This window comes from Desmodus rotundus, chromosome 2 (assembly GCF_022682495.2).
Source record: "Desmodus rotundus isolate HL8 chromosome 2, HLdesRot8A.1, whole genome shotgun sequence".
Lineage (NCBI taxonomy): Eukaryota > Metazoa > Chordata > Mammalia > Chiroptera > Phyllostomidae > Desmodus > Desmodus rotundus.
In genome coordinates this window covers 5,547,138-5,688,011 of record NC_071388.1, presented here as the reverse complement: position 1 = coordinate 5,688,011, position 140,874 = coordinate 5,547,138, and the positions used below count along the sequence as shown (strand labels likewise).

The window sequence follows — 140,874 nt, the reverse complement described above, 5'->3', positions numbered from 1 at the left end:
ATCTGGTCCTCACCCACCTCTCTAGCCAGGTGCCACAACCCACTCCCAGCTTCTCCAGCTTCCCCTCCCAGGCTCTGTGCCCACTGCTCCCCTCCACACAGGGAGGGGAGGTCTCCTCTGCACTTGCATTTTCTTAGCTTTAGGGATCACCCTCCCTCCCTTCCTCATCGACATAACTCCTGCCCATCATTCATCTCTTGGTTCAAGAGTCACTTCCTCAGGGATGCCATCTGTGGCTCCTCTCACATGGCTCATTTCCTGTGGGAAGTTTTTATCTGTTTGTGGGCTTCTGTAGTTCATGTCCATGACCCCCACTGAGCACCATGAGGGACTGGCACAGTCCCTGGCCTATAGCAAGTACTCAATGGACCTCTGGCATGAGAGTTTAATGAGACTGTGTGTTCCCATCTCCTGTCCATCCCAGCCCCTAATGTTCCCTGCCATCTCCCTACCATCCTGCAGATGGAAGGGCAGAGTGAAAACGCTTCCTTTCAGGCTATGGCCTTCAAGCTGCTTTCCAAGCTCTGGTTGGAGGGGAGAGAAATGGTCACTAGCAGATGGAGTTTACAGTTTTTTAGGGGCATATTCATGCCCATTGTCATAATAGACCCTGACAATGACTCAACTCCCAGATAAGATCATCCCTCTCCCCATTTGCTAGTGGGTAAACAGAGGTTCTGAGAGGTCGATCAGTCCAAGGTCACACGGTAGTGAGTGACAGCGAGGAAGGAAACCCAGTTCCTGCATCTTTTCTGTGCTCCAGGGTCTGGCCACAGCAGAAACCCAGGCGAGAACAGCAATGATGGCTCAAAAGAAGGCAGGTCTGTCCCTTGCCCTTCTAATTTTCTGTCTTGGAGAATTCCACCTATTCTATTTCCTCATTGGTACAGGGTCAGAGCAGATTCAGAGGTGGAGTTTAGAGTATAGGATGTTTATTAAGAGGCCGAAGCCAGTGGGAGGAGGAGAAGGAAAACGTGAGTGGGGAGAGGGAGAAGTTCAATGTGGTGCAGGCGTGACGGCTTTATCTGACACGAGGTGCAGCTCAGGAAGAAAAATGGCCAAAGGCTGGGCTTTTATACTCCCTCCTGATCTGGCACTGCTCGTGGGCCACCCTGGGCAAGCACCTTCTGTACAGAAAGGTGCTTGCAGCTCCACCTGATGCTGGGGCCGTGTGTCCTTCCTCCAGTGGGGTCTGGGCCGGGCTTCCTCGTGTCTACTATGCAAGTTCCAGCGTCCTGCCCCACTGTCTAACTTATGGCTCCACCTTGCCTCTTATGGCTGCCCTGTTGAGTTGGTCACTGGTCAGTCTGGAAAGAATTTTTCTGATGAGTCTCCAGTGACATGTGTCCCGACGATGCAGGGATGGCTGTGTGTCCCAGCATAAGGGGTTCTCGATCTGTGAAACTGACACTAGGGTGACTGGGGGGACCTCTGTAATGAAAATCACAGAATAAAGGAAAAGCAACTTTCCTGTCCTTTTCCACTTGACCTTTTACTTCCCACCCCCCAACTCTAGTTCCTATTCCTCTAAGGATCTATGTCTATAACTCTGAATGATGACAATGTGTTTTCTTGAGAAAGACAGAGCAACAGCATCCCACAGAGCGTGCTTCTGGGGGGCACTTGTCCTTCTCAGAGGGTGTGAGCGTGGCCTTCGTGTCTGCTGTCGAGGTGGGCACAGCAGACAGCAACCCCTTCCTGGACCCAAGAGGACACGGGAAGGTCAGGACCACGCTCAAGGCCATGGTGACAACTCATGGCCCAGCCAGGAGGAAAGCACGGGTTTCTCGACACTCAGCTTCTCACTCCTTTAGGTTTCAGGGAGAAGGTCCATCAAAGAAAAACTGTCCTGTTGTGTGATGGTTGAAGTTTTGTGCAAATGTCTATATTCCCATTATTGTCCTAGTGGACTGTTCAGGCTATAAACTTGAGATAATTTGCTTTCTTTTTGGTGTCAGAGGGGCATAAATCTAGCATTTGCCACATGGCTCCAGCAAACCCAAGGGAGGCAGAAAGGGCTGATACCTGCCGAAGCGAGCAAACAGCTTAGTGGAGGTTTATTTAATGCCCTATCACTATGCTAACAATACTTGCAGTAGTAGTTACTGTTGTTGTTATTATTATTATTAATCTTGCATCTCTGAGAAGATGCGCTCTGGTCCCTATAGAGTTGGCTCTTGCTTTACCTCCTCACCGTCTGTCCTGCACTCGCGATCTGAGAAAAGTGTCTATGTTTCCACGCTGTGGTCCATGGGTTGCAGACAGTCTGAAGATTATTTCGACTGGACTAGAGACTGATTTTAATTTTCCACAAGTAGACAAGGCTCCTATCAGCTCAGCAACCTGGCAACATCTGTGGCTTGCGGCTGCTCTTGCTAAATTATTTTTTCTTTTTGTTCCTTCCTTTTCTTTCCTGTGGGCAGCTCCTAATCTGTCTTGGCAATGGGACTCTGGCTGTGGGACCCACACCAATGGGATGCCACTCAACCCAAGTGACCCTGAGCAGGGCTCTGTATAAACACAGGCCCTGAGAGCCAGGCTTCTGGGATGAGGGAGCAAATGCCGGGCAGAAAACCCGGAACCGGGTATTGTTTAAGGGCTGTCACCTGCTCCTCGCTTCTCGCTGTCGCCGGGCCCAGACCCACACCAAGGCCAACATTTTATCAACACTCAGCTGCCAAGTAAACACTCGATTCACTGACTTTCTGCTAGCTTTGCTCTATTTGATAACAGAGGAAGTGCTCTGGGCAGAGGGTGCTGGCAGCGTCTGCAGAAATGGTGGTCTGGTCTCAGTTGTGGCAACTCCCTGCTCACTGGAGTTTACACTCCCTGCGGGCCATTGTCATGGAGGGAACCGTGTATTTCTCATCCACATCAAAGGTGGCCTTTTCCTGTGTGAGGCTGTTGCCTTTGACTTCACCGAGGTCGAGGTCGAGGATGCGATTGTTGACTGTTACGAAGTGGGAGTCTGACCAGGACTCTCTCCCAGTGAGATGAAAGGGGTTGACTCTCCAATGCTCACACACTCCCCGCCGCGCTGGGGACCAGACCCGAGCCTGTAATGTCTTGGGGGTGTTTATGAAGTCAGCATCTCACAGGCGAGAGCCAGGCCAAAAAGCTGTAGTTGGAAATAGGATGATAAACGTGGCAGTGACAACGTATTATAGTGCACAGCCTGGGTGCTGCGCAGGGACTTTCTAACCCTAAACTGTGCGGCTATTATATGGTCGTTTTGGGGAAGTGAGGAGTTCAATGTGGGGGAAATGAAAAGGAATTTGAGAAGGTGGCTGTGGATGGGATGTGGATCTCCTGACAGCTCATATATTCGTAGTCCCACTTGGAGAGTCACCAGGGATGTACAATGATAATAGAAGAGGTCCAGCCCCTGCTGGAGGGGCAGGGAGGACTGAGGTGGGCAGTGACTGGCATCTTTGTCATAAGGAGCTGAAGTTTTCTCGAGGGCAAAAGTCCTGACACATCTGCTCTTGCAGGTCTTCTGAGGCTGGCCTATCAGAAGGGGAGGGCTGAGTCCGAGGGAGAAACTGAGGATGAATTGACTTTGCCCTTCCGTGAATCTAGCGGACACAGGTTCACTTAGCAGAGTGGAACTTTTCCAGTCCTCCTGGTCGAACTGACCATGATAAAAGCGTGTCTTCTGTTAGAAGCATCAGAGAACATGAGTGTGTGGGATCAGAGGTAGTCCAGGGGAGTTTATCAGGGTGATCTTCATTTCTTCTTGGGGTGGTAATGAAGCCTGGCAAAGAAACCTTTGCAAACTCTGAAAAGTTAGAGCAAAAGGGGTAACAATCCATCGTTTCTGTGTTTGCTGGAGTGAAGAGCTCTATAAATGTCCTTTCAAATCAGAGGGATTATTCATTTTATCAACACTTGTTTGGTACTTATTAGGGGTCAAACCTAGGCATTACAGATAAAATATTGAATGAATGAGGGATATCCCCGCCTCACTGAGCTAAATAAAGTGTTGTTGGATGACTAGCTAATTAGACATGGCTACCACGGACAATAGCATGCATTTTCCTGGAGCCCTACCAGGCTTCAAATCTTGTCGTGGAAAACATATGAGATCTGAGTATGAGACTTTGCCAACTCAGTTGCCTGCATAGCCTCAAGGGCCAAGATACCAGGGTAAAGGCTCCACTCTGGAAAATGTCCATTTAAGCCTCCTGACCTCTCCAAGGCTGATGTTGCTATAATAAGGAAGGGGGACCTCAGTCACTGCAGAGGCACCTCTGGCTGTCCCAGGGCTGCATTCGCAGCAGCAGTGGCTATTGATGACTTCATGTCTCTGCCCTCATGTGGGGCTTGCTGCCTTTGGCCCTCGGAGGCTCTGCCCACACGTGTCCTCTGGCTGGAGTTCTGATGACCACAAAGGCAAAAACAAGGTTGTTAGGTTAGCTAGCAGAGGGGGCTGTTGGCCCACGGCAAGGATGCTGGCTGTGACTCAGACTTACCAGGAGTGCGCAGAGGAAACCCTCCTTTAGGAGAACAGATAAAGGTCCTTGAGGAGAAAGAACAGTGACTCGTGGTGGGGAATCTGCAACTCTAGACAAAAATAGACCTGGGAGGAAAGCAAACGCATAACTACCAGGAAGCAGGTCTGCTGGGAACTGCTGGGGAAAGGGCCAGTGGGGGACACCTGCTCAGGAAGCCAGGACCCCACAGCCTCCGTGCACTAAGGAGTTGGCAAGAAGGTGCGTGCGAAGTTACAGACACTCTGTGTGCCCACTCCCTCCCCCAGAGGGGACAAGTCATCTGCCAGCCCTACATGCCCTTCTAAGGGTAACAGAGCAACATATTGGGAGTTGGGATCTACTCAGAAAATCTAGAATGTGTGGTTGTTCCATGGGAGTGAGGCGAGGCTCCTGCCTCATCCCACACAGAGAGACGTTACGTACTTTGGTCTCCTATTTGCCTTACTCTTTTTTCCTATTTATTAATTTCTTGGAAACTTGGGTAGGCACGAGTGGTATCATTTCTCCCCATTGATATTTACACGTCATATGGTTCACACACACCTTAAAAGAATGATGGAAACTCTATCTACTGCCGTGTGTATTTGTAAGTCAACGTCTAAACGTTTTCATCATGAGACAGGAACAGGCGATTGCTGGGTAGTCGGGAAGATGAACTACAGTGGTCTGCAAGATGAGATAAGATGGTGATTTATGACAGGTAGAGCGAGTGTCATTTGACTCTGTAAAGTAGGTTTTAAGTATTTTATTGACTAAAACTCTAAAAGGAATCTCATAAAAATTTTACCTTCACACCTCACACGATGCATCTGGAAGAACTCGACCGTCTTGCAAAGCCCGTGTGCACAACAGTAATGGTAGTGACCTGCGCTGCTCGGGCTACTTGGTGCGCAGACTGTCACAGCGCGTCCGAAGGCACTGCTGCTGACACCGGGCTCCACTGTTCCCAGAAGCGTCCACCAGGTGGGGACAGTCCGGGGGCCTGCTGAATCAGAGCAGCGTGTGTTTGTGCGGTGCCGCAGGTGTGTTTCAGCCGAGGGCACTGAGACACAGTATGTCTGAAGTGGGGAAGGGACGCTAGTTTTTACAATGGCACAAGGACTCCTCTGAAAGCAGGCTCACTCTCAGACAGATTGGCTTCCGGAAGGGGTCCCATCCCGGTGTGGGCCCTTTGAAAACAGACTCAGAGAGCTGTGGCGTCGGCCCCCCGGTCTGTGGAGTCTGGCTTTGGGGGCCTGAGCAGACTCACACACAGCCTCCTCCACAGTGTGTGCTCCCTGGAGGGAGCATGCTAATATGCCACATATACATCCTCGCACATGTACCCTCATGTCAGTCCACACGCCTCATCTCCAGGCCTCCTCATCTCCTTGCTATTTTTATTTTCCTCCTTGACCAGCAGCGAGGCCATTCCTCGCTGCTCAGGGCTCTGTGTACATTCCAACCACTTCTTCTGCAGTAACGGGATGACCAGCTACACCACCAGAGCCCCCCTCTCAGAAGGGCTCTCCCTCTGCCCTGTTTCTCGGGGCTGCCCCTGTGTGGGGGTGCTGGGGCCCAGGGGCCAGGCAGCTTCTGTGATAGAGGAAGGTGGAATGGACGAGCAAGCCCCGGCCACAGATGACAGCCAACCTTCACCTCCATGGAGTCGCAGACGCCCCAAGCCCAGCCAGAGCTTTCTAATCTCCAGACATGAACGTGAACTTGCTCACTTTTTAAATGTTGGCTCAAAGCCTTTTAAGAAAACACATGCCTGCCTAGTCAGAGTAGGACAAAGGGTCTCCCCAGGGTCCCTGTTTTCTTAGGGACTCACACATGGCTGCGGGTTTCTAGACATCTCCAAAGGACACAGGGACCTGAGGAAGTGTGTGTTTCCAGGTGCTGGGGGTCTCCATAGGCTACATCAGTGTGTAGACAACCCCCAAACACTGGGAGTCACTGCCTAACAGTGAGGTGTTGGGGTTTTGTTCTTTTTCCCCCTAGAAGGCCTCTTGGACCTACGTGCAAATATCTCCTTTTTTGCCCTTTGGTTGGCTTCGCTTGTGTGTATGCTGCTTCAGTTCAGACCTCTGACTGCCTGTGGTTTTCCTAAGTGTGAGCCAGAGAAGGTTCTGGAAAAGTCAGTGAGGTTAATGCCTTATGTCTGTGCTCTCAAACTGGGGCATTTTTACCCCCAGGGCACATAGCCTGCACCCACATGAAGCCACGGGAGAATTGTGGGCACAAATTCCTGGGGCATCCATTTTTCAAGGGTTTGGACAATTGTTAATTCTGTATTTACTAGAAAATAGACATGAGTATGTTATGGAGCAGACTGTAAAGTTCTCATGAATTATGGACATACATACAGGACTTCAAAGACACTCCGTGCTAGTTTTGAGGCTCCTCCAGGCTCTGCCTCCTGCTCCTGGTGCCTGTCCATCCTCCTTTGCAGCCAAAGGTCCTCAGTAGAAAATTCTGAAAAATGCCGCCCTATATACACCAAGAGTCCTAAAACTTTGCCTACTCTCAGGGGCCCATGGTGTACCTGAGTCACAGGAAGCTGGACTTAGGGCAAGATAGGCATTTGGGGCTCTGTGGGGAACTATTTCAAAGTGGGGGAACAGAGGCTCACAGATACCAGGATTCCTGAAACCACCTGGGGCTTCTTGGAAGGACCTTGGTCTCCAGACGGGTCTGTCATGTGGAAGACACACCAAGTGTAGCCTTGGTGTCGACTTGTCCCAGAGGCTGGGGTGGGGCCTGGGCTGGTTTCCCAGTCTGCCCGGCCTCAGTTCAGGGGCCTTCGGCACAGGGCGGGCACATGAGTTGGGCCCTCACCTTTGGCAGGTGTGGTTATTGTATCGGAGTCCTGAGCTAAAAAGCATGTTCTGTGCTAAACACATCATCTAAAAGAAATTCCCAATTATGTCCAGAAAATGCAGCCTGAGAACACATGGCCTAAGGTTCACATAGGTAGGTATCTCTAGGTGTGGCCACTGTCTGACTGAGTATGGTCTGCCCAGTGTGTTTAAGGCCCCAGGACTGTGGAAGGCTGGCGTCGACTCCAGGATCTTGCAGAACAAACCCACAGCCTGGTTGAGGGAGACTGAGCTCAGAGACTTCAGTAAGCCTCTGCCTTTGAACTGGGAATCTCCCCTTTCACACCAACCTGCCACCAGGGAAAAGGAGGAGGCAGCAGAGAACCAGGTTTGGGCTGGTTTTTCCTTTACTTCTTTCTGGAAGTGAAGAGAGGCTGGCTTCTGGCTCCACTGCTTCTGACCGTGCAGTCTGGAGCAGTATTGCCATCAGTCACACGCAGCCCTCACTCCTGCTTCTGCACAGTGGGGGGCATACGAATATAAGTAGCAACAAGAGCTGTCATGAGAATCAATTAAATGGGTGGATGTAAATCCTTACCAGGGTGCCCAGCCCATTGGAAGTGATCAATAATCTGAGATTTTTAAAAACTTGAGCACATCACAGTTGCTGGCTACCTCGATTAGAAGGTTGATGAAGGCAAAAGAATGAGTCAGGACAAGCGCACCACGCCGGTGAATCCCGAGAGGCCACGGTGCAGCCTCTGGGTCACGCAAATGTCCAGTGAGGCTGTGAGATCAGGCTCGGACCAGGGAGAGGGCTGAGTGAGGGGGGTGATTCAAATGTGCATGGCCACTCCTGCCTTCAAGGAGCTCAGTTCCTTGGGGGGAAAGCAACAGGTTTAAACACAGAGTGGCAGCAGCATGCACCATTTCTAAACCAGAGGCTTGTAGCAGCACTCACAGGGACCGGGAGAGCAAGTGGACAAACTGGGAGGAGAGGTGAACTTGAGAGCCTGCAGAGCAAACATGCAGGTTGGGGGGCGGGACTGTGGGTGGGGCGGGGGGTGAGGGGAGCAGCTGGAGGGAAGGAAGGACAGGAAGGGAGCAGAGCTCTGGTTAGAGGGATTGGAATAGGATGTTGGCCCAGGCAGGTGACAGAGGTGTGGCAGGCTGGTGACCTGCATCAGAGCAGGCTTTAAGCAGTGGCAGGGCTAGGGCACAGTGCTAGAACAAAGGGACTGATTGATTCTAGTCCCAAGGACTGACATAACTTAGATCAGAGTCCCCAGTCCCCAGACTGAGACCCAGTACCGGTCAGTGGCGGGTTAGGAAACAGGCCACACAGCAGGAGGTGAGCTGTGGGCGTTGCCGCCTGAGCTCTGCCTTCTTTCATCCCTGCATTCTCTTCCCCCACACCCCACTCTCTCAAGTCCACGGAAAAATTGTCCTCCATGAAACCCGTCCCTGGTGCCAAAAAGGTTGGGGACCACTGACTTAGATCATGCTGAGGCCAAGGTCCTGTTGGGAGGCCCCAGGACACCCCAGGAAGCCGCGGGTGCCTGAACCCCTGCACCTGACTTTGAACTTAATCTCCATAAAACCCCACATTGCCCCTAAACACCTGTCTTATTGTAAATCAAGCTCTCTGAGACTCGGCTCACCCGTGGACAGTTGAGGGTGGCATTGTGATCAGCAGTGGCAGTCCCTAGGCCGGGGGAAGCCTGGTACTCGGCATGGGCTTGGTGCCGGGATTGAGGCTTGACGGTGATGCTCCTGGGGTGTCAGGACAGACCGACCCCAGAAATGACATCTCGCGAGCACAGCAAGGAGGTCTGGGCCATGGCCTCAGGGCAGGTGCACCCACTGGGAGCTGACCAAGCGGGGACCAGGCCCAGGGGTCTTCCAGCCTCACTCTTCAAAATGCGGTTCACACCTTGTGAGACCCATGGGAGCTTTCAGAAATGCAGATTCTCGGGCCAATTGTTGTGTCAGCCTCTCCGTGATTCCCATCTGGTCGAAAGACACTTTCTCTGGTTTCCAGCATCATTTCCTCCTTGGACGGGAGGGGATCCAGGAAGCAGGGCAGGTGTATTTGTGTCCCAGGCCTGCCGTGACCCAGTCCCACTGACTGGGCAGCTTCAACGACAGAACCTCATTGTCTCATAGTCTGGGGGCCAGAAGCCCGAGATCAAGTGTCGGCAAGGTGGGTTCATCAGAGGCCTCTCTCCTTGGTTTGTGGGTGGCTGTCTTTCCCTGTGTCCTCATGAGGCCGTCCCTCTGTGTGTGTCTGTGTCCTGACCTCTTATAAGGACACCAGTCATAATAGACTAGGACCCGTTTCCACTCACCTCTTCAAGGCCGTCTCCAAATACAGTCACATCATAAGCTACTGGGGGATGAGGACTTCAACATATGAATTTGGAGGGACACAATTCAGCCCATGACAGGTGGCGAGGGAAGTGACAGAGCTCTCTTTTTGCATGCCTGTTTCCTTCTGTCCAGGAGGACAGCTCTCTCCCAGATCTCCTCCAGGAGATGTCCTCATGGCTCAACATTGGGAACTGGGTCCTATGGTCACCCTGGCTGCAAAGGAGGTCAAAGAAAAAGTAACTGCCTTCTCTGGCCTTTGTGGTGGTGGTGGGGGTGTGCATGGGAGGAGGGAGATGGTAAAGGGCTTAAGAAAGGGACCCAACCAGCTTCTGCCCTAACTAGCTTAGGGGCCTTGGGAAACACTCCTTAACCTTAGCTTCTTTAACTCTGCAAAGAGAGGGTTGGATTGGATGGGATCTAAGGTCTCTTTCAGTGAAAAGGAATTTATTCTAGAAATCCAAACCCTAGTGTGCATGGCAGAAAGGTCACTAATCTGGGGCACCTGGCTTGGGATTTTGAAGCACCTGGGAGCTGGTTGGTCAGCTTGGGTGGGTTCTCTGCCTCTGGGCTGTGCAATCAGAAGCGTGTCTGGAGCAGCTGAGCTTGTAGGCGGTTCAGGGGCCACTGGTTGAAGGACAACGTTGGACATCTGAGGCAGAGCCCGGCTGCTAGCGGTCAGTGGGGCTGTGTTATTAACCTGCTGCCTTGGGGAAGGTTGTGTAGGACTCTAAAAGGCAAACATAGAACAGAGAAAGAGATGGTGTTGGTTAGCATTGAGATTCCTGATTATGGGGGGAGGGGAGGTCTATTTGCGAATCCCTTTTTATTCTTTCTCTTCTCTTCTGGTCCATTTCTAGGATGGACTACCTCCTGTGCCTTGGAAGCAATGGCTTATGGGGTCAAGCTCTGGGATGAACAAACCCAGATTTGAAGGCCAGCTTGGACACCTACCAGCAGGCCAACACTAGACAATTTGCTAGCCTAAATCTCAGATCCACCCTCTGTAAAATGGTGCCATATTTCCTGGGAGTTTTTGATGATGAAATAACTTGATATGTGTATGGGGTAAGGCCTAAAATGAGGGTTCGACATCATGTGCCCTGCCCTCTGACATCTGTTCAAATCAGGAGGGGCTCAACTGGCCTAAACTGTAGCTCCCGCCCCACTCTGCTCCTGCAGATAGGGTCCTCTGACCCAGCAATCCTCCCTCTGCCCCAAACCCAGCTTCCAGCTTCTCCCAGAGTGGCATGTATCATTCAGTTTCCTGCCAGAATCACTCAAGCAAGCCAAGCACAGCCTGGTGTCTGTGGGAACCAGGGGTCACCCTACCCCCTGCTCCTATTTTTTTCTTTTTACTATAAGCCTGCCCCTGTTAGCCTCGGTTTTTTCACTCTGATCCCGAGACCAACCCCTGTGTGGCCCTGCGTGGTGTGCATGTCTTCCTCGCCTGGGATGTGAGGACATGTGGCAGATGAACTGCCGTTGTCATCTGTCAAGAGTCAGATGTTGTGTGTTTGGTCATAACCTTAGGGTGGAAATCCCTCCCTCACCATCTGCGTGAATGAGAGGCAATCAAAACAGTGTGTGACAGGCTCAGACACCGTGAGACACAGCTGTCTGCTCTTGCTACTGTCACCATCAGTGCGGAGGAAGATGGCAGTCTGGAGTTCTTTCAGTGAAGTTTGGTCAGTGTGTTTGCTCTCCCAGGGAACTTTTCTGGAACTTTCTTTCCTCCTTAGCTAGGACACATATTATTTGTGCTTGTATTTCATTGGCCAGAACTAATCCCATGTTCCCAACCTAGCTACAGAGGTGACTGGGAAATGCAGGGGGGTTCAGGGAATATTGACAATGGCCATTGTCACTGCCAGGTGACCCTGCGTGGGTCTTCTCATTTCAAATCCAGAATAAATGTGGTTTTAAAGAGATATGTAATCTGTTTGCTCTTGGTATACCAGCCTGAAGATGAAAATGGGGGTGGGGGGCGGGAATTAACCATAATGACCCTTATTCTCTGGATTCTTTCCATAACTTTAATTGCTCCCTGTATTAAGTCTCCACCACAAACTGTTTTCCCAGGAGCCCCCAGGGGACATTCCCCGGACACCTGAGACAAACCTCATCCGATGCCCAGGCAGCCCTACACTTCCTCCTGCTGGGCCTGTCCCACTCTGAACAGAAGTGGGCCCATTAGGGTTCCGTAAATCCTGTGGTCTGCGGTCTAGGCTGTGTCCCTGAGACAGAGATGGTGACTGCTGTCCCCTGCCCCACTCCCACCCACCTCCTGATGCATTTCTTCCACTATCTCTGCCCATCCATCCACTCCTAAGTATTCCATAAGCAACTCCCTCGCCACGCGTCTTGTAAGAAGAAGGGTGCCAGGAGAAGGGTGGAGACCATGTGCGGGGGTAATGTTAGGATGCTGGAGTCTGCTCCATTCTTGAGACACCTACTCGGGATGCCCTCTCTGACAAGTCAGAGATGAGAAACCCTGTGCTGCGTAACCCTGTGTTGCCCTTCCCACGCCTCCCCAGGCCTATCTCCATTCAACAGACCACCTTCCCCTTTACTTTTCCAAGAGATTTTCAAATACCCTCCTTTCCCATATTATGCCTGCACTCCTACCTGATATGAGGGTGATTCTGGGCCCAACACCTGCCTAAAAGTGTGAATTTTCATCCAGACAAATGTCTGGCATACATATTTTCCAACTTTCCCGTTTCTTTTCCTAGACAAAAATAGTTTGACAAAAAAGTTATAGAATATTTCTCAGACCTCCAGAAAACTTTACTAAACATTTTGATAAGTGAGGTGTAAAGGAGTTGAAATATGCAGGTCAAAGTCCCCTGGAAACATGGGAAGCCTCCTACCAACGAGGGGAGACGTGCTTTGCAAAACCATAGTTTCATTTTTTCTGAACCAGAAGCACTTGAAAAAAGTCGTTGGAGACATTCAGCAATCCCACACTGGCTGGGCTCCCCCATCACTGATTTCAAGGGAAATTAAATCCATGTGTTTCTCATTCATTTACACTCGGCTCACCGAAATACTATTCAGTGAGAGCGCTGGGACAACCAGGAAGCTGTCCAGGCTGTGTTTTATTTTTATTTGTTTTTGTTTTTCAATTGTAGCTGACATTCAATATTACATTAGCATCCAGGCTGTTTTTAAGTCATGTTGTCCTCAACTGGGAAGTGGGCTTGGCCCACGTTCCCTCTGGTCAGCTTCTCTGGTGGTTGATTTTCCATGTGGAACCCACAAAGTCCTAACAGACTCGGAACTCCTGAGGTCGACTCAGACATGTGAGGGCTCTGGGAGGTCAACCAGCCCAGCCCCCTGCTTGGGGCAGATCGGCATTCGGAGCTCTTGTTCCACCAGTTTAGTTCTGTCTTCGTTGCTAATCTCTTCCTGCCATCAGCAACCTTTCCCTTCAGGAAATCCGTCCCGATAGCTGCCCTGAAAGGCTCGCCCACTGCTGTGGACACTGCTCATGCGTCACTCGGATGTCCTTGGACAGTTGTTGCCGGCCCTCTGTTCCCAGCTTCCCACTTCTGCAAGCTCTGCTGCTAGGGCTTGCCCTGGGGCCCCGGAGCCATCTCATCCTCAGCCCGAGAGAGGAGTCCTGGGTTAAGAGGAGTAACTGTGTTACTCTAAGTGTTTTTGTTGTTGTTATTGTTGTTGCTGTTTTTGATGTGGACACGGAATACCACCACGGAGGGGCATGTGGAAGTGAAAGAGACTTTTGATACTCACCAGCTCTGGATGGGGGGCATGCGTGCCTCGGAGAGGGCCGTATGGGAGGAGCCGAGAGAGAGTAAGGACCCATGGGCAGGTGTCTTAACCGGGGTCAGGTGAATACACAAGCCAAAGGCATGACGGGATTTCATCGTTGCATTTGAATGCAATTAGGTCACAGGCAGGGGAGGGCAGGGAGGCCAACTCCTGGCAGGGCCAGCCTTGTCACTCTGGTGTACCTGGTCACCTAGGTGGGGTACACGCAGACTGTGGTTGTTGAGGCAACAGGAAACTGGGAAGTTTAAAAATTGTACAGTACCGATCAGGGGTCTTCTTGGAGGACGGATGCTGAGTCCAGAGTGTCAGCTTTCTCCCTGGAGCGTGGCTGGGTAGAAACGTTTGACGGGCCTGTGAGAGGGAGCTCCATAGTCATACCTGCCTTATGTCTCACTTAGGGCCATCATGCCGTTAGTCTAAATGAACTTCCTCCAGTTGCAGGAATGTCTGAAAAACACTCCATTCCCCTGATATTCAGAAATCGAAACAGCTGCTCAAGTCCTCAGAAGATCCTAGCGTGGCTCTCACATCACGTGGCTCTCTCACTGCGTGGCTCTCTGGTAGGAGGAGACACCGGGGAAAGGTGTGGGGGTGGCTGTGCTCACAACGTCAGTACTGGGAGGAGGGGGGAGAGTGGTAAGGAACGCCAGTGGGCACTCCTGGCAAACAGCTCAAAAGCAGACACTGCTCGTGGATGCTGGGCCAGGGAACTGTACAAGAGTGACTGTCTGTGGATAAAGCCTGGCACATGACAAGCACTTAAGAATATTTGATGTTAAAACAACAAAGCCCTCCATCTTTAAAAATGGCAATGTGGGAAGATTCTGGGATGTGATCAGTAACTCTGGCTTCTGGGACAGAACCTGCCACACCTGGGGGATGAGAATTTCTCTGAGGAAGTGAGCGGTATGGTTAGGTATGAGATCTTAAGGGTTGAATCTGCCTCTTCTGGATGTCAGCTGGGTGACATTGGGCAAGTCCCTTAAATGTTCTGTGCTTTGGTTTTGACATTTGCTGTTATGGGATAATAATAGTGCTTGCTTTTCCCTGAGGATTAAATGAGTAAATTCACGTGCAGCTGTGAGCACAGCAGCCAACACTTAGTATGCGCTTGATGAAGGCTGGTGGTTAGTGTTACTGGGCTATCATCTCGCAGACTGATAGCGCTGTGCGGGAGGAAGTTGTGGGACAGGACTCAGCTCTGTGAGAGTGAGAGAGATGATGCTAATCACACGCGAGATGAGATTTACAAAATGCTCGTGAGTTACATCTTATCTAGCTGGAAGAGTCTTAGTCTCAGTCTCCTTTAAAGGGGGGGCTTACGTGTGGACCAGCAGCTGGGGCCGTTTGCCACAAATACGGGGTCTCAGGATCCATCCCAGACCTAATGAATCAGAACTTCCGTTTTAACTGGCTCCCTAGTGATTACCATGCATATCAATTCTTTAATCTCACTTATTACAGTAATATTCAGAGAATAAAACTGCATTCATTTAAACTGTCCTGGTGTGTGTGTGCGTGTGTTAAGTTTATTGGGGCATAACTGACGTACAAGTTGTACGTATATATCTTGTTGAGTTCAGACATTTGAATACGCCCATGAAACTATTACCACAAAGTGCGAAATGTATCCATCATTTCCAAAAATGTGTTTGTTTTATTTTGTTTTTTTACATGAGGCCTATCATCTTACACTTTAAAGTGCACAAAACTGTAATGTCAACTCTAAGAACTCTGTCGTATAGCCAACCTCTGGAACTTAGTTTCGAGTGATGTGCAGACCTATTACGTCACCACGCCCTCGGGTTTCCTCACACCCTTCTGTACTCGTCCCACCCCGGACCCCAGGCAATCTCTGCTCGGCATTACCACAGATTATTTGGAGTACTTCAGAATCTCGTGTAGGTGGCGTCACTCGGTACGTCCTCTTCTGGTCTGGCTTGTTCGCCTGTGTTGTTGGCCCCATCAGTAGATCACTGACGTCTGTTGTAGCCCCTTGTATGGGCAGCTCACATTTCCTCTGTCCTCCTGTCGGTGAACATTCAGGCTGTGTACAGACTTTCCTGGCTGTTAGAGACAAAGCATCACGAACAATGACACATACACGTTTTCATTCCACTTGGGTAATATCGGAGAACGGAACGACTGGGTCTCTGGTCGCCGAGATATGGGATGTCTGGCATGATCTCGTGGGCTTTGTTAATTCTTTTCCTTTTTTTCTCTCTTCTTTGGTTTGGATACTCCTATGGAGTTGTATTCAAATCTACCCATCCTTCCCTCCTTCACTTCCATTCTGCTATACAACCTACCTAGTACATTTTTTATTCCTGATACACATTTTCTCAGTTCCAACATTGCAACTTGGTTCTTATTTACATATTCTATATCTCTGTTGAGGTTTAAGCATTTTTTCCTTTGTTGCCATTATACTTTCCCTGCCTTACTGAGCGTAGTTTTGAAAACTATCATCTCAGGGTTGACCCCTGTTAATTGTCTTTTCTCTTGAGACTAGGTCACATATTCCTGGTTCTTCATATGTCACAGTCAAGAGCCAGATCAGGAGGAGCCATTCAGCCCATGTTAGGGCAAATGTGAAGAATCAGCTTTTGAGAAAGGGAGTAGTGTGATCCAACTTTAATGTGACCCGTTTTAGAATGACCACTCTGTGTACCGCAGGGCAGATAGGTGTGAAGGGAGAAAGACTAGAGGTGGTGTCACCCGTGGAAAGCTCAGAAAAGCAAGATGAGAGATGGCAGTGGCCTGTACGTACCAGGAGTGAAGCAGCTGGAAGGGAAGAGAAGAAACTGGCATGAGAGCCGTTCCAGGGGTGCTGTGGGCAGAGTGATGGATCAGACACTTGTGATCAGGAAGCGGGACAGACAAGGGGGCTTCTCAGGTTTGCAGCACTGGAGAGGGAGATAGTTTGGGGAGGAAGACAGTGTATGAGAGTATTGTTCTTGGAACGATGTGGTGCTACCTGATTCGACAAAGTGGAGTAAGTGCGAGGACCCGCCAGGCGACGCAGCTGGTGGACTGCGGACAGCAGCAGAGGCACCTCGGCGAGCCTGCCTTCGTTGAAGGGAGGGGTCCTCCCAACCCTTGCAGTAGGAGACACACATGCCGATAAATGACAGACACAGAGATGTGAAGTGCATCTACATGTCAAGTGGTTTCAAGTCTTGGGAAATCCGCAAGCTCTAGCTCTTGGTGAGAGAAGCTGGGAGCTCCTGATTACCTTGCAGAGGCTCAACCTAGTGTCCAGCCACTGGAAAACCGGGGTTCAAAAGTCTTCCTGTGTACGAAACAGTGGAGATGATTTCCAGGGGGGGAAACTCCTCGTTCTGTACCCGGAGAGCCCGGCACCCTGTGAGGAGAGTGTCTAAGTGCATCCCCGGCACAGCTTCTGTGCAGCCGTGGCCAAGCCAGGATGGGGCACCTGCTAGAGGGTGGCTTTGCGTGTTTGTCCTGCAGGACTGGGAAGTCTGTGGCAGTGACCCTAACTGGGCCAGGTGGAGCCCTTATCTCTTCCAAGGAGAAGAATAGGAGGAGGGTTGGGTGTTAACAGTCTCCGATGACATGGAGAGAGAAGAAAAGTATTGTCGCTTGAATTGTGTTCCCTCAAGGAGGTGTGTGGAACTCCTAAATCCCAGGACCTCAGAATGCGGCCTGACTCGGAAATAAGGTTTGACAAAGGCGACCAAATTAAAGTGAACCCATGAAGTGGCCCCTAACCCAGTATGACTGGTGACATTATAACAATGAGGAATTTGGACAGGGAGACAGACATGGAGGGAAGATGGCGTGAAGAGACAGAGAGAAAGCTATGAGGAGACAGAGGCAGAGATCAGAGATGCTGCCACAAGCCAAGGAATGTCTGGGGCCACCAGATGCTGGAAGAGGCAGGAAGGACCTTCCCCCACAGGTTTCAGGGGGCCCATGGCCCTGTCGACACCTGATTTGAGACTTCACACCTCCAGAACTGTGAGACAATGAATTTCTGTTCTTCTAAACCACCAGCTTGTGCTAATTTGTCACGGCAGTGCTAGAAAAAGACACAAACCTCTCGGCTCCTTCAGGAATCTGCTTTTATCTTCATAGTACAGGGAAGGTTGACAAATCAATATTAATGTGGAAACCACAACACTCTGAGGACCTGGTGCGGTGATCAGGTGATCGTGACAGGGTCTGTTTCTGCTGAGTAAATAGTACGTGAGGCAAGGAGTCACTTTACCCGACAATGAACTACACACCTATGGCTGTCCGGGGGTGTGTGCCTCCCGGCCTCCCCACTTTGCCTTCGGGAGCTCAGACTGACCCACGCACAGTGGCTTCCACTCTGAGTCTCACCCAGGGGACATGAAGACGCTGTCCCCTCACTGAATCTACCTCGTTCTTGTCCTGCTCTATTCAAACCTCTCTTTCCAGTGAGGAAGCCCCAATATCTTACCCAGTTCCATTCCTGTATTGGCTGGTGACCTTGTGCTTGAGTTGCAGCCTTAGATTTTGTCCCAGAAACAAGGCTTGCAGGGCTTTCCCTCTTCACGGACCCCTCCCAGGAAGAGGTCCTGCCTTGAGGCAGGGCCCTAGGGCTGGGTCCCGCTACTGAAACTTCACTCGTCCTTTGTGTGCATCCTCCCAGGGACCGCTCCTTTGACGTACCTGCCCCTGACCCGGAGAGATTTGCAGACCAGTCTTTCCCAGTATGAGACCCATTATCAGAACGTCCCTACACAGTCAGCTTCCAAGGCCTCCCTCTGCCCCTGCCTGGCATTTTGAGCTTTGCTTAGTGTCTGGGCCCTGTCCATTCCCACCCTGGCCCTGGTCATCCTCACAGCAGGGACTGAGTGTGTGGGGGCCACTCCCATGTCCCTGCAGGCCCCTGATGCTCAATGTAGGATCCCAGCAAGCTCTGCTGATTCCGGAGTGTTCGCTTCTCTCTATAAAGCTCTCTTGGTCTCTGGGCTCAATCAGCCAAGACCTTAAAATGGTTACCTATCTTAGAGTTTCACTGAAGAGCCAAGTAGCAATCGTTATGAATCAGGTGTCCAGAGCTCAGCCAAACATTCCCATGGAAACTCCCCGCTCCGTCCTCTGTAGCAAAGCCCCACTACACGCATTGTCGGTCTATAGCGTTAAGTCAGCATCCACAAGTCCCGTCTGTGGCCACATAGCAACTCAACCGCGGCTTGGTTTTCTGTTGATAAAAAACACTCAAGGGCCAAGCAAATGCTTATTTACCTCAAGAACATAAACTACTAGCCCCCTAGTCTCCTATGGGGGCCTTGTGTGATGGCCCACCCGGGGGCACGATGGAGCTTGGGGGAAAGGATGGGCTTTTACTTTGTTCAGTCCCGGGTTTTATACCTGACTCTAATTTATTAGCTATGTGACTGAAGTTCTCTGGGCCTCAGTTTTCCCATCCGTAAAATGGGGGTCCTAACAGTTTCTACACATGTTAAGGAGATATGATCCGCTGTGGATGAGAAAAGGTTTGATGGAAAGTAGCTCCCCGGAGGGATCCGATCAGAAATTCCTAACCGGGCAGGTGATGGTGGGTAGGCCGCCGAGGCCTGCATGTGTATAATAAAAGGTTTTCCTTTGCCTTAAGCAAGCCCTGAGCACTGTGCATCTAGGTTAACACACCCTTGAAATCAGCTATAACCACCCTCCAGAGAGCACATAAAGTTGACTGCCCTGTAATTCCATCCCCACCTCGCTTTTTCCCACACTCATGTCATCTTTCTTATGTTCCCTCCTCACTTTCAAATGCATAAAAGAAGCTGAAAACTGTTATTTTCTGGAACATTTGAGAACTTGCTCCCCAGCATGTTGTTGGTTTGGCTCCAATAAACTCTCATAAAAGGTTCTCCACAGGTTTGGACGTTTCTCACGTTGACACAATCATAGTGAACGTAAAGAACTTTGAACCAAACTAGGCACATTTGCTTGGTCTCCCCGGCTTTTTTCTGAGATTTTTTAATCCCGGCCACTGCCGTGTCTACTCTTTGGCCAACTGGTTTTCCCCACAAGCCTAGGTGGGCTCTTGTTTCCATCTTGGTGAGTCGCATTCACATCCCTCTGACCTTTCCTTCTAGACTGGTTGTTTCCTGTTATTTTTACCTTCTGGATACTGATTCCATATGCTCAGCTCCTGAATAACAGACCTCTGGCAGCATGCTAAGCCTTCATATAATTCTTCCAGCCTCCCAGCCTCATGCTTTTCCTGGGCGATCCATTCTGCATCACTTTAGCCCTGACCTTGGGCCATCACACACAGAAATCAGCTCCACAGTGACAGTCCCATGTTGTAAATTCAGGGATTACGACGATCAGCCAGGCGGGAAAGACCTAGCTCACTGCATTGACTCGCGGGGTCACACTGGGCGAGACATGGGACCTCGGTGAGCTCTCAGGTCTTCTGTAAAGTGTGTATTGGAGTTACAGCTCATGAAGTGGGAGGAAGCCAGAGCTGTGTGTCCTACTTCCTTCACTGGGTCTAAATGGGCTGTTACGTGTTGGAAGTTGTTTGAAGCATTCAGAAACCTGTAGGTGTGAGTGTCCTTTGCGCTCTGTAAATCCAAGATGTGATCAGAAGTCATGAGATGTGTGTGTATGTGTGTGTGTGTGTGTGTGTGTGTGGCTTATATGATCAGAGAGGCAACAGGCCTCACTGGCAGCAGGTCAGCTGGAGGGGGGCGGGGCAAGGAAAAGCACACACTGTTCTGTGTTGGCTGAGACAGCGAGCCTTGTTTGTGGCAGACTGTGGCAGACCTTGACCCCACATGTAAACAGAGTACACCGACAGCGGACTGTCGAGAGCAGTAGCGTCTGGCAGATTCAACACAGGCAAACCAAGAAAAATAGAAAAAGTGGTCCATGGGCCCGGAGAAAACACGTCTGGGGCTCTCAAATGTACTCCATGCTAAACATTGTTACGGCAGTCTTACATGCAAATAAAGGGGTAGGAAACCTAGGGGAAAACTCAAAGTTTTGAGGAAGGAGATGGACTTCTGCATAAAAAATTTAACCATTAAAATTGTTAGTGTGATGTTTCTGAAGACAAGTGCACAAAGTCCAGGATTTCTGACAAGAGGCCTGTGGTCTGCTAGGCTGCTGTGTTCCCAGCCCAGGCCCAAACGCTGCTGCGACGAATTCCCGTATTCACGGCCCCAAGGCCACGGCGTGGTGAACGCAAAGCTGACTCATGTCGTGGATGTGGATAGCCCAGTTCTCAGCCAAGGTCACCCCTTACAGGCAAGCAGATGCTTGAGGTAATAGAATAGAAAATAATACGTGTCAGAGAAGTTTCGTGCAAATTACAATTAATAAAACATGTCCTACATCTGATGAGCCTCATCGCTGTGCACTTTCTGGAAAACATTTTGGAAAACATTTTTTTTTTCCCAAACAGCATCCTCAAATGTGACTTCCTACTATATGACCAGGCTTTTTTATTTCCAACTGTCACATTCTTACTCAAACAGTCTTGCCACCACTTCGAATGGTGCAATCAATGATACAAGGTTCCAAAGAGCAGGTTCCCAAAGGGATGCTGGAAGGAAGTTTGGGGCTATGGCAGCCATATGTGCATATGTGGCTTCCCCAGAAAAGTGTGTCAAGGACAACGGCTGTCCTTGGATGCATATCTGCTGTGCTATCTTACGGCCACACTCGTACAGGTGTCTTTAAGGCTTATATAATTATGGGTCTTCTTGCTTTCAATCCATCCAAGTAAAAGAGCAATGGCATGTAAGGGACTTTGGTAGGCAATGAGGCACTGAGAGATTGCTGTTAAATAATTACTGGGTCTCTAATCACTGACTAAAATGAAACGATCAGTACAGTGTCAAAGCAAAAAGGAGAACAAGATGAGGCAGGGGTTTTATTTCTTTTTTTTTGATTGGAAAGGAAGCAAAATGCAGTCCTTTGGGCATTGACAGAAAGGAACCTCTTAAGTTCTTAGGGCTCAGCTGTCCCCAGGGAGGGCATCGCTGGGAACAGCTCTTTGGAATGAGTTTATCCCTGAGCTCTCGAAGGAAATGTCAGCTTCCTCTCCACAGGGCTCCCCCCCAGCACCTTCGCCACTCCAGTGAAGGAAACAGACTCAGGACTGTGGAATTGGCTTTATTGTGTTTGTATTTTCTATTGTTTCACAGATTAGAGTGATTCCATATGTAAAAACAGAAAGGTGATGCAGTTGCATATGCAAAACGAGATGGTCTGACGTGCAGAGGTATGAATTTGTAGAACACACAAAAAAGGACATCATTAAAGCCGGTCCCATGTAAACCGGGCTCCCCGGCCACAGAGCGCACATGCCAGTGAGTGTGAGGTTTCCAACACGCAGCAAACAGTAGCTCGGCCTTGAGAAACACGAGTCACTGCTCCGCCGAGGCACAGTCAGGTACGGGACGCACATCAGTGTCCCAGCATAGTGATCAGACGCAGAGGGACACAGGGCAGGAGACTGAGGCACGATCCAGACGCTGGCAAGGGCACACCGCTAGGATTTACAGGGAGTGGGGCTGTTTGCTTGTAAAATCTGCCTGCGATTTGGGATTTTAGTCTTCGTAACCTTCCCTTGAATTTCATTAAGTGGTATTTTGGAGTGGGTCCTTTTGGATTCGAGAAGTCTGTTTACCAAAGCAGCCGCTTTGTAACTTGCAATTCCATGACACCGCACAGAAATAATTCTTCCAAAATAGATCCAAGTTGGCTGGTATCCTGCCTTCCTCTCCCGCCTGCTATTTAATACCCCGTCAGCACACAAACCAGCTTCCTCTTGTGATCTGGAAGTTTGTTTTTGTAAAAAGCCCCTGACACAGTCATACTTCCTGCAATGATTTGGTTTAATACAACATCCTTACTCTTAAGATTTGATTGCCGATGAAAAAAATGTAGTTAAATTACAGAGATGAAAAAAAACAACACGGCATTTCTTTGAACTTTCCCTTCACTCGCCTTCTTGGAAACTCTTTTTAAATAATATCAAGGACATCTGCACTAGTAACAATAGCAATCAAAGCTGAGAGGCCACATTTCTTAGCTCAGTCAACAACTTCTGGCTCCTTTCTTTCTTTCTTTCTTTCTTTCTTTCTTTCTTTCTTTCTTTCTTTTCTTTTCTTTTCTTTTCTTTTCTTTTGTTTTTTGTTTTTTATTTTAGGAAATAGCTACTCTACAATCAATTGGAGTGGCTAACTTAGAGCCTAATTTTGAGCAAGTTCTACCACTGACTTGAATACTTCAGGCTATCTTAAGGGGGTGAGAAGGTTTGGATACTAGACAGGATTTGGTCTCAAATAAAGACCATAGCTCAGTACTACGTCATGAAGCGGGAGCTGCTACACAAGAAGTTTGCTGATGGGATTTTTAGGCTGACTCCTTCCTCGTCGGCTTTGCCCATCCCGTGCCAGCCAGGAACACAAGACCCTTGGCCTGATTCTCCAGCCGGGGGCTGGGAACGAGGGCTCCAGTGCACCGTGCACCTGGGCTCTGAGGCTGGTGCTCCAGGCCTCTCCTGGATGGACAGGCCTGGAGTGGGACAGGGTCCCACTGGTGGCACCCTGCTCCACGCTGCATAGAACGTGTCAAAGGCCCCCCTGTGTTTGCCTGCAATTTACTTGTACTCATGGAGCAAGTCAAGAAAATATCCTTTTGGATTACCCCCTTTCTCTACTACCAGTGACATGAAAACCGTCACTTCCAAAGAAAGGGGTGTTAATGTTTGGCTCTTATGTGAATATTTTCTGTAAGGGTAGCAGAGCTAGCAAATTAATATTCAAGACCAGTGAAATTGGAAAGACTTTTTTTTTCTAATTGCCTATGCAATTTTGTAATTTGTTGATAAAAATGACATTTAGAGCATCATCATAAAGTCCATACAGAATGCAGGACACAATCATTAAGCACAGGACATGTCCTACATGCCCAGCATGGCTCGCATTCCTCATTCTAGGATCCTATTCAGGGTAATGGGGCCTCCACACACACACACATGACATCTCTGGCTTTTGTACACATGTATCAGTGACGTTCTGAACTTACACAGTCAACTCCTGTAGTTTTATTAGGAATTAACTATCAACTCTAATCAAGAGCTTTTCCCTGCCTTCTATTTTTACACACCAGCAGCATACTAATGGAAAAATAAAAACTCCTGTCCCAATTTGGGATTGACTGTCTAAACATCTACACATTACTAATTTGAACTGAGGATTTTCAACCCACAGAATTACCTGACCTGACGGAGTGGGCAGCCAGGGTGAAGACTGGCCAGCCAAGCGCATGCCAAGCTGCGAGGAAGCCGAGTCCCACGGGAGAACCGAGAGAGGATGAGAATGGAGGGAAAGGGCTGAAGCTTTAGCATTGCCTTGGGTTTCTTTTTCCTGGAGCATTTCGCAGAAATAATTTTGGGGGGTGGGGAATTGCACCGAAATCATCAGTGTTTCTGAAAGACTGGGAGAATGGGCTCTCCTGGGACACCAGAGGGCTAGAACGATGCTGTCCGTTGTCATGTAGGACCAAGTGGCCAGTTTCCCCTGCAAAGAACACTTCACTGGGGGAAGTGAATTGATGTACAAGCTGGTTGATCGAGCATTTTTACCTTCCTTATTCTGAAGACAAAGATTTTGTTTTAGATTCTTTTAAAAAAAAATCAAACCCACGTAACAATAATAAAAACAGTTTACTGACAAACACTAATGTCTCAAGAAGTTAACTCTTTCATTCTTTAAAATCCCAGTTTGGTTCTAATCGCATCATTTCACTGCAGATTCTAACTCTGGAAACTCTTAACTCTGCTCTGGGACACCTGCGTCCGACAGCACACACACGGGCTCGCTGTGGTCCGGGGACCCCAGGTCACTCTGCTTAAAGATCAACTGAGATTCACAAAGGGCAAAATGTATGCAGGTAATCCATTGGAAGTGAAATGTTACGCTTTGGACCTTCAAGTGTAGATCTTCCCCTCAAGGGAAGAAAATTCAGAGCACCGTGGACCCATCCAGGGTCAAAAGCTGGATTTCGGGTGCACAGTTGGAAATCAAGGCTTGAAATGCTAACACCTTTTACAAAAAATCCCACTCCACAAAGCTACTATAAGATAACCCGGAGTCAAAGCTAGGTATTTCAAATGTTTAACGGCCAAAGGAAAGTCTGGCAAGAACAAAGCCAAGACTGAGAGACTGGAAGTCTTCCTGGCACCACGTGGGCAAATGTCGGACCCATAGGCCATAGTGACAACACACAGACCAAGCCCAAGGACGAGGGTGACCCTTTACTGGGCTACTGATGCAAAGGCCTTGTGCCTTCTTCACTTCGTTTTCCTATTTTCTTCTTTCTCCAGACGATATATGAGTACTAAGGATCTAGGCAAGGAGGAAAGAATAGTATTGTAATAGAAGTGTTTATACAGGTTTATACACCTTAATTTACATTTCAATGATATTGAAATTCACAGTCAATTAAAATGGAAAATTAAATCCAAAGAGATATTTAAATTCATTTAAATCTCCAGTCCACTCATTCCTGGCATTTTCCCCTTTTAAGCAGTTAATTTTAATTTCTGGAGTCTCTTCTGTGTGTTGTAATAGTCCCATGAACAGGAAAGGGGGCCCATGTGTGCTCCCCCCAAAAGGTGGCTAACTGTGAGGATCAATGAGTGAATCTTTGCTATGCTTTCAGGGCCATTGGCTGCTACGGACCATGTGAGTACAATACGTTTTATTACTGAAATAAGAAAGACATGGCTTTGTGGTTCCTCAAATGGAACACAGCATTTTTGAATGGTCTCTCTGCGGAGGCCTGGTGCATGGGAAATACTTCAAAATGCACAAGCTTTTTTGGGTCAAAAGCGCTCCATGAGAATGACTTCTTCTCAGTTGAGGGTGGAGCATGAATCTGTTTTCGCCAGAAACTGTGTCCAGGTAGAACCACTTTGCCACCTGAGTCCTGCATTAGCACATCAGCGTGAGAGTATTTCGTACAAAGTGACACTAAACGAGTGTGCCTGGGAAAGGCCACGTTTCAAACCAGCCACACTTCAGAGTCATGTATTGAAAATTACGCTGTATGATTTATTGACTATTCGGGTCCTGGCTTTGAAGATGCCGTGTATTTATTTTGTGTGTAGTGCAAAAGATCAGGTGCTCGAGCCTTCCAAATTTGGCTGAAATAGGTATGCTAAGTGAACAGAAAAAGGATTCCTCCATCTTGTGCTACCCCAGGGCACTATATACAATGTAAGTATGGAAAGTTCCTAACCTTGGCCAATTCAATGAACATTGACAAAAATACTGTGAGAAGAATTCGACAGTGTGACTGGGAACCTGTAAGCATGCCCGTGGCGCTAGTCTTCTGTTAATTATACCACAATATGCAATCAAAAATCACATGGAACAACTAGAAGGGATAGTATCGAACTACATGTAATTTTTTAAGATCTAAGACAGCCTGCCAGGAAATGATCAACAGAAGAAGAAAAGAACTTCCTGAGTAATGAGACAAAAGCCTCTTGTGCATTGAGAATGTCTGCTAAGCCTTTACAGCCTCAGACCCTCCGTTAGATGGGCAGTTCCATCCCAGAGGTGTTGGCCATGTGTTCTGTGTATCATATCAGTTTAATGAAGGACCTTTGAAAATGAGGCAGCGTCAAGAGATGGCCAGACTTGCCAGAGTCCACATCATGGATCACCGACAGTCTGAATCCAGACTGCTTTCCCCGTGTCCCCTGAGTCCCAGTGTCCCCAATCCTAGAGGAATCCCACCGTTTCCACAATTGAGCTTCAAGAGCCAGTGTGTGAGTCCCTGTGTGTGTGCATGTGCATGCCCGTGTGTACACATGTGGGCTCACATGTATGTCCATGCAGCACCTACACACTTACAGTCACATGCTTCTTGAGTGAATACACAAATCCATCCCGTTTTGAATGAAATGAGCATTCACCTTTTGCACATTTAGCCAATCCTAGCCCATGTGTCCTCTGCCCCAAAGAACTGCAGGGTGCCTGGTCCCTAAATTCTGCCGCAGGCAAAGTGTTACTCTGTAACACTGAGCTGCACAATATTTGTTTAAATTCTGAGGACATCCTTGACATGTTATCCAATGATCAGATTTTGTTCATGCTTCCCGGACGCACCCGTGTATGAATTATCCTCGCAACTCCTGTTCTTGCAGGACCATTCAACTTTCTAGATTTCAACATCGGAGCAAATTTCTGATCCTTACACAGCTTAATTTTTCTTTTGTTCTGACTATTCTCCACACCCGTGAACAATACTTAGCATTAATGAGGCAACCGTTACTTGCAAGAGTTTTATTTTGCTCTCAGAATGTCAGTGGCACTTCCTCTGGGGACAAGGCATTTAAACAGATAAGGAAAGAAGTGGCTGAAAGGAAGTGTGGTCCGTAAGAATGAACAGAAGGGAGGACAGGTCTGGAGGCCACGTGGACCTGGGACCCACAGAATCCCATGGATTCAGAAGGTTCCTTGAACACACTGCCCAGAGAGGAGCTTTTCAAACCCATTTGTACACAAGTCACTTGGGGTCTTATTAAGATACAAACTCTGATCCTCTAAGCTGGGTGGGGCCTGGGCGTCTATGTTACTAATAAGCCCCTAGATGGGGCTTGATGCTGCTGGTCTGTGATCCACATGTTGAATAGAAGGGGCATATTCCAACCGAAAATGAGTGTGAACAATAGCCTCAGCTCCATTTGTATATGTCTCCACAACCCTTAATTCCTGATGGATCGATTTCACTCTACACAATTAAATCCACTGGAAAAAAGGTAAAATGGAATTATTATATTTCATGAGTACAGAATCCTCCTGCTCCATTTTCTGTATTATTAGATAGCCTCCAGTATATATAATACTTTCTCTGCCTGAGCAAAAAAAAAAAAAAAAAAAAAAAAAAGAGTGTTTTAAAGCAATGATATAAGTGAACAGTGAACCACATTTCAAGTCTCAGCCGTAATGTCTTTGATAGTTGGGTTGAATAAATACCTTACATTACAGCTGCTATCCTTATGCAGAAAGGCATTGCCACTCACTGTCAGCATTGCTGAATGTCTCTGTCCATCTAGCAGGACATTTTTGCAATTGCCATACACCAAGTTCTTTGAAATGTAGCCCCATTTTAGAAAATTTGAAATTTGAGAGTTTGTTTCAGACAAAGCATTTAAACAAGAAACCTTCTTAAAGGTGGAGACTCTTGTTTAGCCACCAGATCAAAGGAAAAGGTAGATTTTGCACGTCTGCACAGTTGGGGGTTGTTTTAGAGTGCATCACCACATTTTCATTGGAAGGGAGCTCAGGTATGGAGACCGCAGTAGAGTGAAACCGAGGCCATGGTTCTACCATTAGACATTGCTCTGTTGCAACAAAAGACTTCTCAGTTCTCTTTCCCGCTGATCCTCCTGCCTGTACTTCTCCTCAAGTTTCTGCTTCTCGGAGTCTGCACAGTAAAATGTGCAATCAGAGCTCTTCCGGATCTGCTCAAACTGACTAAAGTCGGCCACATACTTCCCATTTTTGGAGAGAGAGACCACAGGCACAAACTCAAAGCCCCAGTAGATCTCCTCGGGCACATAGGATGTGCGGCTCTGGCAGACGGCGCTGGTAGACTCCACAGTGGCGTTGAGGAGGACCACGAGTTCAAAGTCCTTCTCCTTCAGGTTCTGGGGTGTGAGATCCTTCAGGGGGCTGGTCTCATCCAGCACATGGTAGAATGTCAAGGGCAAAATGAGGAAGGGGCTCTCCGAAGAGGAGTCCACGTGGAATTTGACGGTGGCCTGGTTGAGGAGGATCCGCTCCCCCTCCTTGGTCACGTGGGTCTGGAGGAGCTTGCCAGAGAGCTGGCATTGAATGAGGAGGCTCTTCCGCATGTTGGCCACCTGGATCACCAAGCACAGCTTCCCGTTCTGCTTGGTGATGACAGCACAGTGGCTGAACTTGATGGTCTCTGCCCGCTTCTTGGGTCTGGCGATTTTGGCCAGGAAGGTGCCTGTGATGAAGATTTCGATCAAGGTCGTGATGACCAGCTGAGCCACCAACAGGAAAATGGCATGAGGGCACTCCTCCGTGATAGAGCGGACGCCATAGCCTATGGTTGTCTGGGACTCCAGGGAGAAGAGAAACGCCCCCGTGAGAGAGTCCACTTTCATGATGCAGGGGGTGTGATTGGAAAGGGGCTCACTCGTCTCTAGGTCCCCATGAATGAACGCGATGGCATAGTAGATCACTCCAAAAAGGAACCAGGTCATCACAAATGTGGCAGCAAACAGGGTGAGCTTGTACCTCCACTTCATGTCGATCACGGTCGTCCACAAGTCTTGAAGGTAGAGTAAGTATATGCCGTCCACTTTGTCAATTCTCACATTGCTGTGTCCACTCTTGGACATGACCCGAGGTCTGTGGGACTTGAGTCCAGCTCCAGCTGTGTGCTTTACCAGGGGAGCAGTGGACGTGCTGAGGTGCATTGGGTCCATCGGCAGGCTCTTGGGACCACCTAAGGAAATGACAAAGAAGGACATGTTATTACTGTCACAGGTGGTAGAACATCCAGAAAATACAACTAGGATATCTCTGTGACATAAGTATGAATGCATGTGGACATACACAGGAAAGGAGGCTTCTAAAGGCAAGACTGATCGAGTTGAACTTGAGGAAGTAAGAAGCATAGACCCTGGAGACAAGCAAACCTGGCTTACATGCTGACTCTTCAATGTATTTGCTGTGTGAGCCAGGATAAGCTATTCAACCTCTCTGGTCTCTAATCTGTAAAATGAGAAGAAAGCCTCTGTCTCAGGGGTTCTGCAATGGTTAAAGGAAATAAGGGCCAGAAAGTGCCAAACCAGAGCCTCGCAGTTAAACAAGGATGCTCATCTTCCCTTTGCGATATCATGCTTGCATGCGTCTACCCCACAGAGTATTGTGAATATTTATGTACATTCAGGTACCATAGATTTCCAGTTTTAGAAAATTTAAAAATACGTTGATTGAGCATACAGTCAGTATGGATATAACTAAAATTTACCATCCATAAGATAGCTCTTTTTTTTTTAAAGAAAGAGAGTGAAATGGAGGGAGAAAGAGAGGGAGAGAAACGTTGATGTGAGAGAGGAACATTGATCGGTTGCCTCTTGTACACACAATGGCTGGGGACTGAACCCACAACCTAAGCTTGTGCCCTGACTGGGAGTCAAACTGGTAACCTTTTACTTTCTGAGATGACGCCCACCCAACTGAGCCACACGGGCCACAGCCACAAGATAGTTGTTAACAAGCGATGGAGACTGCTAGTACAAGTTTTGTAAACTTAGACAGTGTTAATAAAATTTTTTAAAACTTACCCATTCGCATGACATTTCCCTTAACAGCAATTTATTTTGCCTCTAACCCAATGAATAATTTGGAATCCATGATGTCTCCTGGTCTTGATTACATTGGAAAAGACTTAGTTATCAAAAACCTCCAACAAACACATAGTGAATGATTAAGCTTGATTAATGGCTTAATGCATATGCTGGTTATTCTTAGAAGTACTCTTCCCATACCGTGCCAGGCATGACATTGAGGTATGACATTTAGGCATGGCACACAAACCCAGCCTTACTTCTTCAGAACTACGTCGGACCAGCAGAGGAATGCATTTGAAAGAGTTAACGAACAAGCAAACACACACAGGCTTCGGGGAGGGCAGACCTACCAGGAACAAGGGCCGGGCTCTCACGCTGCTTCCCAGACAGAGGCAAGCTGGGAGTGAGGCCACCCAGCCTCTTATAGTACCTGCCTGGTGACTGAGATAAATGGCCCCTACATTCCTTGAAAAGATAATGGGAGTGATTAGAGGGAACTCTACCTGGTTGGCATGGATTGCTTTTTGTTGTTCCCACCTCACTGGCATTTAAAAAATTTTTTTAATTTCCCCTATAAAAAGGAGCCAGTGTGCAGTGGTCTATGATTCATGCAATAAGCTTCGCTGCCCGAGCAGCGGTACCTCAATTAGGAGCTTGGAAAACAATCCTCTGGGCAAACCCCTTCAAGGAAAGTGAAACCGTGTCCTTCACGGACCAACACTTGAGGATGCAGGGGGTCTGTTGGGCTCCTTAGTTTTCCTGTTACAGTATCAGGAGTGTGCCCTTTACTGACTGTCCCCTGGAATGATCTTTTTTTTTTTTTCTTGGAAAGGCAAGTCACTTTTTTATTTTCATTGCAAAGAAGGGCCATACGTTACTCAGAATTTATTTTTCTCATTAAAGCCTATTCCGCTTATTCTGGGATCATTTAAAAGAAAAGCCCAGGGCCCTGGCTGGGTGGCTCAGCTGGTTGGAGTGTCATCCTGTGCACCAAAAGGTGAGTTTGATTCCCAGTCAGAGCGCACACCCAGGTTGCAGGTTTGATCCCTGGTCAGGGAGCGTACGGGAGGCAACTGATCGATGTTTCTCTCACATTGATGTCTCCCTCTCTCTCTTACAAAAAATCAATAAACATATCCTTGGGTGAGGATTAAAAAAATAAAAGAGGAGTACAGGGTATAATTGATGAGCATGGGTCTCATCGGACACTCAGCAGCGCTTGTCAGTGACCGAGAGGAGAGGGACCAAGGTGACAGTTTGGAGACCATGCCATGCTGGCACGCCCCATGCAGAGTCAAGCTCAGGACTCTAGCTGCCAAAGACCAGTAACTACGTGCACTTAAAAAAAAAAAAAAACTGCCAGGGAAAGTGCATGCCATGCAATCCACCAAAATGACAGCAGAGGCTTAAGTGTTCGCGTGTGAGCACTGCACAGACATCCTGCAGGTGCAAGCACCGCCCCAGGCTCCCCGGGCCACCAGCTCCTGCACAGTTGGCCCTGTTCAAAAGAAGGCAGTGCCATGAAGCTCCTGTTCTACCCTCTCTGGGAGGGGCAGAGAGCCAGCAGGGGGTGCGCTGCTCTCAGGCCTCCCCCTGTGTTTCTGTGTGGCTGGTGTTGGAGCTGACAACACCGATAGTGCCTCCCATCAGAGTCTGGCAAGCAGGGTGTAGGAAGAAGCCCCCGAGCCTCTGGGTGGGTCTTGGGCTTAGCATCTCTCCCTGGAAGAGAGCAGCTGGTAGACAGCCCTCCCCAGGTAACACCTTCTCCCTCCCTCTCGACACCCTGTGCCTGCAGTTTACTGCCTGGTCACTTACTCAGCAGGTCAGAAGCCATCTTCTTCAAGGCAGGTAGACCGTCCCGGCTCCCCTTCACCCACCTGGCTACCATGGGATTCTGTTGTCGCCTGAAAGAGAGAGGGACACGTGGGGTTCACAGGTGTTTACAAAGCAACTGGCCCAGTGAAACTGACCCTTAACAATTCCCCCCCAGGGCCCGGGGCCCTAGCATTTATTTCCAATCCCTGGTAATCTGGCATGGTGCCAGAATAAAGGCTCAAAGAGTGTTTTAAGGACTAAATTGAAGCCCTCACTGTGGAATCCCCACCCTCTGGAGGGAGTTCAATCGCAAACCACCCTGGCAAGAGGGTTAACTCACCCCCATTGAGGCCCACTGTCAACTGGCCGGCAAACAGGAGGCAGGAAGGGGAAGTGCGGCGGAAGTAAACAGTGAGAATTGGAAGGGAAGAGTCTAGAATATTTTTACTGCCTGTGGAAGTGCATTATTATTCTTGAGTCACAGAACATTAGAGTTGAAAGGATTGTCAAAACCAAGGCATCTGACAGACATTTTTCAAACATGGTGACTGAGACCTGGGAGGTTGGAACGACTTCCATTCATCACAGAGATGGTTTGTGGCGGAAAGAATGAGGCCCAGAGTCTGCAGAAGCCAGGCCAGAGCGCTCCCACCCTGACCCCCAAAGTCTAACACCATCTGTGTGGAGCCAGCAGGGTCTTTGACAGCCCACCTTCCTGAACTGCTTCTTCCTAAGCTACACACACCCCCCAACACACATTTTTATCTGTCCGACCCAGAGAGGCATACGTACACCTCATACTTCTTTTCTAATCCAGCAACAATTGTAAATAATTACAATAGTTATGTTTACCAGTTAAGGAGTTCCAGTTATCAACCTATGTCGCCTCTTCTACACTCGATTCTCCCAGGGTGTTCGTATGTTTGGCCAACAGCCTCTTTCTTTCTTCCATCAGGAGGCAGCATCGACCTCATTCGGTGCCTGCTGTATCACGGACACTTCGTCCCCCATGTAGTTGACAGTACTTTCTTCCTCAGCAGACTTCTTCAATGACATTTATTTCATTGTTGATAGACATTCTTATTCCACATAATCTTATGTTACTGCCTTTTTTTCCCCTTGGTGATTCTGCACTCTACCTTGGCTCCAATTCCAAAATGTTAAGGAAATATCAGAGTCTACCAAAAGCTAAGGATGGGGGAGTGATAAAAGATATTCTCTGCTATTTTCCCCTCTCCTGATCCCTAAAACAAGCAAAATCACATACAAACCATTAGGAGTTTTCTTTAGGCTTTGTACTAATTTCTCCCATTTGCATTATACTGTTCCAACATGTGGGTTAGGGTTGCAGTGCTTAGAAATGCATTATCTTTCCTGAAGTCCTTGAAATTATTAAATGGAGAGATCACTATGACTCCCTGGTTCTGCAAGCCAACAAAATGTACGTGGCATGAATCATTTAAGGCTTATGCGGTATAGCATTTGTTCTCCGGAGATAAAGGAAAGAAGAAGATATTTTGGAAACAACTAAAAAGTAGGCATGCTGAAAAAGGTAATTAGCTGTATGGAGAACGACACTCCCAGTGCTGGGGACAAAATAACGGGAATCGAAAAAAATGGAAAGGAAGTTACCATCTCCAACCTCAGGAAGGAACAAAATTCTGCCCAAGAAGGGGGCCCTTTTAAGAATGGGTGATCGAGGAAATCAGCCAGAGTGAGCTGCAACACGCTGTCCCGTCAGGGAGAAATCAGCCTGTACATGGCCCGAAAGCCACTGAACAATTAGAAGAAATACAGATGCAAATAAGAAGTGAGTATCGTCGGAACGGGGCCTGAAGTGGTCCAAAGTGGGAAAGGTGACAATGAATAATAACAATGTCACTAACTAAATAATAAAATAAAGACCCAAGTAAGTAATCCTAAAGCTCCAGATCAATAATAACCATCCTCATCCTACAAAAGGACACAGCAGGCCACGTGCCAGCTACTGTTCTAAGTGCTTTCTATGTGTGAACTTAACCTTCACACCAACCTTGTGAGGCAAGCACCATCGCTACCCCCAGGAGGGGAGAACTGAGGCACAGACAGGTTCAGAAACACCCAAATTCTCAACAGCTGGCATGTGACAGCAGAGCCCCTGGCAAGCTCCTGAGCCCACGTTCATCAGCACCCTGACTCAGGCGCTCAAGCTTGAGCAGCCTCAGAACCACCTGGAAAGCTCTGAGTTTCTGGTTCAGTAAGTCTGGGGTGGAGCTCAAGAATTTGCATGTGTGACAAGTTTCCAGGTGATGCTGCAGCTTCAGGAACACACGGTGAGAACCACCAGGCTGTGATATACAGGTGGTTAGATGGTATCGACAGAGTCCCCCCAACCCCCAGTTCCCCTCAGCATTCTAAAATAACACTGTCGCACACGTGTTGAAAACAGGCGTTGAAAACATCTGCTTGTTAGTTTTCGGAATGTCCAATCTACACCATCTTTGTAGATGAATGCCCACTACCTGGTGGACCAATGCTAAGTATTAACTTTTTAAGTATTAAAGATTTTTTTTCCTAGTTAGTATAAAACCGATACATTCTAAAAACTGAAAGGGCTGTTGAGGCAAATTTTGGAAGTTTTCAATTTTCCTGTTCTGGGAAAAACTTCGTTCTGTGTGCCATGGTGGTTGAACAAAGCATTAGCATCTCCAGAAAAAATAAGTAATAGAAACTTGTGGAGGCAGTTTCCCAAACCTGGAGGTTCTCAGGCTTCAAGCGAAGTCATTCTATGTGCCTTCAAACCGGGTGGAGAGGGTGAGGAGGAATGAAATTGGGATCAAACCGTAACTTTGGATTTCTAGGCTAAAATTAGAATATGTGGGGATCTGACTTTAAAGCTCTAGCAAAACATCTTCCTGTTTGTAAGAAAATCTGCTTGAAAAGCTTTCTTGGATGCCACATATTCCTGACAAAACAATTTTTTGGTGATTTAAAAAATTTTTTGCTATGAATCTAAAATACGTGGATTAAACTTCCCTTTATGGATATACAGGTTTAAATATTAAGTCGAAAAAGAAATGGTTGACAAGAGGTACTTGAGGTTCACTGAACTCAGAAGGCCTGAGAGTAATTGGAAATAAACTCAGTGAGGCTTAACTGGCCTCCCTGCAGACCCTGTGACTACGGCCACTGGAGCACGAGGGGCCTTAGCTGCTGGCCCGCCGCCCCTCCTCCCTGCTCTGCAGACCAGTCCAGGACTCGCTTCGATGGCTGCTCCGCCTGTTCTGCAGCCACTTCTTGACTTCATCCATGTCAGCTGAGGACGTGGATGGTTCACCCAGGTGGCCTCCGGAACGAACACACTCACTGAAGCAGAACGAGGTGGCCGAAGCTGACTCTCAGAAGATTCCAAAGGGTGGCCCTTTGCTGCTTACCTGCTGGGGAAATTACTCTTGCCTTGTGCAAGCCCCTCTCTCCCCTCGGGCTGTGGAGGGCTGAGGGTGGCTGGAAGGGGACAGCTTCTGGAGGCCATGGAACCAGTCGTCGTTCTCCTCCCCGTGGAAGAGGAAGCACCATCTGAGATGATGGCACATTCCCGACCTGGTTCCTTCTGTCCTGATGACCCGTGCTTACAAGACGTGAACTGGGACCTGTGGGTAGGGCTGTCATCATTGTGTCTTCGTGGCTGACTGCTTGTCACTGCCAGCTACCGGCTGCCAGGCTCTGTGGGGTCTGTCCACAAAGTCCCTCCCTGGGCTTGCTCTTGTGGGAGAGTGTGTCTTCACCCTTTTGAGTCCAATGTGGTCATGTGACTGCTTGGCCAATGGAGTGTGAGCTTCGGTGACTCACACCACGCCTGAAACAGAGGCGTCAGGGCACTGTCTTAGGTGAGCTTCGGTTGGGCTGTTCCTGCTTCTGGGGGATGGGAGGAGGGGACACATGGAGCTGAGCTGCGGCTGAACCAAAGTGGACATGTAACATGGGTAAGAAAAAACTTTTGTTGCCAGTGTAAGTCATTGAATTCTTAGAATTGTTTATCACTGAGACAAAGCCTCATAAAAGTCTGTCCACAGACACACCCTTTCTGCATATTTGTATCTTAGGATGATGGCCTGACCTACAAGCTACTGGATTTAAAGGAAACATGTAAAGCCTTCACATATCCTTAATGTAAACTCTGAATATTGGTCTTTGACTAAATGGAATAGGAAAAGAAACCCAAAGTAGCGAGATTCCAATAGGAAGAGGGAGAACATAGAAGTGACGAGTGGAATAATTTTTCTCATTCAATCCTTCTAAATCAGTATTTAACTTTATCTTGAGAAGACAACTTTTCAGGGGAAGGTATAGGGCCTTAGATACCACTACTCGACTATTCTACGGAGCAAGAAGCCCTCGGTTAAGGACACAGTGGCCTCATGCTCTGCAATGACAGGCATGCTGGGCGTGCTGGCGGTCATTGTCATCAGGTCGCCACATCATTGCCAGCTTTCAATGGAGAAGGGGGGGTGCTTAGAAGGTACCAGACACTTTCCAAGGCAGTTACAGATGGCGTTCCACTTAACCCTTCACTTTGCCTTGTGAAGAGTCTTTTCTCGATGTTCCCAATGAAAACACTAAATTCGGAGAGATTAGGCGATTCACACAAGTTCGTAAAGGTAATCCATGGAAGACCATGTCGGCAAACGGATCTGTCTGTCCCCATAGCTGTGCTCCTGTCTGAGCACTGTCCTCACATTTACTCACGGAGGGCACCTCTTCACGCGTGCTCTGCAGTACAGCGTAAGTTCCTGCTCATTACGTGTTGGTATCCACTAGAGGGAAGTAGCTGTGATTGAGTCCTTGCTTATCCTGTGCCAGGCCTTGCAGAGGTGCCACACAGTAACTGAGTTCCCACGTGGACATACTGCTGTCATTCCTGTACCCCAGGTTTGGAAGCCGTGACATAGCCCAGGGTCTGCATCCGGAGTCCTTGTTTTTCACCTTGATACCACTTGTTCTCTGAAGTTCAGGGAGCATTGGAGTTGTCTTGAAACGCGCGTAGCTGGGAGCCACTGGGAGTTTCTGGTTCAGTCTGTCTAGAGTGGAGCCTGGGGATCTGCATTTCTACTAAGTCCCCGGGGGATGCTGATGCTGCCAGTCTGGAGACCACACTTGCGGACTATGCACCACACTATTCGCCTCTTAATGAGTGAGATAGACTGTGTGGGAAATTCACAAGCACATAAGCTGGGTTGTCTAAAAGTTTAGGCTTGTTACCTGGCAACAAAGGAGGAGGAACAGAAGCCCATGGGGTTAAATGGACAACAACAGTGGCCGCAGGGTAGAGTTTCCAGGTAGCCAGAAGTGTCCCAGGGGACAGAAGATCAGGCATGCTGGCTTGGGGGGATAAATGAGGATTTCTGGGAAAAGGAAAGCAATCGGCTGAAGACAGCTCTGAAGTTTCTACCGCGATGGTGGGTACCACCATCCTAGAAAACACGGGAGGCCTGAGCAGGAAGCCTGGGTTTTGGGACAGGGAGAGCTGAAGCCAGAAGGACCTCAGCCGTCCTCTTGCTTGGCCTTCCCTGGTGTGTGGCATTTACAGGTGTCGCCCAGGTAAAGAGACTTGTGCTCAGATGACTGTGGGAAGCTTTCCCTACCAAACCTCTAAACGCCGCCCCGCCTGCGCCCATTGGAGAGTCACACACCACGTTTGCAGGCTCTGAGAAGTCCTATAGCACAGACACTTGCGTCACCATACCTGGCATTCATCTGACCTTTGGGAGGACTTTGAAGAGCACCCATCTGGTCTAAACTGAACTTTATATTTGGGGGAAAAGAGGATCAAAGAGTGATTTGGTCAAGGTCACTGAGCCCATGGCTAGGCTAACCCGTTTCAAAGGCAGGTACCGCTCTTGGTTGTCACGACATACCCTGAGATGAGCTACCCCCCTCACTGGACACGGAACACAGGGCAGCACAGATGAGGAGGAGCCCACCCCCCAAGTACAGCATCAGCATCACTTGGAGTTCATTAGAAATGCCAGTTCTCGCCCCCCCCCCACCCTTGAGCTGCTGAATAAAATCTCTTAGGGCTGCCCAAGAACCTGTGTCTTACAAAGAACCCAACTTCCCAAAGGCTGCTGTGGCTAGTCGGCCCGTGACCACTTGGTGAATCGGCGAGGTCTTTCTTTTGCCCTGTTATCCACTGGAAAAGCAACAAGTCCTCCTTTTAAAACAAACTCCACATTTTTGCATCGCCTGGGAGCGTCTAATGATCCAATTTGCCTCTGTGGTCAAATATTTAGCCTTTTTGCCTATGTTTCCATTCTGTTATTATTGTTTTGAATTCCATAAGTACTAAAAAAATCCCTTTCCATTGCTAAATGTGGTCTGCATAGTTATACCCTTTACTCCTTAGTGCAGTCTTTTTTAATTTTTTTCATTCCATAGAACATCAACCTTTCTTCACTCGGCAAAGACAAGTTTAAACAGATCCTGGGTTCAATGGGAGACTCATTTTCCATTTTCCATGGCAAAGAATCTGAGCACAGGAATAAGTCAGAGGTATCATTTGCTGAATATTTTTGTAAAGACAGTTTAATTTCAGGCCCTTTATTTGCGAGCAAGTTGGCTAACCCAAATAAAACATCATACATCTGTCTGCTGTTACGAGTGGCCAGCTTCAGCTGAACATTATTACTTAATAACAGCTAACGTTCCTATAGAGCAGGAATGTGTAGCAGCTGAGGAGCACATGGAAATTTCCTTTGGTTTACCGCCCTTGGCCTCTCCGTGCTCCGACATGTGAAGAACTTGGTAATAAGCATATTCCCCCTCTAATCACAGCGTGGCTTGGACGTGCATTGCTGTGAGGTGACTGGTAAAACAGGAAAATTTATGTCTGAGGGGGGAAAAAAAACACAAGACGAACTGGATTGCGTTAGCCTCCCGAACGCCCTTCCCCCAACTTTCTCTTCAGCAAAGAGAGTTCTTTAACTAGCTCCTGAGATCTTGTCTGGATTAGTTCCCCTGCCGCCCAGAGAGGATCGCTCACCGCAGTCCCGTTTAGAGAAGGGGGAGGAAGCGCAGAGTGTGCGAGCTCGTCCTTTGCAACCTGGAGGAAGTCAGAGTGGGAGGCGTCTGTTTGTGCAGACCATCCTCCCGGAGACACAAGGATTTTACTTAGCATATTCTACTTCAAGAAACTTCCAACCGGTCTTAGCTGGAGCACTCAAAAAGGAAGGCAAAAACAGGAAGCAAGCAAGCTTGTCGTTTTTTCTCTCGCTGTTATCGTTGCCCTGGAAAGTTGCTTGAGACAGATCTCTGACTTTTCACAAGGCATCGTTATAGGATTTGCAGCATCTCAACCTGATTTTCCCCTAAATAAACCTCTCACTCACTAAGACAGCGAAGGCACCAGCTCTAACCACTCACGTTTTCTCTGTCTCGCATTTACAATATTGTTTACGAGAAGGAAGACACAGACGTATAGAAAGAGCACCACATTGTGGATATACATACCGACTTCAGGCTGGCTTGTTTTTCTGGCTCCGTTCTGACTACTCTTCTTCTGTTTAAAATGAATTTGGAACTGTTGGTCTCTACTGACCGATGATTAATGGACCTTGGTGTGATTCACCTGGATATGAGGGTGGAATTCTCCGTAGTGATTTCTATGCTCATTATTATCATAATTGGACTCTCATCCCAGGAAAAGGAACTTATGACTTTCGCTTGATTTAGAACCAAGTTATTTCACGACGGGACGAGTGTCAACAAGTTTTGAAACTCAGCTTCACTGTCAGTCTCAACTTGGACCACGTGGCTCTGATACAGAAACTGGATATCGCGGGGTCTCAGGAGAGCACAGTGCATACCGGAATTCTTGGATTGCGGTCAATTTGCTTTGAGGACTGGCGGTATTTCTGAGTCGTCTGCTTGTCCCAAAGTTGAAAACATAGACGCTTATGACCGTTGAGTGATAATAAGAAATTTTCAAACTTCAAAATACTTTCCTTCACATCCAATCAAAGTCTGAGGGCTTTGGGAGCACTAACATCCATCAGTAAACAGTGTAAGAAAACATGTTCTAACCATCTGTGGTTAATTAGCGAGAGGACTATTTCCCAATTTTGGTGTTTTTAGGGTTGCTAGGTAAAATACAAGATGCCCAGTTAAGACTAACTTTCAGATGGACAACAACTAATTATCTAGTACCAGTATGTCCCTTGCCCTAGTTGATATAAACTTACACTAGAAATTAAATTCATCTATAGATGTAAAGAAGTGCTAGATTTTTTATTTACTAAATCTGGCATCCCTAGAGAAGAGCACATTTATGCTCAAGAGTAGCTCAGAAAATCAAAAAACTCAAGGACCAAGTTTCATGTGCAGACAATACTCTTAGAAGAACACAACCCAGATTTTCTCAGTGTTAGGAACCCCAACAATAAATGCAGCCACTGTGGGATGAGAGGGCAGCCTTTTCACGCACCCCAGGTGTTGGAAAGCCCAGTAAGCCAGTCTCATTTTAACATTTTAGCCGGGGGCATCTTAACCATTCTTGGGCTATGGTCCTTTTTGGCAGACTGCTAAGGTGTCTGCCTTTTCAGAAACTGTTTAACTAGATAAAAATAAAACAACTATGATTACAAAAGACACCAATCATTTAAAAACATGCTCTTTAAAATATTTTTAAAAACCAAAATTGTGCTTTTTTCCAAGCATTCATTGGTAGGAGCTAGCAGTTTGAAGGTGTGGCGAGCAGAAGTGTTAAAGATCTCTGAAGCAGCTGCGGTGTGGAAATCCTGTGATTTCTACAATGACGAAGTCACAGCTGGGGCCGCTGTGATGGCGGTGTGTCACCTCTCATAGGCACACAAGTAGTAAGTTTACTCAGAGATGGTTGAAGGAAACTGTCTCTATTGTTTGCCGTCCAAGGTCACAGATCCTTCCGAATGCCAGCCCTGACCTCTCCAGGCCCCTCGGACCTGGGTTTGAACCCCGCTGTGAAGGAGGCCTCCCCGCCTTCCTGATACGCATCACAGAAATCAGCTAACCTAGGGAACCCTTCGTGACCAGTTTCCCCACAGACACCCTCTTGACTTTTTTAATGATCAGCCTTCCAGCTACCGTTTCTTCTGTAAGAGCAGTGGGGAGCATGCGTCCCAGTGAAGAGCACAGTTAATTCCCTGTCTGTCCCCCAGGACATCGCCTTGTGCACTGGAGCGATCAGGGACTGTCACACTGGGGCTCGTGGAGCTTCCCCGGGGGAGATGTCACAACAGCCCTGCTCTGGAAATCATTGCAGTTTCTCCCGACATGGAAACGAAGGAGGAAACGACAGCTCAGATACACACGGAACCCTCTATCTTTATAGCCTTACACGTATGTGCCTCAGAATTGGGAAGCCAGAATGTCACTGTTAACTTACTGCTCAGTCACCTGCAACTTTCAGTCACCACGGCTTCATTACAGCCGTGACCAGGAGACAGAACACGCGCCCACCTAGAGGGTGTCACCACACAACACTCCCTTCCACCCATCATCCGGAGGCCCCCCCGCGGCCGACAGGGTAGATCCCGAACACCTTTGGGAAGCAAAAGGCCCTTGCAAGCCCTGGCTCCCTCTCCTCTCCAGCCTGATGGCTTCAGGACTTAGCCTGCGTGCGGACTTGCCTTTTCCCGAACCGCTCCTGCTTTCCCAAAGCTTCTCGCTCCCCTTCTCCATTAACCCCACCTGTCCTGCCAAAGTCAGGGGGGAATGTGACCTCCTCTGTCCTTCACCAAGATTCAGCACTTCTTCAGAGACAGCGTAGGATAAAGGTCAAGAGTACAAGGTCCTGCTTCTATTCATAGTGATGAGACTTTGAACAACTTAACCCCTCAGAGACTTTGTTTCCTCATATGCAGAATAGCGATAATAATAATTCCTGTGCATGATAGGATCACGTGAGGTTAAAATATATAAAACTCTGCCTGCTCACACTCATTATATGAGCTAGCTCTTATCATTATGTGTTTACAATAAACAAAACACACAACATAGAACTTACAAAAGGAAATTACATTCACCACAGACGAGAGCAGAGGGGTCGTAATATGATTACAGAAAGTTCTTGTAAAACAAGAACCTTTGTTCCCCCAAATGGTAGTCTTTATAAATATACAATTCAAGAAAATGTGTTACTGAAAAACTACTTGAAGACATTTTAACAACACTTATCCATACCTTTGTACGTGGAGAGTTTGTTGAGCACCTGCTATGTGCTCAGCACTAGCAGGGTGCTGGAGCCCCGCGGAGAACGAGGCTGATGTGGCCCTTGCTTTTAGGTAGCTCACAACAGGGCAGTGGAGGGTCTGATAAAGTAAACCATTAGATGAGTCACTTAAAGACGGTTGTGGGGAGAATTGGGGAGGAGGTCAAGGATGGATGAGAGAACAGAGTGTGGGGAGTATACCATGCCCTAGTCTGCAGTTCAAGGTGGCTTCCCTGGGGAGGTGGCATTAGGGTGGACATGTACAGAATTACGTGGCTGGTTAGGAGGCCAGCTAGGAGAGAGAAAGATGAGCGTTCTGGGCAGAGGGACCTCTAGCATTTGCCAAGGCACGGAGCTCACAGGAGTACTGGATATTGAGGAGGGGAGATTGGTGAAGAGTCAGGCGGGAGTGCAGGGCACGGGCACGCCCTGCAGGACTCCGTGGGCTCCGTGAAGACTGTGTCCCTTCATCCTAGGAAAAGAAGCACCTCGGGTTTCGAATCACAGAAGAGACAGGGTCAGACTTGCTTTTCGAGGTCATCGTGTTTGACCCGGTAGGAGAACGGGTTGGAAAGCAGCAAGCACAGCCACGCTGAAAGCCTGGCTGACAGGTGCTCCAGGCGTCCGAGCCTCAAGTGCTGTGGCCAGGACAAGGGCCATGTGGGCAGACTGAGGGGAGCGAGGCGTGCTGCGCCCCCCATCCCAGCCAGAGTCAAAGGGCACCTCTAGCAGGTGGGTGCTGTGGTGAGGGTGGACAGTCAGACAAGGTCTCAGAGATGACTCCTGACATCGCTGCCTGGAAATGAGGTGGCGGGGGTGGGTGGTCGTTTACCGATTCAGAGGACACTGGACCTCCCTCTGTAATCCAAAAGTCATTCGTGTGTTATCAGATAGCCCGTTGTTTGGGTGTCTTGATAGTCTATCGGTTTGGACCTCGCTCAGTACTTGACGCTGATGCGGGAGGGCCCAGCCTGGGGTGGGGGGGGTGAGGTTTGAGGGGGTGTGCGGGGTGGCCCGGGACACCTGAGCAGAGACGAGCCCTGGGTCTGATGTGTCTAATGTTTGCTAGAGGACTGGCCAGGAGGACTGCCTGTCCTGTCGGTCTGCAAGTGGGACTTGAGGCATGTAAGCAGACATAGAATCAGGGCAGTCCCTGGGCCAGCAGAGAGGGGGCACTGGCAAATGAGACCAGGAAGGAGCCACAGGCCCAAGAAATAGAGCTCGTCCCCAATCAGAGCTTCTGGAAACCATGCCAGCAGTGCATGCGGACAAGCACACAGAGATGAACGGCTTCCCGCGTGGTGTCTGATAGAGTCATCTGGTGTAGGTAGCTCTTTCTGGTGGCAATTTGACAAGGTCTACCCAAAGTTGAAAATGATTTATACTCTTTGACCCCATAAATGTAGGTCTAAGAATGAATAAGAAACATGTGTCAGATTATGTGGAAGCCTGTTCTCTATATTAGTTATAACATTAAAACAGTCAAACTAACCCGATCACCAAAAATATAGAAAGGATTTTAAATTCACAAAATATTTATAATCTGAAATATTACATAGTCTTTAAAAATCATGGAAAAGCTGAACATGTTAAGTTAAATACAAAAGGCATCCGATAAAGCTGAATATTCAGTAGCATCACCTTGATTTTCTCTCCAGGCAGGATTAAAATGAAATACATGCCTCTAGAATGTGAACAGCAGTTATCTCTTCAGAGAAAAACGAAATTAGGAAGGTTTTTCAATCAGATTTTCCATTTTTATGCAGTTAATCTGAAAATTCAATTTCCCTAGCCCGGACTAGTCCCAAACATTCTAGATTTTACTGTAAACGAGAAGTACTCACTCTGCTCCAGGAGCAACTTTCCACACGCTGCGGTGGCCAAACCGTGGGAAAGAAGTTCCCCTCGGAGACCTTTCAACTGCGCAAACCCGAGAGCCGGGGGTCAGTGAGTGCGCAGTTATTCTGTGTCAGCACGGGGCTTCATTTAACTGCCCGAGCTGGGTGAGCCTGCGCTTCACCCAGGAGAACGCTGAGAAAGCAGGTTTCCTGCGCAGCACTGTGCTCAGATACGCCCCTGTACCCTACTCCCGACCCCGTGCCCTGTGCCCGGTGCCTGACACTCTCCCGCTCACCCCTGAAGGCCCCGTTCTAGTGTCGCCCCCTCCGGCCTCGAGGAGGACTGCCTCTCACTCCTCCCTTCTACCCTTCACACGTTGTCCACACCTCACAATAAAACTCAAGTGCAGCTATACGGATCTGCTTCGAAACTTCTCTTGCTCTTGAAACAAAGCTCTGTGATTGGGTGCCCAGTCCCTCTTTGCACACTGATGCTGGCTTGGGCCTGACACTGATGTCTCAGGGAGAAACACGGTAGGCAGACACCGCTCCAACGAATGTGGAGCCCTCCCAGCTTAATAACTGGCAGAGCTCATTTGAAGATAATGGGCTGGGATGGGCCAGAGAGGAAGCCAGTTCCAAACTAGGCCCATGGGGGTGGGAGGATGGGGAGGGGTCCCTATATGTCACTGACTTCACTGACTTGGATGACTGAGTGAGAAATAAAGATTTAGACTTCCTGTTTGGATTCACAGCATGAAGGATATCCTCCAATATTCTACCTTGAAGAGAAAATGGGCTTTACATTTCTTAAACTGAGCAAACTGATCAGCACTTGAGCTATCATATACTCTGTTTAGCCCAACAAGCTACTTTCTAAGTGCATTTCATGTTCCACGAGGCCTTCAGCTCTCTGTTTGCTTCTTAGAACGGGCACCTCTGCTGTGCTGGACCACAGGAATCCTAGAGGGTACAGCAAGAAAGTAATAGTAATAGAACCCTGCAAGTGTGGCTTCAACTGCAGCCTTTTAAATGTTTATATGCTGTGCATATTTAAAAATGTACATAATATTAGCGCAGCACAACAAATGTGTTGTGCATGTGTACTCAATGTGTGTGTGTGCGAGCATGCGTGTGCACGAGAGTGTTTGTGTAGGGGGACTGCAGAAGTCTGAATCCATTCCTTTAGGTCCATGCTTAGTAATAGGATCCGTGGGGATCCTATTAAAATGCAAATTCTGATTCAGAGGGTCTGGGCTGAGTTCTGAGAATCTGAACTTCTAACAGGCTCCCAGGCCATGTGAGGCTGAGGTGGGAGGGGGCCACACTGTGAGTCACAGTCAGCCTTTTGCCACCACTGTTCCCTGCCTGAACTGCAGCACAGAACACGGACAGCCTTGGGGGCTGGCCTCATCTCTCCCACAGAACCGCCATAACCAGCTCCACTTGAGATGCTGGGAGAGGAGGTGACCCATTCCCAGGAAAGGAACACGTGGTGGTCGTGAAGGCTGCTTTCTCTACCAGAACTCTGTTGAGAAGGGGCCTCTGAGAAGATTGCAGGGCATACGGCTTTAATGATGGGAGGAAGTTCAAGGTCACTAGCTGACTTTATTACTATTTTTTAAAGCACTGTTTATAAATCACCTCCTGGTATTACACACAGCCCTGTAGCTGGCAGTTCTTTTCCAGTGTTTGGCTTGTATCTGAAAACTTCCTTTATGAGAAGCATAGCTGGAAACCGAGGTCTTTGCCACTCCCGATTGTCAGAGACCTAGTGATGCTAATGTTCAGTGGAAGGAGGCAAGTTGGGAGTTTCTCGCTAATACGAGCTACCTCCATGCACCCTCACCCGATGGGACACTGGTGTTGGGCGTCAGTGGGTCACAAATGCTCCTTGACCAAAGGAAGAGGAGAAAATGAAACACACACACACAGCACTCCATGAGTATCTGTGAGAGAGCACACAACATATGCACATTACTGGTGCATTATTGATGAATAAAATGATTCTCCTAATCTGCAAGCTCACCCAGCAAGTCATGTGTGTACATCCCAGGACAAAGGCGACTTTGGTCTAATTTGAACCATATGCTTTAGCCTAATGTCTGAGCCAGTTTGTGCTACACAATAGTGGCTGCAAATACGTTTTCAAATATCTGTATCTTCTAGACTGTGTAACTGGCGTCAATGAATAGTGATGTATGATTGAATCAGAAAGATTCTTCCTCTGAATCTAGGACCACGGTCCACGCAAACATAGTGCAGCCCAGCGGGACTCCGCCTCTAACGCTTCGACATCTAAGCAAGATCACAAGTTCATGTTTAACAAACAATGGAGAGGATGGGAGAGAAAATTCCAAGGGGCTGTTAATTGGCCACTTGAGGTGGGCTGGCCCCTGAATGAAACCTAGTTGGCCTATTCTTAATGTTCTATCTTGGATTTATCTTAATCTCTATTTTCAGCCAAGAGACCTGGTTTTCAGGGGAGATGTTGGAAATGAGACCCTGGTTGAGAGACCTCAGTAGTGTCCTCTTGTTTGTTCTGCATGTCATTTCCTGTTTCCTCTTGATCTTTACTAATGAAACTCATGAAAGACAAAGCCGACATACCTGTTTGGGTTGTGGGAAGAGACAAGGAGTTCAGCTGAGAAGAGAATGCCTTTCACCATAAGCCGAGCTTTGGGGAAGAGAATCAACGGGTATAGAGAAGAATTTTGAGGAGGAAAGAAATGCTACTACGCCTCCATTTCCGCAGTGGTTGTGTGGTGACTCTTCAGCCCACGGGAGTAAGTCCTCACCCACTGCATTCCATCAGAGTCACTAACAGCTCAGCTGGCGGGCACGGTGTAGTGCTCCTCTTATCGGACACTTCGTAATATTGCAGACTGTCGCTAGGGTCTTCTCCAAAGTCTCCCCACTCTTCTGGCTCCTCATCGCCATTTTAGACACCTCCTCTTCTTCCAGTCCTTTCAGTGGTATTTTTTCCAAGTCCCCATACCCCAAACTGTTTCGTTTCCACTGAACACACACTCCTGTACCCACCCACAGAGCATCGGAAAGCTACCTTCAGAAAGCCTAGACCTTGGGTCTCCAACCCAGGTCTCTCTCATCACTGCCGGACCAACAGTCAAGGAATGGTTTAGGGTCTCCCCTGGGACGGCCCACAGCCTCGCTTCATTATCCACTGCCCAGGCCACCTCCCCTCCTCTGTAGGCCTTCAGGCACTTAAAGATACTGAACACCCCTAGTTTACCTCAATGTCCTTTGACACTATCCCCTCTCCCTTCACAGTACCCCCGCCTTGGTTTAGATGTACGTCCTTTCTTCAGTGACCACAAGAGCCTCATCAGCAGGTCCATCTCTCAAGTCACCCTCCCTCTGAAGCATTCCCCACCACACAGCCTCAGAGGTCTCCCCAAAGCACTCCTTAGCTGCCTGGTTCAGTGGCCCCATTTTCTACAGGCCAAAGCCTCAGTTTCCAACCTTACAAACGTGGCATGTGAGACCCTTCAGGAGCTCGTCCCACCTGCCTTTTAACCTTGGCACCCACCACCCCGCACACAGCCTACTGCCTGCCAAGACACTCACACTGACCCAAATGGACTGGTGCTCCAGTGACTGACTCGATGCCTTTACATGCGCCTGGCCATCTGCTGGAACGTCCTGCCCCTCTCTTCACCTGCCTCCTGATGTCTATCTCTTGAGACACCGCCCATCCCAGGTGAGTGCTTCTCTCCCTGTTCCTGTGAGTTAGGTGTCTCCCCCCTGTATGCCCCCCTGGGCTTCTGTGTCCCAGAGCACTGATCTCTGTGTAGTGGGGTTGCTTGTTTACTTGTCTAGCTCTAATTTCAATAGTAACTGTTAGATTCACAGCTACCATTCGCTGGGAATGGACACCTAATCAATGCTGTGTCGGTAGTTCATATACTCAACTCTGCATTTCAGAATGACTGGTAAACCCTGGAGTAAATAAATAAATAAATGGAGACTCAGATCAGTTGGCCTAAGGCTATACAACTAGTCAGTAGTGGTGACAATATTTAAATCCTGGTCTATCTGACTCAAAAGCCAGCTCTATATCCATCATGCCCCATTTCCTCTCATTGGAATGGGAGCTAGCATATCTTATCTGGTATATGCCAATGCCTAGGTTCTAGCAGGGGCTTCATGTTTGTGAATGAATGAATGAATGAATGGAAGCAAAGGGAGCTTGGAATCTTCCAGTTCTGGAAAGCAGCACTGGGTCTCAAAAAGAATGCACCTGCATATGAGGTGTGTTGACGAGCTATCAGTGTCCTACAACAACAGGACTCTTTACTGATGCAGACACAGGCCTGCAAGTCAGGGTTCCTGACAGTGAGTCAGGACTGTGTCACCCTGGTTGCAGCCCTCCCCCCGAACCTGCCCATGGTCCTGTATTATTTATTTCTACGCACGGTTCTGTGGTTGCCTGAGCCAGGTGCTGAAGTCGGCCTCTTTCCCCCTTCCATTTTGACCACACGCACATGGTCTTCGGGATTATCTCCTAGGTCATTCTTGCTTCCATTCCCTGCTCCTCCACCCTTCCGTGGCTACCTATCACTGCCTCCCTGGTTTGTTCTTGACCCCCCTCCAATCTGACTTCCTTTAAAAGCCAATCTCTCTAAATGCAAATATAACCTTTCAAAAATGAGAACTTGTCTATGTCCATTCCTTGCATCCTCCCTCAAACTATTCTTTATTTTTTGCATGATGCCATCTAAACCACTTGCCCTGTGTCCCCGTCTTCCAAGCTCTGGCCCCTGGATACCACTCTGGTCCCATCTCTGGAGGTTCCCCTCTCTGCCATCCTTGCTTCAGTGATGAGGGGCTGCTTCCACCTCTGCACACACTGCATGCTGCCCCCCACCATTCTACTCACCTTTCCTCCCAACGTTTCCCCTCCCTGGAAAGCCCACCCTAGTACTGGAGCCCTCGGTGCCCCTGTGGTTCTTCCCATGGCTAACGCCTCCCACAGCAGGTTCTTTTAAAACCCCAACTCTCCCTTATCACTAACGTGTAACATCCCTACACTTAACCCACCCTCACGATTTTCGTTGAGTGTACCTGTTTCCCTTCCACATGGCAAGTTCTTTGAGGGCAGGGATTGGGCCACGTTCATCTTTGTACCCACAATAACATAATCCCTGGCATATATTCAATAGCGTGTGCTCAGAAAAAGGCTTAATGACTCATACTCATTACTCTATAAATGAGTCAACAAATGAATCAAAAATGGATTGAGAACCCATCCATTAATTAAAACCTGTGAGCGGTTTTAACACATCATTACAGGTGACACTTTCTAAATTGCTTCTTTGAGGCGATTTGTATTTGCGCATCGTTCCCCCTCTGTGGGAAATGAGTCTCCATGGTGTGGAAACCCTCCGGGCTAAGGAGCACTCCCTCTCACCTGCCCTGATGCAGACGCTCCGGGAGCTGGACCAGCCCTCTCCGCTCACTTGGTCACTGACTCTTCTGCTACGGTTCACTCCTGTCCTCAAAGAGCATGTGGATGTTCAGATATGGCTTTTCTTCCTAAGGATGGCTTCCCTCTTATGGAATGATTACTCATACCTGTAGTTACTGGAGGGATTAAAGGCCCACTGGAGAAGCACAGTTATTTTCACATGGACACTGGCTCATTGGTCCTATTTGTCTTCATTCATTTGGTCGCCATTTCAGCAGCTGTCTTGGCAACATCTGTAAGACGCTCAAGGGCTTAACTTGAAGATCACAGCCCAGTCCGGAGGGATAGAGGGAAGCCCGTGGCTCTGCTGGGTGGGCAGATGTTTCCCCTAATCCTCCCGCCCCCAGTTGTTCTTCCTGTCAGACATCACACCATCCCACTTGATCTCTAGGATTTGTTCGTTAAAACCAAAGGAGCTAAGTGTATTTTGAACAGACCTGTTACCATCTTTCAATCATGAGACATTGTGCTTACTTTCTCATATGCTATTCTTATTACAATTTTAAAAACATGTGGAACGATGATGGGGAAGATTATAAAACTCACACAGAGCTTGGAACTGCAAAGGATGACATGGGTCTTGGACCTCTGTTGAGACACCCTCTGCGCTGGCCAGACACTGACCTATGGCTCTATTTCCCTGGAGGGCCACTCTCCCCCAGTGACTACAAATCTCCAACACACCACCCATTCACTCACTCAGCCACTTGTTCAGCAAACATTTAATACAATTATAAGACATGGCCTTTGAAGTACACAAAGGTGAATGGTGCATGGTTCTGGACCTCAAAAATATGCCTTTCAGTAGAAGAGATTTCATATACCTATATGGTTATTTACTAAACAGAATAGAGTCCCTCGTATTGCTTGCAAGAGGAATTGCCCACACAAAAGTATGGGGTGGTGGTAAAGTACCTCCCTGAGTACTCTCATTTGACGGGGTCATAGGGTACATCTATGATTCTGAACCATGGCTGCATGTTAGAAACCTGGAGGAACGGTAAATGCCCAAATGCTATGGCCAATTGAATCAGAATCACCCGTGGGGGTGAGGAGAGGGATATATGAGTAGGAGCCTGAGTTTTGGTACATTTTTAAAGCTCCCATTTGCTTCTCAGGTGTATCTATGGTAGAGAGTCGCTGTGGTACCTCAAGAAAGTTAGTGTGAGGCCAGATTGGAAGCTAGACTGGCAATCAATTTTAAATGGCCCTGAAAATAAAACTGAAAAGTTTGATCTTTCAACAGGAAGAAGAAGCCAGGCTCTGCTAGCCAGACAGACTGAGACAAAGAGAGGAGCTGTAGAAAGATAACTTAGGAGGCTTCTGAATCCGTCCAAGCAACACATGAACTCAGGAACATCTCCACCTTGGTTTACCACCAGGTGGGATCCGTGCCCCTATTAGATGTGAAGTGGTGCCGGGGGCACTGGAGCTGAGAGAACTCTGGGGTTTGGGGCCTCGATGAAGAGGAAGCCTGGAATGAAAAGCAGAGCGTACTGAAGTCATCGTGATGACATTGACTCTGAGCCTGCTCACTTTGAGGTGCCCATCTCTAGGAAGTAAGATTGGGGATGGCAATGGAGATTTGGGAGTCTCTGCACAAGAAGTAGAAGTTGACCAAATGTGAGTCAATGAGATTTACAAAAAAGAAAAATAGGAAGAGAAGAAAGCAGCTGAGAGCATATATTTGGAGACTGCCTGGTTTGAAGACAAGGAGAAAAGACTTCCTAGCAAAGAAGCTGGAGAGAGAGCAGCCAGATGGCTGAAAGGCATGTAAATTCATCAGAGTGGACAGCTAGGGAAGCAAGATTTCAAGAAAGGGCACAGGACATAGAGTTCAAAGGTCTGAGGATGGACAGGGAGGCACTGAGTCTCCCAGGGAGGTAAGTCTTTGAAAGGAAAACAAAACTGTTTGCATAAGACAGGAGGGAAGGAGAAGAGATATGTTTATTGCACGTGTATTTATCGAGCACCTACTATTGCCCAGACTGTTCCAATCACCAGGGACTCAACCGTGCAAGCAAAGCACTTGCTGTCATGAAGCTTGTGTTCCCGTGGTGGGGAAGGAGAAGAAAGAGAAAAAGAGTTGTGGGAAAACTTTGAGTAGTAGAAGATGAAAATTGAGAAACTGTGCTTAGTCCAGTGAATGACGGTCCTCTGGTGTAAGAGGAACAGGGTGAAGGATGTGAAACAAACCTGAGTTAGTGCTGGAGAAGCACGTTGGGGAGGCAATAGGAAGTGAAGACAGGAGTTCAACCAGCTGCGAGGGCCCCTCCCCGGCTCCCAGGCATGAACTGATACCTCTGGGTACACCTATTGTGACTTTGCCAAGGCTGGGCAGGCTGGCACTCTGCTGGAGCAAGGAAGAGGTGGGCTGCCCAGAGCTGGGGATGGGCAAGGCCTCCAGAGTAATAGGTTACCGGGACTGGGGATCACAAATACCACATTAGAAACATCAACACTTGAAAACCACAGAACATAAATGCTCAAGGTCTCAGCACACTCATCAGCTCATGGAGTCGATATAGTCATTGAGCACATTAAGAAGCCTACTAACTCTGCTATCTAGTTTTAGAAGAGCTGTAATTTAGCATCACTGGGTATCAATTAGTCCTATTTTCCTCATCTGTAAAATAAGAGGGTTGCACAAAATGACCTCAAAGTTCTGTTCTAGCACGGTCCATGGTGAATGTTAGAGAGCATGTAAAATTCTGAAAGTTAATTTATTCTTTAACATTTACATCAAGTGTTTAACTGTCAGTGTTCAAAATTCAGCTGAGAGATAATGCAACTCGGTTAGGTTGGTGTGCACAAAGTCCTTAGTTTTATGAACCATCCTGGTTTTAAATACATTGTCCTGCGAAAATGCACAACCTAAATTTTGGTGGCAGCAATCTCGAGTGTCATGGGTAATTGAATAGGGTAATTGATAGGTCATTGATAGAACATTGAAACAGATCAGCTAGAATGATTAGAGATGAATAGGTTCTCATATTTACAAGCTGGGGAAATTGCTTTGTGAATTTTGGGAGAAAATGGAGAGATATTGGTTAAAGAATATAAAAAAAGAAGAAGAAAAGAAAGGAAGGAAGGGAGGGAGGGAGGAAGGAAGAAGAGCTTTTCAACTATTAGATGACCGTAGACAGGAATATTAAATACTTATGCAAATATGCCTCCCCTCACAGAGCTAAGATTAATTTAGAACAATATCAGTGGAATCTCTTTAATCACTCTCAAAAATTGTAAGAGTTAACCAGGCCTTGGGTAGGTCCTGAAACCCTAAGATAAAATGTGGTTGACAGCCGGTCGGGAAAGATTGCCAGCTAGCTGATGCCGTTTAGTAACTTAAGGATCGTATCACTTCTCACATGCGCTGAGACTTGTGAATGACACTGTACACAGTCTCGAAGGAAATACACCGACGTATCTGTGCTTTGTCAGAGAGTGAACTTGTTATGCAGCTTGCCGTTGAGATCAAGGTCAGTAAGACTCAAAACTCGGCACTAATTCAACAAGTTGTGTATTTGTAAATTTAATCTGAATGAACAGATAATGGCTATTTTTAGAAGTATGTTTGAGGCATTGTTATTAGTTGTATACCCAAAGCTTTGCTTATGCCAATAAACCGAGGTTTCAGTCCATACAGTTAGAATACAGTGCTAAGCACTTGTTTTCCTTACGAAGTTAGTACCATATTTTATTTGCAGCCTCACTGAGTACTGCTTGATGACTTCTAAGCAGTTTCACAAGTAGGAGTTTTCTTCAAACCAATACAATATATACTCATTGAAACTAAAAAGAGTGAAGAGCAGGGAAGAAGTTATGTCTGAGATCAAAATGAATCTCTTTGGCTGAACCTTCTAGAAAGTCCCAGGCCCTTTGGGGTTTGGGTGTTTTGTGCTCCCTTTCCTAGTTGATAAGTGGCCGGCACTCTGGGGGTCTTACCTTAAATCCAGGTGTTGCGATCTAGCCCAGCTGAAGAGCCCAGAGATCTGGGGAAATGAGGAAGGGGCCTGGCTCTAAAGGAGGAAGCCTGGGCTGCTGGGAGAGCGTGTGTGTGGCCCACACCTATAGGCCAGAGCTTCTGTGCCTGACAGCTGACAGAGTGGGCAAGAACATGTTCTCCACCCCGGGAGGCAGAGCTGGGCATTCCAGCATCCCTCACCCACCTCCAAGGACAGAGCTCCCCAAGCCTCCAGGGCCTGCAGCACAGAACTTGGGTTTTCATGGGTGAAGGGCAGCCCCTTTGGTCAAAAGGTATTCATATCTGATATAACTCCAGGTTTTTTAACAGCTATTTGGCAGCAAATGCTGCTTCTCAGTGTGAAGGCAGCACAGCATGTTGCCATTCTTCCGAGGTGCCTGGGGACCCTAGGAGTTCTTTCCAGCTCTCACATTCTCTCCAGGGGGGGACAATCTGACGGACCCCACGCTGCAGTAGTTCTCAGAGCTGTTGTGGCCCTCACACCGTCTGTCTCGGCTCGGCTGGGCACTGGGCCACAGGCTTCGTGGTTTGTTTCTAAAACACCAGGCTACTAAGCAGCCCTTTGTGGTGGGTAATCATCATAAACAACTGGTTAGTGCAGCTTCGGAGTAGTATCACGCTAAATGAAAGAAGTCAGACAGAGAAGGACGAGAACCATATGATTTCACTCATGCGGGATATAAAGCAGAAAGCAACAAACAAACAAACAAACAAATAAAAAAGACTCATAGACACAGACAACAGTATGGTGGTCACCAGAAGGGAAGGGGGGTGAAGGGGATGATCAAGAGAATAAAGGGGGTCAAATATATGGTGAAGGAAGGAGACTAGACTTTAGGTGGCAAGCACCCAGTGTAACATACAGGTGATGTATTATAGAATTGTATACCTGAAACTTACATAATGTCATTAAACATGGTACCCCAGTAAATTTCATTTTAAAAAACCATAGACCCCAAACCCTAATCCTAAAACCTAAACCCAAACCTATCTGTAACCCTAAACCTAACTCAATCCTAAATCTAAAAGTAACACTAACCCTATCACTCACCCTAATCCAAACCCCAAGTACTAACCCTGACCCTAACTCTAACACTAAACTAGACCCCAAAATTTAACCCTTGCTCTAATCCCTAACCCTGAAGCTGTAACCCTTAACCTTAACCCTAACCCTCTGACTCTAACCTTGGAAAATAAAAACAAACAGACAAACAAACGGGAACAACCTGGAAACCTCTTGTGACATTGGGTGGGTCTCATGCTCCTGCTTTCAATGACCTGCTCTCGCACTTCTACAGACACTTCTTCCTGCGACCTCTGCCCAGGATGCGGACCACCTACAGGGAACCACGCTGACCCTGCCAGGCAGGCAGGGTTTGGTGGATCACATGGCACAAGTAGTACAGCACGCAGGCTCACCACTTTCGATTAGAAAATTACTAAAATGCCGCTCAGCTCAGTTCCCCAAGGGTTTCCCTCGCAGGATTGCCCCTCAGATGGGAGAGTTCAGGTAAGAAGTGTCAACAATTTGGGGAAAGTATGCACCTACACCTTTCCTACACTTGCACATGTTTAACTGATTGTCTGTTTCTTTCCACTCATGCCTCTTCTCTCTGTTTCCCAACTGTGGGACACTTCGGTTGCACTGCTTCCCCCTGAGTTTCGGTTCATCTTGTCCTCATTCGATTCCACCTGGGCCTGGGGAGGAGCCCCAAGGGTGGCTGAAGGACAAGCTCCCATACGTGCTACGAAACCTCGAGGGAGTCTTGTGCTCTCTCTGGGTGGTTTTGCCACTAAGAGGACTGGGAAAGAAAATGTCCCTTCAGCTAAGACCCCTGCTGCTTTCTGGTGCCCATGGGCCTGGCTCTGTGGTGGGAGCAGGCCTGCCGCCCAGAGATGTCTTTGGCTATTGGAGAAATCAAGCCGTAAACATACCCCCCACATTTAAAAAGTTCATGATGTGCGTGGCATGTGTGGAATTGTGTGTGACCCAGGTGAAACACCTGGTTCCACACTTGAACGTGAACACGCATTAAACTTTTATAGCCCATTCCCATAAAACAGAGAAGGTATTGGGGCTGTCTCAGTCATAAATACACAGGAAGAATGAGCCACCAGGTCATGGAGAGGCATAGAGGAAACATCAACGGCCATCACCAGGCAGAAGCAGCCAAACTGAAAGGGCTACTTACTGTACCATTTGAGCTATATCACATTCTGGAAAAGACAAAACTAGGGAGACAGAAAAAGGTTAGTGGTTGCCCAGATGGAGGGAGGGGTGAATAAGGAAAGCACAGGGGAGCTTTAGGGCAATGGAACTACTTTGTACAATACCGTATTGGTGGATACATATCACTGTACGCTTGTCCAAACCTACAAAATGCGCAACACCAGGAGGGAACCCTTAATGTACACTATGGGCTCTGGCTGATGATAACGTGTCAATGCAGGTTCATTCCTGGTAAAAAAAAAAAAAAGTCCCACTCTGGTGAGTGATGTCGATAATGGAGGAGGCTGTACCTGTGCGGCCGGGCAGGGCTTCTATGGAGATTCCTATACCTTCCTATCAACTTCGGTACAATCCTAAAATTGCTCTAAAAATCAAAATAAAATATTGAGAAATAATACCTATGCATATATTGTGATTTTTAAACATATTAAGACTTTAGGTAGAGACAGGGGGAAAGAAGATATCGCTGCTCTGGTTAGATTTTTCAGCTTGTTGTCATATTCTCTTGGTTTTGACAAAATGGGATGAATACTGCATATTCATGTAATATTATCCCATGCTCAACTTTGTCTTCAGCACTTTGGTGATTGGGAAGCGATGTGATATAGTAGAAAGTAAAGGTTGGGGCCAGACACGCAGATCTGGGTTCGAATCTCAGGTCTTCCGGTTACCGCTGTAGGGGGCAAGTTACTGAAGCGTCCGAAAGCTGGTATCAAGATCCACCTAAGGGAACCGGGCCGGGGACTTGGGACAAGTGCTTTCACCTCCCTGGTTCTCAGTGTCCTCCTTTTGGAGAAGGGAGATAAAAAAGCTCGCCTTGCGTTAGACGGGGAATCTAAACAGTGAGCTGGAAGCACCCAACTCAAAGTGCAAAGCAGGACTCAGCAAAGGGTGGCCGGCTCTCACTCAGCCACATGCCACATGCCCTCAGCTGCCCAGGGGCTTGTCATCTGATCAGGGAGGGAGGTGGCACTCGCACTGAACACATGTTCACTTGGGGACACGATAGATAAGTTCTTCGTGGCTCAGACGTGCGATGGGTTTGGTTCGGCTTGGAGAAATGGAATTCAGGAAGTGAGGACGTGGTCAGGCTGGGGAGGTGGGGCGGGGGGGAAGGGAAAGCTGAGCCTCACAGGCCTCCAGGGGGCTCGAGGGCGGATAATGAGACTCTGAAAGGGAAAGGAAAGAAAGGAAGGCTTCCAGGAAAGAGACCACACAGGCAAAGGCAGCGAGGTGGGGACGAACCCAGAACAACGGAAAGGGGGCCTTGGCAGGGAGGAGGGAAAGGAGTGTGGGTAATTGAGGTCAAGTGATGGAGAACCTTGGCTGTCAGCAGGTCTTCTATCACACAGCTCCAGGAAACCCAGAGAGATGCTTATGCTAATGAGGTTCCTTAGATCCAGTTAAGCCTGCTACTAATTGTCAACATCCCCAAGTCCCAGGACACCTGGTGCCAAATTTACCCTCTGTCCCTCTTCTCTGATTTCAGAGAGCGTTGCGGTTTCTTTCCATACCAGCCTGCGCAGTATGTACTCGGTTTATAGTTTACGGGGATTTCTCCCACACCCTTATATGTTTTCCAGTGGAGTCTGTACTTTTTCCTAGACCCACCCGAATTCCAGAGCATGGTTCACTTGTATGCCAAGTTCATAGTCTTTCTCTTTGTCACTCTCCTTGCCTTAGAAAACCGAGGAGAAAGTTACCATTGCAATGCTCCTACATGTTTTTAACGGAAAGGAACGGAGGACCCCCAAAATAATTAAGGCTAATGCCTGATTCAGTTTACATGGAGGACAGCAGACATGTCTAGAGGCAAACCCAGGAAATGAGGGCTCCCAGTCCAAACTGTTGTTCGTCAAAGTTTGAGCCGCTAGCTACAGGGGTATAATCCCTTTTATAAGTTAAAAAAAATTAAAAAGTTACTTTAACATTTTTGTAAGGGTGGTGAGTTAGATTGTGGAATTCTGTGTTTCTTTATAAAGTTTTTTTTAAAATGAAACTTTATAAAAAGGGAAAGTCGAATCATTTTTGGTCATTTTGAGAATTCTTGTTCCCTATTGATTAGTAGAAGACAGAAGCAGCTTCCCCAACCTGTTCACAGAAATCAGCTCATTTAACTCTCCTGGTGTCCCTGCCAGTGGAATTTCTCTAAGTTTACGGATGAGAAACTAAGAAGTTAGGTGACTCACAGGAGTAGCACACAGCCCGTGAGTGAGCCTGATCCGCAACTTTCACTTCTGAGTCTACCCTTTTTTCACCCTCCTCACCGCTGCCGTAAGGAAAAGCCTGTGTTCGCCTTGGGCTGGGGGAGATGGTGAGAAGGGTGCAGGCCTGCAGCGGAGAAAGAGAGGACCTACCGCTGCTGAATTTTTTTCCACACATCCCGCCATGTGCTAAAACCCTGAGGCTCAGCACATCAGTGTAGCTCACCTAAGGGTGCTATATGCAAGGTGCTCTTCCAGGAGTTTGCACACCTGGAAATCACATCCAGGAACGTCAGATTCCAAAATTACCAGCTAGGGGCTTTTTCTCACTGCCCCTCCATCTTCTCCCCTCCCCTCCCCCCCCCCCCCCCCCCCCCGCCATAGGGCTTCAAGAATTCTTATCAGATATTTATATTCTCTTATCCAGAAATTTCCAAAATATTACTTATTTTATTTTGCTAAGAAAATGAAGGCTGCAATTCTTATAACCCACCTCCGTATTTTTCAAAAAGACTATACTGCAGCACTTCTGTTTTGCTGAGGTTTAACTGAATCACTGTATAGCACCGAGAAACCACAAGATAGTCTCAGCAAAACAAACTTTAATCTGTAAGCACAAAGCCAGCAGCAATTAATTGTTCCGAGGGAGCTGGCGTCACCCGCTCATTCGCCCCCCACCATATGACTGTCTTTGTCAGATGCTGTGATTGTGTTCAAAAGGTTGCTGAGCTTATGAAAGAATGAAAAGTCTTGCTTTAATCATTGCTGTAATTAGCAACTTTGGACACTGTGCTATCTCCCCCCTTTGTATGGAAACACATTCAAGAATGGGCTTGTAGTTAATCCAGAGCTACTCAGAACACTGGAGCACGAAGCTTGTAAAATCCAGGTATGCACCCCGTTCCCAAGAAGTCTGAGTTGCCAGAATCTTCCTTCAGAAACACGTATACCCGCCCCTCCCTGCTGAGCACATACTTTTAAAATCATGATAAATGTTAATTTATTGAAAAACTTGATTGCCTTTAAGTGGGGAAAGAGTCAATTAGCCGCACTTAGAACAGGAAATAGAGGGAAAGGGACATTGGTGACAAACAGGCTTAGAAGGAGCCTTTCTCCAGACCTCTGGGACTCTGACTTGTAGGTCAAACACTAATCTCTTTGTCCTTCTGACTTTCCATTGGAAGAATGAGTTGGGAGGGGGCTCCCAGGCCCTCCTGCACCATCTTTTCTTGTTGCCCCCTTCAGACTCCTCGCAGCTTCTTTCCTCCAGCTCCCAAACACCCTTCTTCCCTCCTCTGACCCATGAGTCAAGGGTGGTCCCCTTGGTAACCACGTTTTGTTCAGAGAACTCCCACTGTGGGCTGCTGCTGGGTGAGAAGACTCTTCGGCCTTCTATCTGCTTCTCTGGGGATTCATTTTCTTTCTGTTCGGTGGGCGTTGTCTCTTCCCCCTCCCTTGTCTCCACAACTATGTCCCCCAAGGTCTTCACTCATCCTTTTATTTCTCTTCACACTCCCACTTGGTACCCTCCATCCGACCCTCACGACAAATCCTGGATAAGACACGAGGGTCATCCCATCCCATCACGGTTCATCTGTGTTTCCGGCACCCCCAGGACATCTCCCCTGGAGGACCACCCGGAACTGACTTGTCCGAAACACAGCTCGGATTATTCTCCTAAATCCAGTCACTTCTCCGGAGCTTGGGCTCCAAAGGCTGGCATCCCAGATCTCCCACCTATCCATCTATCTTTAATTCCTTCTCTCCCCACTAACCCAGCACCAACCCAGAGGTTTTACCTTCTTGATGCTTTTCGCACAGTGTGTCCCTTTCTCTTCCTACTGCCTCTGCTTTGCTCCACCTCTTTGTCCCTTTGGCCCAGCCTCCGAAAATGCAAACCCCACAGGTGCCTTGGCGCACACTGTCCGACTGAGGTCTAAAGAGCAGCTCAGAACCCAAAGTGAACCCCAAACAGTCCTTCCCAGGCAGCCTATCCTTGCGTCTCACCTCCCAAGACACAACACGGAAGGGTGTAGCCTTTAGAGACCAAGAACCTCTCTTCAAAGCCCAGCCTCACCCCTTCAGAAGCCTGAGACTGCAATCAAGTTAATTGCCTCCGTACCTGGCTTTCCTCACCTCTAAACCAGGGCTGATGAGAAAGCCTAAGGGATAAGGGGATTATCGTGTGGATTGAGGAGGAGCTAGAACAACCGCCTGCAGCGGGCGCTCAGCAGAGTGGGCCGCATGCCTTCTCACAGCCATCACCCTCCCTCCCGCTCTGTTCCTGCAGCACTCAGCCCCTCTGTGCACCCTAGCTCCTGCGGTTGTCCCCCTGGTGCACCCTCGTGCCTGCGTTCTCCTGACCGCGGACGGCTTCTCCTTCCAGGGACGACTTGTGAAGTCCTGCCTGTTTTCCAAGGTACTCTCAGATGCCCCCGTGCCTCTCCTGACTGTCCTGAATGGATCTGGTCTTTCCTTCTTGGCTGTCCCCAGCCCTCTGTGAAGACCTCACATCACCCTCCACACGCGCTCCTGGCACCAGAGTCATTCTTGCGCTGGAGTATTTGTTTTTCACTGTTGCTCCTGTTCCCTTTCCATCCATGCCTGGTCTTCTCTACTCGTTATCTTTTGGAAATTACTGAGGGTTAGAAGGGAACTTTCCAAACCCTCATGAGCGTTGATTAAAAAACTCATTAAATATACATTTCTACTAACCATGGGGCTGGTAAGTCGTAGACTGCTTTTTTTTCAGATCTTGAAAACTAAACAAAGTGCTGTGCAAAAGCATAGTTTAGAGAATGTTTGCAGGATATTGGACCCGACAAGTTAATATCCATAATTATAAATTTTGTGTTTGGATATGCATACCCCGGGCCGCCTTTGACTCGGAAATACCCGAGAGCTGGGCTAGGCCGCTCCCAGGCGGAATGAATCGCATGTGATTGTAATCACAGGAAAGTGGCCTCTGTGAGCTTCAGTCCTATAATATTTCATCTTTAAAATGGGCAAATCTTAGAAAATTCTCTTCAACTTAAAATTTAAAACACATTGAGAGCCAGACACCTTTACTGCCATTGAGGCATGCTAATGCAGACTGTGTCTGAGCAGAGCATCCGAAGGGGACGGAAGCGATGGGCCTCCCCGCCCCCTGGATGGGCCACACCGTGGGCCCCATCGCCCCCTCCACCCCAGGGCTGCAGCAATTCCTCCTCTCTCCTTCCCCTTGCCTTCTTCCCCAGGATCGAACTTTGAGTGCACACGCTCACGCCGAACCCTGCCGGCTCAGCATTTACTTCTCTGTTTTACTTCAATCTCCTCCTTTCCAGAATCCTCTGAGTGTTTCCTATTTTCCCTCTATGGGGTTTACACAACCACCGTACTGGAGCTACGTAGTGCTCTGTTTCTTCTCACTCATGAAAATGTGTCTCCCTCCTCGATCACCTCACGTAAGCAATTCTAGCAGCCAATCTATCACTCCGAAATGTTCACCGAGGGAGAAAACGCGCCCGGCAGGGGTTTGCAGACATATGTAATTTTCAAAACACTTCAGATGGGAAGTTCTTGCAGGATAGGATGGAATTAGGTCATGATTCAATTGAAGATGTAGCTATAAAAAATTGTGCCTTCTTGATAATGCATGTTGATTCAACAGGCATTGCCTGCAGGGTTGCTGGGGCCCAGCTTGGGGAACAAAGAGGCAGAATCAGGTAGAATCTCTATTATCATTGAACTTGAACCCAGTAGCGCACAGAGAGAAATAGGCCATTATGAAGCAGGGCCAGGTGGGATGAACCAGCTGCGTCCAGGATGGCTAGGGACTTCTACAGAAGGCTCCTAGCCCAGGCCTGGCAGGTCAGGATGGGGAGGGCGTCTGGGGAAGGCTCCTAGCCCAGGCCTGGCAGGGCATTGATGTTTCCCTGGTGCTGGTGCTAGAACCGAGGCTAAGCTGGTGGAGAAGTTTATCATCTCACTTATAGACAATTGAATTATACACATAGTGATGGAAAGAGAACAAACCAATCCTGAGAGGCAGAAAGGGCGCTGTCTTTCATAATATATAGTGCATGTAAAAGGAGATTCAAGGAGTGCCTAAAACTCCCAGGTTCAAACAGGAAGCGTATTTAAAACCTACATTCAATTGTGAAGTCAGAAATAAGATTCTGCCGCTGTGGGTGTGTGTGCATTTCGTTTGTGATTCTTTGAGGCCTAACCGTATTTTTCTTTTAATTCACGTTATATTTGTGTGACTTTTAATTCACATTCTATTTGTGTGACAGTATCTGGATAGGTCTTTGTAAACTCACCTAATCCTTTCTTGGATAAGATAGACTTAAAGGAAAAACAAACAAAAAGTAGATAAATTTGGGGAGCTAACTGTCTGTGGCCACTTCGCAATTCCAGAGGCTGACCAGTCGCCTGCAGGGGTAGCTGGGGCGCCAAAGTCCAGCTCACAGCCGTGTGGAGCATGGACGTCATAACATGTCCTTCCTCGGAGCATGTGACATCTTGTCACCCACATCAGTCATCGTCTACAGAAGTGTCCCCCACGGGGTTGCATGAAATGCTAGTCAGAGGAGGGAGTGGCAGTTGTAAGGAGGTAGGTGGAGCAGGGAGACAGTTCTGTGGTACAACATGGTTGCACGACTGAGAATCCAAAGTTAAAGAACGTCTTTTAATATGGTAACAATGACCGTGAAGTTCCAAGGGGGAACCACAGACGATAACGATAACAGATTTCCCGAACCTATCTGAACACAGACCTTCCTGCTTCTTGCAGGGCAAGAATGGCACAAAATCCTCTTCAGTACTCTCGGCATGCCAACAGAACCTCCCAGAAGAGAGGAGGCTTTACTGTCAGACTTGGTTGTGTTTTAGAACTCCCCTCCTGCCCTCTGGCTGGGGGAACTGCTCCTGCCCCCGGGCCCCCGAGACAGGAAGCATAGGGGGCTCCTCTAAGGGATTGACATGGAGTCACGAAGGCCCTGGAACTGTCCGCTCCCCTCCCCTTCCCAAGGCAGCTTTGACCTGCCTGGGGAAGCCAGTCCTGTGTTTGCCCATAGGGACCTTGTGGGAAGTGGGGCCCGAAGCTGGAACTCTGGGAGTTTCTTAGTCAGATTATCATGGCCTGCCTGTTGCCAGGACCCCAGTCCTGTGACCTAACGCCGAGAGGTCCCTGTTCAAGAGCGATGGTAACATCAGTGTCACTGTGACAGCATTTTTTGAAAACACTGTCTGGAGGGCAATTTGGGGGACCCTTAATCTTCAATAGGACCCTGAGATTAAAATCGTAGATTTCAAATTTCTTCAACAGAACAAAATATTAAAAATAAAGCAGCATTGTGTTGTGCCACTGTTGACAATGAAATATTCTCTCTGTACCTGCACAGTCGGTTTCATCGTGAATGTTCTGGCTAAATGCACACCCACGCGGCTATTGTCATGCGTGTGTATGTGTCTGTATGTGATGAAGCTTACGATCTGTTTATACACATTTTTTCCCTGGATTTTTGAAAATGTAAGGAAGTCAGGGCGGGCCCTCATGCCTTAGTATTTAGACAATTCTAAACAAAGGAGTCCGGTGCTCCAGGGCTCTTGTATTTTCTGTGACTCCTAGCAGGTATGTGGGGGTGTGGGTGTTAGGAAGAGTGCAGATGATGCCAAACTGCACGATGTTTCAAAGCAAAAGGCAAACTTCCACTGGACTCTCAAGGGGTAGAAGCAGACACTCAGGGTAACTCAGGGAGTCAGAAAGCCAGATTCAGGGAGCCGACCTTGTGTTCTTTGGCAAGCAGGACCGCAATGGAGCAAGATAGCAATCTGCAAATATTTGAACACGTAAACATGACTGAGTCAATATGAGGCCCGGTAGGCATGAAGTTAGCAAGCATTCTTACTGAGAAAGGACATTCTTAACTGCTCTCAGAAATGGAAGGAACATTAGTGGAAACCAAGGAAGAAGAGACTGTTTCTTGTCATTCACACAGATATTTCCCTGGGGCAAATCTCCGAGTTACGGGAGAAGCATATTCCTCGTGCATTTAATATCCTTTTAAGTTCTAGGTTCACAACTAACATGGTGTTCTTCAGGTTTTAACTTGGTGCTTTTCAAATGCTAAAAGTGTACCATTCATTTTAGTACCCACCTCCCCCACCCCAGCTGCAGGAAAAACAGATTTCATAGTATCTTACCCTGGGGCATTGTTAGGACCGAAAAGTTCAGATTCGCACAGGAAAAAATCTACCTTTCGTGGCAACGTGCCAATGAAATGAGAAACATTTTTGATATTGCCCAGATCAATTTCCCATATATATCCCTTATATATCACTCACTGGTCATTCAATATGGATAAGCATGATTATTTGGTATGTTCACTTATCATTTCTCAGAATCATTGAGAGAGCAATAAGCAGCTAAAATGTATATAAATTAATTCAATCATTCCTTCAAGAAACAAGTGTGGGCCTTTACGGTGTACAGCACAGAGTGGACTTACCGTGAAGGTAATGAACTCACACTGCATGGGTCCCTGTGTACACCAGCCCCCTCCAAAGCTTTGTACTTAATTTTACAGTCAGAATTTTCCACTCATTTCCCTTTGAAGAGAGACCCCAAACTGCACAATCTTCGAGCTCCATACACCCTCCATCAGCCCCTGGTGCCGGTAACACACGAGAATTTCAGCCTGAACCCAGGGCAACTTCCACTGAAACCCAAACCCAGCTCCCTGGATCCTCGACACCCTCTGGGCATCGGATCCCCACCTGCTGTCTTCCTCCTCTGACCTACCCTTTTGTCCTTGGATGACCCCGCTTAACTGGGAGGACTAATGGGATCCGTCATCGCAGGGACGTGGTCAGGCCCAGGATGTCATTTCCCTGAACTCAGAACCCTGGGTGGGGGTGTAAGAGGCCACCTCAGCTCTGTGGCTGACGCCCATCCCCCGATGGGAAGCTTGTTTGCTGTGGATCCTACAGGTCTGCATTGCTCTGAATTTGAGTTGCGGGGACATGGGGAAGAACAACACAGAACTTATGCTGTTGTTGATTCATTCCGACGTTTCCTCTAAGCACTCTGTCCTGAGGTAGCACAGACATGCCCTTCCGTGTCACTGCTTCCTACGACGTGTGCTTCTGCCCCCAAATCAGCACCTTGTTTGTTGCCTTGTGCGTTTCCTCATGCCGTGAGAGTGGTCATCAGGCTGCCCTGGTCCATCTCGGCTGGTGACTAAAATACCTGGAATTCCGGGTTATAGACTTTCAGGTCTAGAAGCACAGACTGCACTCCGGAGCTGGGGGGGCCTGTGAACTCCGAGGCCCATCGGGTTTCTTGGTCTCTTCACTCGTGAAGCCGTGATCCCTCAGGGAGGCGAACACAGGCCCGCAGACCCCTCGAGGGCCCGGATATTATGGAATCAGCAGCGCCGTTTTTGGCTGAACCGCCCTGGGGATATGGTAAGAATGCCTGTGTGGACTCCAGCTGCGTTACCTTGAGTGGAGATGAACCCAGAGACCATTTTGCAGAGCGGCTACCATTTCTCAGATAACTACTTTCTTGCCTTGTCTTTTATTGGGAATGTCTGTCTGCTCATATTTTTTTTTGTTCCATTTCAACCATGTAACACTTATCAAATAAAACTTCTTTTCCAGAACTTTATTGTTAACATTGTGTGTGATTTTTCTCTACCCCCGTGCCCTCTGTTCTCCCTTTCGAGGGTGGGGGGCAGGCCCCCTCTGTGCCCGTCCTGTGGGAGGGTATGCTCACGTCTGTCCACAAGTCCTCTCCCTGTCTGTACGCTGGCCCCCGGGAAAGCTACCTGAGCAGCAGCAAAGAGCCAGGTGTGTTGGGTCGGATCTGTCCCCTTCAATGGCACGACATCCTTGAGGGACACAGGGCAAGTGAACCTGCCTTGGTTCCTATTGCTCCTCTGCCGTTAGGTACCCAGCTCTGCCGCCCAGCCCAGCGCCCTCCCACCCCTGGCCCAAGGCACCAGAAGCTGTCTGAGATGAAGGCAAAAGGCAGGCGAGGGGGACAGATGGCTAATGACCTCTGCCTGACCTACCCCTGCACTCACGGCTTACGAAGCACCACACTCCCCTTTGCAAGCACAGAAGCTAACACTAATCTTGCCATAGCTCTCTGACTGTTTTGGGGGTAGAGAGTTCTTTTTACCTCAAAGAAGAATTAAAACAACACATTTGAAGATAACAGTTGACTCCAGTGGGAAGTGCTTGAACCGTCATGGGGAAAAGACAGTAGCTGAATTACTTATAAGTGAAAGACTGAAGGAAATGATTAGGGAGGGTTATACACCTTAAACAATCATTCCCAGGGGCCGTCCTCTGCAGCTGTACGGAGCTTACAGCTCCTTCTGTGGACAGTTGCATTGGCTCTGAGGCTCTGATGGGTCCACCAGGCAATCTACAGACACCTCTGGCCTCTGACGCCATGTGTACAAGGAAGTCAGCCACTCGTGTCTCTAGCCGGTGAGAGGGTGTGCGGCAGGAAAGAATATTTCAAGTACTTGACATTTACTCATTAGGTCCCAAAACGTTTGCCTCTGTTCACTGCCTAAAGCCACATATTGGTGGTTTTCTTTGCACCAAGCGCGTCATTGTCATTCAGGTGTATAATTACACACACACACCCCAGGACAAGAGAGAGCAGCCTTTCCAGGTTCCTCTTTGCAGGCGTGTGCTGAGCTCTGTGTGGAGCAGCCAGCAGACCTGCTGTTGTTGGCTGCCTAGGACTGCTGGTGCGGGGCGGCCGGGGGCTCGCTCTCCCTCTGTCCCCCCACGCAGGGCTGTCTGCTTATAAGTGTGAAGGGAGGAAATTGGGGAAACAGCACGTTCTATGAAATGACCACAACTGTTGAGGAAGGAAGGATTGGTAAGAGGGAGGGAGGACTTTTTAAAAATGTGTTTTCCTTAAGCAACCAGAATCACAAAATTCAATGAGGTCTATTTCTATAAAACCCCCAAACGACTTCTGTGTGTGCTGAACTCAGAGAAGAGACGGCAGCTCCGTTGTTTCCTGAACGTTTCCAAGACAGGACTCCTGGCAATTGGGTTTAAACTCTTCCACTTCCGACCTTTTGTGAGGACTTGCCACATGACCTCCGGGTTGCTGCTCCCTGCGTGGTCGCTTCTTATATTCACAACTAGGGAAGGAAGAAACCTGATAAAAAATCAAGCCCAGGAAAGAGCAGCCCCGGGGAGCTGTGTGTGAGGTGAGTGTGTTTTGCTGTTCAAATGGAAGTCTTCCGATTCCTAGTTGTCATGAAAGGATGGCATTTAAAAAAGACATTGTAGTTGCATTTGACTCTTTTCTTTTGATACTTAAGACAATTTTACATTGAGAGACGTTTTCACCCAAGGCTGTTGTTGATCATTACATATTTGTTTGATCATTTACCAGAGTAGACAAATTGGGATAGGATCTGGGGTAAGAGCTAATTGTGTGAATGTGGTTTCCAGTTTTCAAAAAGAGAACTTTAAGAATCACTTGTAATGTTCTTTTCAAAGTCCTTCCATTAGGTCAATTAAGAAAAAAAAGATTAAGGAATTTCCGATAAGAAGAAATAAGTCTTAGCGTTTGGATAGAGTCTGACACACTTTGGTCTCTAATTTTCCCAAGTTAAATATTGCATTTGTTCTAAGTTTCTGAACCTGTGACTTAAAGTAATTGTGAGGTCAAGAAACATCCACTGAACAACGAATTCTTATTTCCTACAGGCAGCTAGATGCGGAAGTGCAGAGAGGAGATAAAAACAACAACAACAAAAACCTCATTTCACAGGAGCGATGTAGAAATTCCACCTGGTGTGACATTTATTAGCTGAGACTAGTCTGCACGCCATGAAATTATACGCAGATTATAAAGCGCATTGTGGGAGGGTCGTGAACAAGGCTCCTAGTGTCCTCAATGTCAAAACTGTTTACATTCCTTATACCTAGCGCAGAAAACTTACATAACTTTTTCTCATAAGGCTAGGTAACAGATTTTTAAATATCCCAGTGAGGTTTCACCCTACGGCAACCTAAACTGCTTTCTCTACCGACCAAGGGGAAAGCAGCACGGGGAAAGACCCGAAGAACTAGACCATCGCTGACAATCAGTAACAAACTCCCCCCGCCAGCACGAGAGAGCCACACTCGGACAGGGAAGTCGGAGCAGCAATTCCCCCTTTATCTAGATCACTTACCCGCCCCCCCAACACACACATACACACACACACACACAATGAGACAACATCTGGATAGTGTTTCACAGGCAAGAATAAAGCACTTCTTTTTTTCCTGCCCCATCATTAAGGAAAAACCCGTTTTCCACATGCAAACAGCACTTGTAAATTCCCCCAGATAAGCTGGGACGTCCTGAATGATTTCAGTGAGTTTGAAAAGAATCACACTTTTGCCTTTTACCTTGAGAAGGAAGCGTTTCAGAAATATCTCCCACACGCCCCGCTGTCTCCAGCTCTGCTCTTACCTGCGGAGGCAAGGAGGCTGGCTCCTGGCTGGGGGTGCGCTTCTGTCCGGGCAAAGGAAGGAGCCGTCCCTGCAGATCGCCTTGGGAAAGATAGGTGTTTGGGTTCCCTCAGAATGAAGAAAACGCTCTCACTGTTCCCTGTCAGTCAAAAACGAGTTGGTGCAAGTTTGAGTAGGATTTACCTGAAGGAACTGGAGAGAGAGAGAAAGAGGTTGGAAGAGACTGGGCGGAGGGAGGGAGGGCCAGGGAAGGAGGGAGGGAGGGAAGGAGAGAAAGTGAGAGGGAGGGAGAGAAAGAAAGAGAGAGAGAGAGAGAGAGAGAGAAAAGAGTCCCTGATGTCAGCAGTGTGTCTTAAGGAAATCTACAGCCCAGCAGAGAATTCTAATGGACGCCCGGTTTGGAGTTTTTCAGACACCTGTATAAAAGAACACTAAAGCCTCTTTAAGGAATGTCAGTTAATCTTTGAAGAAACTTCAGCCACTCTTCTCAAAGTCTTTTTAAGGTCTCTTTGCCTAAATAAACTACAAACGAACAACCAGATTTTTCTTTCTAACAAATTCTCCTTCACCCTAAGTTCTCTCTCCCCGCCTGCTCTCCCCACTCCAAATGAATAGTAACAAAAACCCCTGCCTCCAGGGAAAATCTGTATCTCAGAATTCCCTTCTACTTTGAATGCCACTGAGCACGGCCTAAATCGTCCCAGCCCTTTCTCATGTCCCGTGTGTTCTACTTCAGAGCTCCGCTGCACCTGTCTCGGTCACCACGTGTCCCTTGAGGGACACTTGACATGTCTTAGCCCCTCAAAAAAGTGCTGGTCAAGTAGGTTGATAAAAGATTATAAGCGGAGGGTCTAATTTGTTCTTGTGGTTGAACTGTAATTCTTATCTTCTTAGCTTTAATTCACAGATGACACACACAGCAGAACAGAAGAGCGCAAGGCCACGGGGGGATTGTGTTTTTAGCTCAGTGCAGTTAAGGCCATGTTGGTTTTTCCTGTAGGCTGTTTCCTTGATCAGAAAGTGTGAAGAGGTTGGACAGTGGTGGGCAGAGCTGGGTTCTGCTGGATCTTTGGAACTGGGATGCGGCACGTGCATGGGAATCTGGTCCCCAGGGCTCACGCACAGGGCCTGGCACTTTTACGAGAAACAGTCAGAATTCCGGCCTGAAAGCAGGAGTCTAAGGGGGCGTCTCTCTGGCTCTGGAAACAGAGGTGGCGAGCTTCTCCCTTAAACACAGTTTCATGTCCTCTCCACGGAGGCCCATCCGAGCCCATGCGGGTCTCAGGCCTGCCTTGGCCAGAGTGCATGGAGACCTCAGTAAGTTCTAGAAGAGAGGATAACTTCCCTCGGGCGCTTTCTCCAGTGAGATCCCCCGCCCTGGTCCAAGGTCAACACCGAGGGGAGCCAAGGAGCCAGCCGATGAGACACTCACCTGTCCCTGGCACAGGCACCGTCACCAGGTTGGATGCAGCTGCTCCACGCTGGAGGAAAAAGTGGGTGACATGATTTAGGGGAAGCAGAGGGTGTATCCCCTCCCCTGAGTTCTGGGGCCTGAGGAAGAAGGCGAGAGGCTGTCGCATTTCTCCTCCCCTCTCCCTTGACTCAAAGCCCCGACACAAGGCATTCCTTTGCCCTGTGCCCCTGCGGGAATGGTGTACCAGTGTCCTTCCTTTTTGTTCCTGAGAGAAGATGGTGACCTCTGAGAGACACTGGCCCCACAAAGGCTGAGGGCTTGAGAGTCTGAAGGGGCCACACAAGGGTCAGGCTTTCAAAGCTGGCGGTCTTACTCCCGAGCCGTAGCACCAGACAGAACTTGACAGAGGACATCCTAACGGTCCCATGTGAGACCGGTAAACAAAGGGGAGAAAAATGACAAGGGAAAACCCAGAATTCAAAATCGGATCCTATGCTCCCTCGGACGGTGTGCACCCGCTGTTCCCTCCGCCTGGAGTATTCTCGGGTCTTCAGTCATCTGCCTGGTTCGTCATCACTGCTCAGGCCTCAGCCCAAAAGGCACATCCTCTGGGATGTCGTTGTGAAGGTCCTTATTGCATATGGTCCCAATCCAACTCTGCATCTCAGTATTCCCTTCTACTTGGAATGCCACTGAGCACGGCTTCACTCATCCCAACTCTTTCTCATGTCCCGTGTGTTCTATTTCAGAGCTCCGCTGCACCTGTCTCAGTCACCTTGTGTCTCTCAAAGGACACTTGACATGTCATAGCCCCCCCCCAAAAAATGCTGGTTAAGTAGATTGATAAAAGATTATAAATGGAGGGTATAATTTGTTGTTACAGTTAAATTTCAATTCTTATCTTCTTAGGTTTAATTAATATTTGCAGTCTCCCCTTTAATTAGTAAACTGATCATCGAGTGCTCTCTCTCCATTTATAAAGCTCTTTCAATAATGTATTCATTTGACACTCCAGCCCCAAAGCCGTGATTAGTTGCATTTTAAGGGCGAGAAAGTGAGAACCAGAGAGGGCAAGTGATGGACTGAGAGTTACAGGGCTGGAAAGAGGGGGGTCGAGGCCCAGAACTGTTCTCACTCTCAGGCCATGCAGTTTTCATTAGGCTACATTTTTCTCAAACTAGTCTGTTGTGTGAGCATACATATGCATGTGTAGATTCCTCTGAGTATCAAGTAATACACGACATGAGTTATAACCACAGCCTAATACTCTGGCAAGCTTTATTTCTTGCAGGACCATGCACAGTGGAGCTCACATTCATTCATAGTAGCCTTAAAAGTGACGAGAGAAGAAAATGAGTCCAAAGGAGTACGAATCCATGAAATAATTTAAGTGTTGCGCCAATATTCTTCACGTTGGTGATGTTTACCTGTTTTCCTTCTTTTCCATCGGGAGATATTCAACAATTAGATACTGAGGTTGTTGATCTGACAGAATTCACCAAAGGAGGTGAGGCATTATACATGTGTGGTTAAAGCGTGAGGAGGCGAGTGGGGAAGTTCTAGAATAAGCATCTGTATAGACATCTATGTGATTTCTGTCACTGAAGACAGACTTTATTCTACATGTTTTTAATAACTGAATGATCTAAGTATCTCTGGAAATTTCTGAGGCTAATGACAATGCATATAAGACAAACAATTAAGCTTAATGAAAATAGTGTATGTCATTCATCTCTAAGTCACCCCATGAGTAAAATTCACTTCCCAACCTGTTTCTAAGGAGTAGGGCCTGGCACCCACCGTGTAGATTACTTCAAATAACCGTTAATCATTTTTTAACTGAAGATGTTCAATGTTATTAATCTTATAGCCTAAAAAACAAGCATGAATGACTATTTAGCAAGTCACCTTTCTCTCTTTCTTTCTTTCCTTCTTTTCCTTCCTTCCTTCTTTTCCTTCTTTCTTTCTTTCTTCTTCTCCCCAATTAATTAAAAGCAAAATCCTTGCACGTGTCACATTTAAATAGATGTAAATCTAAAGTCTAGACTTTTACCCAAAGTTCTCAAAAGATGTCTGGAACCTGGGCAGAGAAGATTACAAGAACTAACTTTTTCAGGAGAGCCATTTCCCAAGAATAATTTCCAAAAACAAAACAAAAAAAATACTGTAGTGCATCCAATTCTCATCTTGGCTTGAATTAAGACAAAAAAACTTTGAAGTGTGATGAGAGGGAATAAAAATATATTTTTATCTTTGACTAGATCTACTTAAGTTGAGTTAGATGTAGAACTATTTGGGGGGGGGGTATGTCAGTTTGTAAAACATCATCAAAACCTCCTATGACCCCCACCAGCTTGAAGAGCTCTCCACAGGCCAAGCAGGATTTGGTCATTTGCCTCCAGTTTGCTCCACCATCTCTGCCCCAGAGGCATGTACAGCGTCTCCTTGGCATGTCCGTGAGCCATGGAGAATGAAGGATGCCCACTTGGATCCTTGTAAGACTCTGCAGGCCCCAGGTGGGGACTTTCTTGCCTTTGGCCTGTCCAGAGAGAACCTTATCTTAGAAAGACACGAAGTTGAAATCTTCTCTTGGAGTAGGGGTTATAGAAGCAGACCTTGAGACAAAAATTCACACATAATTAATTAAAGAAGTGCTCCTGGGAGGAATTCAAAGGAAAGTAAGGGAAGCTCCTCAGGGGAAGGAGGGAGTCAAGCAAGGGTGTGATTTCAGGCAAAGGCCATGCCCTGCCTGATTGTGGAATGAAAACTGCATCGCAGGTCAGGGAGCTGGGCATTCATGCTCCTGGCCCAGTCAGCCTCAGCTAAGAGTAGCAGGGGTGATGGGTGTGCTGATCTCCCAAGCACTCTGGCTTTCTGCATCTGCAAAGCAGTGCAGTCTCAGGCAGTCTTGGGGGCTGCTAGTAGGGGCTTCAGGTAATCAGAAGTAATACACATGGGAGCCTAGAAATGGGCACCCAGAAGCAGTGAAGGAGATCCAAGGGAATCTGAACAGATCACCAACAGCTTTGGATGCAGTTTCTGTGAGGGCTGGAATGATTCCTTTCCACTGGCCTGAGGATGCCCCCTCACTGTGGCCCTTCACTCCCTCGATGTCCCCCGCCCTCCTCCTCCATGCCATCAGGTTCCCAATCAAAATACAACTGGGAATCTCAGCACCAATATTTGGAATTCGATTTAGGGTGCACATGCACGGTCTGGTGGAGCACGTGGTCAGTCACCCGTAGTGCCAGGGGGTGCCTCCTAGCACTCACAGAAGAGCCCTTTGCTATTGACATCATGGGGGGTGAATGCAGTGAGTAACTAAATTGGGTCGCTTTCCCTTGCTGGTTAGAAAGACCGCACAGTCCCAGCACTGGAGTGAGTTACAATTCAGCAGAAAGATGGGTGATTAGCTGACCATAGTTCAGTATAGTGGTATGTTATCAAAACATTCTAGAATTTAACAGGAAGGTCAATGAACTTGACCTTGAACTTGAAGGTGGGCTTCTAGAGGAGGGATCAAGGCCTCCACAGATGAAGACAAAGAAGGGTTGTAGACATTCCAGGAAAAAGCCGCCTAACAAATGCTAGCAAAGATTAAAAGAGCCAAGTGATCTGACCTCTGGGACAGTTAAACTCTAGCTCCAACCTCAGCCTCACAGGGTTTACATAGCAAAAATCACAAGAAAAAAATGGACTCAGTGTAGACTCCTTAAGAGTATTTCATTAAGTATGAAAGGGCATACATCCAATTTGCCTTCATACGGCCTCATGAGACAGAAAGTCACCCTTCTCTTCATAACATCAGAAGGATAAAGGCCACATTTATTAGCATCAACACTTTGTTAATATTATTAATATTTAAACTAAGAAATCCGAGCTCATACTTGTTCTCTACCACTTTTACCCTCCAGTCAGATGTGTGAGTCACCAATCAGAAATGAGTGCTCCCAGAACAAACCCCACCAATCCCCTGTTGTAAAGGAAACTCCCCACCCTCCACGCCAACCCCACCCATTGTCATGGCTCCTTCCTCCCCTGTGCTCTCACTGCTCCCACCCAGCATCTTAGAGCGGGAAGGAACCGCTGGAGATCCTCCTGTCCAGTCTTTTACTGTTTCTCTTTGAGGCACTAAAGACTGGAGAGTGACTGTCCAGGTGTCCAAGAGCCAGGAACTCAGGGCCTCCATCAATACCTCCTCGAAGTTCTTACGCACCAGGCTGTGCTATGCTAATCCCCACATTTGCCCGTTTGTACACATCTAAGTTAGTCAAGTGGCTGAAGCCTTCATTAAAGTTGTTACTGGTGTAGGAGGACTGTGAGTATCAGCTTGGGGCTGTCAGAATTGCTCTCTTCCCTGGACTTGGCTCATGGGCTTGGCTGATGGACTTGGAGACTTAAGTCGATGAAGGGTTAGTAGAACAATAAGAATAATTACTCCAAAGTTCAAGCATGAGTAGCTCTCCTGGTAGGTACTACACCAGATTAGGCAGGAAACAGAAGAGTGTCTTCAGGAATTGAACAGACGCTGCCATCTCAGTCCCCAAAGCTGCTGGTGCTTCAGAGGCTGATCACTGGACTCTCTTGGGACAGCTCTGAAGAATATAAGGTCTCACTCCCAAACAGTTTCATTAGGAGGTGACCGGTTCTAGCATTCTCTCCCTCTTTGTTCCTTCCCATAATGGCCAAACAACCACATTAACTTTTCTCTGCTCTCAATTTGCCTCGATCCAGAACTCATAAGCCACTTGATATTTCTTCCTTACTAAAGATTCAGACAGGTAGTGAAAAAGATCAGTAAGTGCGTGGGGAGTGTGGGCCCCCTCTGTTGCACAGGGTCATGGCCACAGCCCACATTTTAGGGCATGATTTAGAGTGAGGAATGTGGCTGTTCTGTGTTCTGCAAAAGACCTGAGACATTTTGAAATTATCAATAAAAATTTTCGAAAAAGAGCTTCAGAAGCCAACTACACAAGCCATAGGGATAAGGCCAAGTAAAGGTCTTCTCAGAAACCTGACAGAAGAGCTGGCCCTGTGGGTGAGCTGGCTTTTAAAAGTGTCCTAGACCTTGTAACAGGCCATTGACTTCTATCTGGCTCACAGAAGACCTCTCATAAAGGAAAGGTGAATAGCTCCAGCTGAATTCTTTACAAGTTTCTATGTTCTTCAATGCTTTTTTCATGTCTTGGTTTTTAAACCAGGTCCCATTGGACAAGCTGTCCTCACTGCTAATCAGCTGGCTGTGATCTCCTCTAGCAAATCTCCAGATACCCAGCCCCTCTTGCCCCACGTGGCTCTCGAGGGAGAAGCACAGGGGAGTGAGAACCACCTCCAAGGTCCCACCGGAGGCTTCTCCATCTTCCCACCACGATTCCCAACAAAAAGAACTCATCCTCAGGAAAACACTGGAGCCGTGGTGGGGCTTTCTCACATTCTCTAATGGGATGCCACAGAAATTGTCCTGAAATGCAAATGTTACCTCCAAGATGTTCCTCTTTAGGGTGACCCACTGTCCTCCTTCTCCTGTGACTGTCCCAGGTTGAGTTTGGAAAACCTGACGTCCCCCAGCCCCACACAAACCACGACAGCTGGCCACCTCTTCCGTAGTGTGTCCTCAGCTGTCTCACAGTCAGGCGTCAAATTCTAACACATAAAAAGTGTCAGTGTCAGTACTGACAACCTAACTTGTTAGTACCAACTGGACGCTTGCTAGGGCCAATGTCAAATCCACTTTTCTCAAACAAGAAAATGTCCACGTAAAAATCAGCTGCAGGAAATGCCCAACACTCCATGCAGCAGCTGGCCACCTTCCTTTAAACCTCCACTGCGGTTTGGCGGTGATTCTGGGTCCCCACCCAGAGTGTGGCGTGGGCGTTGGTGACCACTGACCACCCGATAGTGAGGTGATTTCCTCTTGCCTTATTGCAGTGGGACTCGGTGGCCAGTCACAACCACACACTGTGTGTTAAATACACGCGGTGCGTCCCGGTTCACTTCAGACTCGCTCTCACTAAGTGAGCCACTCTGCGGTGATCCCTGGCCATGAAAGGTGGACGACAATGGTGGTTAGCAGCAACGCAACCCTGAATGGGGAGCCTTACCATCTCAGGCCCCTGCCACCAGAACGAGCCCACCTTCCTTCCCGGGCCCAGTGCATGAACCCTCTGGCAATAGTTCTGTCTCACCGCTGTGACCTCTGAATCGACGGTGTAGGGACCCTCCAGGCCAGACAGTGAGGCACCTGCGGCCACAGACCCTGCTGCCTCCAGCTGGCAGACACGCCACTGTACACACAGTGCACTGGATTGGAGTCCAAACTCCAAAAATGACGTTTATTTTTTTATTTTGAAGCACCTCTGTAAATATTGGAGTTATGTCCTTATTTTTGTGTTTTGTATTATTTATGTATCACTTTATTTTTTCCAGTGTTACTGAGAAATAACTGACATTCACCACTGGGTAAGTTTAAGGCGCACACCAGGATAGTCTGATTGACGTGTACCGTGAGGTGATCACCGCAGTATCAGCCCTCTCCCCATAGGGGGACGCCAGAAAAAGGGAAAAGGAAAAGAATCTGTTCGTCACGGGAACTCTCGGAATTTACTCTCGCAACAATCTCCCTGCACGTCCGACAAGAGCCACGTTTAGAATGCGGAAAACAAAACAGCGCAGTCAATGCTACTGTCAGCCGGAGAGACCCGGCAGCCAGCAGGGCAGACAGCGGAGCGAAGGGTTCTACAGTTTCCCGTCCTCATCCTTCGGCAATTGGTTCTCGGCTAGTGGCAACGCACACGTTTCAGCTTTGAAAAGCCAGTCAATAGGGCACCTGTCTTCTGGGGTTGGTGTCATCCGTGGACAGGCCATATGTCCGATTCTAGCTGCTGGGGGCAGGCTCGGTCCTTTGTCACCAGGTCCCGTCAACCTGTCACCTCCCTGCAGGCCTCTCTTGTTCTGACCCGTCTTGCATGACATTTTGGTCTCGGAGCACAGAGAGGGCCTCCTTCCCACATTTCCCAAGTTCGGAACCTGGCCTCTGGGGTGGCCCATTGGAGGCACGTTGTGTGTGTCCGGGGCTTTTGCTTCGTTCTGCATGTGGTGATGTTACTGCGCTGGGACTCCCTCATTCGTAATGTTCTGAATCACTTCCCTGTGGGTCCATGCAATTCCTACCTCTGATTACGAGGAAAAGTCATTAAAACCCTGATTCTTTATTAGCACCCCTATTTCTACATGGAGGGGACTCTTGGAGAATTCTTGGGACTCCTCTTAAGTACTGGTTACTAGCAGAGCAGGGTAAACAATGAGGTTTTCTTTTTACGCTTTGGAATCTTTTCCATTACAAAGTTATACCTTTTTGCCAATGTTCTAGTTAGTGTGGAAAAACTGAGCAATTCAAATTGGCTGAACTGTGGAAAGTGAACAATCTCAGCCGAGTTGTGATACACTCGAAAGGGCTTCACACTGAAGTAGTGTAGCCATCGGAATAAGCGGCAGGGAAATCGCACTCTGCGCCCATCTATGCCTTATCGCCTTAGCCAAGGGTGGGAGCTAACTAGGCCGCCCTGCCTGGAGAAGTTGCAGAAATGGTCATCTGTGGACCCACTAACTTATCAGACAACCGGGGGACTCAAAGGGGAAGCTGCCCACGGTCACTTTTGCTCTATCGTCACATGTCACCTACCTTATCAAGTACATGTGTCCATACTGCTGAGTCACCAGCAGAACACAGACCTGACAAAGAAGGATATTTCTTCTTGTTGTTCTCCCCTTTGATGGAACAACCTAAAGAACAGAAGCTGGAGAATTACGAGCCACATTTGGCCTCCTGAAAGCAAAGTCATACAAGCCTGGATGTCCTTGACGTTCATTAGATGACACCCAGACTGGAGAGGGAAGGACTGGATTATTCTTTTTATTCCCCCTTGAGAAGTCTCCCTGGGGGTCCCCCCTTCATGTATTTATTCTCCACCACAGGCTAGAGAACATTTTCAGTCTCTCGTGTGCTCTGTCTCGGTGGCTTTGGTTTGCCACGGTGGTCACCCTAACTCAGAGCGAGTGTGGACTTAGGACTTGCTCTTTCTTCGTCATCTACTGATCGCTGACAACTTGCCTCAACGCACTTCCCTCCCGAAGTCCGTGTGTACTTCACAGGCAGCCCTGGTTCCAAAGAGGCACCGCTGGGGCTTAGCAGCCCGTAGTGAACAATTCTCACGCAGGGGAGCGTGCACACCAGCCAGAGTGTTGGTATTCTTACTGTGACCTTTGGTTTTTCAAATTGCCTAATGGTACATCTTATCTCAGTGAGTGAACTCTCATTGCACGGTGTGGAAACCCACAGGAAACTTGAGCCTAAAATGTAACCCTTGCCTCAGAACCCCGAATCACTTTATCATTTCTTTCTGGTAAGAAGGACAGTATAGTTGGGGGAAGAAGCACGTGTTCGGTCCCCGACAGATGCGGATTCCATTCTAGAATGCCTATGTACCAACTGCAGGCCCAGGACAAATCGTTGTCTTCTGCTAGCGGGCTTTGCCCTAGTGAACTGGGAGGTGAAGACAGGTACCTCCCAGGGCTCCCATGCAGTTCAGATGAGGAAGGGCCTGGGATGTGTCCAGTATCACGAGGGTTAAGAGGGCAGCAGGAAGTGGAGTTCCACAGCGAAGGTGGCCGGTGTCGGGACACGATTCCTGCCCACTGCGCTCAGCCACTGGGGCAAAATCCTTCCTTGTTTGGCCTAAACTCACAACCAGGAGTGCTGTGCCGATCTCCGTCCTAACACCCAGGTTCTTCTTCCTCCCCGTATTTGCACTGTGGGACAGGTAAGCTGGCCACGCAGTTCCTCCCAGCTGTGCTCTGTTTGCACTGGTTCTCGTACGGAGGCCCTGAGCTGGCTGAAAATGCTGTGAATCGCTAGAAGTTCCGCCGCTCCTTCCAAGGACAGCAGCGTGGGTGCTGGGCTTCTCTGAGTCTCCCTCTATTTCTTTTATTGTGGGTTGCTTGAGTAGTCAAATAGTTTAGATTACGTGAACACATAGAACTTAATTGAAGTGCCAGGCGCTGCAGTGATCAGCTGCAAGGTTAATGCCACTTAGTTAAGCATTGTTTATTTCTTGAGTTTTACAGGATGTTCATATTCCCAGCAATTGGGCAGGAGAATCTAGCTCCTCTCTTGGTTGAAGAACCTAAAAAATCTTTGCTCCGACACCCCTTCTGTTCATTTGCTGTTCAAGGGCTGACCCCGCCCCACGCTGACTCAGAGACTGACATCACTGATTGCTGGTGTGTGCAAGTGTGCAAAGACAGGGGTGGGGAGGGTGTGCTATTTGCTGTTCCTTGTGATGGGGTGTGCTCTGGCGAGCAGTGACAACTCCCACCTGAGTCATAGAAAGCATTTGGGCCATGTCACCACCGGCTCAGTTTAGAAGCAGTGACATTTGTCAGTTCGCTGAGCCCTAGAGATAAAATTTTAGTTAAGAGGGAAGCCTGCGTCAGCAAGTTTCTTTCTAGTGTTTCACAGGTGGTGGGTTTCTTCCTCTGAAGGCGGTGAGGGGGCGGCCAGTAGTGGAAAGTGTCTTTCCACAGCTGTACATGGTGAAGCACATGTGTGTTTATGAGGAACATGGGAAATCACGGACCATGACCTTGCTGACACCAACCTCCCACCCGAAGGCCAACTTTCCAAGTGACCACGAAGAACACGTGATTATACAGAGGAACAGCATTTTCTTTGACCTCCAGTGTTTTCTGAAATCAATCAATCTCTCCACCCACCCACCCATTCATCCTCCATCTTCTGGTTTTATTCTGTAACTTGGCCTTTCTTCTTAAATTTGAGGCTCCGGATAACTTCCAACTGGAAAAGCCTCCCGTCAGAAGTTCAAGTTTGGTTCTCAGACATGCAGTTTGCGAGCAGCAACCCCCAGATGTTAAATCTGCGGAGTAGGACTGGGACTGCCAGTCTGAAGGATAACGAGGTAAACACATGTCCCTCCACACAGACACGGACACGCCGCACTGGCCAGAGAGCAAGCCCCGTGGTCATAACGCACGGCAACATAAAACACAATTCCCCTCCTGAAGGTTATGTTGGAGTTCTGCTTGTTCGGTAATATGTTTCCTCTTTATTTTTTTTAATGGAAATAGAGCACTGGAGAGATTCATCCTCTGCCTAAATGCTTAACCCTGATTCTGACCAAGATTCCAAAGACACTCCCTCGGGGGTCAGCGTAGCTCCTCTCTTGACCCCCGGCAGATAGCGAGGACTTTGGAACCACCCTCGCCCCTCCCATGAGCTGCTGGGAATCCGAAGGGAATCAAAGGCAGCCCCGGAATTTTTATTTTTGGCCTGCGTTGTGCAGAAAGAGTCCTCCAAGTGTTTGTCTTCATTGTTCACCGACAGTAACCAATACTCCTGGGTCTGATTGAACTTGGCAACACAAGAAAACTCTAGTGAGCTCACTGCTTCAAGAAAAATCAGGACTTTATTAGTGGGCTCGGTCCTTACTCTTGAACCATACAACGAGGAAACGGCACTCTGGCCCGGACACACGGTTTATTTTAGTTCTACTAATAAAAACGGCTGTTTGTTGAAGGCTTACTGTGGGTCAGGAATTTGATTTAGGTGTTTTCTTCCCACTGCCTTGTTTACTTATTACTCATTATTATATTTATTATCATATTAACAAATCAGCATCTGTGAGATAGGGATGATTTTCCCTGCTTTATAAGTGAGAAAACTAAGTTTCAGATTAAGTCCAAGTTCAAATGGCTAGTGATTTGAAATGCAGAGGTTCAGATCTTGGCCTCACCCTCAAGTCCCCACACTGAATCACAGTACTTTACAGCCACCCCTGAATTCATAGCCCACGCGGGCCACCTCAGGCCTAACGGAGGTGCCTTAAAGGACCACACCACCAAGAAGGCTGAAAGGGCCCAAACTGAACACATGCATCAGAACCAAGTCCTGGTTGATTCCTGGCTGTAGACACCTGTCATCATCTTTAAAAATATGAATGAAATTAGAAGGTGATTCCCAGCCTGGTGTCAGACGAAGCCTCCTGTGAAGGTTCCCAGGTAAAGGTTCCCAGGCAGCTGGTAGCCTTCCTTATTTCTTTTCTGGAGTATTTTTTAGCCTCACAACGATAATAAAGTAGAGCCGTGTGGACGCCAACCCTGACTACAGAATCTCCCAGAGAGAATTCTAAATGGTCAAGTGGTTCTGATGTATTTGGTCTGAGTGAGGCTTGGGCCTCCACATTGTGTTTAAGTCCTGAGATGAATTGTTTTTTGTTTGTTTATTTGGTTTTCGTTAAATGTATTGGGGTTAGTTAGTTCATACAATTACGTAGGTTTCACGTGTACCTTTCCAGGATACATCACCTGCAGATTGCATTGCATGCCCACCACCCCGAGTCAAGTCTCCTTCTTGCACCATACACTCGACCTCCTCCTCTACCCTTTACTCTCCCCCTCACCCCCCATTCCTCTGGTAGCCACCGTACTGCTGTCTTTGTCTCTGAGTTTCTGTCTGTCTTCTTTGTCTACCCAACCAATCTGAAAACACTTATTTGCGAGACATACACACCCCTATGTTCACCGCAGCATTATTCACGGTAGCCAAGACACAGGCACAACCGCAGTGTCCTCCAGTGTACAGTTAGATAACGACGCTGGCACATGTACACAGCGGAACCCTACTCAGCCACGAGAAAGGGTGGAATACTGCCATTTGCGACCACGTGGATGGGTCGATCTTGAGAATATCATGCCAAGGGAAATGAGTCAGACAGAAACAGTCCTGAGATGGTCGGACTAAAGGCAGGGTGGACAACCACAGAGGCGGACGTGGAGAAAGGACTCTAGGAACATAGTAAGGACGAGGGAAGCTTGCACTTCAAACCAGGTCTCCGGTCCCTCGCCTCTTCCCGCCGAGCCTTCCTTCCGACCTCCTGTTTTCAGACCCCGTGATGACAGTGCCTGTAGGAACCTTCTGTGGTCCCAGGAGGACGTGCCTTTCTCTGCACATCACAGATGAGTCACCAACCCCAAAGAGAGCATCTTAGACCCACAACACCCATGTGGTCATCTACCCCAGGATGTGTCCAACCCTCTTGGCTGGCCCTTTGGTCTGCTCCCCATGCATAACTCTGGCTGCTTTGATGGCCTCTTATTAAGAAGAAAAGAGGCTGTTCTTAGTCCCGAGTACCCACTGCTGCCCATTAGTTCTGCAGAATAAATAACTTAAAAGTTACAACAGGACGAACCCCTGCTGCCTCATTAGCTACAGTGCTTTGCCCCAGGGCCTGGGAAGAGACAGAGTTTTCCAGGGGGTCAAAGAAAAATGTCCTGCTTCCCCCCACTTCATATTGAACTTCCGAGTGGGTAGAGACTGGGATGGAATCAGAGATAAAGATCTTTCTGGTTGGAGCTTAGTTCTGCCTAGAGGAGGTGGTTGGAGACCAGAGTGTGCTGGGCGGAGCTCCAGCCAGGGGAGTCAGCTGTTCCCGTAGAGATGACCTCCAACCCTCTCCACGTCAGACACAGGCAGTGTTTGGGGAAGATGGAAGGCACACCTATGCGGAAGTTGGTTTGGTAACCGCCAGATGAGGAAAGGCGATAGCTCTATTCAGGTCCTAAGGCCCTGTTCAGGTTGGGTTTCTGTACTAAGCCTGAAACGTGGGCTCCTCTCTGTCCCCGGTCCCCTAGGTGTGTTCAGCGTCTCAACTAAAGGAGCAAAGTCCACCCTTTGTCTTCACTTGTGTACAACTGTATACTTGGGAGAATGAAAGAGGTACAATCTGGTTTATATTACATATTGACACCCCCCCCAAAAAACACATCTAATCTGGTACGGTCCTTTCTTTCTTTCTTTCTTCCAGTCTAGTAGGCAGGAAACTAGTTTAACCACAAAGAACGTAGCTAATGTGAGCAGCTTTGTCTCAGGTTCGGTTTACATAAACAAGATGGTCACATAATGGGATATCATTTTTTGAAAAGGAAGAAAACAGAAAAGGCAGTGTCTCGGGACATGTCTTACGTGGGTTAAGCTTTATATATACAATCTAAAAATGAAACAAACAAGGACTCAAGCTTGGGCGTCACTTAGCAAGTCTTTATTTAAGTAACGAATGGCTAACAATAGAATTGAAACCAAAACTAGTTTAACGCCAAACGTAGTTTATGCCAAACGTAGTTTACTGCTAAACGTAGTCTAATTCTGAAGTGCAACAGAGTAAACAATTTGTTTTTAGGAATGGTTACTTTATGTCAATAACCGCCTAGCACAGGGACCAGCAAACCACAGCCCAGGGGAAAATTCGGCTCACCACCTGTTTTTGTAAATAAAGCTTTATTGTAACACAGCCATGCCCATTTGCTTACAAATTGCTTATTGCTGTTTTCGTGTTAAAATGATAGAGTTGTATAGTTGTGATGAAGAAGGATGGCCTACGAAGATGAAAATATTTACCATCTGGTCTTTGTCAGGGAAAACCCTTGATCCAGGAGATCAAATGGTATAAAATGGACCATTTGAAACAAAATTCCTAGTCTCTGTGAGTAGAGGAGATCCCCTAGGGGAAGGGGAAAAAAAAGAGTTCTTTCCAGCAAGCAATAATTGAGCGCCAAGGGCAAGACTTGTCCTGTGGCTATGAGAGAATGAAAAGATGCATATTTTGTAATCCTGCCCGTCAGAGAATTTCAGTCTAGTAGGAAAAGTCAGAAAGAAGATAAATAATTCTAAAAATGTATACTTTGGAAAACCATCCAGAATGTTAACTTTCTAAGACGTTAGCCCAAATCTAAATAATGGTACAGACCCGAAAGTTCAGGGACATGGCTGAGGTTCCCGAGCCAGGGGATGAGGCACAGGATTGAATCCCTGCCCTTTGTTCCCTCCCGGGCACCACACCCTTTGGCTTTATCGTCTTTAGCATATTCAGTGCTCTGCCGGGTTTCATCAAGCATCTCCTGTGGGCCACTCTTCTAGAGCCCATGGAGGCAGCAGTGGGCAAAAGAGACTCTCCTGCCCCGCCCCCCGACCCAGTCCAGCTTCTTGCTTCCTCTCTCTTTGCCTTGAGCTTCTAAGTCAGCACAGAGACGTCTGATTTGTCAGTGGGAACGGATGCTGGAGAAGAGAAAGCGGGTGCGCATGAGGGGACTTAATGAGGTGGACTGGGGTCCAGGAAGGGGTCACCAAGGAGATGACTTTTGGACAGAGCCCTGTAGGACGAGGGAGTCAGCCAAGGCGATAGGAAGAGTATAGGAGGAGAAGGGCTGGAGAAGAGAGGTGCTGGGCATGTGGTAGGAACGGTGTGGTGGGGATGAGGGCCTCAAGGAGAACTCTCGTAGGGCTTCGCACACTGTCGTAAGAACTTGAATGAAGCTACTCAGGGCACTTAAAATGGTTCAAATGTTGGATGCGACACTCTTGAAACGTCTTGTTCTGGGTTTTTGTCTGGCTTGACCTGTAAAGATGTTTAAGTGTGGGTGTGGGGAGAGTGGCAAAGGGGATCTCCATAAACACCCCCTGTGACACCCCGGTGCTCACTTTCAGTGTGGCAGAAACAAAGGCCAGAGAAGCAGTAGCGGGAGTAACAGGTATCTGGGAAGCACACAATTACCGTATCACTGCCTGCCTGACTCCTTTTCTGTTTGAGTAAATGACCGAGACAGTGTGAAGAACATGCCATTGCAGTCTTGCCTGCATAAAACAAGTGACAGTGGGGCAGCGGTGACAAGCCCCGAAGGACAGATGTGGCTCAAGGTGTCCCTGCTCTTCTTCAGGACAACCCCCCTCTGGCAGAAGAAAGTGGCTTATCCCACACCAGCCCTGAGTCCATGTGAACATAAGGACATGGGAGAGCAAAGTCACTCTTAAAAAGTTTAGACTGCAGAACAAGGTAATTCTGGAAGGGTGGAAATCCCATATTGCACCAATAGAATGTTTTCCCAAAATTTGCTTAAGGAGTTGCCTCAGCTCTGCACACTCCCGCCAGTTTGCTGCTTGTGGCAGAGAACCTGCATCTGGAAGCTCGAGCATGTTTGTCCAGGACGAAAATTCCCCTGAGTGGCCCAGCCCCCCGGCACTCGCCAGGTGACAGGGAGGCCTCCGGCCACTTCACCGCGGAGGCTGTGGGTTCACGCACACTGCCCACTGGTGTTTTGAACTCTAGTACCCCAACCTTCGGCGAGACATCTGGAACAAAAGCTGCGCCCCACTGTATAGCAAGGTGACCTGGCCTCCTCGCACTTGGGGAAACGGCAAACCTGAAAATTCTCAGCAAGAAAAACATGTCTCACCAAAGCGCAAACCAGACACTTGGCACCCACGCTCTGTGACGCAGGGCTCCCCAACTGGCAGGAAACCACAGTAAAGAATTGATTATGCTGCTAGAACACATTCCACGGGCTGTCCAAGGCTATTTTTATTTTACAATAAGGTACAATATGTTCCATGATGCCTGGACTTTCTAAAAATCCTATTTGCATATTCACTAATCCCAGTAAATCACAGAGAATCTGGCAATAATGTGAGCAAATGAACTGCATGGGGGTGTGTTCATTAAATTCAATAGCAACAACACACACACACACACACACGTCATTTTCCTTACGCCACTGATGGCTGGTACCACCTGGTGACTCTGGAAATCTTTCAGGGGAGACGAGCATTTTGAGAAACTGAGCCCCAGGAAAACAGTTTCACACACCAAACGCCTGCATTTTTTTAGTCTCTCTTTTCTCTTTTAAGAGAAGTCAGTTGTGAAAGCCATGTTTGGTCACATGCTATTTGGTCAAGAAATGTCCTACATCCTTGTAATCGGGCATTCCAAGAACTTTACCCATAAGAAAATAAATGTCCCTGTTTTAACTTAGACACCATACAAATTAAACTTGTTTTGTTAGAAGGGATGGCTTCCCTGAAACATAACGGCTAGTCGTCCACTCAGATGCACCCTGAGAACGACTTTCCATTCACCTCTGGGAGGAAAACAGACAACCGGTGTGTAAGACGACTCACAAAGCCCAGAGGGCTCACTGAGACTCGCCCGCAAGAAAAACCTCCTTGCTAATGCTTAACTTGTTATCACAACCACTTTTGCTTTTTCAGAACTTCCTAGCTACTTTTTAACCAGTTTCAGCCAGGAAAAATGGCCAGAGTGCACCAAGTGCAGCCTTTGGCCCTCGAAGGAAGGTCGAGACTTGATGAACTCTGAGAATTCCCCATTGTTTTTATTGTTTATGGACTTTGAAAAATCTAGAGGTCAAGACAGGGTTAGCCATCTGCAGTGCCATGGTGGGAGTCGACATTTCTCGCTGGCCATAAAAAAAAGGTGCACTTTATTACTACGGTCCTTGGAGAAGTAAGGGTGTGGGAGGAAACCGGACCCTCCCCCAGTAAATGCAGGTAATAAATCTGACTATTCATAACAGAGAGAAGGAGTGGGGAGTACCTCCCAGAACCAGAGCTCTGTCAGGGACCGCAGTAAAAATCACGCGCACATATGCAAATTTACACCTCATAAGAAAACAAATAAACCAAGGTTCTTGTTCTAATTTTTTACCGTCAGTTTTGCTGACAAGATTGGGAGACTTGAGCCAAACATCTGCATCAGATGATAAAGTCACGGCAAAAATGTCCTTTTTCCACTGCAGGGCAGTCACACCGGAGCAGACGCAGAGCGAAGCTGTCTGCTTTCACTCAGGGCGGAGACGAGAGTCCCAGCCGAGCTCCCCGAGCGGTAGTGGCTGTATTTCCCTGGTAACCCCAGGGTGCACTTTGGACAAGGCTGCAGAAGCTGACCTTTTCCGCATCTTTGGTTTGCTCATCGGCCTGAAAAGATCTGTGCACCTTTGCTGGACCTTGTGCGTTGTTTAACTATTATTTTTATTTAGCTTTTATAGGGTACCAAAAATGTGGTTGGCATTAACTATGTTTTCTGCCTTTCCAGCTCAAATGGAAATTATTTTTTTAAGCTCTTCAAAAGAAAAAAGGGGGGATAGGGAAAAAATAAAAATAAATCAGGACCCCAGAAGAGGTTTTTCCGAACTCACGTGTTCAGATTCCTTGCCAACAAAGTCTGGGGGGCTGCCTGGGGTTCTCTGGGGGAGCGGGGTGCTTTGCTGAGCGCCCTTGGTGGCTAGGAGATTTGAGGTACTTTCCGACTTGGTGTCTCTGTGGCTTCGGGCTGACTGAGCCACGGTACAAAAAACCAGCCTTGTAAATTGAATGCCCAACTGAAAAGATCTCCGTTTGCACTCTCAGAAGCGAGTGTGGACGTGCCTTCAGAAACCTCTGGTTCTCTGAAAAACTGAGAACAAACCCTGAAACACTAGCTCTTGATCCTCCTCCCTCAGCTCCAGGTACACGGGCCTTCTCCTGCTCCTGTGCCGGCCATCCGGGAAGCTCAGCTTGGCCGGCCCGCGGACAGCGGCCTGTCTCTGCAAGTCGACTTTCCCCCAGAAACACCACAGATGTTCACGGTCCCATTCGCCAACCTCCTGGTAAAGCTTCTACGTACACGCCTTCCTAAGTGGCTTGCCTCTCCCAACTGCAGGGTTATTTTTAAGCAGGGAGCAACCTCTGAGTACAACAAGGCTTCGTGAGGGAAGGACAGGCAGAAGGAATGGAGATGATTAAAAGGGAGAAGCATTTCCTCCTAGAGTCTTCTTGCCCACCAAGCCCTGGGCCATCATATTGGACCCCGCTTTTGTCTAATCGTTCTGCCTCTCCCCATTTTCCTTCCACTGGGTAAGGGCTTTTCCGCTTATGGAGAATCTTTCCAAGGACTTTCCTCCTAGGGTTTTGAACTACTCCAGCCCCCAACCAGGAAGTTAGAATTAGGCTAGTTTGGTTTTTTTTTTTTAATGCGTGTGTTATCTCATTTTTGCAATTAACACCAGGGTGTGCATATTACTGTGGCCAAACTTCGGGAGGCCTGTCTTCACGGGCTCGTGTTCATCAGTGAATGCGCACTCTGGGTCCTGTGATGGCCCCAAGCAGAGCTCTTAGCTCTCCTCTCGCCATCCTCCTGTTGCTCCTCTGAGCCTTGGAAAAGGCCACGGGATGGCAGTGCACTGGCCCCGGTTGTCGGCAGCCGTGAGCAAAGCGCCTGAGCACCAGGGATCCTGACGGACAGCTGAGCTCCCCTCTCCTGTCCAGATGAAACAGCCGAGGGAAGAGCCTGCTGCTGGCCCAGCTCACTACTGCCCTCCACGCCTTCTGCACTGACTGTCCCCAGAGCAGCTAAAGTGCCACGTGTCTCAGGTCTCTAGGACGTGTAAGCTGATTGCTGAGATCATAGAGTCTAACTCTATTTTTGATGTCTGAATGCTTTAAGCCCCACCCCCAACCTTTCCCTTCCGTCCTACACCCTGGAAGCTGGTGGGAAAGCTGGGTGGCATGGGTGGGAAGGGCAAACCCCACAAGCCCCTGCCCACATGCAGGAACCCTCACCCCGACCTCATCCCCTCCCCAGAATAAAGGCCAAGGCCATCTTCCTTCTCGGCTGTCTTGAGCTATTTGGGATCACCTGAGGAGTCTGCCCTGCTCCCACCATAAAACCTCAGTAGGGGAGTAATGCGCTTTTCCGCGCCCTCGTGGGCGGTGCGTGTGGAGTACCACCAGTCTCAGCATCTGAGCCCGATTTTATGTGAGTGGGTGCACCCTGCATCCGAAATGTCTTGGCAAATAGAAAAGGGAGGAAACTCTTACCCAACTTCACAAAAGTCCCCATAAAAGAGCTTCTGTATCCAAAAAGCTAGTAAAGCTACTGAGACTGTTCATCGACTGCACTGACTTCCTGATCTCACCGGAACTCCCGGCACGTCTTGATTTTTGCAGGAAGCGCCCTCCGGTGGGTGAGGAGACCCCACGATGTGTCTGAGCAAGGAGGCGGGATGGCAGCACCGGTCAATGACCTACGGCTGCTGTCTCGGCCTGGGTGGCTTGTTTGTGAGTCAGCAGACACCTGTGGCCAGCTTCACGTTTCATTTCATTCTTAGACTCGTCTGACTCAGGATGCTGAATAAATTTTAAAAATTCAGGAACGTAAAACATTGCCAAGAGCATTTTGCTCATTATGTAGCTTCCCCAAATAGCAGATGTCTTTATGCAATCAATTCGTATTTATTGAAGTGTTTCTACCGGCAAACAGGAGCGCTACAATGATGCGAAGGAGAGCGCCCACGCTGGGCCTCTGTGACCCCAGGAACATCAGACATTGGAGCAGTTGCAATAGTCTCTGAGCATCACTGGCCTGCTCAGAAAAGACTCCCAGCTGCGAAGCTCTCTTTCACGAGGCAGAGAGGATCTTTAGACCCAGGGTGGTCTAATGCTTCAGACCCAAGGTCAGGAGGTCCGTTAATCATCATTGTTATATCTTGCTAGAAAGAAATTGTTTCATTTTGGGCGTTTCTCTTTGGTCTATGAGAAACCCAGGGCTGCGGTAACTTTATTCTATTGTGTGGGACTTTTATTCAAAATATGATTCTGGGCTTGTAACATATACAAATTTAATATATCTGACAATAAGAGCATAAAGGAAGCGGGAGGGAACAAAGCTGTGTTGGAGTGAGAAAATGATACCAGATGGTAACATGAATCCACAGGAACAAATAAAGAGAAAAAAAGAAAAATAACATTGATATACAGTTTTCAGTTATATACTATTTCTCCTTTCTTCTCTCAGCTTCCCTAAGATTTATAAAATGATACGTAGTATTAATTACAGCAATGTATTGTTGGGTTTGTAACATAGATAGAGGTCACACATATAACACTATCACACAAAAAAGGAGGGGGGTCTAGAGCTAGTTTCTTCCGTACGTCACTGGAGGTGTTAGCATAAATCTGAAGTCAACTCTCATCAATCAAGAGGTACACTAAATGCCCCAGAAAATAGCTTACGATATGCCACTAAGAATATAACTCAAAAATATAGTCAAAATCATTGGAGGAATTAGAATATTACACTATACATATTCACTTAATATACAAGAAAGTAGTAAAGGAGGGACAGAGGAACAAAATGTGCCCTGAGATGTATCGAAAGGAAAATGGAAAATGCAAATCCAATAACATCAATAACAATTTTTAATGTGATGGATTAAGCAGTCCAATCAAAAGGCAGAAACTGTTAGATTGGATAAGAAAACATTATCAACTGTATCATGTCCACCAGACACAGACTAAAGTTCTAAAGATACAAATAGGTTGAAGATAAAAGGATGGAAAAGATGGGCCATGCAGCGCCGGCCAGGTGGCGCAGTTGGTTGGAGCATCGTCCTGTACACCAACAAGTTGAGGGTTCAATCCCAGGTCAGGGCACATTCCTAGGTTAAGGGTTTGGTACCCAGTTGGGGCGCATGTGGGAGGGACCTGATCGATGTTTCTCTCTCACGTGGGTGTTTCTCTCTCTCAAGTCAATACATATACATCCTCGGTGAGGAAACAGAAGTACGCCACGCAAACCACCACCACTGAGCTACTAATATCAGGCAAAATAGACTTTCAGACCAAAAAACATGTTACTGATGATAAGCAGGACACTTTTAATGATAAAAGGGTCAATCTATTAGAAAAACATAATAATCAAAAAATTGTAAGCACCTAACAAGCAGAAACTGACACAAAGGAAGAAATTGACAATTTCACAATAGTGGCTGAAGACATCTATATCCCGGTTTTCATGATGTACAGAACAGCTAGGAAGAAGGTCAAAAGGACATGGGGCTTGAAAAACACTATAAATAAACAAGAACAAACACGGCTTTTATGGACTGCTCCACCCAACAGGAGCAGAATATATATTCTTCTCAAATGCAAATGGAGCATTTTCCTGGCTAGACCCTATGCTAGGCCATAAAACCAGCCTCAATAAATTTAAAAAGTTTGAAGTCATGCAAAGTATGTTCTCTGAACCACAATGAAATAAAATTAGAAATTCGTAATAGAAGGAAATGTGGGAAATTAACAAATATATAGAAATTAAACAACACACTCCTAAATAATCAGTGAGTCAGAATAGGAATCACAAGAGAACTTAGAAAATACTTCAAGACAAATAAAAATCAAACACGACATACCCAAACGTACAGAATACGTGTTCTGCAAATCGGTGCACATGGGGAAATATGTGTTTGTAAACACCAGCGTCAAAAAAGAAGAAAGATCTCAATCAATAACCCCGACTTCTACCTTAAGATATGGGAGAAATAGGAGAAAGCTAAAGCTGAATAAGCATAGGGAATAAATATTAAAAAGGAGATCAGAAACTAATGAATAGATATTTTAAAAATCATGTAGAAAATTAATTAAATCTAAAGTTGGTTCCTTGAAAAGATCAACAAAACTGACAAAATTTGGGGCAGACTAAGAAAAAAGAGAGAAGACTCAAATTATTAAAGTGAAGAAAGCAAGAGTGGTCCTTATAATCAGCTTTATGGAGATAAGAAGGGCTGCTAGGGAACAGTGTGAACCGCCAAACGCCACGGGCGAGTTCTCAGGTCCCTAGCAAGACAGGACCACTGCAGCTGACGCAAAGAGAAACAAAATCTGAACGATAACAAGTAAAAAGATTGAGTTGCTAATTTAACTGCTAATTTCCCCCAAAGAAAAGCCCAGGTGACGTCATTTGTACATTTTACCAAACATTTCAACAAAATTAATAGCAACTATTCAAAAATTATTTGGAAAAGTAGGAGAGCAGGCAACAACTTCCAACTCATTCTACGAGGCCAACATTACCCAAACGCAAAAACCAAACAAATACATTACAAGACAATTCTCCAAACCACAAACCAATGTATTTTGTGAATACAGACACAAAAAAAATTCTTGGCAAAACCCTGGCAAACTGAATTCAGTAACATATAAAAAGGGTTATCCATTATGACCAAGTGGAGTATATCCCAAGAATATAAGGCTGGTTTAACATCCAACAATCAATCAATGTCATACAACATAATGATAGAATAAAGGCCAAAAACCACACGATCATCTCAGTAGAACAGAAAAAACATTTGACAAAATCCAATACCCACTCGTGATTTTTAAAAAAACAACACAAAACGCAAAAACTAGGAATAGAAGGAAATTTCTTCACATTGATAAATGACAGCCATAAAAATCCCCCAGACGACGTCGTATTTAATAGTGAGAGACTGAGCACTCCTTCCTCAAAACCAGGAACAATGCAAACATGTCCACTCTCATCACTTCTATTTAACAGTGTACTAGCGGGTCTAGCCTGGGAAGTTAAGCAAACAAAAAATAAAATAAAATAAAATAAAAGCCTTCCAGATTGTAAAGAAAGAAGGAAAATTATTTCTATTTACATATGGCAGGGTCTCTTATATAGAACACTCTAAGAAATCCACTGAAAGTGTTAGAATAAAGAAGTTGAAGGTTACAGGATACTAGATACAATATCAATTCACAAACATCCATTGTATTGGTATATGCTGGAAATGAACTATCTGGAAATGACATTAAGAAAACAATTCCATGCATAATAGTATCTAAGAAGAATAAAATATTTAAGAACAAATTTAACAAAGTAATTTAAGATTTGTACACTGAAAACTACAAAACATGAAAAGAATTGAAAAGAATTAAAAAGACCAAAATAAATTAGAAGACATTCCATGTTTATTTTATGCATCAAAAGACTTGGTATTGTTAAAATAGAGACACTTCTCAAATCGATCTACAGATTCAGTGCAATCCCTGTGAAAGTCCCACCAGGTATTTTTCAGAAGTTGACCAGGTGACTCTAAAGTGTACATGGAAATTCAAAGGACCCAGCATAGCCAAAACAGCCTTGAAAAAGAGAAAATTTGAAGAACTCAGTCTTCTTGACTCAAAACTTATAAACCATAGCAAACAGACAGTGTGGTGCTGGCATAGGGACAGACGTAGAGCAGGGGTCAGAGTCACTGTCACCCCAGGCCGCATCAGCCTGGCGGCGGCCTTCAAAGGGCCAAATGTCATTTTAGGACAGTGTAAATGGAACTACCCTTAACAGTTAAGCGAGAGCTCGGTGCCGCCGGGTAGAAACAGGTGCTGGGCCGCCTAAAACCAGGTGGAGGGCGGGATTCGGCCCGCGGGCCGTGTTTTCCACCTGCGACATAGAGCAATAGAACAGAACTGAAGGGTCCAAAAATAAACCCTCATGTTTATGATCGATTCGTTTCAGCAAGGGTGCCGAGACAGTTCAGCGGGGACAGAAACGTCTTTTTAACAAATGGAGCTGGAACAATTGGAAACCCATGTGCAAAGGGGTGACGGATGCCTTCCTTATAGTCGAGAAAAGAATTAACTCAAAATAGATCATAGATCTGAAGCGAGAGCTAAAACTATCAAACTCTTCGGAGGAAGCACGGAAGTCAACCTTTGTGATCTAAGGTGAGGCAGAGCCTTTGATACGACGTGAAAAACACAAGTGACAAAAGAAAAAAATTGATGACGTGGAACTTATCAAAATTAAAAACGTTTATGATGCAAGTGATACCACCAAGAAAGTGAGAAGACAACCCACAGAATGAGAGGAAATATTTGCAAATCACTTATCTAACCACTCAATAATAAAAGTTTTTTTAAATGTAAAAATAGGTGATGGATCTGAAGAGAAATTGTTTCAAGGACAACAAACAAGACTGATCAGTAAAAATGTGAAAAGATGCTCAGCATCACTGGCCACGAGGGAAACACAAATCCAAACCCAGGAAGATACCATGCCCGCCCACTAAGGTAACTACAATAAAGAAGACAGGTGATAAGGATATGGGAAAATTGCAACATTCACACATTATTGGTGGTCATTTAAAGTGGTTGAGCAACTTTGGAAAACAGGTTGCCAGTTCCTCAAACTGTGAAACGTGAAATTGTATAGCATGGTAACCCTATTCCTGGATGGGTAGGTACCCAAGAGGAAAGAAAATATACATTCACACAGACTTGTACTTGGATGGTCATAGCAGTGCTATTCGAAATAACCGAAAAGTGAAAGCAACTCAAACGCTCATTAACTGACAGGTGCGTAAATACGAGAGCTTATTTATATACCCTATCATTCATCAATAAAAGGGAATGAAGTACTTGTAACAGGGTATATCCAAGGGGGGTCCCCAAATAGGGGTTTGTAATGGGGTCCAGAACTCGGTGTCCAGGAAATATTTTAAACATATATATTTATATATAAATATATTTTTATTTATATATAATTTATATAAATCATATATAAATATATATTTATCTTTTTATATGACATCATATATATATGATGTCCTCACCCCCACAAGTCTGAGCTGAGGGATGGGACCTGTGGAGCAGGGCCATTGAGAGTTGTTTTGAATAGCAACAGTTTTGCAGCTAACCTCTAGAATGGTCATTTAACATATCTATAACCTTTAACTGGTTTCATAGATATGTTAAACAGCTGTGGCCCTGCTTTGAGCCAGGGGGATGGGAGTGACTTCAACCTCAGATGTAACTGGGAGGCAACTCCCCCTGGTTACAGAGCCTGCATAAGAGCTTGGAGATGATTGGCTCCACACCACAAGGCCACACCTGCCCGGACTTACTATGGCAGCCCGGTAAAGCTGGAAAAATACGGGAATGCTGGCAGCTGTGGCCAATTGTGGGAGGAGTCCAAAATGGTGTGGCAGAAGAAGATTGGCGCTGGGATTTAAACCCAGGCCCAGCAGCCATGCGGCGTCTTTGGGGACCATGCGGCTTGGGCAGAGAAGAACCACGGACTTCTGTTTCTTTTTCCGAGATACGGTACCCTGGACTGGGCAGAGGGGGAAGGAAGGACTATGCATTTGTGGGTATTCTAAAGGACTTTGGGGTCTCAATGAAGACATTAAGTTATTACTCTTAAGTTTGTATAACTCTTTAAATAAATAATCCCTTTCCTTTTCAGCAATCTCTGGCATTGAGAGACATCTTTCCCTGGCAGCAGACAAGGCAAACCTAGTACGGGGTGGGGGACCCCCAAAGCACAAGGGTGGGTCTATTCTGCATTAGTATATCATTTGCACCCACCCCCAGGTCTGTTCTGTAACACACTGATGTATGCCATAGATGAATGAACCCCGAAAACACCACACTAAGTCAAAGAAGACAGACACAAAAGGCCACATATTTTATAATTCCATTTATGTGAAATATGCAGAATAGGCGAATCTATGGAGATAGACAGTAGATTAGTGGTTGCCTGGGGCTTGCGGGAGGCAGGGGAGGGTGGAGAAATGATGACTAAGCAGATGGGTTTTTTCAGAGTGATAAAAACACCAAATCGATTGTGATGGTTGCACAATTCCGAACAAACTCAAAACTGTTGAATTGCACACTCCAAATGTGTGAATTGTTTTGTATGTGCCTTGCATTTCCATAAAGGTGGTAAACCTCGAATCCACATAAGTCAGTGATACAGTATAAGTTTTGGTCTCTTTAGGAAAATACTTCTTATAGTAGCATTTATCAACATGACCACAATTAATATTTTGGCCAAATCATTATTTGGGGGCGATGGGGGTCCCTGTGTCCTGAGCACTGTAGGATGTCTAGCTGCATCCTTGGCTATCCTTACCCACTAGATGCCAGCAGCATCCCTTCCCCCAGTCATGGCAACAAAACTATCTCTAGATGTTGACAAATGTCCTTTGGGGGAAAAGCAGCTCCTGATTCAGATCCACAGTATACAGTGCTTAATAGCAGTAATTAGGCAAAATCTGAAGGCTTCAGCTTTTATTAACACATTGTATTTCTAGAAGCTTAAACCCTTGTCCTTCACTTCTCACAACAAAACTAAAGAATGGGTTGTTTTTCTTGCTTTCAGCCTATAACCCGGAGCTCAAGGGGAACCCAGGTAGGAAAGTGGTCCAGGTGTAGTCACAGCTTTCCAAAGATTAGGGCCTGACTAGGTCTCTATTTGACTACCATACCGGGTATCGTAACGTTAGTGAGTGTCCAGTAAAATATTGAATGTGTTTGCCACGCATTTCATAGAACCCCCTTTAAGCAAAAAAATATTTATAGAAGTAAAAGTGCATTCATCTTTTACCAGTGTTGGATTAGTAATAGAATGAGTATTATGAATACCTACACAAAGTAAGAAAAAAAAAGCAAGATTCCATGAACATTTAAATGAAAATGTTTCACTTGAATTCAATTGTTTTTGATAACTTAGCCACCGAACTTCTCAATCTGTATGCAAGGAGTTAGACAAAAACTCCAGTGACTGGAAAACTCAGGGGTTGATTTTCTAAGCAAATCAAGAAGGTGTGTAATTTATTCTACCATTATTTGTCACAAAAGCTAAAAAGGAACAAATGACAAAAATTAACCAGGAGTAACCAGAATCAGGACTGTGCGTACTGGGGAAAAGAATGAGAAAAATGTGGCAAATGTGACAAGAGACATGATTAAGTTACTGATAAAGGGAAGCTATCCCTTTCTCTCACGAAGACTTGCAGCAGGAAAGCCGCAGCCCGCTGTAATGGCACAACGTCTGGGCTTTACACGCACACACTCACCAACACGTTACTCACCACTGAGGGGAATGCTCATCATCACACACTGACCTCCTCTGATGAAACTAGGTGTCTCACACCGACTCACTTTCCCTCCAAAACCGCATAATGCAGTCTTTCCGTGAGTGAGCTCCCATGCTGATGCACCACCCCACTGTGTCTTCTAGAACATCTGCAAAGGACAGCAGGACAATGGGGGTGGGCGGGTGCCAGGCGGTCTCAGGATTTGCCTTTGGTCTCCACATTGTGCCCCATCAGCCCAGACCACACCCAGTATCTTTCAGCCCCTTTGTGTCCAAAGCATTTTCTGGTCTCACCCAATGCTGATTTCTCTTTTCCAGTCCATCAAGGTCACCTTCCTATCCACCCCCCGACACTCACATCCTGATCAAAATGTGTTGCATCCCTTTTTTTTTTTCATCTTCTTGTGACTAATTCCTGCCCTGGAATTTTTCGTTTTAAAGTTCTGCTCTATCTGCCACGTTGAGCCCGGGTTTGGAACCCCAGGGGGCCCTGGCCCTGTGTGAAGAGCAGGAGGCCTGTAGCCACAGAGATGGGAGAAAGCATTCTGTGCCCTTGTGCCCTTCTGTGCTCGCACTTACCACTCCGACTGGCCTGTGGTTTCTCCTCCGGGAACCCCGATCCCAGTGTTGATGGAAAGAGAGATGAGGAGGCCCCCCCTGGAGGGGGCGGGTAGGCGCTGCTCTGCGAGCTCGCTCACCTGCGTGTGTCTCCCTTGCTACACGTGGAGTGCAAGGTGGAGTTGGCACTTGGATTCATCTAAATGAAGGCACCAGTACTGAGGACTTAAAGACTGCCCTTCTCCGCAGCATTTCTGGCCTCACCAGGAATTCCTTCCACGTCCTTGGAGTCAACAGGATTGGACAACCCTTTGTCTTACCACAACCCAGCAGGCTGGGCAATGCAGGGCGGGACTCTCTCTCCCCCCCACGTCGGGTTGCCCCCTCAGGAGGGCCTGCGGCTCCCTTTCGGAAGAGGAAGGTCCATATGCAGCAAAACTCACCAAGGGTTACTTATTTATGTTTGGGAGGGGGGTCTGGGGGGGTGGCCATTCTTAATCAGGCTGGGTAAGCAAAAGGAATGGTGTTTTACCATCAAAGACAGAACCACCTGGTGAAATGTTCCATAAGATGCAGACTTTTTCCCCTGACTTTGGAAATTTTTCCCCCTTCTGTCCTGCTCTGCTGTGGGGAAAACACTTTTTTTTTCTTTTGAGGAAGTTGAACAAACTAGAGTTGTGTTGGCAGAATATATTTATTTTTCCTGTGTTATCTGGGACATATTAAGGTACATCAGATGCCCTAACTGCTTCAACCCTCACACAACTTCAGCCCTTCATCAAAACTCTCCTTTAAATGATACATGATTCTCCTTTGTCTCTTACCCCTGATTGACAGCACTCAGGCCCTTCACTGGAGGCTGGTAGTACTTATGCCATCTGCTGGGCGACAGTGGAACTGCACTTTCTGGTGCAAGTCCCAGTATCCTTGTTCCACACCCAAAGCTTCCAAGAAAATAGAGACCTCAGCATTGATGGATTTAAGAAACACAAATGTATATCCATCATGTAAAACATCGACATGGACAATGGAGATGTTAATTTTATTTTAAAAGTATTTTTTTAGAACAGAATCTGTCCCATATTTTAACTCTCCAGCTCCTCTTTTATGTTGAATGTAAGGAAACCTCCTTAGATCCTAAGATCAGCTGGTGTAATAGCCTAAGTCCAGTTATACACACTGGTCTTCAAAGTCGGGGTGTGTGGCCAGCACTGTGGCAGCTTGGATAACTTGAAAAGCCTCCTGTTGCAAATGTTTGAAAATATTGCGTAGCATTTTTTTAGAAAGGCATTGCTGAACTTTTCATGGAGATGCCAGAAACATGTGATCTGGTGCTAAAGCGGATGGAAGTGGAGTGGCTTTGGTTTTGGAAATGCAGGAGCCTCAATTTCTGGTGCCCGTACAGGGGCAGGAGTTCCTGGCAAGGAGAGAGTGGAAAGTGAGCTTCCCCCCTAAGGTCAGACTGTGAAGCTGGACCAGAAAATGCCCACCTGTTGGTGCAAGGAAACAAGGAAACATCTCTTTTTGTCTAAATGTGTGTGCAGAGGTAGGGATCCCCTTAAGAATCCATTAGCATAGCTCTTGCCAGTCACAGAGTTGGGGTTCAAATTTGCATTCCCCACTTTGTCCAGGAACTTCCTAGTTAAGAAATTAGCATAAAATTTGTTTCAGACCAATGTGTCCCTTGGGTTCTTAGCAGAAGCAAAGATAAAAACCTTCATGGGGACACTCTGATAACCTCATTGGAAAAAAGCAAACCCCCCAAAAGATTAGTGCACATTTGAAAAGACTAAAATATACAAGGACTCAATAAACTCCACAAAGGAATAAGCAGGCATACAAAGGCAGAATTAAAACTCCAGCCCCTGGGATATAAGAACAAATGAAAGAGAATATAAAATAAGTTTGTTTAAAATGATTAAAGATACAGGTTTGAAAAAGATTCTAGTCAAAAGGATACATTGAAAAAGAATATCTTGAGGAATAAAATACAACCATTGAAATTAAAATCTCATTTGTCAGGCTAAATAACAGAAGTGATACGGTTGAAGAGGATATTAGTGGACTGGAAGACAGATATGAGAAAATTACTAGTAATGCTTCATAGAGAGTTAAAGTAATGGAAAATATGAGAGGACAAATAACTTTAACATATGTTTTAAAAGTGTTCCAGAAAAAAATTCAAAAACTAGGGAAGAAGCAAAATTTAAGGAGTAATTACTGAGAAGTTTCCAGACTCTCAGATTCTGAAAGTATACTGAGTCCTGAGCAGGACGACATGCATTTAAATCCACACCTGGACATGTTGTAACAGATCTATAAAGATGAAATATTAAAATCTACCAGAGAGAAAAAGAAGCAAAAAATCATGCTATGTATAAAACTCAAATGACAAGTTAGAAATTCATTTTTAAATAACTAATTACAGTGGGCTGAGTTCATTGATTAAAAGATAAGAGTTTTAGGATTGCATTTTTAAAAATCCAGCTATATGCTCTCTAAACATACCAAAAAAAGTAAAGCTATAACAAAACCAGAAGAAAACTGATGTGGCTATTATTAATGTCAGACCCAAAAGGCCACTTGCTCTGGGGGAGACTCCCGCCGTGTAATGAGGACGTTTAACAAACCCTTTGGGGACATCCAGCACCTCCAGCTAACAGCCCCTAGAGCGGCCCGCCTTGGGACCAGTCAAGCTCTCAGATGGCTGCAGCCCCCGCCCCGTCCCGTCTGCAGCTCTCGGCCAGCACCACACAGCTAAGCTGCTCTGCAATTTCTGATGCACAGAACTTGTGAAGTGATCCATGTTTGCTGTTCAAGCACCTCTGTTTCAGGGTAATTTGTCATGAAGCAATAGAAAACTAATATGATAGACACATTTTTAAATGAACCAAAGAAAATATTTATACTAGATTGACAATCGCTGTTGATAATATCATCACTAAGAGCGTTATACAAACACTCAGAAACGCACTAAAACTTGAATAGAAAAATAAAAGAGCGCATGACTAACTCAGAAAAACAAGTGCCAATTACCAAGATACACATACAGTCAACTTTCTTAAAACTCAAGGAAATGTAAATTTAAAAACTATGTCACAGTTTTTAAATGTCAAATTAGCAAAGATGAAAAGATAATAACAATGGAACTCTCCCTGGCTGACAGCAGGCTGACAAATTGGCACAATATTTCTAAAGAGAATGTGGAGCTACAACCCAAAGACTGAAATCCATGCTTGAAAATAATAACCTCTCCGGGAAACTCCCCTTAGGAAATGAATGAATGAGTGAATGATTAATTATCAATTAAAAGGAAATACATCTCAACATACATGGTGATTTTCATGGTGCAGAAGATTGGGGCGATGTTTCTTTAGCAGGTTCTGCATCTTCCCAGTTTTCCTATAATATTAGTTTTATAAACAGAATTTATTTTCTGTAAAAGAAAAAACTGTCCACACACAGTGTAAAAGGCAGAATTGTCGGGCGTTGCAAAGTCAGGAAATGTTTGCGACACTTGCAGGGGCACGAAGCCCACCCTCTGGCTTACGGGACGTCTTTCTAAGGCGCTTCAAAGCTCAACACAAAAAAGCTAAACTCACTTAAGGGAAAATGAACCAAGTGCTTAATAAGTACAAGGCATTGTCCCTTGCCTATGGGGGTGATTTGATTACCCCCAGGTTTCATATTTTATAAGGGGAAATCAGCACAGTCGTGCAATTATCTTAGAATTACACAGACCGAGAGCAGCGGAGCTGAGTTGACCTCGGGTCCTTTTCAAGACCCATAGACCCTCTGAGGCCCTGGTGCTGCAGGAAGGACTTGGGTTCATCAGTGAGGGTGGCCAAGGGCTGGACAGAGGCAAAGCTTGGGCCCACCAGGCAGGAGGCTCGTTCACAGTATCTGCAGGTCCTCTCCCTTCACCAGCCCTCCAGTGTCCAGCTCCAACATCAGGGCTTCTCCTGTTGCTCCAGGCAGAGTCCCTGTTCCTGCCCCCAAAGTTACTGCCTGGATTTGGACACATATTTTCCACACTGTCTTTACTTCCTAGAGAAGTACCAGCACACACAGCCATTCTTACAGCCTGGGCCCTTTGGGCTACCGCCCAACTCAGGTGCCTTCTCCCCTAGCTGTGGCATAAGAGGGCTTTGGCTTAGTTATTGTTTAATTATCACCAAGGTTGTGATTGTTTCCAAGACTTGGGTGGTCTGGACAAACAACAGTTAAACCTTGTCTCTGGATAAATTCAGGCCGTACCCAGGGCTGCCTCCTTCCATGTGCACGAGTGTGCGTGTGCTCATGAGCACACACACACAGACACACACTACTGGGATAGGAAGCCTCACACCACATGGCAGGTGGAATAAATGGGCATGCCTTCCTGGGAATGAGTCCTTCCAGTAACCCGAAGAGTCTGTCACGTGGACAGAGCTCACCCAGAGTGGAGAGAATCAAATCGTGGCCCTGGGGTGGGGTGGTGTCCCCGAATGTTGAGACACCAGTAAGTACGTCGTCATCGTCGCATATCACACTCCTAAGCCTAATCTCTGTTGCTCAGTCTTGCAGCCAAGTCTGCCCCAGCAATGCCCTGGAGCAGTGAGAACACACGCCTGCCTCCCAGGCTCCAGGAGTTGAGTTGTGGCCCTGCAGTGCCAAAGGACGGCCATCCTGGCACCAGGAAAACACGTGACTGGAGGAGCCAACAGCTCAACTCACTGGTCTCGCTGGGAGAGAACTGGAATGAAGAGTGTCCGGTAATCCTGGACATGGAGAGCCCTGACCGTGAGAAGTATAACACTCCAGTTACTTTATGACAGGTGAGGAGCTCCGCCTCCAAGGGAGGGCCAATAGTCGCGTTCCTTTCAATGTCCTCTGGGGTGACAAGTAGATAACTCATTTTCTTGGTATAGATTTTGTTTAAGTTTGAATCATGGCATCCTAAGAATGCTTGTTGTCATCACTATTATCCTCTTAGAAGAAGACAGTTGTACAGGAAAAGCATACTCTTCAGTCATTCAGCGTTTGAACACTAACCTTTTGGGGGCAAGACCTGGAGTCGAGCTCTGGATGGCCCTCCAGAGACATGGGTACAATTTATTTCAAAGTTCAGACACAATAATGCAACTTTTTAGGAAACATAACAAAAACAAGCCACACTAAGGGGAAATCGGGTGAAATTTGATTCTGAAAACCCATTGGGGCCCACCTGTCAGTCCCTTACCTTGGTGCAGACATCAGGTTGAGCTTTGATTTTGCTATGCCCTGCTGTGCCCTGCTGCCTTTCCTGAACTCCCATAAGTCTGTGAGTGGGTGCCTGGACCTGTTGTATGTTGGCTTCTCAGAGCAAAGTACAGAACCAGGTACAGGGGCAGACATGCTGTCCCCGGCCACTGCAGAGCAGCGTGAGCGTGACAAATCCAGGGAGGAATGAGAAGGTGTTATGGACTGAACTGGGTCCTCCCAAAGACGCTGAAGTCCCCAGACCTGTGAATGTGACCTTATTTGGGCCATAAAGTTCTTCCAGGTGATCAAGCCGAGATGCAGTCATTAGGGTGGGCCCTAATTCAACAGGACAGGTGTCCTTACAAAAGGGGAAGTTTGGACCCAGAGACAGACATACACAGAGGGAAAAGGATATGGAGACACAGGGGGAAGATGGCCATCTACAGCCAAGGAACGCCTGAAGCCACCAAAAGCGCGGAGAGAAGCCTGATACCTGGGCCTCTGCTGGGGCTCGTGCCTGAATGAAGGACAGGACTTCAAGGTGGGTGGAAGAACTAATTTGTGCCATGTAAACCTCATGTTGGTGACCAGAAGGGGACATGAAGGCCATATTTCCATACCCAGTATAAATGGTGTCTTCATAAGAAATACACAATTATCACACCCTCTCGGAGAAAGCACCTCCTTGGTGACGACTCCGGGAAAACAGGGCGTTTCCAGTGCCCTGTCCAGACAACCTTTGCCTCCTTCAGAGCTGATCCCCAGCTTACGCCCAGAGATAATTACATTCTCTGCGTTCAAGGGAGATTCATAAATGCATTCCCTTGAGGCTGTAAGTTATTGGTCCTCAAACCCTAATTTTCACAGGGATCTCCTGGAGGGTTCACTAAAATTCACATTCCCAGAGCCCTTCATGGATCTACAGAATCAGATTCTCTTGGGGCAAGACTTAGAAATTTCCAGTTAATCACGCTCCCTCCCCGCCCCACCGTAGGAAACCGATACAGGCAACCTGAGGACCCGTGTCTGAGAAACACTGCTGCGAACGATCGATCGAGTGATTCAAGTGCACGGCTTTCCCTGGGCGACTGGCACGTTTGGGGGACGCACACAGCCTCTGCCGACCAAAGCCAACAGGATGCAGATCTAACTGCAGGCTGGTAGGCTTCGCTGAGCTGCGTGGCGGACAGACTTCCTCACATGGCTTCTCAGCTATGCTGGGCTCCTTCCTCCAGTACGTGGTGAGTTACCAGGTAGAGAAGTTTCGTCTCCATATTTCAGTCCAGGTGCCTTTCTGATGCCTCAGTGTAGACGCGGGTCCCCTACAATGGTGACGGTCAGTCCAGGCCCTGTGGCACGAAGGGAGCGTGACATGCAGTGAAGGGCGTCATGAAATGTTGATGTAACTCCGTTTACAAATGCCATGCCTGTGCCCGGGGGAATGTGACTCAATCACATGCAATATGAAGTCCCGCCGAGGAGAGTATGTGAAAAACCCGAGGGACTGTTTCTGAACAATTCCGTGGCTCACCTTTGGCCACATGGTGATTTATTTTCTCACAGGCCAGCAAGTAGTAACAAACTATGTGTAAAATACAGAGGAGAAAATATTCAAGTGAACCATGGTGACCCCTTGAATTCTATTTTTTTCTGCAAACTGATAGACAGACATCGAGTTGAAGGTGCACCTCAGACCAACTCAGAGGTGGACTGGAGATTCATTTTTCTTGAGGAAATTCACTTCTTCCAAGCCTTAAAGTTGTGTTCAAGGAATCCCTAAAAGAATATCAGTTCTTCTGTGTGTGTTGGGGGGTGTTGCATATCACTACTGAGTTTTTTCTGGTGACATGGAGTATTTTAAAGATGCTATCTAAAACTGAGCAAAAAAAGTCTTAAGCATGTGGTAAGTAAAAGTGTTTAAATGGCATAAAACTAAAATTTCAAAAAGTATAGGGGAATAGCAGCTTTCATTCATGTAGTGCTGAGAAATTTTATTCATTTTATTTTCATATTCCTTATATATTTCATAACTTTATATTTTGCCTTTGTCTATGCATATTTATTTACATATAATAAAAATTGCATTTTATAGTTATATATACATATTTTATATTAAAACAAGTCTGGATATGTTTTAGAGTACACTGCAAAATTCAATTAAGTGTTTTAGAAAAAAATGTATTTCAAATGGATATTATGTTTGTATTGGGTATCCTAGGGAATCAGCCACTCAGAATCTACAATATAAAAGTATTATTAAATTAAATGAAGAACATAGGACAAGTATGAATAGAACATAAGTACAATTTGTAGAAAAGGAAAACAGTATACCTTTATAGTATACTATTTCTATCAGAACACGGTTACCTTTGATGGCAGAAGTTGGTGGGTTTTATTTTCTCCTACATGCCATATGTTTATTTTTCATGTTTTCTGCAAAGAACATGTGTATTACTTACATAATCAGAAAAATACATATAACTAACTCCTTGCCAAGTTTTCCATGCAGTCTCCTATTCACTTAACGACATTTGTGAATCTGTTTTCTGCACGATGTCACCCGTTCCCGGGAAGACCGTCCACAGAACTTTTCAGGATTCAGCAGCAGCTGCTATTGGCCACAGCACAGCATCCCCACCCCAGATCTGCTGTTGTGTGATAACCCTACTCGTGGCCTGGCCCTCAGATCCTGTTTGCGTTATTCCCGGTGGACCCTCCTGTAGCTGTGAGCACATTCGTGGCTGCTTGGCTGTTTCATCTGACAGTGAGTGATCGGTGTGAATTCCAAGGAGACTTTGAGACCGGCCTGGAAATATTTGCTCTCGTGTTTCAAAATCGCCGAGTGTTTGGTCCCTTTTAAGCTTTCTCCTTTGTGGGGCAGGACTGCAGAGTTCCAGAGCGCGTCTCTCTTGGCGAGGTGTAAAATGGGCACAGCCCCTGAGAGCAAAGAGCACTTAGTAACTTGGAACCCAGCAAGTTCTGGCACCCGTGCCCCAGGCCGGTGCCAGGCCCTGATTCTCTGCACCAGGGAACTCGCTAGAAGTAGTGGCGGTGGCCACATTCGACTGAGGTGTCACAAACAAGGTGCCACTCAGGACAGCCCCCGAATTAGGAAAGATGGTTAGAAGCAACTGGAAAAACAAATTCCTTATTACCTCCACTTGAGACTTTCACTAAGAGTGTTTATTCTCGGATGACGAGGCCTAAGTGAAGAGGCACTTCAGATGTGGGCCGGGGCCAGAGGCTGAGAGGCTGGCTTCCGGCCCGCGAGAGACACGGTGTGCTTGTGTAAGCGCTGTCTAATCCCTCCTCCTCAGGGCTCTTGCTAAGTAAAAGCAGGCTTCCTTAGTGCTGCCTGTGAGTGATGCTTTGGTGGCCTTTGCTTACCATCGTCTCGCTCAGAAGTCTTTTAGGACCACTGCTTTCGACCATTCTTTGCAGTGCTGGATGAGAGCACAGAGAGACGCTGTACGCATTTGGAGGGAGTGCGTCCACGCCCCAGAGGGGAGGGGAGTTTCCAGGAGGCAAACTGTGCTCGAACTTGACGTCTGAGAGGACACACCGCCCTCTCTCTCTCTCCAGATACTGATTGGTGCCACTGCCCACCCGCCCCTCCTGGCATGGCCAGATCAGGGGCCGGCATGCTGGCCTGAGGTTTCCTGTAATGTCACCGCAGCCATAGTAGTCTGTCCCCAAATCCAAGTCCCTCAAGAGGGGAGGGGAAGCCGGTCTCCCCTGAATGTGTGTTCTGGGAAATGCTCCACGCATGGTCATTGCTTTAATGCTCTCACCTCGACTGCAGCAGGCTGGTGTCACCGGTGAGCACACTGAGGCTCCGAGAGCGTGAGGGAAAAACCCGACGTCACATGTGTAGGTGGCGGAAGTGAATTCAACCTGGGGCTGTCCCGAAGCCTGAGGTGTTCTCTACGCTCCATGCTACCTTGTTTGTTAACTCGCCTCTCACACAGAAGTAAAAGGCATCCAAGAGAAGGGTAAACAGAAAACAGAGAAGCTAATAGTCAAGACAGTTGGTTTTCTTTCATGTAAAGATTAAACTCTGAAGGTTGCTCTTTGCCTTTTCAAAGTCATGAATGGTAAATGAGGGTATGACGGGATGGGTCATACCTGTGCCCAAGCCGTGGGCTGGCAGGACCGGTGCCAGAATGGGAACAGTAGGACCGTTTTCTCATCTGGACAGAGGATGGCCCCATCCATACCTCACGTTGCAACGCTGTCCTGGGACAAGCCTGAAAGAGATTCGCTGATTACCAAGTACCAGCGTCGTTATCATCGTCACTATTCAAAACCTGGCCTTTGCGTGGGCACAAGGAGAAAGGCAGCCAGAAATTTCTTCTACACAACCCAAAAGTGAAGGAAATCATTAATTTGGTTCCTCCAGGCACATAGTCCTCACTGATCAAGTCTCAAAATACATAGTCAGGGCTTTTTCAGTGAACCAAACATGCAAGTGATTAACTTTTCTTTATCTTGGAGCCAAAATAACCAGAATGAGGTTGAACAGAAAAGCTCTGAGTTACTCGACACACCATAATGCTTCATGAGGAGCAGAGAATGTGGGAGCAGGCACCCTCTGCCCCTCTGCGGCCGTGCCACAGCCCGGATGCACAGAGCCACGAGAACAGGTTTAACATGCATGGGTCTGGGAGCCCAGGTTTGGTACGGGAGGGGCTTGCCTGGCTCTGTGGGCTACAGAATTAAAAAGGGGAGTTGAAAGGGGAGTGCTCTGAGAGGTGGGTGGAGGAGGAGAGCCCCATGCAAAGGTAAAATCTAGAATCAAGAAGAGAAGACTAAGCCCGGGGATTTCAAATCACCCAAAGGCTCCATGGGAACTGAGGCAGCACTACCCTGTGTAATGGGTTGAATAGTTTCTCCTCCAAAGGACATGCCCATCTGGAACCCAATAAACACGTGACCTCATTGGAAAGCAGGGCACCTACAGAGGTATTTCATTAAGGATTGTTAAGGATTGAGATACTGCAGAGATGAGCACTGATGAGCATTGGCCCTCAATCCAGTCACAGGCCTCCTTGAAGAGGACACAGGAGAGACACAGAGGAGAAGGCCCTGTGAGGGCGGAGGCAGAGACGGAGTAATGCGGCCACAAGCCAAGGAACCCCAGGACAGCTGGTGACGATGCTTGCTGTTCAAAGGTTCCTGAAACTTCCTGTCAAAGTAAAAGTTTTCCCTTGATGGAAAGCACACACACACACACAAAAGTGTGGCGGGGGGGAGGGGAGAGGCCACAGGTGTCACCCCAGCAGGCTCTGCACGGGAAGGGCACCCTGGAGCTGGGTTAGCCCAGAGCACCTGGAGGAAGAACAGCCTGTGCCTGGAGAGCCGGGAGCAGGAGGCGGAGGCTGTCAGGGCCGCGCTGCCTGTGTGGAGGAGCAGGGGCAGCACGGAGGAGCAGTTCACACCCAGGGGACCGTGGGGGACAGGCCTCAGGGGGCCCTGTATGATTTGGGTGAATGAGCCCCATGTAGATGCTCGTAAAATGTTAAGAGTTTCAAATTATATATGCTCTGTGAACAATATCATATTTAAAAATATATATTTACTTTAAAGGAAAACACACACACAAAAAGAAAAAGGCCACAAAAACAGAGGGGAGGGGTGGGGGAGAGGAAGGGGGTGATCAGCAGCCTGGTGACCCTTCCAGGAGCAACTTTGGGGGTGTGGGCTGATGAGAGCAGGGGCTCACTAGGGGAGGAGCCCAGGTCATGGAGTCACCCAGGGGCACAGTCACCCCCTTCAAGGAAACTTGAGCAGGACACGCGGGCTTCACAGACGCTGCGACTGTAAGACTCTCCCAGTGCTACTGACTTCTCCTGAGATGACAGGCTTGCAGTCCAGTCCCTTAGTTAACACTGTGGGGACGCCCTTCAGTCCTGGTCCCCTGCCAGCCAACAGTGACCACAGGCAGGAAAGAAGGCACCTGGGAGGAGGGACAGCACTGGCACCTTTGTAGACGGCTGCAGGCGTCCCTGCAGCAGAAGGAAACGAAACCGGAAGAATGGCTCTCACTGGGGACAGTCCCACCATATGCCCCCCGACAGGCTACCACTCTCTATTTATTTATTATTTATTATTTATTTATTTTTGAGACGTGGGGGGAGAAGGGAGAAGAAGAGAGACAAACATCAGTGTGAGAAACATTGATCAGTTGCCTTCTGGATGCATTCTGAATATGGACCAAGCCCACAACCCAGGTGTGTGCCCTAACTAGGAATCAAACCAGGGACATTTGCTTCATGAGATGACGCCCAAACAACTGAGCCACACCACCAGGGCCTTGACTGGCTCCTGTACACAGGAAGGGACATGGCCTGGCTCTGCTCTGACCTGCTAGGTGTGATGTGGAGCCAGGTGGGCCTGGAGGACGGATCTCCAGGCTGCAATCAGCACTCCCCTTGGCCCCAGGGCCTGTAGAATGCCACCACTTCCTGTTCAGACCAAAGTGAGGGACTATTTCCTAGACCTACTGGCCACCCCTCCCCCCACCCACTGACCAGCCCTGGTTGCTAGGCACCTGTTCACCATAGAAACAGAACACTCCGCAGGGTTCTGAGAGGTTATTTGTGCCCACAGGACACTGGCAGTCAGTGGCACAGCTGTGAGCCCAGCCAGCCATGGAGGGCCTGGTGCCCACCACAGCCACAGCCCCCATGTCCACCTTCCAGCTGATCCTGGAGCACCTGTGTGCAATTCTGCTGCTGACTTCTGAGAGCTTGGGACACATCCCAGCTTTCCCTGAGTTCTTCTCTGTGATTCTGGTGGGCGCTCTAGTGGTGGTGTCTTTGATGGTGAAGAGACAACACATGTCAGGAAGTGTGAAGGTGCCGGACAAAAGGTGTCCTGCCAGCGACGAAGTCTGTGCAGGACGCAGTGAGAATACTGGACCAATGACAGGAGCCCATGACACGTCACCTGGGGTGGAGGCCCGTCCTCTCTGGTTACAGACCTTGTGCTTGAAGGCCCTGAATAAGCACCTGAGCAGGATGTTGTCACTTCAGGACCTGGCTGACTTAGTGAGAATGGTGCACAGGATCCAGCCTCCTAAACGTTCCCACGTGACCAATGAGAAGCCTGTTAACAAAGCACCAGGGATTAATGGAGAACAACTTCAGGAGAACATGCCCTGTGACTTGAACAAAAACACTCATCATCCCCAAAGTCCAGAGCTGCGCCAAGACGAAATTGTGGGAAGGAAGCAGAACGTCCAAGAGAAGGAGGAGGAGAAACAAGGGCTGGAGCCGTTGACAGCACCAGTGGAGCAGGACCTGCAAGGTACAGCCAGCCAGTCCCTGTCCCTGGGGGGAGCCCCGCTGCAGACCAGCCCCAGGCCCGAGGTCCTTAGAGGTCACTTGGCTCACGTCAAGTCTCAGGTCGAGCAACAGAGGGAAGCAGAAATTGGGGATCCGTTCGTCCATGGGTTGGAAGGCGATCTCAAGGGTGTCCCTCGTGATGCTGACCTCAACATGTCCCGCCCAGGTGCTGACGAGGACAATCAGGCCACAGCCAGACACCTGTGGGAGCAAAAGCAAATAAGTGAAGAGCTGGCAGCAGAAATAAGGAGCCTGCGAACCGAGAAAGCGTCTCTGCGGTGTGAAAACATAAACCTAAAAGCCGAGATCCAACAGCTGAAGCTGAAGCTTCAAGTTCGGCCTAACACACAGGAAGACCGTCTAGCACGGCTCCACCAGCAGGTGTTGGAGGCGGAAATGCGCTGCTTAGAGATGGAGAAGAAACATCTCAACAACTGGAGAAGCATGAACTCCACCTATCAGATGCTGGACGCGTATAAGAAGATGACCCAGGACATGAGCCAGGATCTGCGGAGAAGCACTTCCTACTACGGAAAGGAGATTCAACTCCAACAGGAAAGAGCTCAGGGAGCCCGGACGGCAGCCGAGCACATGGACAGAAAGGTCCAGGAGCTTCGCAGAGAGAACAATCGCAGCAGGCAGAGGCTGGCCAAGGCCAAGTCCACCCTCCAGTCTTTCCCAGGTGGCCCTTCTGCTCCTGCTGCTCCACCTGCAGCCCACAGAGGCCCAGAAGTGCCAGCCCGTCGCCTGGGTCATGTCATCAGGTCCCAGGAAGGTGCCAGGTCACAAGTAAGAGCTCAGGACTCCAGGGGCACCTACAGATTTGACTTGGCTCCCACAGCAGTGGGGCCCGGAGCCCCCACACCCAGGACACAACACCCGCCTGTGTTTCTGTTCCAGTGATTCTGATCCATGTCTCCTTAGTGAGGCTATTCTCACTAAAGTGATGCCACCGTTGCTCTCAGCAGTGCGAGCTTTGTACCCCGGTAGTGATACCACTTCCATACAGATCCATTAGTGTAATTCTCCTGAGTGCAGAATCCCCCAGGAGACCCTTTAGAATTATCTGCTTATTCTAAGTGTTGCATTTTGAGTTAAGTGACCCCTCACTGTGGCCTAAACTGTCACCTCAGTTTGATGTGGTTGTTTCAACAAAGACCATGATGGTGCTGTGGCTGTTGTCCCAGACCCTTAGAGGTAACTTCGTATGTACCTGAAAAAATGCTAGTTGGTTTTTAAAACAATGCAAAAAAAAAAAAAAAAAGCAGAACTTGAAAAGACAACACCACATCAAACTACATAGTATGTTTATTACTTTAGTCCTAAATGCCTAGTTTATTCCTAATCATAAGATAGTTTAAGCCCTAAACTTATAGGTTAGAAACCCTTAGATTTCTTTCCTGCTTTATAGTTTTTCTTTTTCTCTATTCGAGATACCCTTTATCATCCAGCATCTCCACACACTGTGCACTCAAGACAGAAAGCCTCCTCTGGACGGCGTCACACGCACACGCACGCACTCACACAACGTGAAGATCCCAGTTCCTCTTGGCTGTTTTCACTCTGAGTGAAATTTCAGATACTGTAGCAAACTTGAATAAGGATCGTCAATATATAGTCTGTTCACGGACACAGTGGCCTGCCTGTCATTTGTGCAGAGACGACCCCGAATCACACACTAAGCAGCAGAGCTGCCCATGCACCCGACAAGGTCCCACTGGAAACAGCTCACGATCGTGGCCGGAGAAGACACTGGGATGAAGGCCATGCCCCAGAGTGACGGGGTGAGGGAGGGAGCGGGGTGGGGACAGGTGTCAGCAAGAGGGAAACATCCCCCAGCCCTGGGCCTGGGGAGTGCAGGCGGGGGTCATCCTCGGGCACAGGGCAGGCCCAGAAAGGGCCTGAAGCCCTTGGACAATGCCCACTGGACTCTGCTTGATCCAAGTGTGTGTGGGCTCTGTGGCCTCGCTCAGACCCATTTGTTCATCCAGTAACTATGTCTGAAGCTTCTCCACTGACCCCAGGACTCCCCTGGGTGATCGGGACCCAGGGATGGAGAGAACCACCCAGGGAGCCCGGGACCCATCCCTTATGTTCCAGTCTCCTCTGGAGGATGGGAGAGGGCATTTCCTCTGGTGTCACTGGGAGTCCCATGCATGTGATTTTGGGGAACCTCATGGTTGGGCAGGATGGAGGCACGAGCATGGGGTTCCCCTGGGCTCCCTTCCCAGCCAGTCTGAGGAGGCCCATGGGGTACAGGCGCTAAAGCTGGGAGGGAGAAACTTGATGCTGAGTGTGACCCCAACAAAGAGAACTAAGATGCAGGGGGCAGGTGTCAGAAGGCCAGGGGTAGGTCACAGGGCTTCAGGGGTTCACAGAGCTGAGTCCCTTCTGCACCCTGAGCTCTCTGGGCCAGGAGGGGAGGGAGAACAGACCAGGGATGAAGCACTCCTCCTAGAAGGAGCAGGGACAGGCTCAGGGCTGGGCTGCCAAAGAGCCTTCCCAGGGCATCCACATGGGGCCCCTGAGCTATGTCCTGGGTATGTCTTCCTCTGATTCTCCCTCAGCCTGTCTGAAAGCCACCTGGGCATCCAGGGCCTTCCCAGGACAGCTCTCCCAGGGGGAATCAGGCTGCTATCACCCCACACTCGGGTCCCACCTCCGAAGGCACTGGGTCCCCTCTGTCCCACACCATGGGGTCTGGTGTCTGGGACAGGACCTGGTCCCCTGTCCTGTGCAGCCTGACCAGGACACAAAGCCAGCAGGCAGCCGGCCTGCGTTAACCCTGCAGGGAGCAATTCCACTTCCCTTTGGGCAGGAGGGATGGAGATGCCCCAGTGCAGCTCAGGCCTCTCTGTCCACCTGGGGGAAGGGGGAGGGTCCATGGGGAAGCTGCCTGGTGATTAGGTCAGATTCTCCCTGGGAGGATGATCTATCTCTGCCTCTCCAGCTCCCCCTTCTGGGCTGATTGGAGTCATGAAGTGTCCAAATATCAGGCCAAGTCCCTGTGCTGCAGCCACAGGTTTACAGGTGGCCTCTGCAGAGCCTCCTGGACCAGGTCCCTGTTGAGGCTCCATCAGAGCATCAACTCTGAGCAGTGCCCGAGTGAAGCCTCCCTGCTGGACCCTCCCCAGCCTCTTCTTAGCTTGTGAGGAGCCATGGGTGTCGGGCCGTATCACCCAGGAAAAATCCTCTCCCAGGCCCTGGTCTGGGGGACCACGTGCCTTCCCTCCCGACCCTGTGGCAATGGATTTCCCTTCACACAGACCCTCACACGCATGTGCACACTCACACATACTTACCCTCACACACAGACACAGAACCTGGGACTGTGGGGGAGTGTTTGACTACAGCAGTTTTGTTTTACACTCTTGGGTATCAAATCAAAGGCCTTCTACTCTGCAAGACTGGGGAAGAGGTAGGAGTGGGGGAGGAGAGGAAGAGGGAGGAAAGCTTGGGGGTTGAGAAGTGTGTGTGTTTTCCACTCTGAGGATAGAGGCTCTCCTGCTGGTTCAGGCTGTCCTGCCACACACCACGCATGCCCCTGCCCACACCCTCACTGCCAGCATGCTCTCTCCCAGCCCAGTCTCATCACCTCTCGAAGCCACATTTTCTTCACCTGGATGGATGAGTGTGGATCCTGGAACCTTTATGGGATTGGGGTCTGAGCCAGGAGCAGGTCAGCCTTGGGCCCGCCTCAGCCCCAAAGCAGTGTGTGGGTTCTGGGCGTTGTGTAGGAAGATTTCCCAACAAATGTCCAGGTGACTATGAGGATGCATTTATTAAAGTTGCGGACAGTGAAACAAAGGAGGGGCTAAGCATAGAAGAGGCAACAGGAGAGAACACAAATGCCACTGCTTTGGCTCTATAAGAAATAGAAGTCACAGTATAAGAAGTAATTTCACTGCAAAGTCAGAGAAAAAGGTTCAAGGGGTTAGCCTGGGACGAGCTGCCGCTGCCTATTCCTACCCTGGTTACGAGTCTCGTGGGGTCCCTTGGAGTTGAGGAGATGTGGGCCTGCGGGGAAGAGGTGGGCGAAGGAAAGGTGTGGGTGCACTCCCAAGAAGCGAGCTTATGGTGCATCCTTTGTCTTGAGGCTTTTTATCTTTCTTTGGCCACAGGCCAGAACCCTAGGAGAGGTCTCAGGGGTGGGTCCTGACAGAATATTCACTAACTTTTCAGGTGTGTCCTTCAATATGTTCATTCATCATAACATATGTAGAAAGGAATCAGGGTTCTTTTTCTGGGTAGTTTTATTTTTAAAGAACATTATAGAGGAGGGGCTGGGACCAAGGCAGGTGGCCCCAGCACGGTCCACAATGTGTAAATCATTTGCTGTTAGGAGTCCTTGGTTAGGAAAGAGAGAACCTGTGACTCTTTAGCTGGCTATAATTGCTCAGGTTGTTTGGCCTTGTTTAATTATTTTGTCTCCGTTTCCCTTATTCCCCTTGACGAGGGATTTCCCTAGCTTCTCTAACCCTGCCTCAGAACGTAGCATAAGCTCTCATACACAGCCCTGCTATTCTTCTTCCTCTTATCTCATGGTGAGAAGCCAAGGCTGAGCTTCATTACTGAACACGTGATGTTCATTACGAGCACATTCTTATGGAACATGCAGCAAGGAAAGCAGGAGGTTACTGGATGTACAGGCATGGCCAATGTCTTGGGACAGTGGCAGCAACAGGAACCACAAGAGCGCCCGAGGAGGGTCCCCTGCAGACCCGCAGCAGTGAGGGCTGAGGTGATTCCCTCCCGGAAAGCTATTGCTTGATCATGGTCACACCCCATGATCTCCTCATGCCCACACTCAGGGGATGGCGTGGTTGCTGCTGCCCCTGCGATCAGAGGATGTGAGTCTCCATCGCTGTCATTAGGGGTGACAAAGGGAGCTGCCAATCTGAGGGTGGGCACCAGGCAAATCTCTCCATGGTCAGGCCCTCAGTAAGCTCTGAGAACAAGAAACAGGACACTGGAAAGGCCAATAATGGCCTCCGTTTTCCCTTCACCACCCTGTGTCAGCCTATCAAAGGCAGGTCCTGGCTGGAAGGGTGATTCTTATCATCACTTCTCAAATTCTAATCTATCTCATGGACATTTTTCTTTCAATTACCTTGAGGAGTTTCATTGGAAGAAATTTTTAAAAACTTAACCTATGCTGGAGTGTGAGAAATAACGCAACATACTCTTCATACAATAAAAAGAAAATCACTGCCCACGTTTTCCTTTTGTTTTTAAATATATTTTATTGATTATACTATTACAGTTGTCCCATTTTCCCACCCACATTCCCCACCACTTAGTTCATGTCCATGGGTCATACTTATAAGTTCTTTGGCTTCTACATTTCCTACACTATTCTTACCCTCCCCCTGTCTATTTTCAACCTACCATTTATGCTACTTATTCCCTGTACCTTTTCCCCCTCTCTCCCCCTCCCACTCCTCTGTTGATAACCCTCCATGTGATCTCCATTTCTGCAATTCTATTTCTGTTCTAGTTGTTTGTTTAGTTTGTTTTTGTTTTTAGGTTCGGTTGTTGATAGTCGTGAGTTTGTTGTCATTTTACTGTGCATATTTTTTATCTTCTTATTTTTCTTAGATAAGTCCCTTTAACATTTCATATAATAAGAGCTGGGTGATGATGAACTCCTTTAACTTGACCTTATCTGAGAAGTACTTTATCTGCCCTTTTATTCTAAATGATAGCTTTGCTGGATAGAGTCATCTTGGATGTAGGTTCTTGCCTTTCATGTCTTCGAATACTTCTTTCCAGCCCCTTCTTGCCTGCAGGGTTTCTTTTGAGAAATCAGCTCACAGTTATATGGGAACTCTTTTGTAGGTAACTCCTTCTCTCTTGCTGCTTTTAAGATTCTCTCCTTCTCTTTAATCTTGGCTAATGTAATTATGATCTGCCTTGATGTGTGCTTCCTTGAGTCCAACTTCTTTGGGACTCTCTGGGCTTCCTGGACTTTCTGGAAGTCTGTTTCCTTTCCCAAATTAGGGAAGTTCTCCTTCATTATGTTTTCAAATAAGTTTCCAATTTCTTGCGTCGGCCAGCCACCGCCTTGCCCACCCTGGTCCTCCAGCCACCACCTTGCTGTGAGTCCTCTCCATCCCAGCTGCCTGTCTCCACCCCTCCTACTGGTCTGGATGAATGTTTCTTCTTTAACTTCTTGGTTGTCGGACTTCCATACAGTTCAATTTTCTGTCAGTTCTAGTTGGTTTTTTGTTTTTAAATTTGTTGTTGTCCTTCTTTTGGTTGTGTGAGGAGGCACAGTGTGTCTACCTACACCTCCATCTTGGCCGGAAGTCCACTCACATTTTCCTTTTTCAATGGTGATTTGCTTGATTGTTTTATTGTTGTTTGGCTTCCGGAAAATTGTCCATACTTAAAATCTAAGGCAATTTCTCTGTCTATTCAGAAATACAAGAATGTATTCAAAACAATTTAACTATAATTTTCTAATAATTTTCTCATGGTTTGTTTCATTCAGTCATCCAATAGTCAAAGAGGTTATAGTTTTTAATTAAAGGGGCCATGTCGTCCTCATGTCAAAGTTTAACTGTGGTCTATTAACTAAATACCTTTACACACTGATTACTGCTTTCTGTTTTGTTTATTAATATAATCATAAATGGTAACTTTTATAAAAGAAAATATTATTTGAATGGGTTTCCACTAATAATATAAAAGTTGTAACTGAATGAAAACAAAGAGGTTCATGCCTGATCATGTCATGTGAGGGGAGTAATTACAATATTAGTAGTTATTATTTAATGAGCATGGATCATATCTCTGCACAGTGCTCTACACTTTGCATTTATTTTTTTGTTAAATTTATTACTCGCAGCTACCCCATCACATGGGTAGTATGTGAAATTGTTAAGGATTTATAGATAACAGACGTGAAGCCTACAATGTTTAAGAAACTTGCCAAAAACCAGCGGTAAAAAGAAATCAAAGTGTATGGAATGCCTGTATAACGTGCTAGTCGTTGTGTCAAGACATTTCCCTTTCTTCCTGTCTCCCTGCACTCATCCCTCCCGCATCCCTCCCTCCTTCCTCCCTGCCTCCCACTCCCTCCTCTCTCCTTCCTCCCCTGTAACAATAGTCACTGCGAGACTGCTCTGGGCCCTGCGTGTTTTCACACCCTGGACACTAGTGTGGTAAACAAGAGAGAAAAGTTCTTGCTCTCATGGCATCTGTTCTTTCACAGAATGGAATCCATTTAATTAAATGACTGTGGACGAAGCACATCGTAGCAAGTGCTGAGAGCCCAGCTCCGCAGCAGTTTTGGGTGGCTACCTAATGCTGACGAGTCTGGGCTAGACTTTCTAGAGCAGGCGCATGCACAGGGAGGGAAGGCTGAGCTGGAGGCTGCGTGGACCCTGGGGCACAAAACGCCTACTAAGAAGAGCTTGCGGTGGCTAGCCCATTTTAACTCTAACTCAAAGTAGAGCAAAAACAAAAACAAAGCCTAGCAACCATTTGTACGAAGGTGACTCTCATGCACACTGCACTTCAGGGAGAGGCCAGCACAAGTGACCTGCTACCCACTCACTACTGCCTGCGGGCGCTGGGTTTCTGCCGGCAGTGGCAGCCCTACAGGGGGGAGTTCCTGGGTCCTATTTCAACCAATAGGACTGAGGCTTTCCCCATCCAATCAGAGCTGGGCACCTATACCCCCCCCCCCCACCCGCAGCAACATCTTTACCAACCAATCACAGTAGCTCCATTCTGACCAATCAGGACAGTGGCTTTAGGACCAATCAAACTGTCATGACAGGGATTCTCATTTGCATGAGGGTGGACCAATCAGGGACCACAGGTTGGGACCTCTGTATATATAAGTCAGCTTCTTTCTAGTCCTGGGAGCTTCCTTTTCTTTTCCACCAGAAGCTGCAGTGTCCATTATCCTGGCTGGAGCTGAAACACCAAGCTCTCTACCCTGAGCAGCGCAGAGCATGGAGGAGTGGAGCAGAGCTGTCGGGACAGAGGGGCTTCGACCCAGTGCCACCTCAACGCGGGGCCTGACAGCTGTGCCGTTTTCACAGCTGTGCCGTGTAAGGTTTCCCTCCTCACCGCAGCCCAGATTGGGGGTTCCTGGTGGTGTTGAGTTGATGCCAGTGATCATTGATTAACAAAAGCCAGGGAAAAAGAATTTTAGGCAGGAAAAGCCACATTTAATCCTCTTAATAACTCACTAAAGTAGCAATTAGTATTCTCTTCGAAAAGTGGGTGCTGAAATAAATTATCCAAAATCACAATCATGAAACCAGCGTGCTGCAGTGTGGGCGTCAGTCACAGGCGTGCCTAATTCTAAGGTGTTCTTGTTGCCATAACACAAAACTCCTGCCCACTATATTGATTTGAGGGTCACCCAGGGGCACACACACGCACACTCCACACGTGCAGGAAGGGGCGAGGCCTGGGGACGCAGGGTGTGTCCATGCAGGGGAGAGCGTGTTTCTCGTGTCTATAGCAGTACCGATAGATGCTTCGTTCTGTACTCCACTACTTGTAAAACAAAGTATTTTTTACCTCACGTAGATCCTAATGCTTGAGAGCTTTTAAAATCTGTCTCTTAGAGAAAATAACGGGCACAGATAAAGTTCAACAATGTCTGTGTGGCTGGAACTATTAAGGAAAATAGGACTTGTAAAGGGTTTGCAAGTCAGCAGTAAAAGAATTTATTTATAAATATCTACCTCAACTTTCTTTGTAAATAATAGCTCTTTTAAATTACAAGTGAAAACTAGTGTAGCGCAAGATCACTAGCTTAAATACAGAAGTGAGGAAAATGCTTAAATCATTTAAAACGAAGACGGAGTTTGCTGTCGTTGGAGAAAAGCAACGCAAAAGACGGGTGATAAGCTTCTGCAGCTCAGAAGAGGGAGAAGGCTGGACGACCTTTCTAGGCCAGGTCTCCTAGTGAAACAATGCTGAACTGGGAAGGTCCAAACCTAATTTTTATATCCAAACCTAATTTTTGCATTTGTTGTTCAGAAGTGCTTTAGTGAAAACGAAAGGGAGCAGGGCAGAGGGACGGGAAGGTCGCTTTTGCACTTCAGTTGTGTGCTCTGCCAGGGACCCCCGCAGGCCTGAGAAGGCAGGGCAGCCCCGCAGACTCAGCAGGCGCCGTTCCCTCTTTCTGGGCAACTGCTTTTAGGGGTTACGGGTAAAATCAGAGTAAGTGGAACAACAAATCAATGTATCTCTCTCAAATCAATTTAAATAATTTAAGATCTGCGTAATAGAAAAAAATAGTGACAATTGAGCAAAACAAACAAATCCGTATTACAGAGAACAGAAGGGTGGTTACCAGACAGGAAGGGTGTGGTGGGCAGTACAGAAGGGTAAGGCGGTCACATGTGTATTGATGGAAGGAGGCTAGTCTTTGGGTGGTGATCACACAATGGAGAATAGAGAAGTCGTAGCATAAAGTTGTCCACATGAAACTTACATGATGTTATTAATTAATGTACTCCAGTAAATTTGATTTAAAAAGAACTACCCCTGGAAGAGGTAATCTATCCCCAATCTATAAAATCCCAGATGCCAGAGCATCAAGAATACAGACAATGTAGCATCCAGTAGAATGAAGTTGTATTAGTTTTCTGTTGCTGTGCAACAAATTACCAGAGACTTAGTGACTTAACACTAAGCTTTATTTTTTCCTGTGGCCAAGGACCAGGACCCGGGCAGAGGGGCTGGGTCCTCGCTCACGGCCTCACCAGTTAAAGCTACCCGGCAGCAGCCCTGGGCCTCTGCCCCACTCACTGTTGTTGGCAGAATTCAGCTCCTACAGCGTAGACTCAGCTCCCATTTTCTGGCTGACAGTTGGCCTGGGTTTCTCTCAGCAGCTGCAGACCACTCTTGGGTCCTGGCTATGTGGACCCCTCAACAGGCAACTGAAACTCGGCCGCTGGCTTCTTCCAGGCCAGCAGACGCACGTCTGTCTCTGATTTCTGCCTCAGACCTCAGTATCCTATATCTCAGCTGATTAATTCACATCCACCCAACACAATAGCCTTTTCAATAACTCAAGGGATTAGGGACCTTAATTGCATCTGCAAAAATTCCTTTGTCATCTTCTGGAACACAGTCACAAAAATGACATCTTTTCCTGTGCACATGCTTATTTACTCCCACTCCAAGGAGGGAATTAGCAAAGATGGGGGTCATGGAGGGTCATCTTAGTATACTGCCCACCACAGAAGAAAATGGCTCCTTTAGAGACAAAATCAAGAACAAGCTGTCAGGAAGATGTTCTGCTTTGCATTTGGGAGGTATTCTGTATTTGACCTGGACGGTCTATGGAAAACTAGCATCAAATAGTAAAGGGTCACCCAGCAGACAGAAGGGTCTCCCTTTGGAAGCTTGACTGCGCTTACGACTCATCCAGGGTCAGGTGTTAGGACCACCAACAATGCCCATACCCCAGGGGGTTGCTGGAAGCCCCCTGGAAAGTTTGCCCAATGGCTTTGGTGCATGTGAGCATCGGCTGAAGTGTTCTCCCATTAGGGATTTGGGTGCTGCTAAGAACTGAATGTTTTCCCCCACCCAAATTTATATGCTGAAGCCTAAATCTCTAATACGGTGGTGTTGGATGTGGGGCCTGTGGGAGGTGATTAGGTCAGGAAGGGGGGCCCTCATGAATGGAATTAGCAGACCCCAAGAAGAGACATGAGAGATCTCTCTCAGCTTTTTGACGACACAATGGTAAGACGGCAGTCTGCAGACCGGGAAACGAGACCTCAGCAAACCCTGGGTCTGCTGGCCTCTTGATAGGGGACGTCCCAGCCTCCAGAACTGTGAGAAGTCAGTGCTTGCTGTTCAAGCCAGCAGTGCTCTGTTTCAGCAGCCCAAGGGAAGACAGGAAGGAGCTAAGGGTGTACTTAATGGAACGGACATTAGAGGGGACGTGAAGGAGGGGGTCTGAGCTGGGTGGCCCTTCCCCCTTCCTCTGGGGCTCCCAGACACGCATTTCAGACTCCATAAATCACCTAAATGATGACAGTGGTCGGTCATCATGAGATTTCGAGCTGGCTTCTGCTGAGAAAGCCTGGACGGTGGTAGAGAAGGAACGATGAGAGGAATGGGGAGTGTTCGGTCCCGGCCCACATTTACTAGGCAGAAGATTTGGAATTTTAATCTTTCTCAGCTTTGCTTCCACAACGCGAGGGACTCACTGTAAGTGTTGCATTTAATGTGTGGAATGTTATTTTAGGCTGTGTCTGAAATCTCCTGTAAAGAACGTTAACGAGCTAGAGAAAAATGGCGTTCATTTATCAGACATGTCTGAATGGTCCTTCCCAAGTGGCCCTGTCTCCCTCCAGTCTTGAGCCAATCTGAGATGCCTTTTTTTTTTGACTCATCTCAAATAATTTGTGGAAATTAGGACAATGCCAAGCCAATTCCAGCAGTCCAGGGTGGGGTGGTGGGGGGAGAATTAATTTCGAAAGTTCTTATTGATTTGGAGTTATCGGCCAAGCCAGTGGTTCTCGATGGGGACTGATTCTGCCCCTGAGGGGACACTGGACAATGTCTGGTGACATTTTTGGGTGTCACAACTAGGGAGGTGCTCCTGGCGTTGATGGTGGAGGCCAGGAGTGCTGCTGATGTTGTACTGTGCACAGGACAGCCCCCAAGACAAAGAGTTTTCTAGTCAAAAATATAAAAAGGGCCAAGGCTGGGAAACCTGGGAGTGAACCTGACCCTTGGACCTGCCCAGCACTGTGTCATGTCCATCATGGCAGAGCTTGTCCTGTGAGGACAAACCTGGGGGTGGCTGACTTTCAGGAGTATGGATGCTTCTGCTCCTCCTGATGTCTCTTCCCCAGGTAGGTGCAGATGCCCCCGCTCCCTAGTGTCGGCGGCCTGAGGGCTTGCCCTCTAGAAAGCTCAGGACACCTGACCCAGAACGCAGCCCTCCCTAGGTGCCTCTGCCAGGACAGGGACTGACAAGGCAGAGCTGGGAACCAGGGGCGCCCTTGCTTCCTTTGTCCCCTGGGTCTGCTGTCCTCTAGGGGCCGCGGGAGGAAGCACTAGCCCAGGGGCTCTGCTGATACCATCCTTCTGAGGACTGTGATCCCGTCACGCAGGAAATCCTGGGAAAACGTGGTGTGTGTTCCTAATTTTCATTTTTGGGAGAACTGAGGTCCCAATCAGTCAAATGAATTGATATCAGGTGTTCTGCAACAGAAAAGAAAACACCCTCACGGGTCAGAAGTCAACACAGATGGCCTGAGCTTGAGTCTAACGGCCTTACTCAGCAACCACCCTGTCCTGTGTGCCTGTGTTAGGTGAGCTCCAGAAGGACGAAAAGGAAGAGAGAAGCTTTTGTTTAGAGAGAGGGTGGGGAGGTTGCGGGAGGTGAAACCACAAACCCTGAACATTTCTGGTCACTCGGGTCTCGGGGTGAGGGCGATGCACCCGAACTCCTTGCACTGTGATCTTGCCCGTGGGCAGTGGCTTTGGGCCAGAGCTACTGGGTGTGATGCCCTTCTCGGCGGTGTTTCCTGGGCAAGTTCCTGACATCTCTGTCCACTGAGATAACCGTAGTGTGTGTGCACAGGGCAGTGAGCGAGGAGGAGTACGTTTCTATAAGGTGTTTAGAACAGTTCCTGAGCTCGAGCCACAGCTCTGTAAATGCCTGGTGACCAACACTCAGGTCTTTTTTCAGCTGTAACATCCTTTCCTGTCCCTACCTCCAATGTTATGTCCTACAGGGTGAGGCCCCAGATGCTGTCCTGGGAGGCAGGGCCTCTCTGAGAGCCAGCAGGTCTGCTTTGCGTGGCTTTCTACGCAGCTCGCACCTTCAGGGACTGTGGGCCAGAGTGAAACACCGAAGTCTGCCGTTAGCTGAGCTTCACCAGAAACGCCATGCACTGCACTCTGGGCTGGGCGTTGTTCTGGTCGTTTTCCCTTTAAGGTTTCCCTGTTCCCACTTGGTGGCACGTCACTTTTGTCACTTGTGTTTTTACTTTCTCCTGCTTCTCTTGGTTACTAACTAATGCTGTTATTTTGCTGTAGGTAGGGGGGACAGGTAGTGCTGGAGAAGTTTCCCATTTGGCCCTGAGGGGACAGAAGCTTGGGGCAGAGAAGGACAGGGCCCTTGCAATGGCACAAACAGTCCCCTTCACTCCCAGGCCACTTAAACTCTGGACCACACTGAAATGACAGGCCGGTGCTGACCAGCCATCGGTCCTGATCCCTTGACTGTGGGAAGAACAGTGGCCCTGGTCACCCCGGGAGCACTATGGATAGCAGGAAGAAAGTACAGACTCTTCTGTTCCCTCATCGCGCTCCGATTGGGAGGTGCTGCCACGTCGCACTCTCCCCACCACACCACACCAGGCCCACTGACTCCCGAGAAATATTGGTGCCCCACCCTTCCTTCTGTGTCCTCTGACCTCCTTGCCTCCCCTGCTGGTGGGAGACAACAGCATTCGGCGCACAGAGGGATGCTGTCTGTCCTCTCTGCCTGGCGCCCTGGTGAGTGTTCTCCTGTGGAGGGTGAGTTTTACAATTCATTCTACACTCAGCGTCTCCTGAAAGTTCTGCTGGGAGGTGTGTTTTTGTGTCTCCGAGTGTGGACATTAGGGGCCTCAGGTGGGCATGGCCTCTATCCTTCCCACCCAGTGAGGGCTCCCCAGGGCAGCCAGAGTTGGGCACAGTGGCAGGGACAGAGTCCTCCTAGGGCTGGCATCACAGCGGATGAGGGATGGCAGGTAGGGCTAGGAATTACCTGTGGCTCAGGATATGCTGGCCAAAATCCCATACAAGGCAGAGACAGATGTGGGCTCTGCACCAGACAGATGTGGGGGAGGATCCTGGAAGATCTTCCACTGTTGGAGGAAGCCATCGGGCAGGTGGATGCCTGCGGGTTCCGTTGCTCAGCACCGTAGCAGCATTCCTGGGGGACAGCCTGTGTTAATGTCACACACCATTGGTGCCTTTGGACCCGGCATGTGGTTGCATCGGGGTCCCCTGGCTGTACTGGGGCTCTAAAGCTCCAGAGATTGGTGGGACTCTAGGCGGCCCCTCCTTGGGGAGCAGCATAAACCAGTTCCTGTAGCAGTCTTCCATCCAGCATGAGGGGAGCCAAAGTGGGTGTGTTGGGTGGTCTTTATCCAGATGGAGCGTCCAACTGGACATGCAGGGAGCGAGTACCTACAAACATTGACTGTTCCCATGGGACTGATGGGGCTCCATGTGAATAGCTTTAAGCACGTGAATGCAGAACATTTCTGAAGTTTTATGCGTTATACTGTCCTGCATCATGCTATTTCCCTCAACAATTTTATGAGGCAATGGCGTTAACTCTATTTCACTCTTTCTAGAGCTGGCTTGTTATTTAGGAGATTTATCATTTCTTTGACACTGTTTTATCCTTTTTTAAACACCAACCATGTGTAATTGCAGAGTTGGCTCTTGCTATCCCAGAAGGGTCTGACTTCCCCTAAGAGGGAGCCCTGTCCGCATTCTGTCCCCTGCAGCCAAAACCCTGGCACCCATCAGGACCCCAGACGGGCCTTGGCAGATGGCTGTCACCTTTCCCTCTCAGGTGAGAAGATGGAGCAGCCCGTCAAGGCAGAGTCCCAGGGGACAGACTGGAAGGCTGTGACCTGGGTCTGCCACAGAGATGCAAGGAGAACGAGATGTGGTTTAATGACATAAAGGAGGCAAACTGAGCCACAGGAAGGCCACGCCCTCCCAGCAGCCACATGTGACGATGCCTTGGTAGACTGGAGACCCTTCCCAGGGACACTTGCGGGTATGGGCTGATGAGAATAGGGGCTCACTAGGGGAGCAGCCCAGGTCACTGTGTCACCCGGGAGCACAGTCACATCATTCAGGAAAACTATGGGCAGGACATGTGGGCTCCACAGATGCTGCGACTGTAAGACTCTCTCAGTCCTGCTGACTTCTCCAGAGTTGGTCGGTAGGATGGCACTCCAGGTCCCTTAGTTAATGACTGTGGGGACGTCCTTAGAGAGAGGGGAACGGAGGGAGAAAGAGAAACACTGATGTGAGAAACATTGATCGGTTGCCTTCCACATGAACTCTGACAGAGACCGGCCCACAACCCAGGCATGTGCCCTAACCCAGAACCGAACTGACAGCATTGGGTTTGCAGGATGACGCCCAACAACTGAGCCACACCGCCAGGGCCTTGACTGACTCCTGTACACAGGAAGGGACATGGCCTGGCTCTGCTCTGACCTGCTAGGTGTGATGTGGAGCCAGGTGGGCCTGGAGGACGGATCTCCAGGCTGCAATCAGCACTCCCCTTGGCCCCAGGGCCTGTAGAATGCCACCACTTCCTGTTTCAGACGAAAGTGAGGGACTATTTCCTAGACCTGCTGGCCACCCCTCCCCCCACCCACTGACCAGCCCTGGTTGCTAGGCACCTGTTCACCATAGAGACAGAACACTCCGCAGGGTTCTGAGTGGTTATTTGCGCCCACAGGACACTGGCAGTCGGTGGCACAGCTGTGAGCCCAGACAGCCATGGAGGGCCTGGTGCCCGCCACAGCCACAGCCCCCATGTCCACCTTCCAGCTGATCCTGGAGCACCTGTGTGCGATTCTGCTACTGATTTCTGAGAGCTTGGGACACATCCCAGCTTTCCCTGAGTTCTTCTCTGTGATCCTGGTGGGCGCTCTGGTGGTGGTGTCTTTGATGGTGAAGAGACAACACATGTCAAGAAGTGTGAAGGCGCCAGACAAAAGGTGTCCTACCCGCAATGAAGTCTGTGCAGGACGCAGTGAGAATACTGGACCAATGACAGGAGCCCACGACACGTCACCTGGGGTGGAGGCCCGTCCTCTCTGCTTACAGACCTTGTGCTTGAAGGCCCTGAATAAGCACCTGAGCAGGAGGTTGTCACTTCAGGACCTGGCTGACTTAGTGAGAATGGTGCGCAGGATCCAGCCTCCTAAACGTTCCCACGTGACCAATGAGAAGCCTGTTAACAAAGCACCAGGGACTGATGGAGAACAACTTCAGGAGAACATGCCGTGTGACTTGAACATAAACACTCATCACCCCCAAAGTCCAGAGCTGCGCCAAGACGAAATTGTGGGAAGGAAGCAGAACGTCCAAGAGAAGGAGGAGAAACAAGGGCTGGAGCCGTTGACAGCACCAGTGGAGCAGGACCTGCAAGGTACAGCCAGCCAGTCCCTGTCCCTGGGGGGAGCCCCGCTGCAGACCAGCCCCAGGCCCGAGGTCCTTAGAGGTCACTTGGCTCACGTCAAGTCGCAGGTCGAGCAACAGAGGGAAGCAGAAATTGGGGATCCGTTCGTCCATGGGTTGGAAGGCAATCTCAAGGGTGTCCCTCGTGATGCTGACCTCAACATGTCCCTCCCAGGTGCTGACGAGGACAATCAGGCCACAGCCAGACACCTGTGGGAGCAAAAGCAAATAAGTGAAGAGCTGGCGGCAGAAATAAGGAGCCTGCGAACCGAGAAAGCGTCTCTGCAGTGTGAAAATATAAACCTAAAAGCTGAGATCCAGCAGCTGAAGCTGAAGCTTCAAGTTCGGCCTGACACACAGGAAGACCGTCTAGCACGGCTCCACCAGCAGGTGTTGGAGGCAGAAATGCGCTGCTTAGAGATGGAGAAGAAACATCTCAACAACTGGAGAAGCATGAACTCCACCTATCAGATACTGGACGCGTATAAGAAGATGACCCAGGACATGAGCCAGGATCTGCGGAGAAGCACTTCCTACTGCGGAAAGGAGATTCAACGCCAACAGGAAAGAGCTCAGGGAGCCTGGACGGCAGCCAAGCACATGGAGAGAAAGGTCCAGGAGCTGCGCAGAGAGAACGATCACAGCAGGCAGATGCTGGCCAAGGCCAAGTCCACCCTCCAGTCTTTCCCAGGTGGCCCTTCTGCTCCCGCTGCTCCACCTGCAGCCCACAGAGGCCCAGAAGTGCCAGCCCGTCGCCTGGGTCATGTCATCAGGTCCCAGGAAGGTGCCAGGTCATGAAGTAAGAGCTCAGGACTCCAGGGGCACCTACAGATTTGACTTGGCTCCCACAGCAGTGGGGCCCGGAGCCCCCACACCCAGGACACAACACCCGCCTGTGTTTCTGTTCCAGTGATTCTGATCCATGTCTCCTTAGTGAGGCTATTCTCACTAAAGTGATGCCACCGTTGCTCTTAGCAGTGCGAGCTTTGTACCCCGGTAGTGATACCACTTCCATACAGATCCATTAGTGCAATTCTCCTGAGTGCGGAATCCCCCGGGAGACCCTTTAGAATTATCTGCTTATTCTAAGTGTTGCATTTTGAGTTAAGTGACCCCTCACTGTGGCCTAAACTGTCACCTCAGTTTGATGTGGTTGTTTCGACAAAGACCATGATGGTGCTGTGACTATTGTCCCAGACCCTTAGAGGTAACTTCATATGTACCTGAAAAAATGCTGGTTGGTTTTTAAAACAATGCAAAAAAAAAAAAAAAAAAGCAGAACTTGAAAAGACAACACCACATCAAACTACATAGTATGTTTATTGCTTTAGTCCTAAATGCCTAGTGTATTCCTAATTGTAAGATAGTTTAAGCCCTAAACTTATAGGTTAGAAACCCTTAGATTTCTTTCCTGCTTTATAGTTTTTCTTATTCTGTATTTAAGATAATATTTATCATCCAGCACCTCCACACACTGTGCACTCAAGACAGAAAGCTTCCTCTGGACGGCGTCACACGCACACGCACGCACTCACACAATGTGAAGATCCCTGTTCCTCTTGGCTGTTTTCGCTCTGAGTGAAATTTCAGATACTGTAGCAAACTTGAATAAGGATCGTCAATAAACAATCTGTTCATGGACACAGTGGCCTGCCTGTCAGTTGTGCAGAGACGACCCGGAACCACACACACACAGCAGAGCTGCCTGTGCACCTGACAAGGTCCCACTGGAAACAGCTCACAATGGTGGCCAGATAAGACACTGGGACGAAGGCCATGCCCCAGAGTGACGGGGTGAGGGAGGGAGCAGGGTGGGGACAGGTGCCAGCAAGAGGGAAACATCCCCCAGCCCTGGGCCTGGGGAGTGCAGGCAGGGGTCATCCTCGGGCACAGGGCAGGCCCAGAAAGGGCCTGAAGCCCTTGGACAATGCCCACTGGACTCTGCTTGATCCAAGTGTGTGTGGGCTCTGTGGCCTCGCTCAGACCCATTTATTCATCCAGTAACTATGTCTGGAGCTTCTCCACTGACCCCAGGACTCCCCTGAGTGATCGGGACCCAGGGATGGAGAGAACCACCCAGGGAGCCCAGGACCCAGCCCTTATGTTCCAGTCTCCTCTGGAGGATGGGAGAGGGCATTTCCTCTGGGGACACTGGGAGTCCCATGCATGTGATTATGGGGAACCCCATGGCTGAGCGGGATGGAGGCACGAGCGTGGGGTTCCCCTGGGCTCCCTTCCCAACCAGTCCGAGGAGGCCCACGGGGTACAGGCGCTAAAGCTGGGAGGGAGAAACTTGATGCTGAGTGTGACCCCAACAAAGAGAACTAAGATGCAGGGGGCAGGTGTCAGAAGGCCAGGGGTAGGTCACAGGGCTTCAGGGGTTCACAGAGCTGAGTCCCTTCTGCACCCTGAGCTCTCTGGGCCAGGAGGGGAGGGAGAACAGACCAGGGATGAAGCACTCCTCCTAGAAGGAGCAGGGACAGGCTCAGGGCTGGGCTGCCAAAGAGCCTTCCCAGGGCGTCCACATGGGGCCCCTGAGCTATGTCCTGGGTATGTCTTCCTCTGATTCTCCCTCAGCCTGTCTGAAAGCCACCTGGGCATCCAGGGCCTTCCCAGGACAGCTCTCCCAGGGGGAATCAGGCTGCTATCACCCCACATTCGGGTCCCACCTCCGAGGGCACTGGGTCACCTCTGTCCCACACCATGGGGTCTGGTGTCTGGGACAGGCCCTGGTCCCCTGCCCTGTGCAGCCAGACCAGGACACAAAGCCAGCAGGCAGCCAGCCTGTGTTAACCCTGCACGGAGTAATTCCACTTCCCCTTAGGTGGAAGGGGTCAGATGCCCTAGTGCAGCTCATGCTTCTCTGTCCACCTGGGAGGAGGGGGAGGGTCCATGGGGAAGCTGCCTGGTGATTGGGTCAGATTCTCCCTGGGAGGATGATCTATCTCTGCCTCTCCAGCTCCCCCTTCTGGGCTGATTGGAGTCATGAAGTGTCCAAATATCAGGCCAAGTCCCTGTGCTGCAGCCACAGGTTTACAGGTGGCCTCTGCAGAGTGTCCTGGACCAGGTTCCCGCTGAGGCTCCATCAGAGCATCGACTCTGAGCAGTGCCTGAGTGAAGCCTCCCTGCTGGACCCTCCCCACTCTCTTCTTAGCTTGTGAGGAGACATTGGTGTTGGGCCGAATCACCCAGGAAAAATCCTCTCCCAGGCCCTGGTCTGGGGGACCAGGTGCCTTCCCTCCCGACCCTGTGGCAATGGATTTCCCTTCACACAGACACTCACACGCATGTGCACACTCACACATGCTTACCCTCACACACAGACACAGAACCTGGGACTGTGGGGGAGTGTTTGGCTAGAGCAGTTTTGTTTTACACTCTTGGGTATCGAATCGAAGTCCTTCTACTCTGCAAAACTGGGGAAGAGACAGGAGTGGGGGAGGAGGAGAGGTAGAGGGAGGAAAGCTTGGGGGTTGAGAGGCTCCCCACCCCCATGGCAGGGAGGCTCCACCGGAGGCTGTGTGGACCCTGGGGACCAAGACACCTACTGATAGGACTTACGGTGGCTAATGGCCACACCATCCTCCATTGTAAGTCTTTTTGTTGAAGTCTTACCTCTCCCCACCTCCGCATCTCAACCCAAGCCCCATGAGGCCTGGGACCCTGTCTTCATTGCGCAATCTCCCTCTGCTGGCGCCGTGGCTGGTGCCTCATAGGTTGTGATGCACTGGATGGGCCCTGCGTGTGAGCGAGAACTGGTACCCTTCACCAGCCTCCTTTGCCAGGTGTGTAGGCTCCAGGGCTGCTGTGAGTTCCAAGGACCAAGTTCCCACTGGGTGGGCACAAAGGGCATGCCTGGGGAGTGTCAGCGTGCTGTGGTGAGAGGCAGTGATTCCCTAGACAGCCTAGGGCCCCTGCGTGGGCCAGGTAGGAGCTGTCCATTGGGAACTGTCAGCCCCTTGTGCAAACAGACTCATCTAGTCCAGCTGCAGGTGACAGTGAGGACGGGAAATGACCAGGATCAGGAGCACGTGGAGTTGGAAAAAGATGTGGTTTCTCTAGCCAGGCATCAAGATGTCTGTATCAATGTAACTGTAGTAACATAGTATGTGATGTGTTAACCATGTAATGGGGAGGGTTATAAATACCATGTAACAAACAGGTGCTGTGTTATAAGTGTAATGCATAATGTATAATGTAATATGTAATGTGAGTAAATGCAGTGTAGTATTAATCATGTATATAGAAGGTGTTCATTGTATAACATGCGATGTGCATCACAGAGACAGGCAATGTGTGTTAGAATGATGTGGGATGTGCTATTCACGCAGGTGTAACACAGGGGCACATCCGTGTAATGCGTTAACAGTGAGGTGTGCAACATGCACTAATGCACTTGTGAGGTGTGACGACATCACGCATGCCATGCACTGCTGGAGAGGGATGTGCCGCGAATGGCGAATGAGATGTGTCACGGAAGCTGGACGTCCTTAGCACTAGAAGTAGATGACTGTGAGGACTTGCCCACATGGCCCGACCTGACCCAGGGCCCTTCTCAGGCCAAGTGGGAACAGTCACAGGTACAAGGGCTCAGGGATAAACCGGACTTTCCACAGCTGAAGGGGAAGTCCACAGGAACTAGAACAGGAACCAGCCACACACACACACACACACACACACACACACACACACACACCCCGCTGCTGTTTCAAGGAACAGTGACCTGTAACTCACTTTGCTCCCCAACTCGTTAACAAAAATTTTTTAAAGCTTTCAAAATGATGACTTCTTTATAGGACTGTTTGAAAGTCTGGACCTTTCAGCTGTGTTCTCGGAGCAGAGGGAGGTCATGTAGACGGAAGGATGACAGATGACAGGTTTACTCCCCACGAGTCTGTCACACTGTGTGTGGCCTGTACTTTCTCCACGTTGGGTCTCAACCTCAGCTCCACGGATGCTTGCAGCGGACCAGTCTGGGCTGTGGGAGCTGTTCTGTGCATCTCTGGTCTCTACCCAGTAGACGCCAGTAGTGCCAAAAGCATCTCTAGACAGAGCCACACGTCCACCGTCAAATGCACAGTCACACACAGCCAGCTGAGAAGCCCCTCTCTGGAGTGTTTAGGGGCAGACCCCACAGCCAGGTGGTGTTGGTTCTCGAATCTTGACTGGGGGCAGATTCACCTCTCTGGGCCTCAATGTCCCCATCTGCACAGCGGGGACGATGCTATCAGCCCCAACACCATGCCTTTGTTCTGGGGACTTGCTGAGTTAAAACATCTACAGCATTTGCTACAGGCCCTGGCACAAAGCAAGAGCTTAGCTCGTTATTCTAATTCCCCAAAGAAGCAGAATGGAGCAGAAAGCAAAGAGTTCTGCATCCATAAACAGCCAAGAATGAAGAACATGAGAAAGATAATCCAGGCTTGCACTTTGCTTCTTCTCCAGACACCCCCTGTGCCCGTAATCGGAAGGTGTCCACAGGGCATGACATCTTCCTCTGACTCGAATCGGATTTGTGAAAACCCCAGGTACTGCCGTAACCTGTGGCTGCATACCAGACAGAGGTGTGTAGTGCTGGGGAGTAGCTGCTTGGGTTTCTATTACATCTCTTGGTCATTCTTTGTAGTTACTGGCATGAGGTTTATCCCAGGGTCCCTCTGCACCCAGACCCTCTGGTCCCCTGCACTGATGACTCCTGCTGAGCCAAACAGTGGGGAAGAACCCCACTCAGCCGCAGGATGGCTGCGGCATTCCATTTTCACTGGAAAATTGGCAAATTCTGAGAACGTAAGAGTGTGGGTTTGGGTTCAGGGTCAGGGCCACAGCTTTCTTCTTCTAAATGTCTCACTCTCGGGACTTTGCAAGGGGCCAGCACAGCATTTGCTGGACCCCAAGTGACAAGGAAAGTATGCACAAGTCTGAGAGGGTGGCTGGAGAGTCTCGGGGTCCTCTGTGACATGCTCACATTCCCCTCAGTGCAGCTGTGATTTAACCAGTCCCACCCCAGTGACAGCCTGAAGAGGACAGAACTGCGCAGGGGCTGCCCGTAGGGCAGATGAGGGGACAAGGTAAAGGGTGGCTTTTCCTATATGGAGCCTTACTATTCAGCAGGTACAAAATTACAACCCTCTCAAATGATAAGAGGAGGCAGGATGTTGCAGGCTGTGTGTGTGTGATTTTTTAAAAATCCAAGTTGCCTAATTAGTGGTAAGAGGTTTGACTTTTCCTCGAATATGCAATTCCTGGGAAGAATGAAGAGCTCATCGAAGGTCAAAGTCACCACCATCTGGACGCCAACTGACTTGGCAAGTGAAACCTACAAAGAATGCCGGTCTCTTGTGCAACCGATGGCTTTTGGCGTGCAGATGAAAATGAATTAAAAGGAGCCAAATTTTATAATTGCTGGTAGATCTGTTGATGATCAACTTTGAAACCTTTGTGACTCCTTTCTTTCCATTTATCACCATTTGTCATATTCTGCTCTCCGTGTTTTTGGTAAGACGACCAGATGGAAAGCAGGCGGCAACCGTGAGGCAGGTGAGGACCAGATGGCCCAGGAGGGAAGGGAACCAGAGAGCGGGCCAGCGAGGAGCCCTGGCCTGCAGAGCAGCCCACCCGCTCCAGCGCCAGGACCCAGCCAGGCTTGGAGGACAATCCCAACACTTTGTCCCTGTCACTGTTACCAAGAATGAAGCACATGTCACTGCTAGGTGAGGAGAAGTGTGGTGCAAGCACGGGGAAGGGAGGTCTGTGAGGCAGAGCAGCCTTCTGGCTCCCAGCACAGGCTCCAGGTGAGTCAGGTGACTGTACCTGCCCTTCTAACACCTTTGAACCTGTAAGACAGTAAGTCCTTGGTATTCCCTTTCCATCTGCATTCATTGTCTTTGTCCGTTTAAAAAAAAAGAAATGGGGTCCTCTGTATCCCCACCTCTTTCCCACGCGCAGATCCAGGGGCCACGCGTCTGGCAGCATGTGCATTCAAGGCAGAGCCTGACTGTGCGCCGACCAGGCTCCAGTGTCGTGAGCTAACCCTGACGGCACCCGGGAAGGAGAAGCCACCGCCCGGACACCATGCAGTGTGAGCCCGTGGGTCCTCAGCAACAGGTAGTGATGTGATACCATTGTCTATCAGTGTCCCTCAGGAAGGACTGGCTCTGGTGAAACCACCGTCTTCCGGGAGAAATATTCGTGAAATGCAAGACAGAGCCTCACCTCCTCCTGCCCTGCCAGGTCCTCTCCCTTCTTGACCAAGTAAGGGCCAGGGACTTGGTGACGGTGAGCAAAGCAGCTGAGAGCCAGTGTCGTCGCACCCAACCCATTAAATGCTCCCTTTGTGTCTTTTCCTTCCTCCCTTGGTAGCTGAGAGATGCTTTTAGGTGTTTGACCACCAAGCACTTTCAGCTCGGAGGGCTCTTGATGGCAGATAGAGCAGGAGACGGAAGTCAGAAGGAGACAGGAGAGGAGAAACAGGCGCAGAGCAAAGACCACAAGGAAGGGGGGAGCAGACAGTGGGGACTGTCTGGGGATGACTGTGGGCCCCCAGACAGAGGGGTTGTTCCTAATGCCTCCTACGTGAGGGGAGCAGCCTGGGGTTCTGGAACCTCTGAGCAAACACCAGCTCTGTCACTTCTCACCTGTGGTCTCTGGTAGCTGACTTAGTCTCTGAGCCTCGGTGTCTGCCGCACAGCGCGTTGGGGTGTGACAGGCAGGAAGGTCGTAGAGTCCCGCTGAGCTCACAGCTGACGCAGCTGCAGCAGTCTTGTGTCACTCAGCCCCTCATAGGTTGTCACTATTACCTGTTGTGACGTGCCCCCGAAACCCAGGGGAAGAGTTGAAATTGAATAACATATCCTCTGGCACTTAAAGACACTTTAAAAAGAACTTTCCAAGGGCGATACTTTCAGCTTTGGGGTTTGTAGTTGCCATTGGAGGACTGCAGACGATGTGAGACAAGGAAGCTGCCCTACAAGGACAGGTGCTCAGAGTGTTGGGTACGAGGGGCAGAAGGAGAGGAAGGAGGGGAGGAAGAGGAAAGAACAAGAGGAAGAAAGACAACTGCACCCATCAGTCTTGGGTCAGTTCTATTGCCTTCGAGCTGAAGAGCACCGGCAGAGAAGGCCCAGGAAGGAAGGCATTTGACAAAGAACCGGGTGAGAGGCAGGAGGTCCATTGCTCAGAAGCCCTCCTTGTCACTCACCCGGAGAGTATGGTCTGCAGGGGCAGGGGGGAGAGGTGGGCGACACAGACACGGTCTGCCCGCTAAGCCAGCCCAGACCCAGCCTGAACATGCCCCGCACTGCCAGTGTGCCCCAGGAACACGTCGGCCCTTCAAGGTGCCCTGCGGGAACTGAGTCTGGACAACCGTGTTTGGACGACGCTCCCCCCAGGTCCCTCCATTCAGAGTTAGCGTCCGTATCAGCGCATAAGGGCTCCGATGAGTCCTGGGGTTAAAAGCGTAGCTGACTCACTTGTCTCCCCTGAGGACTGCATTTCCCTGGTCGTGATGCAGGAATCACTAAAAACACAGTAAAGATAGACCACACCTCACATTTGCAGTGCAATTTATAGTATACAAAAAGTTTTCACTGCTACAAGTTGATTTAATCTTTCTCCCTAGCCTATGAAGAATGGTTTCTGAGCCCCACACCTCCTATTTTATAGATGAAGGGCCTGAAGTTTCAATGTTTTTTTGCCATTTACTTATTTATTTGTTTATTATTGAATTTATTGGGGCTGATATAGGTTAATACAATTATCCAGGTTTCAAGGGTACAATTCTATAACGTGTCATCTGTATACTGCATTGTGTGTTCACCATCCCAAGTTCAATGTCTAAGTGACTTGTCAAGATCACCAGTGAGTAGGAGAGCCAGCGCTAAGTCTCCTACTTACCACTTTTTCCTGTTAGATACAGGTTAATGCAAAGTGCTGGAAGTGCCTCTGCCCCCGGGGGGCCCATTGCTCTCTCCCTCACTTGTTTAAAGGCGTGTTTGCTTTTGGATGTTGGGAGACTGGGTAGATGCAGTCAAAGAAGTTTTCCAAGCCACAGCTTTAGGGAAAGGCCTGCAGCGTGCCGATTCACCAAGGCGCTCTTTTTGGATGGTTTTCTTTTCTGTTTTTGCTGACACATTGGGGACTTACCCAGGAAAGTTCTCTCTCTGGTTGCTTTACTGATCGGAAATCAGGACTGTGGCTAAAGGGAAGCTGAGCTGAGTCAAAGGTTCAAGTAGAAGTGGTTTCGAAAAGCAAAAACAGTCACAGGATGTTTGAAAACCGACTTCCAATGTAGCGCTCCATTTCCATGGCCATATAAGATAATCAGAAGATCATTGCTTAATCTGTCAGAGCTCACCCTGTGTTTCCACGGGGCTTTCCTGGAGAGCTCATTCAATGTGGACACGGTGTCAGAGGCCCCAAGCCTTTGTGCCCGCGCTCACTTCATGCTGCAGGAGAGTCTCGAGGCCCTGCCCACCGCCTCCCTGAACCCCCTCTGGCTCCTCAGAACTGTCGCCTCTTGTCATTGAATCACTGAGAATCGCCTGTCACAACCACAGCCCTGCAGAGCCAGCCGGCAGCTCTGAGCCCTCCAGCACTCAAACGGGAGGTGACAGGTCAAAGGGATGCACTGGGGCAGAGTGTCCTGGACACCACGCGAGATTCTGGGGCAGGTGGGGCTTTCCTGTTGAGTTCACTTGTCATGGCAATAAGACCTTTCAAATGTTCTTCCAGAAGGTGGCCACTTGCTAAGACTGAGGTCACAGGAAGACACCATTAAAAACATTCCCAGTGTCAGTGGAGGTACGATTATTATCTTCTAGAGCAGAGATCCTTACATTTTCAGAGTGTGAAGTCACCTATACACTGGTTGCATGCTCCTGGGCTGCACACCAAGGCAGTTTAGCGTGTTAGCTCTGAGCTCCAGCCCAGAACCTGGAGTCTAGCCAAAGACCTGGGAATTCCGGACCCGGGAACGCCTGGCCATATTGGAAGAGGTTTGATCCAAGCCTAGCAAACCCTACAGACTCCTTCACCCACCACTGTGGCCCTCCCCCTACTCCCCCCACCCTGGAAACCACTTCCATCTGTTGGCCATATTCTGTGTCCTGGGCTGAGCAGGTAAACTGGCCACACCTCCCCTCACGTTCTCACTTGCTGGGGATTCCAGAAGCCCATTCATTACATCTCATGGTTGCTGGGATTCAGGTACTTTCAAATGGAATGAGGGGTTAGTTCTGATAGGAGACACCCGTGGTTTCCCAGCTATCTCAGGAATATGGCATTGACTTTGTCCACTTCCGAGCCAGGTTTAAAGGGCTGAAAAGCTCACGGCTTCAGGATGAAAGGCCTGACCTAAGCGGGATTGGCTCAAGAAATCCGAAACTTTGTACAGTAAAGCCTCTTGTTTCACCCCCATATCCCTTCCTCACATTGAGGATGGCGTCCGTTTTGGTTGGACAGTAAATAGAGAAGCAAATGGACGAAGGTGAAAGGGGCTGAAGTTTTTCTTAAAAGGGGGGGTGTGCATCCACTTAGGAGGGTCTAAGGAAACTTCCTTCAAAGGGCAGGAAAGTGTAACCACCCTCCCCAGCAGAAATGGCAGGCACGGTTCTGCATCATCCATCCCCAAACTGCAATCGAAGAAATTAATTAGTTAAGAAATATGCATTGAAGGGCAATGGAGGGAGCCTTCTAAATTCAACCCTTTCTTTTCCGTGGAATTGGTGCCCCCTAGTGGCTGAGAGGACTGTCCCTCAAGCAGAAGGTAAACAGTCTTGGCAGCAGGTCCAGTCAACTCACTCACTGTCCCTTGGATTCAGGTTTTTCAAGCTGCACCCTTGATTGCTTGTGAGACCACCAGGGACTGAGGACTGAGACTGGGAGTGGAAGAAACTTCACTGCCTCTGGGGCCATACTTACTATGTGCCAAGCATCTCCCATGGATTGTCCTATTAAGTCCTTAAGAATCCAGAGGGGTACTCTGAGTACTCTGTTCTACTTTTGGGTACTTGAAGCCCAGTGAGGCCACTGGTCTGAGGCCACCCTACTGATAGCAGGCCAAGCTAGGAGGTGACACAAGCTTGGCCTGGCTCAAAAGATCGTATTCCCCCAGGGCCCTGTAAAAGCAACCAGAGCGGGTGGCAGGAGTGAGAAATGGCTCCTTGCTCTCCGTGCATCACCGAAGGAGGGGAAGCTCCCCTAACTGGGCCTCTTCTCCAAGTCAGCCCAGGATGCGGGGTGTCCACTTTCCGGAAGGTTCCCGGTGCTTTTGCCACCCCTTCCTGAAATGCACTGCAGATGGTGCTGGAGAGCCTGTGATTCGAGAACCCGCAGGTCTCAGTTTCCCTCGGTGAAGATACTCTGGCAGCGTTTTGTTCTTAACACCTGCTGACTTGACCGTCAGCGTTGTTTTTCCCTCCATCTAGAAAAAAATCCGCCCACGGAGATCTTCTTCTCTCTTGGTTTCTTCCCACACTGCAAACCCCTTTGACATCTGTATCTCTGTGGAAATTGACTCGCGCCCTGGTGGAGGTCTTAAGTGGACTTGAATGTTGGACTTGAAGCATTGGTTTATAATTAGAGCACACTGGGAATCTCATAAGACATGTCGCTTCACCCATCCTGATAGGAGGGGTGAGGGGTAAGACGTCTCATTCAGTAGTGTAGAGACTGGAGACAATTAGCTGGAGAGGCTTACACAGTGGGAACCAAGTTGAAATGCCAAATGGCCCACGTGAAACTCTGGGGTTTGTTCTAGAGTCACCCTAAATCTACTTGCATGAGTAAGTTTAGTTTCAGAGCGAAAATGCCTCAGAGGGAGCCGGCATCACTGGAGTTGATGAGACTGGCACATTGAAGTTTGAGGGCATCCGGCTCCTGCGCCAAGATCGGCCTGGAGGGTGCCGAGGGAAGCCGGCTGACTTTATCCACTCCAGGATGGGCGGAGGCCACACAGGCTGAGAGCAGGTTCCCAGAGTCCCCCGGTGAAAGCACAGGTTATAGGACCCTGCTGTAGCAGTGGGGATTGTAACTCACCCCACCATTATTTGACATTGTTTCTATAAGTGCGGACTCTGACTAATATGTTGCTGGTAGATGAACAGCATGTTTGTATAAGAATCCCAGGAACTAACTTCCAAAGATACAGACCCTGGCCTTCAGGCATCCCAACTCTGGGAGGTTTGCTGACTTTCAACCTTAAAACCAGGATGATGTACACCGGACCATCAGTTGAGCAATTTCAAGGTCCTTATTGGAATGGACTGTGCTGGCCTGCAAACAGAGAACTTTTCAACCTCCTCCCCTTGGTCTCTTTGTTCTGCTTTCCTTCTCCTTCCCTGTAAAACCCTCTGCCTGCACTGTGATGTGAAGAAGGATTTGGGGGCAGAAGTCCCCCATCTCCTCACATGGCCAGCGCTCGAATAAACCACTTTCCTTACACCTGCCCCTGTCTCGCGAGCTTCAGCTGTTAAAGTGGCAGCAGCCGGGCCTGCGTCCGGTATCTCTGCCTTGGGGAGCTGCAGGGAAATCAGGCCCACTGTGCAGCTGCTGCTCCCTCCAGCAGCACAAGGCACAACTAACTCTACAGCAGGTAGAACTGTCTAGAAAGATGACGGCATCTGAGCACAGACTGACTCACTGGCAAAGCCAGGCTTTGGCTCAAAGGGGGCCAGAGCCAACCAAGTGTTGAATTGTAAGGAGACAAGGAGAGGTGTGTTGAACTGTGTACTTCAGAGCTGGGAAACCTGAACGTGAAAGATTGGCCTTTCGTTCCGTCCTCTTTGCTGAGAGCCCAGTGGCTGTTTAACAATGGGAGGAGGCAAAACTCACCCCACACACAGGAGGAGGCTGCACAAGGCTAAGAACCCAAACTGGAGGGGACTCGCTGATTGGCCAGAAGCCACACCAAACACTAGACATGTTCCTAACCCACAGATTGAAGTGGCATTCAAAACCAGACAAATGATCAACAACGATAAATTAACAAAATCCACCACAACCACCAGTGGATCTGTTACAGAGAACCAGAACCCAGAATTCTGTATTTTCGAAATCACCGGACATGGAATAAAATTACAACATTAAAACAGTCCGAAAACTGAGTGGGCAGCAGTGGGAACTCACGTGGCATAAATGCCAAACATACAGAAGCTCAGCATAGTTTGCCCAGAAAGTCCCACCCCCTGAGAAGCCTAAGGAATTAGGATCGTTTTGCAAAACATTGCCCGTGGGGGAAAGAGTCATCCTCTACTACTTCACAGAAAACAAGAAAAGACATGAATCGGCAGTATGACCAATGTAGTGTTTGTTTAAACAGGAGGATGCAAATCAGGTGCAGACTTGTTAAGCCTTTGAAAATGTCCAGCACACATGAAAGACACCCCTACAATGAGGCACCATGAGGATTTGGTCGGATGGCAACTTCGCAATGAAGCACGCAGTCCGTGCGAAGAGAAACAGACGCAACAATTCCGAGGGGGTTATCACAGCGTGAGCGGAACAGACTCCTCTCGGCTGGTGCTGTAGGGCTCAGCGTGGGCAGCTTCCTTATTCCAGAACTTCCTTCACTTATAAAATTTGCTTGAAAAACAAAACAACACTGCTTTAGAGCAGGTGATTCGTGGATTCACCGATATGGGCAGCATAAGTCGCATCACCCCGTTCAAGAAACCGGCGTCTATTATGGTGGAAGCACCTGTTGTCCACGAGGTGGAAGCCAAGGCCCCCCCGTAGGGCCCCCAACGGGAGCCCCTCTGCCCCAGCCACTCCAGGTCTTTTGACGTCTGGTGGGCCTTTGTTCTGCATCCTCATTCAGTCCCGCTTCCCTCTCTGTGAAGGGTGCTCACCTGCCCCTTGTCTGCAAATCACATCCTTAACTGTGTGTAAGATCTGGTTTTTTAAGTTTCAAAAAGTGTTCCGCTACCGTCTCCATTATAATTTTACTGCCTCAAGCACTTAGAGAAATAATTTATGTTGATCTTGTTTGTGTTTTAGTGGAAATCTCCCCTCAATTTTCACATGTGTACATTTTAACTATCTAGTCATTGCTTCGAGAGCAAATTCTATGTCCTCCTTTCAAAAAACCAACAATCACCGTGCCAAGTGCAGCCTACCCAGAATAGAGGCCCCTGTTTCGTTGGCCCTGACCTGCCAGGCAGCTTAAGTCTTGCCCACTCCATCCCCAGGCTGACCTCCATGCCTGCGCCTCATTCTCGTCCCTACCCAGACCTGCTATGATATTGCCCTTCTTAAAAAACTCCTTCCCTGGACTCTATGTCACCTCCAGGTGCTCCTCTACTTCCCTGCTCTTTTTATATTGCATCAAATTACTTCAAAGACTTGTACAAATTCGCTCTTTACTTTCCCACTGCACACTCTCCCTCCAGCCTATTCCATTCAGGAGTTTGGAAACTATTCCAGTTAAGGTCACCTACAACTTCTGTCTGACCAAACCCAGTGTCGAGCCCTCATACTCCGCCTGAGCAAATCTGTAGCGGTATTTGGCACAGGTCTTCTTTCACTCGGCTTCCCGAGGACCAGCTGTCTGGATTCTCCCCACCTCCTTGGTGTCACTGGCTGGTATCTTCTCTTCCTGACCTCGGAGGACTCTTGTAGTCTTGAGGGGAATACTCCAACCATTCCGTTACGCTCACCTCAGGTTCCAGTTCAACCCTCTTAATCCTGGGAACATTTCTCAATGTCCCAGAGAGCCCGGTTCTGCCAGAACCAGGAGGCTCTGTACTTGGGCCTCTTCTCCTCTCAGTCCACACCCATTCCCTGGGTCATGGTGTCCATCTTCACCTTTCGTTACATTCTACACTTGTACATCCAGCTGCCTACTGACACTTCCAGCTTGGGTGTGTTTGTGCCCACACGCAAACTTACAGCATGGGGATGCAACTCTTTTATTATCATCTCCCCTTCATGTATGAGGCCTCATTCCTCCCCCTCTTTTCTGGGTTATAGGCTTCTTTTTGGCAATGAGCTGAAAGGCTGCCAGTTCTATCTGCCAGGCTCATCTGCCTCTTGGTTTCTGGCTACAGCAGCTGTGTTCCGCTAAGCAAGTGTGAGATGTTGAAGGAGGAAAGGCAACAACACCCTTCTCCCCGTGCATGGACGTTGGACGGTAGAGCTTCAGCAGATGTGAGTCTCTGCAGTGGCCTCATGGTGGCGCTCCATTGTCGTTACTCCCCGCAGTGCTGCAGGGCAGCTGAGACCCTCACCACCCGCTTCCTGCTGTCACCGAATCTCCAATCTCGGGTCAGTGACAACTCCTACATTCCCTGGACCAAGCCAGGCAGGCAGACCTAAATGCTATGGGCTCCCACCCTAGCTTGTGTTCCCTCAGCTCTTCCAGCATCTCTGCAAGCCCTCAGTTTCCTCCTTAAACCTCTTTCTGCTTCAAACTTCAAGAGTGGTTTGTTTTTCATTTCTGGTGTGAACCTTCACTGATATAGTTTCCAACCTTCTCAGTCAGTAACACCAAATTTA

The 140,874-nt window shown here is 48.3% G+C and overlaps 1 protein-coding gene across 7 annotated transcripts; it reads right to left on the bottom strand.

The window, feature by feature from the left end:
* Nucleotides 1-21,324: 21,324 nt before the first annotated feature.
* KCNJ15 (potassium inwardly rectifying channel subfamily J member 15) lies at nt 21,325-96,967 on the bottom strand. 7 transcript variants are annotated; one of them, XM_045195808.2, is made up of 4 exons: nt 96,638-96,967; nt 96,054-96,207; nt 31,632-31,720; nt 21,325-28,966 (listed from the first exon to the last, which is right to left on the bottom strand). In XM_045195808.2, the coding sequence occupies exons 3-4, from the start codon at nt 31,702-31,704 to the stop codon at nt 27,819-27,821; spliced, it is 1,221 nt and encodes a 406-aa protein (XP_045051743.1). In that variant the 5' UTR covers nt 31,705-31,720; nt 96,054-96,207; nt 96,638-96,967; the 3' UTR covers nt 21,325-27,818. The 7 variants fall into 7 exon arrangements, with proteins under 7 accessions (XP_045051743.1, XP_045051758.1, XP_024415513.1 ...); XM_045195823.2 differs by having other exon boundaries at nt 96,087-96,207; XM_024559745.4 differs by lacking the exons at nt 96,054-96,207; nt 96,638-96,967 and adding an exon at nt 68,085-68,422.
* Between the last annotated feature and the right edge of the window lie 43,907 nt (nt 96,968-140,874).

Excerpts from the sequence above, each read along its gene's own strand:
- KCNJ15 (XM_045195808.2), bottom strand. The coding sequence starts at position 31,704 with ATGGTAGCCAGGTGGGTGAAGGGGAGCCGGGACGGTCTACCTGCCTTG. Across the intron at positions 28,967-31,631 it reads GATGGCTTCTGACCTGCTGA|GTGGTCCCAAGAGCCTGCCG; the intron begins GTAAGTGACCAG and ends TCATTTCCTTAG.